Source organism: Telopea speciosissima, chromosome 7 (genome assembly GCF_018873765.1).
Source record: "Telopea speciosissima isolate NSW1024214 ecotype Mountain lineage chromosome 7, Tspe_v1, whole genome shotgun sequence".
Taxonomy (NCBI): domain Eukaryota; kingdom Viridiplantae; phylum Streptophyta; class Magnoliopsida; order Proteales; family Proteaceae; genus Telopea; species Telopea speciosissima.
Window position 1 is genome coordinate 19,791,569 of NC_057922.1, and position 108,649 is coordinate 19,900,217.

Genomic DNA, 108,649 nt, shown 5'->3' on the forward strand with positions numbered 1-108,649 from the left:
TCAGATCATCTCAAACTGCAGAGAACCATCTAACCATTTGTTTAAATTAGTCAAAGACAAAAGATCTCAATCAAGGGGCATATATAATCCTCTTATCTTAGCATATATAGTTCTGGCTTTATGGTATCAGATTCTTATGATATTACAATTTTTAACCCTAACTGTAGACGGAATTAGAGAGAGAGAGAGAGAGAGAGAGAAAATGCGGTCTCCTGCAAACCTCCTCCTCTCGTATTCTTCCGGTAATCGGCAAACCTAAACGGTATAACCAGAGTGCCTCGAGAGGAGCCGCAATCAGCAAGTACGGTTTTCTCTCTCCTCTTCTTCTTCTTTTTATCTGCTCTCTGTTTGATAGAAACAAGAGAAAATCTACTTTCTCAGAAGATTAAGTTGTGTGATAGTTACCAGCTTCGGCAGTAGCCCAGAGGGTATTCGCTAATTGTTGAGTTTCTGATTGGGCATTTCTAAGATCACAATGCTGCTCTCTTTGGAGCTCTCACTATTGTCATCGTTGCAGATCTTATACGAAATTTTCATTTTAAATCAGGGTAGTAAAAGAGAAGGATTCTCCAAAACAATAGTTGCAGAGATTTGAGTCATTCAAGTAATGGGCTCTCATTCCGGATGACCTTCCTCTTGTTCTTCACCTCTAGATTAAGATTTCGAGCCTCTCACATACCTATCGTCTGGTTTCACGATCATGCTTTTAGAGGTCCTTACCCTAAACCCATATCGGAGAACCACCATGATGCTTGGATCATTAAGGTCGTATGTGCTCTCTGTGTGCATTCATCGTCTCTGGATTCTTGCTTTTATTATTTCAGTAAGGTCTTGAATCCTTCAATTGCCTATGAGGTCATTAAACGCTTGAACAATCCGAAGTTGGCTTTGAAATTGTTTGAATATAGTAGAGTGGAGTTGAAGCTCCATCATTCTGTCAAAACTTATAATTTTCTAGTGAAGTCCCTGTGTCAAGTGGGACTCCATGATTCGGCAAAATTGGTTTTTGATTGCATGAGAAGAGATGGGCATTTTCCTGATAGCTTCATATTGGGATTTTTTGTATCTTCATGTGCACAAGTGGGTAAGTTCAGTATATCCAAAGAATTGCTTTCTCAAACTCAAGGCAGTGGGAGAAGTGTGAATCCATTCTTATGTAATAAACTATTGGATCACTTGGTAAAAAGTAATCGGGTGGATGAGGCTGTTTGTCTCTTTAGAGAGCTTCTGAAGTCCTGTTTCTATCCAGATACTTGTACTTTTAATATTTTAATCAGAGGCTTGTGCAGATTAGGAGAAGTAGATAAGGGTTTTGAGTTTTTCAATGACATGGGCAATTTTGGATGCTGTCCTGATGTTGTTACCTATAACACGCTTATAAACGGATTGTGTAAGGCTAGTGAGGTAGATAGAGGGCATGGATTGTTAAAGGAAATTCAGTTGAAGCACAATTTTTCACCAGATGTTGTGACTTACACATCGGTCATATCAGGTTACTGCAAGTTGGGAAGGATGGAAGAAGCTTCTAATCTTTTTGATGAGATGGTTTTTTCTGGAATAAAAGCAAATTTGATTACTTATAATACTCTTATTGATGGCTTTGGTAAGGCTGGTGATATGGGGTCAGCAGTGGCAATATATGAGAAGATGCTTCTTCAGGGATATCTTCCTGATGTGGTTACATTCAGTTCCTTGATTGATGGTTACTGTCGAAGTGGACAGGTTGATCAGGGTTTGAAGCTTTGGCATGAAATGGGCACACAAAATCTTTCACCGAATGAATATACTTATGCTATTCTCATCAATGCTTTTTGTAAAGAGAATAGGCTAAATGAAGCTCGTGAATTTTTGAGGCAGTTGGAGTGGAGGAATATTATTACCCAACCGTTTATGTACAACCCTGTGGTTGATGGTTTCTGCAAGGCCGGCAATGTAGATGAGGCGAATTTGATTGTGACAAAAATGGAGGAAAAGCAATGCAACCCAGATAAATTGACATTTACTATTCTAATAATTGGGCATTGTATGAAAGGGAGAATGAATGAAGCGATCAGTATTTTCCATAAGATGTTAACTACTGGTTGTATCCCAGATACCCTTACTGTCAATTCTTTGATATCTCGCCTTCTGAAAGCTGGCATGCCTAATGAAGCAAATCAGATTGTTCTTACTGTGTTGGAGAAGAACATAGGGTTGGATTTATCATCTTCGGCGAAAACCCTTGGCCAAATGGGGATTCCAGTGGCTATTTAGTAGAGAGATTGAGCTAAAGTGTCCCTGACCCTGAAGTTGATGATCTCAATGCTTGCCTGGAGGTCCCTGTATCATTACATATGAAGTACTTCAGTTTGTGGATGTAATTATAGACTTGATGTATAACAGAGTAAGTACTTCATATGTATAAAGTTTTTCCCTTTTTTCTATTTTTTTTTCTTTGGTTCTTGTCAAATTGATGGTTATCATTTATGCATGTGTATCTTTTTTTATTCATTAAGTTAGCATGTTAACTTCAGAGTTGGTTCAGTTGTCAGTAGATTGTTGGGTACACTCATTAATTCAAACTTTGTTGATACAAAGTGATCTAATATTCAATGGCACATGATTTTTAGTTGGCTTACAGTACGGTTGACCGGGTTCTGACGTTTGTATCTTACCTATGGGCATCCCAAATACAACAATGACTAATGAATGCAAACATGCAATCAAACTTATTCCATATGATTTTCAGAAAAAAAGGTAAGGTTAGTGCAGGTCAGGGTTCTAGAAAGGAATCTAGAAGAAAGAACTACAATGATGACTAGGATCACTTTGAAATTCAGTTTGAGTGTAGTAACAGTTTAGGGCTTATTTTTTTTTCCCGGTAATAACAGTTTAGGGCTATCTAATGATATAAGAATGTTGAAAATTGGAATCCTGAAATTGAACCTAACTAGCTTGATTTTCAAGCTAGATTCAAGATCTAAGAAAATAAGAAAGTTATTGATGATCAGATTTGTGTAGTAACAGTTTAGGGCTATCTAACTATATAAGAATTTTGCAAATCAGAGGTCTGAAATTAGATGAAACCCAGCTAGCTTTGTTTTCAAGCCATAGTTGTCAAGGCACCGCCTAGGAGCTCAGGCTCTTTCTTGGGTCCAAGGCAACAAACACGCCTTGTTGAAACTACCCGAGTTTATATTGATTTATGTTTATTGATTTGTTTTTAGATGAATATGCTTATATTGAGATCAATCTGCATGGGAGGAAGAAGAGAAGAGAAGAAATCAAGTATCGTATACCAATCTTGTATGCACAGCTCAACAACACCAAAACTCTTTTAAGAACCTTATATTCTTTACTCAAAAAAAAGGGATTCCTAATCACATTTACACACTCAATAAAGTAAATAAACTCAAAACAATTAACTAAAGTATTCTAATTTAATTCAAAAAATTAACTTAACTTCTAATCCCATGTATTAACTTTATCCCCACTTCATGGGCTTATAATTAGGCTCATTGCAATGAAACCCAAAAATAGAAAAGGCCCAACCTATAATATTACTACCCAAAGGTCAACTTCAGTCCATTGGATTGCTACCGGCACCTTATGGGCCTCCCAAGCTTATGCATAGGCTTCCATATGGGATTAATATCTACTGCATCAATTCCCCCTCCATTCAAAAAAACTCGTCTTCAAGTTCTGTAGAATTGGAGGGTCTCCAATGCACGATCAGCATCCACCTTCCTTGTATTGAATTTAACAATTAGACCACGATCCACTGGCATGACATCAGCAACATGAAATTCGTTGTTGAAGTTGCAACATGGAAGCACAAATTTGACTGGTTCGATTAAAAGTTCAGGCAGTTAATGCTCCTCTGTAGTCTTTCAACTCATCTTGTGGCTGCATTGTTGGTGCTGCCTCCTTTTGCTTCGAGCATATTTCGTCAACCAATACTTTCAAACAAATGTCTGTCGTAGATGAGAAGGCTTTAGGATGCACAAATTGCCATCGTTATCAACTACACACCAACCATTTGCCGAGCAACTTTAATGATGTGTTTGGAAGATTCAAATATCTTACAATATGCACCATTACAACATTAGGAAATTGAGAACTCGATGAAGACATCATTTTCATATTCGATGATGATTTTGTTGATCTTTGATAACATCTTCACTACAGATCATGAGATGAAAATGTCACTCTGCCCATCATCTGAGTAAAATAACAGTTCTTTTGTTGGGCAAACAAACTTTGGTTTTGAAAACTTAGGTATAAATGGTCAGGTTCGACTTTGATACCAATTGATGCGATTTAAAAATTCATATAATGGATCTCAGATGCGAACAGGCCCAATGATCAAATTTGTGATCAGATTTGAGATAAAGGAAGCAACTGCATTGTTAAGGGAAGAAATCAGATCGTTGGAAGGGGAAGGAAAAGAGATGAGATTGATCTGCTTGAGAGGAAGGAGAAAGAAAACATGTGGAAGAAGAGAGGAGAAGAAATCAGGTATGGGATACAAATCCCGTATGCACTGTTCAACAACACCAAAACTCGTAGAAAAAACTTTTATTTTTAACTCAAATCACCCTTAATTGATGGCGGTGTCTTACATAAATAAAGACCTTGAAAATTCCTAAATCGACTCAAAAACGACTCCTAGTCACACTTCCACACTCAATAAAGTAAATAAACTCAAAACATAACTCTATCTAGCTATTAAGTATTTAATCTAACTCCAACACATAACTAGTCATCCCGTGTACTAACTTTATGTGCTTATAAATTAGGCTCATTACTGTGAAACTCAGAAAATAAAATGCCCAGCCTTTAATGTAACCACCCAACGGTCAATTTAAGGCCAATGGACTGCCCCCGGCACCTTATGGGCCTCCCAAGCTTGTGCAGAGGCATATATATGGGATTAATGTCTAATGCAACTGCATCAACTTCATTTGAACTTCACATCAGAAGTTCTGTATATATAGGTGTTCCGCCATTGAGGGAAGGATGTTAAGAAACCTCAACATGAGGCTGGGGACACCTCAACCGTGTAGACAGGGGCGATCATGGGAGAATAACAAAGTGAAACACAACCTCTTTCAAGTTTCATCTACTCTTGATGTTTCCTTTTCTCAATTCCGCTCAGAAACTTAAGAGAGATTCACAAAGAAGAACTGAAAACAAAACCGAAACTGTAAGCCTGGGATTAAAAGAGTTGATGCAGAGTGAAACACATTGGAACCACTTCTAAGCAAACGGGGGCTTAGAAGTAGAGTTGATGCAGAGTGAAACACTATGTAACTGCCTCCCAATGCAGTTTTTCCTCATCCACCGCCACATAACTGTCTCCCCCTCTTGCTGTCTTTGCTGGAATGCTACGGAAGACATAGATCATCTCTGCTTTGCATGCCCCTTTTCCGCTTCCATTTGGAAAGGGGGCTCGCCAAATTGTTGGCTCAGAAGGCAAACAATGAACACTATCTAACTGCCTCCCAATGCAGTTTTTCCTCGTCCACCGCCGCATGACTATCTCCCCCTCTTGCTGTCTTTGCTGGAATGCTGCGGAAGACATAGATCATCTCTTCTTTGCTTGCCCCTTTTCCGCTTCCATTTGGAAAGGGGGCTCGCCAAATGTTGGCTAAGAAGTCGAACAATCCTTCCTTCCAGAGGGAGTGGATTTAGGTGGACATGACCTTTGCCGGTTCTTCAATCTGTGATATGGCGGGTAAGCTTGCTTTCCGTGCCGCCATCAACCATATTTGGATGGAGCAGAATCTCCGGAAATGGTCCTCCTCTTTAAGATCCTTTCAGAAGATTCTGGACTCATCTCCTTCAAAATCAGAAGCAAGCTTTCTACTGTCTCCTCTTGTTGTATTGATTCCCCAAGGAACAGGCATATTGTTGTACCCCGGGTCTTTCTCCTTCCTTTGTACAGGCCTCCTCTTCTGTTCCCGGAGGGCAATGGCTTAGCCTAGCTGGCTTTGTTGTTTTTATTTTCTTCCTCCTCCTAAGGGGCCCCCTGTTTCTCCTTTCTCTTTGGTAATGAATGCTCTATTCACCCAAAAAAAAAATATTACTTAACTTCACTTTACATTTACCCTAGTGTGTCCTAAGAAAGTGATATCCATCAAACAAAAATCATAATCAGACGTAGGAAAAGTTGCCTTTTTAAATGTATACTCCACCTATGTCTCTTCCTTTGTCATGATGTAGTTCAAACTCTCTCTATGCTTTCTATATCCCCAGATTTCTTAGAACTGATTTCAGTAGTTTACAATTTTAACATCTTCATATACCCTGTCCCACTCCTACCCATTGGTTCTCTTTGTTTTTTCATTTGACTGTGGCCATTTTTTTAAGGTTCCCTGGTCTGCTACATATCCCCCACCCCCACAATCAAAAGAAAAGCCTGAACTGCCATTCTCTAGTTTGGAGTCAAAGTTAACTGGTTTATTAATGTTTTGTAGATTGTGTCCTAGGCTTCTTTCGTATTTTTGGCTATATTTTGTGAGACTTCAATGAGGTTCAGTGGGCCTCAGATCATCTTCTACTACTGAGTACTGGCACGGTGTTAGTTGCAGTTTCCTACTTTCACATATTTAATATTTGCTTTAAAGGTTAATGGGGTGAAATTTACTGATTTTTGCTCCATTCTCAGAGTGTTCATGGGATGTTGGTATATGCAGTTGGCATATGCATTGAAGCATTTAAATTTGTTCATTTGAAACACTGTGATTTAAGTTGGGTTGGGGTTTTGTTGCAAGCTTAATTGTTCAGGATGGTAGAAATTTTTTTTTTTAATTAAGAGGGGTAAGTTAGGGATGGGTATACTCTTACATAATAGGCTACTTTAAATAAATTTGGATCTGATTCAATGTGTTGATGGTTTTGCATTTTTTGAGGGCTAATTGAAATTTTGAGGTTTGTTTAGCTGGGTACTTGTAGTTCTGCTCAATGAATAATTTTTTCATGGGGGTTGGAGTTTTCTACTGCAATAGCATTTTCCAAATTGGCTTAAAGATGGTGTGAGCTCTTTTTATATATTAAGTTGAATATGAGTGATGATGCCATTGAGTTTCCACCTGTGAATGTTTGGTACCTTTTTTTACTTCCCCCCCCCCCCCCCCTTCTTTTACTGGATTACTGCTAGTAAGAGATACAAGGCTATGCTTTGAGGCTGTTGATGGTGGTTTATCATTGTTATCATCCTCAAAACAAATACCTTTTGCATCATGGTGGTTGCTATCAGTTCCTTGGGGAAAAAGCTTAACTCTCTGTTCGTTCATTCTGGGAAGTTCTTTGGAGCTTTTAAAAATGTGAATGTTTTGGACATGAATTATTCCCTTGAACTGATGGTTTCGTCAGCTCTTGCTGCAGCACTACTAAAGATCGACAGAGATTGGTGTAGGCCCAGTACATTCAGGCAGTCTGATTATAACTCAGGAATTCAATGCAACCTGTTGCTTGGCTGGATTTAAATTTTTTTAATTAGTTTAGAAGGATAATATCAAAAGAATTCTAGTAACTTGGATTACTGGTCAGTCTAGTTGTTGATGTGGACATGTGATCGATGCAAGAGTCCACAGTCTACCTATTTCAGGATTATTTTTATCGATTTAATTATGGGTAGTCATGTACATTGTAAAGTTGCTTTTTTTTTTCCTAGGGGAGACTTAAGTTTGGTTTTTAGATGAGATTGATATGGATTGCTATGAGTTATCTCTGGCTGATCAAGGCCATTCTATTCTCTAGGATGTAGCCAAAGGGTTTTTTGGTTCATGTTATTTGCTGCTTCTTTAAGTTTCTTGTTGAGTGTTTCCTTATTTTCTTTTTCTTGATGCATTCTTTCTTGTTTCTTCTGTTAACAATCCATCTTTAATAAATCATGATATGTTTTTGTGCTTGCTTTACCAATTTGTTCATCAGATTCATGTTTTCTTTCAGAGCTCTTCAAATCTGAATCCTGTTCCAATCCATTTCTAAGATTGAATTATGATGCAGTGACACTTGTGTGGGCCAGCTTGAGCCCGATTGGAGGCCCAGTCCGAGAGCCAGGTCCAAGTTTGGTTGTGGTTAAGTAGGATGTTAGAAATTATTTATTTATTAGGAAATATCTTGTAATCTTTTATATTGGGGAAGCTTAGCTACGTAAGAGAGTTTTATTTCAGTTTCCTAGTTTGTTTTAGTTTCCTAAGTAGAGTTAGTTTCTATTTTCTCTGTTGGAGTCTTTCTTATTTATATAGATGTAATCAACACTATTAATGGCGAATAAGAATGGGATATTGAGTTTTGCTTGAGTAGTAGCCGTGTGTGGCTTGTTTCCAGAGCTGGTGTTCTTGATCTCCTCTCTTCTTCTCTTCTTCTTCCGGCTGTTCCTCCCTTTCCAGGTTACTCTCTTCCTTAATCCTTCTTCTCTATTCTTCTTTCCTTCTATTATTCTTCTTTTCTTCCTACTAAAATTCTGTCCTGTTATTGTTCCTGCAACTAGCAATAATAACAACCCTTGATTTTGTGTTCACTCTCCTTCACCCCTCCTTTTTTCTTCATACTTGGGTTAACATAACTACCCTAGGGCGACCTAGAACCTAGATTCTTACTTCCCAAATCAACCGCTATTGTGAAAAACACAAGCAATTGCACGTCAGATCTCATGATTTCCGCCTGGTTGAGTTTCAGGAGTTTTATTTCCTTCATATGATCCATTATATAACCTGGGACTGGTTGGACTTCAGATGGATAGGAGTTGTGAATGTTTAACTGAAATCGCCCATTGATCAGGGCCCTTTCAAGTGAGTTATCTCACTTGCAAGCCAGCAACCTACCGCTGGTTTACTGTGCACATTGTGGGCTGGAGGTTTAAGACAACCTCAAATCGTGGTTGTATTTTTAACCCCTTTTCCCCTGATTTTTCAAAACTGCCCCCCTCCTTTCTTATTTCTGTTTTGTTCTTTGTTTATCACTCCTAGTTTGCCCTCCATCTTTATTTCTTAATCTCTATCCTGCCCTCTCTACTCTTATATCTCAATAGCACTTTAAGATTCTGTTTTATTACTACTAAGTTGCCACTCCCTTCTGTAAACTTCAGTATATTTATAGAATTGTCATTACTTCTCATATTTGAGTTATTTAATGCTTGGGTGAGCCCATAAGTGATCCCAAGGCAGGGTTTCGAACCCGGGATTGCATTAAATTACTTAATCTTTATTGCTGACCAGTCACTTTCTTGAATAACAATATCCTTAAATGGGTCATGGGCCAACTACTTTTTCTATTGTAATGGGCCAATAAGGTGAAACATTAGGGATTTAAGGCCTGTACGGGATTAATGTTATTTTTTATTTTCGTAAGTTGTATTCTTTACTTTGGTAGTGGCACTAACCTGTTGGTTGCAGATTCAAAACTTGGAAACAGAGTCTCTTTCGAAGCAGTGGGTAAGGCTGCGTACATTTGCCCCTCCCCAACCCTGCAGTAGTGGTAGCCTTGTGCACTGGGACACTCTTTTAGTAATTTGCTGGAAAATTGGAGTCAGATTTAGAAACATCAGTGTAACAGCAACTAGACAGCAGAATAGCGAGAGAAACCAAAATAGAAAGTGAGTAAATGGATTTAGTAACTAGAGAGCCAACATGGAAAGTGAATGTGGAAAATAGAAACCATCAAAACAGAATTAGAAACTAAAGAACAGCAGTAAATATCTTACAGATTAGCTGATAGAACCAAAATTGAAACTAGAGAAAGGAATAGCGCAAACATAATAGCAAGTGTTGTGCAAAATAGTAACTAAAAAGAATACTAGAAACAAGGCAAAAAATGGTGCTGCCAATGGTTCAAGCGATGGAAGAATACCGCTATCAATGATATGAACCAATGGGGGAAGAAGATATAAGATGGAAGATGAAGGACATGAACTAGGCTTCCCACCTAGAACTTAACTAGCATCTCACTAGTCCAACTTGGCATCCTTTAAAATAGAAACTATTCTAGAACCTTAACAAAATAGAAACTAACTATTTAATCCCATAGGGACTTTAATCCCTAATATTTGGGCCTATACAATTGGCCCATTACATTAGTAAACCCAAAAATATGAAACCCATTGTACATTTAAAATTAAACATATCAGTCCATTCTTGGTCCAGTTTGTGGCCTGTTTTGCTGTTGACCTTCTTGTTTTTTTGAACTGCATCACTTTTCTGCTAGTGAACTCAGCTACAGGTAAAGAACTTAATTTCTGATCATTCCCTCTAATCTAGTTTCTTAAAGATTAACACAAAAGCTGCAGAAATAAATAAATAAAACTGAAGGAATCATCACCCAGAACTCATAAACTGCAAGTATATTTGAAGACTTGCTGTGAGACGGTGAATTCTATACAACAGCACTGCCACTATTGGAGATAAGTATAGTAGTTGTTGGAGTTGTTAGAATATATTGTATAAAGGTAGTTCTGTCATTGTCCTGTTATAAGACATGACTAAGCTGTATTTTTCTCTTTCTTGTTTTATTTCTCTTTACCTCCCTAGGGAGGCCTGTGTAATTTGGAAGAGTCTATTAATGAGATAATAGGTGTGTTGAGAATCACTCAACACACACACGATTCTCTCCCAACTTCTCTTCTCTTCTCTTCTCTTCTTCTCTTCTTCTCCCTTCCTTCCTCCTTGCTGTTAACTCTTCAACCTGTCATTAGAATCGATCCATTGAAGTCTTAACTTGGTATCAAAGCTAGTCCTCTGGTTTGAGAGTCGGCTCAGCTCAGTAGTTGTTCTTCTCCTCTCTTTGGAACCCTATAAATGTAAAGGGGGTTCCATTAGAGGCTGTACATGTGAGATACTATATCTCTTACAGTTTTGGGAGTAGTATTCTTCACACCAAGACCATATGGAGAGAGCTTAGGAGCAGCTGAAGTGGTTTTTGAAGTCGTGAAAGGTGCCTGCCTATCTACCGCCAGCCTGTGGAGCTTTTATCTTGGTTCTCCTTCTCCTCCTCCATACCTCTTGGGATGAAACCTGTTGCTTTTGAATCGCCTAGGGATGTTCTATCAAACCCCTAACCTCTTGGTTGTTGAGAGGAAGAGGGCTTAGCTTCCAACTGTTGTGAAGCATTGGCTGCAGACTCTGTTTTTTCCGCCAGCAGTGGGGTATTTCAACTTTGGTTCTGCCTTTGACAGATTTGTTGGCCTTGGCACTTGGCTCATTCAAGTCGTATGGGAGTACCTTTTTGAAGCCTGAAGGGTTTGTTCTTGAAAGAGGAAGAGTGGAAGACTGTTGCTGCCTTATTTGCTGCTGTACAGGTATTGGAAACTCTGTTTCTGGTTCGTATTTGACCTTTCTTTGAAGATTGTTGTATTGGATGGTTATTTGTTTGCTGAGAATGGAATGGATACATCTGTTGGATGTTGTGAACTGAAGTCCCTAGGCTGTTAGAAGTTTCTTGGTTTGAGTTATGCAAGTTTTTTGCTCTCTGTATACCTGCTGTTGTTTAGGCTTGGTCTCAGCCTAGTGATTTGGGTGATTGAGCATTATTTGTGTGTTAGTTTACCATCTTGTTTGGGTTGAGTATACTCCCCACTTGAGCAAACATGATATTGACTGTTGAAGTGTTTGCCCATTATGTTTACCGAGTCTGGACACAGTTCTGAAGTCAGTGGTCCAACTACGTGTGGCAGCCTGAGTGGTGGTTTCCCAATCATGGCTTCCTTTGATAACCCCAACACCCAAATCTCTGTTGTGAAGTTGGATAATACCAACTATTTGGATTGGTCCCGGTCGGTGAAGTTGTCCCTACGTAGTAGGGGAAAGTTGGGATACATTACTGGATCTATCACAGCTCCTGCTACTACTGATACTGGCTACCTCAAGTGGGAGACTGAGAACTCTACTGTTATGACTTGGCTGATATTCTCCATGAAACCTGAGATAGGTAGGAGGTTTATGAGTAAGGAGACTGCAAAGGATATCTGGGACAATGTCTCCAAAGTTTTTGATAGAGTTAGAGATACAACAAAGGTGTATCAAATCCTCCAAAAAATCATTCATATGAAACAGGGTGATCGGAGTATATCTGAGTACTACAACTCTGTCATTAGCTTGTGGGAGGAATATGATCACTATAACAATCTCCAATTGTCCAACTCTGATGATCAAGCCAAGGTCTACAGGAGCCAAGAAAAGGAAAGGATCCTTATTTTGCTTGGTGGTCTGACCACAGAGTATGAGCCTCTTCGCCTGCAAATCTTAGGAAGATCTCCCTTTCCATCTTTGGATGAAGTGTGCAGCTATTTGCAAAGTGAGGAAACCAGGAGGGCTACTATGGATATTGCCCCATCCACTGAGAGATCTGCTCTTGTTTCTAGTTCTAACAAAGACTGGAAAAGCGGGGGGAAAGGCCACGGGCCACCTCGTGGAGATCACCTTGAGCGATTCAAATGTGATCATTGTGGCAAGTTTGGACATACCAAGGATAGGTGTTGGGATCTTCATGGACAGCCCCCTGGTATGTGTGGTGGTTCATCTGGTGCCCGTGGAGGCAAGCGAGGGGGAGCTCGGGCTCACACAGTGACATCTGAGTCTGATCCACCTGGACCCCAGTCGACTCCTGATTCCCTCTCACAAGATGATATTGCAGCCTTCCGTCGGCTGATGTCTCACCTTGGAGGGTCTACTCTGGTTCTACCTACGGAGGATCTACTATACGCCTCGGCTGCGGGGCCTCATCGCCCCCTCTACTACACCCACCTGGATCATTGACTCTGGAGCCTCTGATCATATGACTGGTATGTCCCAGTACTTTGATTCCTACTCCATTTGCTCTAGCCGGGACAAGGTAATTGTTGCTGATGGTTCCCTTTCTTCTGTCTCGGGCAAGGGTAATGTGCGAGTTACTCCCTCTATTTCACTTGAGTCTGTCCTTCATGTTCTTGATTTTGCTGCTAACCTATTATCAGTAAGTCACCTAACTAAGTCCTTACATTGTTGTGTCACTTTCTTTTCTTCGTATTGTGTCTTTCAGGATTTGGAGACAAAGAGGGTTATTGGCAGTGGGACTGAGAAAGGAGGACTCTATCTTCTTAAGCCACGGTTACCTGCTCCATCTACTGCTGCAGCTTTTGTTTGTGGTCGGAGTGACCGTAGTACTTTGGAGTCTATTATGCTTTGGCATCATCGTTTGGGTCATCCCTCTTTTGTTGTTATGAGGAGACAGTTACCCCACTTGTTTACTTCTTTTCCTTTATCTTATGTTTTTAAGTGTGAATCTTGTATTTTTGCTCAACATTGTCGTACTTCTTATCCTTATCGTGGTAATAGATCTACTACACCTTTTTCCCTTGTTCATACTGATGTTTGGGGGCCTTCCCCCACTACTTCTTTATCTGGTTTTCGTTACTTTGTCTCATTTGTGGATGACTATTCTCGGTCTACTTGGACTGTTTTGTTGAAACATAAGAGTGATGTTTGCGAGGCTTTTAAGGATTTTTATCAACTTATACGTACTCAGTTTGGTACTCGAATCCAACTTGTTAGGTCTGATAAGGGGGGTGAGTACATGTATGGGGGGCTCCAACAGTTCTTTACTGACAATGGCATCATCCATCAATTGGCTTGTGTTGACACTCCACAGCAAAATGGGGTGGCTGAACGCAAAACCGCCATTTGCTGGAAATCACCAGGGGTCTTCTCTTTGGTATGCATGTGCCTAAGACCTTCTGGTCTGATGCACTTCTTACCGCTGCCTTTCTTATTAATCGGATGCCAACTTCACTCCTTGGCTCCAAGTCCCCCCTGACACTCCTTTCTCCTCATTTCTCCGTGTTCTCTTTGCCTCCAAGAGACTTTGGCTGTGTTTGTTATGTTCATGTCAACAAATTAGTCCGTACCAAGCTTGATCCCAAAGCTCTCAAGTGTATCTTCTTAGGTTACTCTGATTCAACCAAAGGGTATAGGTGCTACCATCCTCCTTCCCGAAGGCGCCTCCTCTCCAAAGATGTTACCTTCTTTGAGTATCTTCCTTATTTTTCTTCCCCTCACCATTCTGTTCAGGGGGAGAGTACTAGTAGTGAACAGAATGCTGATGTCACTCCCTTTCTATCTCCCTTTCCTGCCTCCACTTCCCCATTCCTATTTGATATTGGAAAGTACAAAGAAGTGGATGTTGTTGATGATGCTGATGCTGATGGTATTGTTGATATTGATGCTAGTAGCGGTGGTGATGGTGATGGAAAAAGAGAATATAAGGGAATAAGATTCAAAGAAGATGGTGTATTCACAAGAGGTGAATGCTTGTTGAAGGGAAAAGGGAAGTAACCATGGTATAAGCAACCCTGCCAAAACCCCTCTTTGGATCCACATCCTCAGTCTCATCCTCTTCAGTCAGATAATTCCTCTCCTTCTGAATTAGATCTTCCCATTGCTGTGAGAAAAGGGAAGAGAGCCTGTACTAACCCCATAGCCCAGTTTGTTTCCTATGCCTCTATTTCTCCTACAGGTATTACTTTTTCCACTGCCCTAGAGTCTTCTTCCATTCCCAAAAATGTCACAGAGGCCTTATCCGATCCAAAATGGATGCAAGCAATGACTGAGGAAATGGTGGCTCTGGAGAAGAACAACACTTGGACACTAGTTGATCTTCCTAAGGGGAGAACTCCAGTTGGATGCAGATGGGTTTATACAATCAAGTACAGATCCGATGGTACAGTGGAAAGATACAAAGCTAGGCTGGTTGCAAAAGGGTATAGTCAGGTGTATGGCATTGACTACCAGGAGACTTTTGTCCCTGTAGCCAAGCATAACTCGATCAGAGTTCTTCTTTCAATTGCAGCCAATAAAGATTGGCCAATGTATCAATTAGATGTGAAGAATGCATTTCTTCATGGGGATTTAGCAGAGGAAGTGTACATGCAGTCTCTACCTGGTTTTAAGTGTCCCTCAGCTGAAGGGAAAGTCTGTCTCTTGAAGAAAGCTCTCTATGGCCTCAAGCAGTCCCCTAAGGCCTGGTTTGAGAGATTTAGACAAGCCATTCTGAAGAATGGGTATTATCAGAGTCAAGCTGACCACACCTTGTTTATCAAGAGGGGTAATGGTACAGTTACAACTCTCATTGTCTATGTTGATGACATTGTGGTAACTGGGAATGATGTTGCTGAAATAAGCAGATTGAAGTCTTATCTGGCCAAACAGTTTGAGATCAAAGACCTTGGACTCTTGAAATACTTCTTGGGCATTGAAGTATCTAGATCAAGGAAAAGAATCAACATTTGCCAAAGAAAATTTGTCTTGGATCTTCTGAAAGAGACAGGGATGATGGGGTGCAAACCAGCCACTTCCCCCATCGATCCGAATCATAAACTTGGTGATGAATGTGGTTCCTCTCTTATAGATGCAAGTAAGTACCAAAGATTGCTTGGAAAACTAATCTATCTCTCCTTGACTCGACCAGACATCTCTTATGCAGTTGGGGTGGTGAGTCAGTTCATGCATGCTCCCAGGAGTGGACATCTGGATGCAATGTTCCGCATCATTAGATACTTGAAATCATGTCCAGGAAAAGGTCTTCTATTTGCCAGGCATAACCATTTGCAGCTTGAAGGCTACACATATGCTGATTGGGCTGGTTCAGTCTCTGATAGGAGATCCACTTTTGGATACTGTACCTTTGTGGGTGGTAACCTAGTTACCTGGAGGAGCAAGAAACAACCAGTCGTAGCTAGATCCAGTGCAGAGGCCGAGTTTAGAGCCATGGCTCATGGAGTATGTGAACTTATATGGCTAAAGAGACTCCTTCAAGACTTGAGCTTTGAAACTGAAGGGCCAATGAGACTTTATTGTGACAACAAAGCTGCCATAAGCATTGCCCATGATCCGGTCCAACATGATCGAACCAAGCATATTGAGGTTGATCGTCACTTCATCAAAGAGAAGTTGGATTCTAGGTGCATTTGTACTCCCTTTGTGAAGACAGGTGATCAAGTAGCAGATATCTTCACCAAGGGTCTTTCTCCTAGTTTATTTAGTACTCTATTGTGCAAGCTGGGAATGTATGATATTTATTCTCCAGCTTGAGGGGGAGTGTTGGAGTTGTTAGAATATATTGTATAAGGGTAGTTCTGTCATTGTCCTGTTATAAGACATGACTAAGCTGTATTTTTCTCTTTCTTGTTTTATTTCTCTTTACCTCCCTAGGGAGGCCTGTGTAATTTGGAAGAGTCTATTAATGAGATAATAGGTGTGTTGAGAGATTCTCAACACACACGATTCTCTCCCAACTTCTCTTCTCTTCTCTTCTCTTCTTCTCTTCTTCTCTTCTTCTCTTCTTCTCCCTTCCTTCCTCCTTGTTGTTAACTCTTCAACCTGTCATTAGAATCGATCCATTGAAGTCTTAACTGTAGTGACAACCAATAGTAAATAGCACCATTAATAAGGTTGACCACACCGCCAGCAAAGAACTTCTGCAGGAAAATTAGGATGTCTTCATTTAAAATTAACAGATATTTGTGTTATATGACTTGCATCAACTCCAAAACCTGTATTTATAAAATTGGGTTTCCTACTCCTATTGTGACCGGCTCTTTCAGCTTGAAAGTAAGTAAAAATATAATACAAGTCTTCTGATTTAATGTGGTGCACTTGCAGAATTGCCTAACTTATGGCATCTGATTGTCTGAGTTTTTCGATCATATTCACTGGAAATTAAATTTTCAGGAAAATCCTTTCCCATTGCTGTCTGCGTAAAAATAAGTCTCATATCCCAACTGGTTACCTTCTCTTTTGACCTGTCTCTATTCGTGAAGATACTTCTCCTTTTCAGGCTTTTACACTTTGGGGATTGAGAAACCTAGATGCCCTTGCACCAATCATCCCATGAAGGAAAGAGTTCAATACTGAACTTCGACAAACCTTTCTTGTACTCGTCATGTAACTGGCTTTGTGGTCAAAGAATGCCAAGGAACAAAGTAGGGCTTGTGTCCTTGCATCTCCTTCACTCTGTTATGCATCCATCATAGTTCAGTTGTACGATGTTACCTCCACTAACTTTGGAAAGTGGTGCACTAATTATATGAGTGTATCAAAGTGTAATTGCAAGGAAACAACCAAAGTACTGTTATGTGGGAGCATAGTTATTGTAATTGGCTCTTGTACAATTAGTAAACTCAGTTTTTACTATTTTAGTAATAAAAATTTTGTACTGTTTTTGGTAAACTGTGTTTTACTGTTTAGTAAAGGGTGCGTCTGTTTGTAACCAAGCAGGTTACAAACAGACATTGTAACCGGACCTTATGTGCCCATGAATATAGTTGATTTCAGTTTCAGTACATGGGTAAATCAAGTGTCAGGTTGTTTACATATGTTAAATCCCTTTGGTTAAAGGATAGGATAGGAATTATGTAGCCCATGTCCCAACTCAGCATTGTTTGATCGAATAAACTTGCCGGAACGATCCCTTTCCTTTGTCACCATGGATTCAGGTAGCCACCATGATCTCTGTTTCACCGAGAAAGTTTATCTCTACTTGGATGATTTATTTCTATATCCATGAAAGAAGAATAGAAGAAACAACAAACCAAATTATTGTTTGTCTTGACCACTGACTGCCATTTCTGTTCCACTGTTCCCAAGCTAGTCTTTGAAGGTTCTCAAATCTCATGGTTGGTTTTAACGTATGCCATTTTGGAGGCTGAGTAGTATTCTATTTTGCTGAAGTAAACAAACCGTTGAGCAGTTGCTAATGCGATAGAAGCATCGGTTCTTGCAATCTCCAACAAGGTTTTGTGGGTTCTTCTCATCGTCCTCCCGTTCTAGATATAACTCGTCCAACGGACATCTGGAATTCGAATCACGCAGCAGATTTGATCCTCAAGAAAATGATGATACTGGTTCGAGGGCCTCGAAGAAATCAGCGAAGAGGGTCGATCGTTGATCTGCCATAGTGATTGCTGTTTTACTACCGGTGCACATACCCAACTGGTCGAACAGATGAGGGAGAAGTTGGACCCTGATGGAGCTTGTAATTAGTTGATTGAAAAAAGTCATCTGGGCTGAAAGGCCTTTGAAGGCAACACATTAAACCCCTAGCTCTTACTCTTCTGAAACAAAGAAACAGAGAGAGATAAAAATATAACGATTATGAGGATGCGGGGAACCCATGTCCCCGACGAGACAAAGCATGCTAATGCTATGCTTATGGTTGAAGGAAGCAAGCAACAAGGGTAGAGCTCGAACGGTAGTTTTCCCGTCTGTTGAGCCAAGTTGAATCAAGTTGCAGAGGAAAGCCAAAAGGGGAGAGAAAAACCAGGAATTGAAGGAAACTCAACGGCTCATGACAGTGAGTGGCGGAGAGCGATGCATTGACTCATAGCGAAGAAGGGGATGAACGTTGAATGAACGATTGGACAAAGAGAAACAGGGATGGAGTGGCGGAGTCATGTGCTGCTGTTTTGTGTCCTCTCTGTTTCAGAGCATGCGAGAAAATATGCTGCTGTTTCTCCCGTCAACAAACTGCATGAAACAATAACCTGTTTGTAGCTAAATCCGGAAAATGAAAGACAATCCCAAAAGATCCACTGACCAGTAGCGGCCATGAGAGTAATAGTGCCGTTGCGGCCTTGTTTTAGGGTCAGTCGTCTCTGCACCCTATTTTATTTCTTGCAGCTTTACACCCGGAAGCTTTCCACTTCTCCTCCGTCGTGTTCTCCACGACTTCATCTCCGTCATTGGCTCTCCTACTTTGCCTCTTCCGGCAACTCGTTAAGAATATGACATTATCACCCTTAAAGAACGGTCAGGGATGTAAGTTTTGCTTTTTTATCTAAACTGACATTTCACTTGGAATGACACTTTAATCCCCATTGTAGCAAGTTGATAACCGTCTGACATAGGGGTACATAAGAGGGGTTACAACATCTCAGTTACAAACAGATTAACTCTTTAGAAAATCCTATTTCACTATTTACAGTAAGTGTATAAATTTCTCTTCATTAGGATACATTGTTGTTTCTAGCAAATCCAGTTTTCTGAGTCAGTAGGGTTTAGTTCATTAGTTGAATTGAAAAATGTTATAACTCGGTTGGTCTTTTATATTTTGGAAATCTTAAGTAAAACCAGAAAGATGTAATAGATAGAAGTTATTTATATCATTCTTAGGAAGTTTGAAGTTGGTCTTTTATATCGAAGTTATATTAAGAATGTAATAGTAGGGTGTCTGTAAACATATTATGGTGTGTGAGACATTGTAGGTTTAGATTTGGTTTTGGTTACTCGATGAAGTCATTTCAGATTTGTAAAGAAATGGTTTTTTTTTTCTGCCCGCAGTACTTTTGCTCTTTATGTGTTCAATTTTGGGTTTCTTTGATCAGATTTCAAGTTATAGGTCTGTTCCTGGTTGGGATTTCTTGCATTATTCATTCAATTTTTGTTGTGGAATCACTTGTTGAGCTCCAGCTCAGAGAATTGGTCAAACCTTTGCTCAATTACCTTTTGCTTTAGTAACCTTGAATCGGAACCTGTAGTTTTTTCGTTAAAATCTGATGAAGATTCCACATATTTCCTATTCTCAACGCTTTATCTCAGCGTTAAAATCAATATCCCTACTCTTTTTTCTTTTTTTTCAGATTCTCGCTACAACCTGCATCTTTCAAGGTTTTCAAGCCTTTGAATCAAAATACTCTTTGTTGCCACCTTTCTAATTGAACCTTGACTGCTTTTGTTCCTTGTCAAGATGTCAGTTCTTAACATATTGAAACTGAATGAGTACACCCATAGTTAATAATTAACCATGACATCAGATAATGAATTCATTTCAAGGATACTTAAAAATTGTATGTTGGGTGTACCTCATTGGATTTTTCTTGGGGCTACAATGGCTCTATAGACTCATTTTGATCTGGGTCTTATCATATTTAATATGGTTTGAGGAGAAAAAGGTGGTGTTAAGAATCTCAAACTTTGTGAAATACTTTTACCAAGAATGGTACGTGGTGTTGTAGAAGCTTTCTTGAATTTTTGTTGGATCTCACCTACTTGGAGTTTGGACCCATGTTTGCTACCCGCGGCTTCTACATATGCTGGATGGAAGATGTTCCAGATGCTAATGTCACTTGGTTTTGTGTTTCTTTTGATTACTTTTTTCTCCCGATGTCTAAGAAATTAGAATCTTATTTTTACTATTGTGGAATCCCCTTGCAACTATTAATGGGTGTGGCCTTTTGGGCCTTCAACTATACTTTTGTCGTAAATTTCCAATTGCATCTCTTCTTTGTTGGTAATTCCTAGTGTTATTTGTGCAGAACAGGGAGAAAAGGGAAGTATTGGGAGATAAAATTCTACATGAAGTTATTTTGGTAACTTTTGGATACCTACTATTGAAGTTGTGGCAATTCTACCCTTTTTTTTGTACATAGATTTACTTTAACTCGTAATATGTCAGGAGCTATGGACTATAGCTAATTTGTTGATCAGAACCATGGCTTCTAGTAAGCTTCATTCCCGGAATACCTCCCACACATGAAGGCTCCATGAGGTGGTGATCTGAAATATGTAACATTCAGGTCAGAGGTCTTTTTTTAAAAAAAATAAATAAATACATGCAAAGCAATTTTTGGTTTCAATTTTCATTTTTGTACATCCAGTACCAGTTAACTTACACTGCTTTGTTGAAGCTGTTAAATACAAGCAAAAGCATGCGTCGTAATGGTAGTCCACCCAAGTAAACATTAAAACAGCTGAATATATCAGAAGAAAAACAACCCCCTAAGCACTTACATGTTGATTGGGGTGATTAAACATCAGAACATTTTTTTTTTTTTTTTGGGGGTGGGGGTGGGGGTGGGGGGAGGGGGCAAGTGGTGGGGGAAAGGGAGTGCCTTATGGCACAAGGTGACAGATTGAACTCATGACCTTCTGGGAGTCTGCACTTTACTGGCAATGCACCAACCAAGCAAGTAGTTCTCTATATATATATATATTTTTGGAATTTTTTTGCCAATAACATGAAATGTTCTTTTCTAAGATTGAAACTGATCCCCCCCCCCCCCCCACCTACTCATACACAAAATAAGCATCTCATAAAATTATGTGTTTTGAAGCCGGATTTGGTGAGATTGTGAAATTAGATGTTCTGTTTGGGTATTGATAATCTGCTACAACTGCTTATTCTAATAGCGAGATGGTGGTGCATAATTATTCATTTGGGTGGTTTGAACCATTTGATGCATTAACCAACTTTGGGTTTGAATGTGCTAGGGAATCAGCTCCAACCCACTTAGTGCAGGAATGTGAATCAAAGCTTGACCTGACCTGCACTTGGGTCAGGTTTCCCAGAGGACAAACAAAGCTAAGAGCCTAAAATTCTCAAAACCAAGCAATACATAGGTGTTTGAGTTGGGTTCAGCTGGCCTAGACCTTGTGCATGTATTTTAGCTGAATGTAGTGTGTAAACGTATATCATCATGAACCATAACCAGGATTCCTTGGCTTACTTATTATGTTTGTATGGTTCACAAAGGTAGGAGAATACTGATCTCCATCCGATCCTCAATTCCTTAAATAAGAATTATACCTCTTTCTTTGGCTCTTGAACTTACACATTGGTCCAAGGTTTGGGCTACCATAGTAAGGGCTAATAAATTCTACCTTTACCATGAGGTGTTGGGGAGTGTGTTTTGAAAAAACAAAACCAAAGATATACAAAACTGGGCAATGATCCTATTTTCTATAAAGGGCATTCATTATATGTAATTTTGCTCCCGAAGATGTGTGTACAGGGGTTTTGCAGGTGAAATGGAAAGTTTGGCTGTATTAGGAAGCGTTTGGTTGCTTAAATCTTTTGGAAGTGGTCTGATTGTGGATGGTCATCCACTTGAGTTACCATCTGTTGAATCGTAATTCTAGAAAATAAACTGTTTGGTTATCATGATTCTGTGACGTGATTCTTCCTGAAAAACTGTTTGGTTACCCTGAGTCTATCAGTTGGATTCACCCTGAATCTATTTGAAAAATTGTTTGGTTACCCTGAGTCTGTCAGTTGGATTTACCCTGAAATTATCACCCAACCTTATATAACCTAAAATTATTAATATGCCATTGCTATGTGTGAGTGTGAGCTTAGGCATAGGGGCAACAAGGGGTGGGGGTGAGTGTGTGCTCAGGTGTAGGGGCAGCAAGGGGTGAGGGTGACTGTGTCAGTGTTGTATTCAGGTGTAGGGGTAGCAAGGGGTGGGGGTGAGTATGTGCTCAGGTATGACAACATAAAGGGTATGACTCAGTATGATTCAATAGCTTTCATTTAAGTAAAACAAAAGTTCAGATTCCCCCAAGCCTCACCCTATTCTGATGGGTAAATCAGTTCACTTCAAGATAAGAAATTAAATAAGAAGCTACTGCTACATGAGAGTCTTGATGGAGTCAAACCATCATCTCCTGGGGACAAACCCAGGTGCTCTTCCTTTTGAGCTAAAGACTCACCTACCCATATAAACCATGTCACAAAAACATATAGCAACTGAACAAAAACGAAAAAAAACATTTGAAACCAACCCACAGATCCAACATCATTTATTTTCTGCTGTTCTTCTCTAATGCTGCCAACCAAATAAACGGGACGACAAAATCACATGCAAATACAAACTGTCCTAAATATATCTAGCCAAAACGATAGATATAAGACATCCTGTGTATGTATAGGTATACGAGAAATAGATATAAGACATCCCTACCTACACGTGACTAAGAAATAGATATAAGACATCATGTGCATTGGCATCAAATCTGAATGGCAAAATACAAAGTGATGACTAACATTCCATGCTCCCCTTATACAAAATAAGTTCTTGATTTGTAGACGGTAATTAACACCAAGAAAAAGATGTCTTTATCTATGGATGATAATAAACATTACTCCAACAGAAGCTCCCACACCAAGGGGAAAAAAACCTCCATAACTAAACTTTTAAATGACAAGAGCTAAGCTAAAAACTAACTTATATACATAATGCATGCTTATGTCTAGCTAAGCTAAGCCTTGATGCTGAAAAACTACTGGCCCCAAAGATCTACAAACCCATAAAAGAAACCATAATCATTTTGAACCCTGTTGGAGTCCCCCAATCAAAAGCTAATCTCAGAACAATCAGCAATATGTCCAATTAGTCACAATAAATTGGTGGGTACCTCATGGAATTGTGAAATGGTTGAAAAGAAAGAAAAGAAAGGCTCCACCCCATTAGTGCAAGGTTTGAGATATGGCAAGTGAAGTCATCAGCTTACCTTTGACTTTTGAATGGTTTTTTATGAAAAATCACTAGCATCTTTCTAATACTCTATAGATATCTCACTTGTCTTTATTACAATTTTCTGCTTTGAGGCTCCTTTTCATTCTCACTGGCTTTACAGTTCAATGTCCAAGAGATATCCAAAGCTTTAAATGATAGGGTAAAGAAGAATCATGTTTTGGTATCAAATGAATGAGCTAGTCATTCCCCTGATCAGAACAGTATAATCATGCTTGGTGTTTGAAATTGGAAAAAGAAGCTTCTGGCTAACTAATTATCAGATCCAACACATACACAAACAGAGAAAGCAGATAAGCATCTAATTATTAATTGTGAACATATACTAAACAAACAAATATACCAGGCCCATTTGATTAAATTTCTAACTATTTTCTATCTAGAGCCACATTTCATGACTTTGATCTCTATCACATGATTCAGCTCACCGTGGGAACAAAATCTTGAAAAAGAAAAACAAACACACTACTAAAGAGGGAAAAAAATGCACAAAGGTAAACACCAAAATCAGAGAACTGGGTTTTCTTCTTCATCTTTTCTTGGGCTCTTCCTTCTCGGGTTGTTTCTTAGGGTTCTTGATTTCAACAGATTTCTTTTTCTTTTCCATGGAAACCCTAACCTAAGGGCTTCGTTTCTTCTTTCTTGATTTCAACAGATTTCTTTTTCTTTTCCATAAAAGAACTCCCTGAAATCTCAGGGTTCAAAGATTCAGAGAGAGAAGGAGAGAGACTCACCTTCGTGGAAGAGAGAATGGTGTGAGAGGAGGTCCAGCAACAGAGAGGAAAGCTGATGCAGCACCGTCTCACACCTTCGTGGAAGAGAGAATGGCGTGCGAGGAGGTCCAGCAACAGAGAGGAAAGCTGATGCAGCACCGTCTCGCACCTTCGTGGAAGAGGGAATGGCGTGAGAGGAGGTCCAGCAACAGAGAGGAAAGCTGATGCAGCACCGTCTCTCACCTTCGTGGAACAGAGAATGGCATGAGAGGAGGTCTAGCAACAGAGAGAGAACGCAAGTTCAAGGCCTTCAGGCCATGGAAGATGACGACCATTTTTCCCTGATAGAAGCAAAAATCGCGATTTTCAGATCATTTTTCGATTTAGGGCAGCAAACTTACGATTCAAAGTTGAATGATGCTATTTATACTAAGCCTAGAATTTGTAATTTATATCTAAGTTCACATAAAAAGGTAAACTCATATATGAATCATGTTTAGTGTAAAAATCGGAATCATGCAATTCTTATAATCCATTGGAATTAGGCAACCAAACGGTTTTATTACTTTAGAATTGTGATCCGACAGAACACCGTTCTGTTGATTTACGCAACCAAACGCTTCCTTAGGTATTCATCTTAGAACGCATTCTGGGATCACAGAACCTTTGGCTGTGTTTGGTTGGCAAAATCAGTCTTTTTTATATCGAAAGATACGTTCAAGTGGTGTGGGAATAGAAGTATACATTACAAACACCCAATAAGACAGAATAGTAGAATAGTGAATCTGTTCAAATATCGGGCAATAAGAGGCCACTATCCCCCCTCTTCTGTTTCTTTGCCGAAGTCAGTTTCATACAGTATATTCTCATTCATCCCCAAGAGAGCTTACTATTTGGAGGTTCATAAATTTGTTGCCCAAGTCAAATTGGTTTGGAATTAACAATTTTTTCGGTGCTTCTTAAGATAATTATTGATTAGGATTGGATTTAATACAAGAAAGTCGTTTTAGGTGGCATGACCATCTTCAACGGAGACATGCATAGCTTGAGCCTTGTATCAAGTATTCAAGTATGACCTCAAATAAAGTTTGATTAGAGGGTGGGGATTCATATAGCTGGCCCCATTTAGTTGGTATAAGAGAGATTTTTTTTTGTTTGTTTTTCACACCATTATAGGACAATCATACAACGGGCTATGATGTACGGTGTGGATTGTTGGGCAATTAAGAAACATCATATAAATAAATTCAGTATAGAAGAGATGAGGATGTTGAGATGGATGAGTGGCAGAACTAGGAAGGGTAAAGTAATGAATTAAAGTTGTTTGAGGTGATATGGCCATGTTCAACGGAGGCCTTTGGATGTTCGAGTACGGAGAAGTGATTTGATTCAGATTGAAGGAATTAAAAAAGCTAGGGATAAACCTAAAATGACCTTAAGAAAAATTAGAAAAGACATGCATAACTTAGATCTTGTATCAAGTATGATATCGAATAGAACTGATTGGAGGGTAAGGAAAAATGTAGCCTACCCCCATTAAATTGAGATAATGCTGAATTGTTATTATTGATTAGATTCAAAGTTAGTTGGCATTTTACATTTCAACCAACCATACATAATTTCACTTAGGTGGGAGGTTTCAAATCTTCAATACCAATGTGCAGTGGGGTTGGAGCGGAGTTGTTTTGAAACACCATGGACCCAGATCAACGCGCAGCTGATTCAACATCAGACCTACGCTCCTAGCCCCACCACCCCTACAGTTACATATTTTCGAGATCCAAATAGGATATTCTTCTATGAATCACAAACCTCGAAGCAGGAAGCGCAAGTAGATCTGACACTAATACGGATTGGCTGTATCGGACGAACATTCCTGATTTTGTTATACTGATAAGATACCAAGATAGATCAACACAGAGTAGCTGTGTAGGGATTTTACCTGGTTCCCTTAAAAAATTCGGGTTTTTTTAACAGTTTTACCCTTGAACCATAATCGTTCCATTGATATGATATCGACAATCCAACACCGATGCATCAAACCATGAGTCCTATACGGCTATATCTCACTTCCCTCCCCTCCTGTGCTTGGAAGGGAACTACAGTCTCTACAGCTCTGCTTTCATCATTTCAGCATTTAAAACAAAAGCTATCAAACGACCTTTACGAAGACTTTTTTGGGGGGTAGTCGAGGAGAGACATTAAGAGCGAAAAGAGGTAATACGTCCACAAACAGTGATCCTCTCTTGATTACCTCAACCCATTCATTAAGCGAACTCCATCGCATGACAACGATGTCGACCAACCGATTAGAATGAATGGGACCCATATATATTTCTCCAACAGTCAATCAGATTTAACCATCGAGGTCATTCCTCCACTAGACCACCGAACAAACGAAGCCTTTTAAAGCTTGTTGACGGACGACATTAGAAAAATCAAAAGAGTTGGGAACAGAAGCAATAACGGCTCTATTAATAGCTAAGACACTGATGACACGAGAAATCACAACATCAGAAAAGAACATGTACATACAAATGCGCAATAAAGCCACCATATTCCCCCCCTCAACCCGGCCTTCTCTCTCCATATCTCTGACATATCTGTAGCTAATAAACTGACCAAGAAAAATGGGCATTTTTTCAGTCACACATAATTGTACTACAACTGGATTCAATAGAGTATCCCAAAAGTTCTCAAAGCACATATGCAGAACTGGGTTTCACACTAGCGGAACTTCAGTCTTTCACATCTCCTGGATACCTTCCTCCTCATCCTCATAGTCACCTTCTTCCTCCTCATCAGCTGTTGCATCCTGGTACTGCTGGTACTCGGATACAAGGTCATTCATGTTGCTCTCTGCTTCGGTGAACTCCATCTCATCCATACCTTCACCAGTGTACCAATGCAAGAAAGCCTTCCTCCTGAACATGGCAGTGAACTGCTCACTCACCCTCCTGAACATCTCTTGGATGGAAGTAGAGTTCCCAATGAATGTTGATGCCATTGAAAGGCCCCTGGGTGGAATGTCACAGACACTCGACTTCACATTGTTAGGTATCCACTCCACAAAGTAGGATGAGTTCTTGTTCTGCACATTGATCATCTGCTCATCAACTTCTTTGGTGCTCATCTTGCCCCTGAACATGGCTGAGGCAGTCAAATAGCGGCCATGTCGTGGGTCCGCAGCACACATCATGTTCTTTGAATCCCACATCTGCTGGGTCAGCTCTGGGACAGTAAGAGCACGGTACTGCTGTGATCCACGTGAGGTCAGGGGAGCAAATCCCACCATGAAGAAGTGGAGACGAGGGAACGGGATCAGGTTCACCGCAAGCTTCCTGAGATCAGAGTTAAGCTGACCAGGGAATCTGAGACAGCAGGTGACTCCACTCATGGTTGCAGAAATCAAGTGGTTCAAATCTCCGACTGAGACAAAACAAGTGGGAGTTAGCCAGGGAACAGAAACAAGAATACAAAAAAGGATGACTTACATCACAAAAGACAACAACAAACTAGGGAATATAGGATCAGCAAATGGAATTGAGTACCCTGAAGGCTTAAAGGCAATTTACAACCTAATGATTTTAACCCTAATGTTTCACATCAGTCAAGAATCAAGACAAGATACTTACTAATGATTACAATCGATAATTTGGGGAAAAAATATACTTACAGCTAGGAGTAGTTAGCTTCAGAGTCCTGAAGCATATATCGTACAAGGCCTCGTTATCAAGCACCATACACTCATCTGCGTTCTCTACCAATTGATGAACTGAGAGAGTAGCATTGTATGGCTCAACGACTGTATCTGAAACCTTTGGAGAAGGAAAAACAGAGAATGTAAGCATCATACGGTCAGGGTATTCTTCCCTGATCTTTGAGATCAGCAAAGTCCCCATTCCAGAACCAGTTCCTCCACCGAGAGAGTGGCATACTTGGAATCCTGCACGAATTTTCAAAAGTTAAAAGAGATAAGAACGAAGATCAAAGTAAAACTTAATTCCAACTAGATTACATCTGGGAAATTTAAAGCAACGAATAATATTTCTCAAATACAACAACAAAATTTCCCACTTCAATATTCAGTTTTTTTATAAAATCCTTTAAAATATGGTTAATCAAATGTACCAAAACATGCCGAGCCTTGGTCTCAGTGAAAGATAAAATGCACAAAATGAACACTAAATTCCCGAGTCATCCATTACTTTCGCCAAAAAAACACCTAATCAAGGAAAAATCGTATAGTGAACTAACAAATTTCACAGAAAACCGTAAGGTAGATCCCCAAAACTCCATACACTTTTCAAGAACACTAAGATCCGTAAACCTGCAAAAATTTCAAGAAAACTAGATAGATTCATAAACCTCCATATCATTTCTCCTCCAACACCGACGACTAAAAAAGAGAACAATAGATTCACACTCGACAAGCGCAGTAGCATTGTAAGAATTCGAAGAAACGAGAGGCACAAGTCATACAATTATACCTTGAAGACAGTCACAGTTCTCAGCCTCCTTGCGCACAACATCAAGAACCGAGTCGATCAACTCTGCTCCCTCCGTGTAATGCCCCTTGGCCCAGTTATTCCCGGCACCAGACTGTCCAAACACAAAGTTATCCGGACGGAAGATCTGGCCGTACGGACCGGTCCGTACACTGTCCATGGTTCCAGGCTCGAGATCCATGAGCACTGCACGGGGAACAAATCTACCGCAAGAAGCCTCATTGTAGTAGACATTGACGCGTTCCAGTTGCAGATCTGAGGTTCCGGTGTACCTTCCGGTCGGATCTATGCCATGCTCATCGCAAACAACCTCCCAGAACTTCGATCCGATCTGGTTACCGCATTGTCCACCTTGAACGTGAAGGATTTCTCTCATTTTCACTGAGATCAGAGACAGTAACCAAAATCAGTACATAAACTCAAAGAAAAACTGAAGAAACTCAAGAGAGTGAAATTCACTGTAAATTCAACAACCGAGAAGCATATTTACCAGTGACGAAAAAAGAACCTTGAAATGTACGAGCAAATCTTACGAGATTCAGGCGATCGAGCAGGAGATCAGAGCTCGATCTGTGACTGAGAAGTGAAAAATAAAGAACCCTAGAATGCTTACATAGGTGAGTGAAGTACAACGGGGAAATATCGAACGGTCGGTGTTCTTTCCCTCCTTTTTTCGATGGTCGTTGGATGCCGTTAGATGATCGGATCTGACGGTAGAAATGCTTTTGAGTTTAAATTAAATAACTACTGCTTATATTTAAATAAGGATGGGAGCGGCGTAACGAGATATATCCTGAAACTAAAACTCAAAGGACACCTTACTTAAAGTTGTAGTTGTGTGACGTTTACGGTTACGAAATTTCAAATATAACCATAATTTGTCCCGGAATTTTCGAAATAGCCCTCCAAATCCTGCCTTTGTTTTTTTGTTGGTTCAAAATCCTTCCTTTGATATCTTTAAACTTTCCTAAAGGTGGAGGTAGCGACTGATGGGTCCATAGACCCAGGCTAAAACAACAAAATTCCAATTGTGTCAGATTCAATACACATGGGAATTTATGTTTCTTTGAAATCGGTTCCCATTAATTCTGAGTTTACTCAATCGATTTTTCTGATTTTGATCCAAGATTTGAAACCACGAATCATACTCTCAACTCAAGAATTGAATGAAAGATTTCAATCTAACCTTCTTGAGGTAAATCACCTCTCAAAATTTTTTTAACTATTCCTCCAAATCAATGTTTAAAAACTTGGATGCACCAATTGAGCCAAAAATGGCTGGTTGAACCAAAATAACCATAGCTAGTCGCATACATACTCGGTCCAATTCCCAAAAGTACGTTTACTCCATTAAATCCTAAAAGTAAATATTTCATTATTGTGTGAGGGATTTTAATCTTCTCCAATTGACTTCGTTTTTTTTTTTTCTTTCTTTCTTCTCGAATTCGGCACGATTGGATGTCCGAGCTTTCAGGTGTTAACATCTCCACTCCAAACTATCGCGTTGCACACTTTTAGAGAATTGAAAAGGATTATTTTCCATCATGTGCGGCCTTTTAACTTTTATTCATTTCCTATAAAAATCGTGAGAGATCACTCAAATCTGGCTGGATTTCCCGCAATGGTTGAGGATAGAACAAATGGGAAATCAGATTTTAAATGAAAGCTACCTAATTATCTATTGTTTTATCTTAAAACTATTTGTACAAATGAACTTTATATCTCTTAGATAATAAACTAGTTTGGTTTGCTGTGTCTTTCGAGTAAGATATAATTTTCATTATAAAAATTTAAAAACAAAAAAAGGAAGGGGAGGGGTTCATACATTTAATTAAGATATCTTTAGTAGGAAAGTCTCTTTGAGTAAGCGAAGTAGTCTTCACCTTCTCACATGATTTTTTTTTTTTTCAAATAAACCAAATGAATTGATAAATCTCTGTGAGGAGGCGAAGGCTACCCCAAGATACTTTATGAGGATAACGCATGGGAAGGAATAGGACAAGTGGAGGAAGGGTTTTGCTCATATTTGTTGTTTGATTGCACATCAAGAGAAACCAACTAATTTTTGTTATGGTGGTTGTTTTTTTTGTTTTTTTTCTTTTGGGAGAGGGGGAGTGGAATGGTTATCCCCCCAATTCGCTGTCCCCTCCAATTCCTCAAATTCCTCACATGGGGTCAAAAACGACCACCCTATCTTCTGCCCGAAAACACTGCCCAAGGTGAGGTCCACTCCCCCCTATAAGAGGAATTGGAGGAATTGGAGGTGCCCGCAAATTGGAGGTGATTATTATTCCGGGGGAGTGGTGGTGTTTGGATTTTTTGGGAAACACTCATCCAAAACTTTTAACAGGATGGCATTTTTTCTTCCCCTACGAAAGTAGTCAAAAGTTTATTCTAAATTGTATTAAAAAAAAAAATTTGGTCCCAAATTTTATTGGAAAAGCAATCAAATGCAGCCTATTGTCTCAAAATTGAAATTTCTTGTTGATACTAATAGATAAAGGGCAATTATTTTGTAGTCTGTCTACCTATGAAGCTCTTCTTGTATGTCTCAAATATCTAAGCTATGGCATATTGGATGAAACTGAAATTTTTGGGGACAAGTAGACCTTAACATGTTCACGTGTCAAGTCTCTCCCGGATGGAATCTATCATTTGGCAAAATAAAGATCTAAGATTGCCAAGAGGTGTGTATAGACTACCAAATGGGTTCATGGCAATACATGGGATGATATGTTATTGATTTATGCTTGTAGATTTATGCTTGTATTTGACCATCGCTAATCTAGATCATACCCTAACTATCTAGCAGTCGGAATTGCCACATCCTTCCATGTGGCAAAAAAAGTAGGTGGGCATTGTATGATGCCCTTTGTATGTGATTGGATGTGAATTTGCAAATTTACATGTGACTAATTCAAATAATTTCCTTAATATCCAATGGTGAGAATTGTCACATTGTCCTTCAACATTTCACAATGAGTCGCATAAACTAGAGTTATCGATTTGACTAGAACGATCAAAAAACGTCATACCAAAATGCTTTCTAATCTAAAGTCTCATGTCTTCCTTGTGTAAGAAAACTAGCAAGGAATATTATATTGGTCAATTTGTACATAGGATTTTACAAAACATTTTTCATAATTTATATCTTATAAGTAGTCCAAGAAAAAAAATATATCATATCACATCACATAAGTAAATTATTCCCTAAAATGAGATTCCAACTATCATCCATAAATTACTAGAAGTTAAATAGCCATCAATATATAAATTGTTTTAATTTGACATATGCTAATGAAAAGTCTTTTTTTTTTTTTTTAAATTTAATTAGGGACATGGTTTTCCTATCTGGATGTTCAGTAAATAATCTTCTTAACAAGCACCTATAGTGCCATGTGGCAGGCCAGATCAGATTAACGTACTATAGATAGACATAGACCCCAAGGTCTCATACGCACATATCAAGTTTTAGTTTAAATAAAGTTTAACACAAAGCATTTCAAAAAGTTATGAGCAATCTAATAAGTGATCTAGCACTGGTTGGAGTACCAATAGGTGTGCATAGAATATAGATACACATGACAAGGTATAACATTAGATGTGAGAGTATTGATTGAATTTTAGACCAAAATTTGACATGTGACCTATTAAGACCATTTCCCACAAATTAAACCATTAAATTTATTTTCACTCTTCCACGTAGCAAAACTAAATGTATTTATTGAAGAGATTCTTTCCTAAACGGCCATGTGGGAATTTTTTTTTTGCTCTTATTAATGTGACAACTAAGGATGTCAATCGGTTCGGTTTCGGGTATTCGGTCCGGTTTCAGTTCGATTCCATGCATTGTAGGTGTGACCCAAAATCGAACTGATACCCGACTCGGTTTTGTACTTGCAACCGAATCCGAACCCCCCTCGGTTCGGTTCGGTCTCGATTCTATTTCGGTTTTATAAAACGGTTTTCATTTGGGTCTCATTTGGTTTTTACTGCAATATAATTCAGTTCTTGTATATGGTTTCTTTTTTTTTATGAAATGACAACACCATCAAAACTTCAAATTGACAATACTACTTTGTTTTTAGTAAATTTCAAAATGCCTTGTCGATTAGATATTTGGATCGTTCGGGCTTAGGAGAAAATGGAACGTTTGAATTTGAAAGAATTGTAAGATTATCTTGAAGTAAAAGAGTAAGATTAAAATAAAAGCAATAAAATAGGAAAGGGAATATGAAAAGCCAATCGGTTAGAGAATTAGAGTTATAGTGATAAACAATTACCAAAAAACAAATACGGTTTTGATTACTTATTTACTTTAAATCTTTAATTACTTAATTATCTTATTAAATATCTGTTACCCAATTAAAAGAAATAGGGTTTGGGGATTAAATGGGTATTCGGTTCAAATCGATGATTTTGGACATGGAACCGAAATCAAACCGAACCGAATTAATATATCCAATATTTGAACCGAAATCAAATCGAATTACTTCGATTCGGCTCAACTCGGTTAATTCGGCTCGATTTTGGATTCGGTTTTCGGTTTCGGTTAGACATTGACACCCTTAGTGACTACTACATGCACTTTAGTATTCTACAAAAGTCTGAAGTCATTGAGTTAGGTCACTAGCCTCCAAATACCCCTCCTAACGGCCATCTTCCTTCCAATATTCTTCAAATATCTATATTCTATTTTCTTAAGCTACTATATAATAAATCCTCTTGACCTGTGGGAAAAGAACCACACACCATACTCAAACAAGTGAGCTTTCATCATCATAAAACCAAGACCACTTACCAGCTCACAAGAGTATAAAGTTTCTCTAATTTTATGTAAGGGCCTATTGAAGATATGATTAAAAACAAGAATAGAAACATACTTGCAATAGACTTTATTGTAATAAAAAAGAAAGAGATATAAAATGTATAAAATAAAAATAAAGAACCTGCGAACAACCACATAATATAACAAATGATATTGTTTGGTAGGAAATTGTAATATATATGTGAAAAAAATGTAGCAAAAATTGTAATATATATGTGGAAAAAGAAACATGCCACTAGAGTACAGATTCCAATATAAATATATGCCCTCTCAAATAATGGGTTGTGGGGCTTGTTCTGACATTCTCTCTATTCTCTATCAATGAGTTGGTCTATAAATCACATTTCTTGACACGTTTAAACTATATCGCCATGAAGCTTTTTTCATTATGGAAGACTACAACAATCCTATTTCTTTCTATCTTTATTTTTTGGGTTGGGGAGGGGGGAAGAGAATTTTCCCAATACAACATACTCAAATGGATTTGGGGATCAACAATCATTTTTGACATTGTTAAAAGGATCGAGTTTCCCTCCACCCATGGTGAATGGGAAAATTTACATAATTTGGATACAAAGATAATGTCAAGCAGCCATGCTTAGGTTGCCTCCTAAGGCAATTTGAGTCTTTTATTTCCTGAGATTTGTGTGTGTCATATGAGACCAATAAAATATGAGACTTGTAAAAACAGTTGAAATGCCCTCTTTTCTTCTATTGTAATATTTTTTTCTTTATTTCTATTAAAAATCTGACATTCTAGTGGGGAAAAAAAAAACAATTAAAATGGAAGAGAACATCTTGCATCGTTCAAGTGTCAAATTTCAATCCAAACTCAAGTGTATGACGACTCACCATATACAAGAACTTATGTTTGAGAGTTTGTAGCTTGCGCCCAGTTCACATATAGATGAAATGACCACCCTACCCCTCATGAAATATGTCAATGACACCCCATTTGATGCTCCTATGTAGGGATGTAAATGGATAACCGAAATCCGAATCCGAATTCGCATCCGTATTCGTTTAGGGGCATCCGTATTCGTTTAGAGATATCCGGAAAATAATCCGAATACTCCGATTAAAATCCGTCCGAAAAAAAATCCGAATACTTAATAATAAAAAATTAAGTAAATAATGATTTTTAGGGTTTTTGAAGATTAAACAAGTTCTAGAATATGATGAAAAGAGAATCATGATCTAAGAGATATGGATTGAGAGAGAATTGTATCCGCTAGGGGGAGGAAGGTCCGGGTTACACAAGGCAGATATGTAAACGGATGGTCGAAAATCCGAATCCGATCCGCATCCGAATCCGTTTAGAGGTATCCGTATTCGGCCAGGGAATATCCGGCTCCGATCACATCCGATCCGTATCCGATCCGAATCCGATCCGTTTACATCCCTACTCCTATGTGTTCTCCTATTAGGCCTTGCACGTGCACAGGAGTCACACTCCGGACAGAGAATACTTCAACATAATATAATATGTCCAACAATGAGAGGTTTTTAATCACACTTATCTACTTCACATGAAGGTTTCATTTGGTTAGAAGATTGACACATGAGTAGGCTATCTTTTTTATGATCCTTGAGTGGGCTATCTCTCCTCCTTCCTCCCTCCCCCCTCCCCCCTCCCCCATTGAAATTTGGATCCCCCCATCTGGCAAAAAATATTCCCAAGCTGATTCACCTTCCCCGTTATGGGTGTTGGAATCTTTCCAAAAAAAATATTAATTATTGGTGTTGGACTTGGGCCCAACGTCCACATTGAATCAAACAAGCCAGAATATTACATTCAGAGATCCAATATGCCTTTTCTCTTACTTGAAACGGTAGGTTGGACATTTCGAGAAAAAACTTCAATCGTCGGTCCAAACAGAGCTCAAGGTAATATCAGTAAAACAACATGAAGGAGATCCGGGTCCAGCCAGATGCATCTTGAGAATAGACTAATTTCCTAATTTTTAATTTCCGTAATCAGTAGCGATTAAAAAAAAAACGAAAACAAAAGTGCTGAACGCTGTAGCCTTTAGCGCAGAGTCCACATGAAACAGCGATGTCAGCATGTGACCTGCCATCTACTCTCTATTACCCGAATACCACCTATCAATCAATAATTAACTCACTCCAGATTCCAGAATCCAAACTCTCTACCGAAACCCGTGATCTTATCCAAACACTCAAACAGCAATTTCTTCTAATTAAGGAGATTCGATCCGGGTTGGCCGGGTCACTCTAAATTCGGTTGCATAGTCACTTAACTTATCATTTCGGCTTTAAGGATCTCCACATTATATTGAGATACCTTGATCCCTAAGCAAGACCATGTTTACGACTTTAGACACTTCTTAAATTATAATATTCACATCTGAATTATGGGATTTATGAAATAATTTTTTTTGTGTGTCAATGATGATAAATTTGAATTTGGAATCAATATGTTCTGATGTGATTTGGCACCAACTTTAGTAGCTTAATAAATTATTGATTGTTATTTTGCTACTATGTAAGTCCATTGATTCGGCTTTAGGTATCACTAAATTTAAATTACTATATTTTGATGACTATGTAAATCCATCTTATGGCTTTAGAGTAGTTAATTTTATTGGATATTTTTTTCGATCTCTTTGTATGTCCACCATCAACTTTAGTAAATTTTTTTGGTAAAAACCAATTTTATCTTATTTGAATTAGAATTCTTGTGACATCTATACAAATCTATGTACGGCTCGGAGTATATTTTCAAGAGGCATATCTATTGTTCCTCTGAAAGATCGCTTCTATGGTTTTGGGATAGCCATATTGCTTCTCAAGTAAGACTATCTTCGGTTTTAGAAGTCATGAATTGTTTATTGACTATGTTGTTGATGAATTTCTATGTAAATCCATTTGTATGGTTTTTGAGATGTTTATTCTTTTATTGGTATTTCTTTACACCCATTGTAAGACCAATGTTATGAGTATATTCTACTCTTTTGGGTTTATCCTCCCTCTTAGTTCCCTTTTCGGTCGATAAAAAAAGGCGGAGAAATATATATATGTTTGTTGAAACAAGCCAAATTTGATTCATGTGTGCATAACCTTAGTCACTTTAACTTAGGTCCACTTTAGCAACTTAGCGGGGCACACTTTGTTGCACTTTAATAAAGCAGGTCGAGTTTATATTTTTGCGTGACCCACTTGATCAAATATGATTGAGATGGACTTGTACAAGAAATAACTTGAAATGAAAAATTAATCAGGGCAGCAGGATGTATTCTACACATAAGCATCCCAAACCTAATTCTCATTCTGTAGTCTATTTTGTGCAATAATTGTCAAACAATTTATATTCTGTACTCTTTATGATCCGGATTCATAAATTGTTCCCATAAAAATTATTTTTCAGAAATAGAATAGAAACTGTTACCATTACCTTCTGGTAATTCGTAAGCTTTACTTTGACAAGGATTTTGTTTCGCATTTCCCCAACTTGGAATAAGCCCTCTCCTCCTCAAGAAACGGCACTGAGGGTACATTTAGGTGGGCTTCTGGTAAGACCTCCAAGCCCATAAATCGTTCTAAGCTTCAAAATGTAGTTGAGGCCCTGAGGGTTTAATATAGCCCAGTCCTCTCCAACCTTTTTCTCCTGGAGTATGGTTTTGTTCTTGTTTCATGAATTATTGAGAAGTTTTTAACTGAATATATCATTAGCCTATACCTTATCTGAGGCCCAAAGACATATTATGCCATTACAGGTGATGGATTGATTTTTGGATAGTTTTGGAATCCCACCAGGGGGATCATGAATGGGCCAGATTTAAGGTACGATACATGAATGGGCCAGACTAGGGAACAAGAACAACTTGTGTCCAAGCCTGAATCAAAAGGCCAAGTTTTCTAGCTTCTTTGGCCCATTGGCCAAGCCCACATGCATTTTTTGCTCTATTTTCCAAAAGGTTCTATATCTAACGATATCTCTGAAAATCTGGTGACTATTAGGGCGCGTTTGGTAATGATCTCGGGAGCTGTTTTCCAAGCCCGGGAGTGTCTTGGGACCAGAAAAATGGAATCTAATGTTTGGCAAAACTGATTCTGATTTTCACTCCCAAGAATGAACCGGGTACCAAAGCTGGTCTGGAGATTGGTTTGGAGAAACATGGTTACCCATGTTTCTCACTCCCAAGATCAATTTTAGGGTAACTTGGTAGGTGAAATCCCGATAAAATCTTAAAATCTTTAGGCTTCTCCACGACAAAAAAAACTAAGGCCGCTGGACGTCTTGACGGCAAGACGCAAGACTCAAGAGCATCTCAGGTATTCTTCTTCTTCTCCTTCGTTCTTCTTCTTCTTCTGCTTCTTCTTCTTCTTCTTCTTCTGCTTCTGCTTCTTCTTCTTCTTCTGTTGCTTCTTCTTCTTCTTCTTCTGTAAATTCGTTTTTTTCCCCTTCATTCTTGTTTTAAAATTTGTATTTGTATGCTTCTTTTTTTCTTCTTTAAATTTGTATTTGTATGCTTCATCTTATGTAGTTTTAGAAAATCTGTAGTTTCCATTAGAGGATGTTCTGTGAGAAAGAGAGACATGGAAGCTATACACTATTTCTTTTGTTGGGTACGGTAACCGTCTCTGTGTTCATAGAAAAAAAAAAATCAGAATCTTTTATGTGGTAGCTATTGCGTATTCTCAGCTGGATTTGATTAATGCTCGTTTTTTGGAGAGGTAAATTTCCTGGTTACAAAAAGATTTCTCTAATTCCCTGGTCACGTGTGTGTAAACCAAAAAGCTTCAGTGGTTTGGTTTTACATGAGCTTTGTGCACAATAAATCTGTTCTTGGAAGACTTGGCTTGAGTTGTGTAGCGTCTAATATGGAAAACTAAAGTGCATCCAAAATTTAGGATTTTTAACTGTTGAATGGTGGAATTACTACTAGGGGGAATCTTACTCGGTTTCTTTATGTTGGGGATACTCATGTATTTTGTTCAAAAGAAAAAGAGACTGGTTGACATTTATTTTTATCATGTCCTTTCTCTAAAGGTTACAGGCACCAGGGGTATTAGGATTAAGATCAGAATAATGGCAATAGTTTTAAATTTCTGTCCCAGACCATGTTTTACCAAACACCATTTGGTTCAGGAATGATTTCGAGAGCAGTTTCAGAATAGGTTTACCAAACGCCTAACATTAGGACAAAAATGATCTTTCGAAGAAGAAACAGAAAAAGATCATTTTATCGAAGAACACCGTTCTCAGAACGGAATCGTTACCAAACGCGCCCTTAGGTTTATAAGCTCTCTCGGATTACCAAAATGGGAATTGTATATATGCAGAAGCGTCCAAGAGTCGCGAATGGGAACTGCCTTTGGCTCCAAAGCTTTTCCATCCAAAGATATCATTGTTGAAGAAGAACCGAAAAAGTTGCATCTGAGCAAGCGGCTAACTGCTCTTGTTGTTGACAATTGTAGTTTCATTCGGCGTTACCACAAGAAACTCTTGTCGAGCTTCGGCGTCAATAACCCAGGCTGTGGAGAGTGGCCAAGAAGCCATCAACTTGTACTGGGGCATCTTTCAATCTCATTCTGATAGATAAAGATATGCCTGACATGAATGGGCCTCAGGTAAAGGTTACTGGGCTATAAACATATTCACCTTTGGAAAAAGTCTTACAACTCAGACCAGTTTTTCTGGTTGGGTCGGTCGACCAATTGGTCCAGACCATTTGAGGTTCTGGAAAGCATATGTAGTATTCATTGGTCAGTGCACACCAGGCCCAACAACAAGGTGGGCCAAACCTGACCCAATTATGTATTGGGGCCAGAAAATTAGCCTGGTCATGGACCTGAAAATGCAAGTGTTTTGTGCCTTTCTTTTGTTTCTAGTCGTGAAAAATACCTTGGGTTACCAACTGCCTTTTAGAATGAATAAAAGGGTGTTTTTTTTTAGTCCAAGCTCGCGCGCTAGAAGGAGGATCTCCCTTTTTTTTTTTTTTTGGGTAACAGGAGGAGGAGTCAATGATTTTCTTTCCATTCGGTATTTGTATTGATTTAGATATGCTTGTCCATGAATTTTGGCAGAAGAATAATGATGACCAGAGTGTTTATTGGACTAAATGGTTCTCTCTTTGTCGTAGCAAGTTGTTTGGGGGGTTAGGTTTTCGGGACTTTGAGAGCCTTAACTTGTCTTTCCTTGCTAGATAGGATTGGCATATCTTACAAAACCCTAATGATTTATGGATTTTTTTATTTTTTTTTTCTGGTAAAAATGCTTTATGGATTGAAGTTCTAAAATAATATAATTTCCAAACTCTAGTTTACTCGAAGTTAATATTAAGCACAATAGTTCTTGCCTTCTTGTGCTTGGTGTAGTATTTCGAAGGATCGTGAATGTCTTAGCTTTGGCCTTCTGCGGATGATTGGGGATGGTTATAATACCCTTATCTTTTCTTATTTTTGGGCCCCTCTATCCTGGCTGGTTGTATCTCTGCCTCCTTACGTCATCCTCCCTTCTCTCAAGTGTCAAAATAAATTAACCACATTTTACGACATCGGGATCTGTCTCGAATTAGGAGAGTACTGTCTCTTGTTGATTCGACCATTGTTGCCCTTGTTCCCCTCTCGTCCGTCCCTTTTAGGGATTCTTGGATGTGTGCGTTTACAATGAGTGGTCAATTTACTTTGAAATCAGCTTATCACTTCATCTTTGGTCTTCAGTGTAGGGAGACTTCTCACCTTTGGAAAGGCGGAAAGGATCAAGGGTGTTGGTTATTTCGTACACAGCTATATCTGGGCGCAAGTATACACCACACCGCGTGACCGGTTAGCATTCCTTTTCCCTGTACAAATTCTTAAAAGATGACATTTTAAGAGGTTGTCAGTGGTTCTTTTGCTACGTTTCGGGTAACCAACGATGTGAAGACTCATTATATTTAGCCCCCATCATTTTATCCTCCCAATCCTTATTACAGGTGGTTGAAACAGAATTGATACTATAATTAGGGGTGTCAAACGGTTGGTTTGGATCGGTTTCAGTTTGGGAATGAATGAGACCAATACCAACCGTTAAGGAATTTCATTTTTTGGTGAGTTTAGATCCGGTATTTTGGTTTATTTTGATTTTTCAATATCATTTTAATACCGGTTTAGATGATTTGTTTTCAAACTTGAACCATAATAGAATCTTACATTCATAACTTATAGTGATGAAAGATTCTATAAAAACAATTTAAGTCATCTTCCCCAAGTCAAACAAATAAACAACTAGAAATAAAGAACTTGATTTGATGTGTTCGTGTTATAATCGGAACAAAGAGAAATAAATTGTAAGGAAGAGAAAACTAATATTGAAATCAATGGATAAATAAAATTTATAGCGATATCATTCATTTAAGTGTCCAACTAATTTTGTATAGTGAACAAGGTGATCAATGGAAGCATTGTTACAAATCCATTTTCCTATTCATCTTCTTATACTATTTGATTTGTAATAATCCCCTCAACAATCAGAAATCTTCTCACAGTATTGAAATCAATCCACCTATTCATAGTCTCATATTCAATGATTTTTTATCGATTTCTTTTGGTTTGATGTGGACCAAATTTCAATTGGTTTCATCATAACCCAGTCCAAAACCAGTCCGATAATAATTGGATCGGTTTGATCCAAAATTTTCTGTCGGTTTATTAGTTCGGGCTAGATTTTGACACAATATAACCTCTTGGAACCTGCTAGCTACAGGCATGGATACAACCAAAAACCATTAGATTGGAATTTTGCCTTGTGTGACTCTGAGTTCTACCTTGAAAACGATACGGCTAAACTTGCATATCAAGTAAATGGCTAACGTGTAATTATAAGCAAAACAAGGGGCCTTTGCACTACATTACGAAACGGACGGAACTACTTAAAGCTGCCAGCCAAACTACGTGTTAGCTTCCGTTCGTTACTACCGCGAATTTGCAGGAGCGAGGAGAGCAAACTCTGTTGAGGTGAGTCGAACTTCGTATATAGAACGAAAAGTTCTCTTCTCCTAAAATTAGTAAAACCTCTGATAATTTTTGGTTTTGCGTTTCAATCCAGAAGTAAATTGATCTAAGTTGATAGAAACTCTGGCTGAAATTTATCTAGAGCTTATACGATTTCTGATTCCTTTCTTGGAAAACCTGAGTCCGTACTTATTTTGTTGGTTAGTATAACCTCTGGTTTTTTATTTGGATTTGTAAAACTCGAGTCTCGATTGATTTTCTTCGAGTTGATGTTTCTATGCTAAGAAGTAAAAGAATCTCTGCTTAAGTTAGTAGAGTTTCGCGTGGTTTCAACTTTTGTAGGTTCTTAGTCTTCACTTCATAGCTAAAACAGTCACTATTGATTTATCTTCAAGAAGTAAATTAATATTTGTTAAAGTCAGTCGCATTTCAGATGAGTTTAGTTTTTCTTTGATTTTTTTTTTTTTTCCCATTACAGAGCTAATGCATTCTCTGTCTCTGCTTTCTTAGGCAATCAAGATAATCTAGACTACTTATTACATTTATTAGGTATGACTGAGGTAGGACTGCCTGATTTTTCTCGCCAAAGAGATCTATTGTTTCGGGTGCGTAGAACTGTCATGGAACTATTGAAGGATCGGGGCTACGTTGTCCCAGACTCAGACATTGAAATGACAAAAGAGCAGTTCCTACGAAAATATGGAGAAATTATCAAAAGGGAGGATCTGGATTTCTCTCGATCCAAACACAACGATCCCTTGGACAAGGTTTTTATCAATTTCATCTACTATCACTCTATATAATGTATTATTAGATTATGTACTGATGAAATAATGAAGTTGATTATAAATTTGGTGACTGGTTCTTTTTGGTTTTGGGCCCATGAGACAGATATGCGTGTTTTTTGTTGATGAAAAAAATGGAAAAAAAGTTGGAAAAGAAAGAATTAGAGATTACAAAGGTCGCATGAGCCAAGCAGGTGCATCCAGGGCTATAATGATTTTGTCTGGGGCACCATCTCCAATGGGAAAGAAAGAAATGGAGGCGGACAGGCCTACATGTCATGTCGAGGTTTTTCTTGTGAGTTCTAATTGATGCTACTATTTTTTGTAATCACATTGGAAATTTAAATAGAAGGATCGAGTTTTCCTTAACCCACAGTCACGGCCGAGGGCTTCAGATGCACACTGGAGGGTATTTTGAGTAACATACTAAAACCCTAGGATGATATGGTGAAGAAAAACTTTCTCCTAAATAGAATGAGCAATTTACCTTGTCATGATTAATTTCAGAGTTTGTAGTGGAGGTAGACTAACATCAATTGCCTTTTTTTTTGACCTTTTTGGTAAATTGGTGCTACTTACATAATTAATACTTGACATAACTTTAATACAAAATTTGTTATTAGCTTTCTTCTACTTGGATTCCCCCTGGCTTCAATCTGCAATCAAAGTTTAATGTCCTCTAAGATAAGGGCAGTCAAATGTCAATTGATACAGGTTAGATTTCAGCCTCAAAATCTCAATTAGATTACGTAGGGAAACAACATTATTTGAGAAGGTGACCTCAATGTTTAATATGATAGTTTTAAGGACTGAGTTTTCCTTCACCCACGGTCAAGGGACCGTGGGGTACGGATGGTATCCATAGGGTATCGGACAACAGTGGAGGGTATTTGTCGACCATTCGTAAATAGGGGGGCAGATATTAATGGCCATTGATGGCTGTATGGTCAAGGAAAACTTTCTCCTAGTTTTAATGTTCAACTTGTACACTATCATAAACTTTGGATAGAAGTAGCAACTGATGAGAAAATACAGACCATCTTATGCCATAAAAGGCATTGCATAGGAAACATACTTCTCATAGCGCGTAATTCTGTCCATAGTTTCCCTCGTTACATATTTCAGTCCATATTTTCCCGTAGTGTGCATTTCGCTCTTTGAAACAATCATATTGAATATTCTTTGAAACAATCATATTGAATATTAATGTCATTTTTTTCTTTTTCCTCTTTTTCTATGAGCATAAATATCTCAGGCTATTCAAAAACCGCATTGTTTCATCGATCTTCTCTATTAATGTGGAAATAATCATTTTATTAATAGATAGTTTCAGGATTTGAAGTTTATTATACTCTTTTGGAGTTAAAGCCACCCAGATTTGTCCCAAAAATTTCCCCTTTGCTTTCTGTGTTTCTTCATATGGATTAATTACTATATTACAATGTTTTCTTTATTGTGAATGAGATACTCCGTACCTTTCCACAGGATCAAGAACTGATGTTCAATATAACAAAGCATTTCCTTATTCCAAAGCATCAGGTTCTCTCTGCTAATGAGGTGAAGATTTTGATGGAACGGTACCATGTAAAGCTTACTCAGGTTTGTATCTTAATGGAAGAAACATAATGCTTAACTTGCAGGAGTATTTTCATCATTCTTTTTGGTTCTAACAAAGTGTCCTTATGTTTCTTAACTGTTGATGCTTTAGTCTTCTACTATCCTCTGTTTGTCAAAAGTGTAATGTTTTGATCATTTGCTTCCCCATTAACTTGATTTTCCGAGTTTATTAAATGTTGTTCTAGTTTCATCAGCTGATGGCTTGCCCTATAACACCCAGGAGGTTTCCTACATATATTTTAGTCATCCAGCCCCGCCTTTTTTTCCTACTATTATTTATGTGTTTCTATTCTTTGAGAGCATTATATTTCAGGGGGCCGGTTATAGTCATCCTTCTTCTTTGAACTTAATATAGCTGATCCATCTGCCTTGAAGAGGTTCTGGTTTCTGATTTTCCACATCCCACAATCTGTGTGTCGATAATTTACCTGCAGCAGCACAATCTTTTCCTCTGATAGTGATAGTATCCATAGCGTAGTGACACTTATGAATTCATTATCACCAGAAGAAGTGACGTTGAATGCTCAAAAGGTTAAGGAAGTTGTCAATGAATAATTGGAGTCAATATTAGTTATGTAGAAGCAACCCTATGTCTTAGTCTGTAATGACCAAAATGGAAGCAGCTTTTGATTTCATTTGTAGATAAATCTGGCAGAGATCCACCCTGTATTCTTGTGTAGAGAACCCCATCCTATCAGAGGACTTGTACCTTGGTATTCCATTTGGTAGGGTTTTCTCTTTCATATTCTTTTTTATCCTTCCAGTTTCAGTTTCGAGTGTCTTCATGTATAAATCATAGCTTCTATTGTCATACTTGATGTTAAGAATGATAATATAAATTTCTTGCACAAAGAGATATAGGTAATTACAAGAAAGTTTGGACCCGTAATCTCTCATTTACAAGAAACTGGTTAGGTAATTACTGTGGTAAGAAACTTATAGGATGTCCCCGGAAAATTGATGAGGTGTTACAGTGTAACTTAGCATGGTTATCTGGAAAACATTTTAATCAAAAGTAGGTTTTGGTCAATTGTAACCTATAAGTTCATTGATTAGAAAGTCAGATTGCATGTTCCTAAGCTGTTGTGTCATAGATATATCTTTCTATACCCAAAATGCACATTGGTCTTGTTTTTAACCTGATGGACATATTGGATGCTACATAACAAGGATACCGATGCATGTGGTGGTGTCTGGCATTGGTTCAATATGATGGAGACAGCAACCCCAAAAACTCAAGTATGAACATTTTGATATTTTGTTAGTTGATCGCTTGGTGCTGCCATATTTCCACGGCATATATTTCATTTTCTTTCTCCAGGCTAGCTCTATCCCTCCCTTACTTCCTCTTGTTCAATGTCCTTTTCTCTTTCAACAGAGTGACAGACAACCCAAAAGAGAGAGAGAGAGTTTTTCGGTCTTGTGCAACTGTGCATAGATGTCTAACACTTTTAGGTACCTACAACTACAAAATGCAAAAAAAGATCGACATGCCCTTATTACATAAGATAGGATATCTTTTTCTTTTTTCCCCTACCCTTCCAAGTGCCCAATTCTCATTAGGTTAATTTCAAGGCATTTTTTTCTTCCTTTTAGTTAATTGTGGATGTAAGTTACCCATCATAATCTAGTCATTTTTGCACTCCTAAATAATTTCTCGGATGAATAATACACTATTGTGATAGCAGTTTCTAATTTTCCTTCCAAACCTTAATGTGCCAAACTTGCTACTACTGTTAAGTATATGTGGCCAGTTCTTTTTTTCATAATGGATTCTTTTATGTTTCTATTGCCTTAACATTATTGGGATAATTTCAGATTATCTTTCAATATACTGTTTCTTTCATCAATGCAAATAATCTTGCACTTCAGTGAAAATACTAATCTCTTTAAACGTATCTTGTACACATAGTTTATCTGCATTAGCTTATTATCTTCTTTGTAGATTCGAAATGATTTCAATGAATTTGATGTTCTTTTTCTCAGTTCTTTTCTTTTGATGGCTTTATCACAATCAGCTTTGAAATTGAAATTTATTTGATTGAGTTCTTTTGTTATGATCACGATGTTGTTTCAGCTTCCACGGATTCAAGTTTATGATCCAGTAGCTAGATACTTCGGCCTTATTCCTGGACAGGTCCTGAGGATCAGCCGGTCAAGTGAAACTGCTGGCAAATATGTTACTTACAGGGTTGCTGTATAAAGCTATAAGCTCATGCCTACCCTAATGAGGGCATTTTCCTTAGATGATTATATGGAACTGTTACATTTGGCCAAGCTAAAAACAAAAGGCAAGAGCCATTCTTACAGACACCATTCTCAAATATGGGCACACTTCAAGTCTTAAATTGAACCTCATTTGATTTTCACTATAATTGGTGTGCTGCTGGTATCTTGATTTACTATTTAGATAGATCTGAGTCATCTTTCTTTGTATCCTATCTATCATGCAATGCCATTCCTGTTATTTTTTTTAGAGAAGAATATCTTTAATTACACGGGAGCAGTGAATATCTTGGGTTGATTTTCAATTATGTCCTTCTAATTGTCACATGGCAGATCGAATGGGACTGACAATTTCTCTGCTTACATGTCAAATGTGAGACCAATCCGAGTTTGCAAAGTGGCAAAATTAGAAATTGAACATTTTGGGACCACCAAATAGGGTGGATGGGACTACGGTATGGGTGCACGGACATACATGTGAGGGTATATGGAATTTTGGTCTGAAATGAAATTTTACGTAGGGCCAGTGAAGAACGTTATTGTGGTCTATATCGTCCGAATGCACGTCTACCTCGTCAATACCAAGAGAAACTGAGAAAGTGCTTGTTTCAGTCCCCTTCTAAGCTAGACCCTCCACGGCTCCACCGCTGCAGCTGAATGGTCTTATTACTCTTATAGAGGCCTTAAACCTTGGCTGTTCAATATTTATTCTAAGCCCAGCAGCCTAAGATGCTACCCAAGTGTGTTTAGCAATTTAAGGAATTGGAATCTAATGGAACTATTCTATGGCTGGGAATTAGGTGGAAGTTAGGGAAGTTATGGCACAAAAATTCTCTTACAGGAAGCCTTTCCTCAAAGGTCCACCCTCATTGTGCCATGTGAACAGGTAATGTGGTAATTTTAGTCATTGGATATAGAGAATATGGTTTGGATTAGTCATTGTGTCAAATTTTAGAACCTAATTTAAGAAAATATACTCCTATATATTAGTATATGTTCCCATCTATATTTTTTTTTGTTTTTTGATAAAATATTCCCATGTATCCTCAAACACAATTATAATAGTAGTTGGACCACTATCGTGCACTTGATCTCACATGGTCTATGGTTTCTTAAGTAATATTTTGCCCCTTGGTAAATTCCAATTGAGCTAAACTTGACATGTGAGCAGGAAACCTTGTGGTATACTTGTTCACAAAATTTAGACCCCATTTGATTTGTTGCGTGGCAGATATTTGGATTGTTAAGGAAGGCTTCCTTAACAAGTCATGCAAGACACATCTACGGATCTACCTAATGTGTGAAAATACAAATACGTTGTGGAGGGACTGTTTTTTGAGATTGTTGGCATTTTGAATCTTGATACTTAAATCATTTTCTTCCTTGTTTTGCTTTGTTTTGTCTTAGTTATGAGGATTTTCATCCTCTCAAGTGTGGTGCACTGCCCAATGCACCCACGTCGTGCATCAGATGGTGCACCATACTTGAGAGTGATGGATCTTTATCCTCTTAAGTGTGGTGCACTCAATGCACCACACTTGAGAGGATAAATTTCCCAACTATGATTGCCTGACTGAGGATTCGAGCCCTTGCATATACAATGCCCTTAGGTTTAGCAAATATGAATGAAGGTCAAAAGGGGAAATCAAGTGTTAAAAACTGAAAATTGGATACGGGATCGGTCTCCATTGACATTGATTTATTGATGAATCGTCCAAAATGAGCCGGAAAATGGTATGACTCGACTGGAATTGGCTAATTTGGTTGAACTTAATAAGTAAAAATTTGGGGTAAATTGGAAACCGTTCCAGTCGATTTTGAGTCAAATATGCTAATCTGCCGATTTCAATTTGAATTTTAAAACACTAGGGAAAACTAAAAGTAACAGAGTTCAACACCTAGATACTTATAGCCTAAAATCCCGTATTACCGTGAGCATGGGCTCAATTTGGATTCTCTACTACTGAGCTACCCGGCAGGACCGTGCTGTCTAGACACGGTGAGGCATGCAATGACCACCTTACCCCTGTCCAAGCAACTTGCCCGAGTGGGGGTAAGGTGGGGGTAAGGCGGTCATTGTGCGCTTCACTGTGTTTAGACAGCACGGTCCTGCTGGGCAGCTCGGCAGTACAGGATCTGGATCCGCATGGGCTCCCACATATGGTTAACCTAAGGGTGTAAATTGATCCTGTTTTGGGCAATCAGTCGATTTCCTTAATTGTTTTGGTCTTAAGGGGTCAAGATCAGAACCAGTCCAATAAATTATTCGATTGCAAACCCGAGATTTGAAACCGTTTATTAGTGGATGGACCGGTTCGGATTATTAAATGGTTCAAGACATTGTTATGATGTCCAAAATAAAATAAAATAAAAATTTTATTACTTAAGCATAAATAATAAAATATTTTTTTCTAAGTATTCAAATGATTAAATATTCATTGGTAATTATAAAGATATCTAAATATCCCTATTCAATGTAATGAAGAAACAAGTGTTTTTAGATATATAGCGGGATAAAAGCACATGTAGGTCTAAAGAATATATATAGAAGATAGATCAAAAGGACAGGTGACACTTTAATCCTTTTATTTTTTATTTTTTTTTGGGTGATGACTAATGAGAAACCAAAAAACACATTAAAATAGAAAAGCGTTACGCCCCATCCCTGTACCACAGAAATACGTAACTAAAGCATACACATACGTTTTACTTTCCATCAGGATTAATGATGCAGTATCAAAAGATTAACTCATTCACAATGACATATAATAGATCATGAAAGAAATATAATAATCATAATATCATCAGTGTCTGCGGAAACTATATTGACATATATCCTAACTGTATTCAAAATCCTATTACAATCTTTTCCAAAAAAATACATTTATTTTCCTATAAGGACCTATGTATTATATAATTTTTTTTTTTAAAATGAGATTATGTAAGGTTTATTCAATATCCTATTACAATCTTTTCCAAAAAAGCACATTTCTTTTCCTATTAGGACCTATGTATTATATAAGGTTTATACAATACATCTCTCATGAATGGAAATCAAAAGAATACATCATTGTATCGAATATCAAGTATGACAAAGTGTATCAAAAGAGACGGTCACTCGGCCATGAATCACTGTCCCCCAAAGGAACACATCTCACAGTAGCATTCCGGAGTTTACATAATTTGTTGGACCTCTCTATCAAACATGCGCTCAATCATAATTGGGATTGGGCTCTTCTCCAATGCACCCTCGAGCAGGTGATTGTCCAACGTGGCAACAAGCATCGACACGTGATCTAGGTGCCATTTGGATGGTGCGGATCGATGAAGCACAATTGAGCATGGTAATACGATGGAGAGAAGGATTTCTTAATTTTGAAATCCTCATTTCCAGTTCGATCCGCGCCATCCAAATGGCACCCGAGTCATGTGTCAACGCCTACTACCGCAGTGGACGATTTCCAACTAGGATATGCATTGGAGAGGAGCTGAATCCGCATAACTATCACTTTTCTACCCAAAAAAAAAACCATATCTGTCACCATTATATCTAAAGCTTCAATAAAACAGACTCCAAATCTAAGGTTTTTGCACAATTTATACCATATCTAGTGGTCCAGTTCCAACGGTTCTTAATTATTCTATTGGTTTTGGAATCATTGGGAGAACCGGACAAAAATTGACCCAGACCAATAAGCTAATCGGCTCAAAAAAACTAGATCCAAATTTCAACCAATAAGTTAATGAATTGGCCAATTTTGGTTCCTAGTGGGTCGATTCTAATCCGATTATCAATTTTGGTCATAAATTGACATCCTTATAAGTGATGAATCTCTACAACTTGAGGCAAGGTAGTGCAGGCTGTGGTATTTTAATATTTATTTATTTTTTGATAAATATCAATTTATTGATGAGCAGAAGAAAAACTCCTGGATGGGGAAGAACAACTTTCCCTTAAACAGGGACTGGATAAAGGCCAAACTGTCGAGTTCTGCATGGACAGGGCCATCCTTGCTAGGGAGTCTGCGACATGATTTTCTAGGTATTTTAATACTTAGACTTAACCCAAATCCTAACCTTTTTTTCCTGGTATGGAGTGTTTATTTAATTCAGCGGAGCGGGTGTGAACCAGAACCGAGCTAAACCTGGGTGGTAGATTTCGACCTGGCAAGGTTTAGGATTGGGACTTCAGAGAGCCCAATTTGGTTTAACAAAACAGTACCACCAAGAAGAAATTAATTCCCCGGAGAACGGACTCAAAGAAAGGAAAGTTCCAACTTTCCTAGGAAATCACAGTTTCCGTCGAAACAAAGCCCCAAATGCAGATTCCATCCAAATTTCACCCTTTCTTCAAGGTTCGAACACAGTTGAGGTGAGCTCACATTCCAAATAATTCCGGTGCCGAAAACTGATCGTTTCGAATTCCGTCGAAAGGCTTAGACGGGATTCCTTGGACTACGAGGCATGTCTGGTTCTCGGCCTTCACTTGTTTTCTCTCGTGAGTTTTTGTGCCCATCAGCTTAAGGTACATACCTCTCTCTGTTTCTCTTGTCTTTGCTCTCTACACTTTGAGTTTCTTACTATGAACCTCTCTTCTCAATTATCTTATAAATCTAGGGTTTTATAATGTCCGTGTTTCAGTCAGTGTTGATTGTGACTGTGTTTTGCTTTTCATTTTCCTTTTCCTCTATGGTATTTGGTTGTTTTAATTTGTTTTCTTCCATATATTTTGAATTGTTCAGTATTTGCTTTAAAATCTTAACATGGGTAGCGAGCTGTCAGAATGGAAAATTAGCTTCTCGAACAAGATCACGACATAAAAATAAACTCACTAATGCACATTACACAAGTGTTCTAAATTTCCATTGCTATTAGGGAAATTTGGTTAAATATATATATCTTTTCCCCAAAAAAGTTGAAATTGAAGCCTTTTTTGTTTTTTTATTGAGGGGGGGGGGGGATAACATGATACCATGTTCCACCAAAATTGGTGAAATAATTAGGCCGAGGCATCGGTGTCTTGCTTGAAATGTCAAAATCATTCCTTAAGGCTGTTTTTTTTTTTCACAGTAAAATATTTTACAAAAATAATTATTGTTTATAGATTTCATTTTATATTTTCTACCATTTCACATGTTTTTAGTTGTACATGATCAATAAGCACATTTGAACATGATTGAGGAAAAGAATGCAGCCATATGATGGTGAAGTATTCTTCGATGGGTGCCAGAGTACAAATGATCAAGGTACCATCACTATTTTGGGAAAACAACACCATGAATTTTGAAATGGATGTTGTTTCTGACATTATTCTCCAACTTTTTATATTGCATCAGAGTCAAACATTCCCCCCTTTCTAATCTTTATGTAATTTTGTATTGATTTTCAACAAATCCTGTGAAATATTTTACGGCGAAACAAACACGGTAATATTGCCAATTTTCCAGCCATTTTAGGTGAAGTGGCACAAAATAGGTCAAATTGGAGAAATTTGATTGTACACCCCTTTGAGAAATAAAAAAAGAAAAAAAGCTGGATTTCCACAAAATTTGAGACTTCTACAACATTCATAACATAATTTCCACTGGGTTTGGGGAGATTTGAATAGAGTTTGAGGCATTGTTCATTAGTAGAGGTAACGACTGAAATTAATAATGAAAATATGAAATGCCATCATTGTTGGATAGTACATTTCTTTTTAAAATCTTTTTGGAACTAACATTTTTTTCCCATTTAATTAAGAGAAATAGATAATTAATATGTCATTATGATAAAGTTAGCATGTCATATCGTGACCTTAGTTACTAAACTACTCTGCTTTTACTCATAAAATGTCAAAAAAATCATTTCTTTGAATGGTATGATAAAGTTAGCATGTTATATCATAACCTTAGTAATTTCTTTGGATGGTATCTTTTGTGGTATGCACTTCTATAAAATTGCCTAAATTGGTCAAAACATATGCGCCGAACTGTCTACTTAGGTTTCAAATCCATAGAACCATTTTGGATGGTTTTTTTTGTGTATCTAATCACCCCTAGATATGTATTTATGCCTAAATAAGTACCTTCTAGACTGTCATGGAAATATATGTAGATTTCGTAACAATTTCCCTCATATTTATGATTTTTATCTGATTTCTCTGATTTCAAGGAAATATTTCTCCTTCACCAAGGGTGTAAATCACCCTCTTTGGGGAAATTTGGAACCTTGATTTCCAGTTGTTAGTCCACTACATCACGACATCATCTGATAGTACTGTTGTGTTTTTAGCCTCATGTTACTCCAAAATAACTTTCTGCTGCATTATGACGGTAGCTTCATGTAACCATTTTGTAGTCATGGATTAGTATAGACCTTGTCAATTAACTTTTTCGTTAAATGCAATTCATGGAAACTGGGATATTATTTAGGAATGGCAGACTACAAGTCTACAACGTAGATATTATATAGCCCATGGAAATGGGGAGACAACTTCTGCAGTCTTTGCGTTAGTACAAAATACCTGTCTTTGATACTGCATTGCTGCTAGGACTCATTTCTTTGCGTTAGACTACAATGTGTATTTTAGTTGCAGTCCTGCCAGGACTCACCCTTTAATGTTTAGAGAAGCTCTGTAAAAGATAGGATTAATCTATTCATTAGAAATGAGGGGTTGGGGGTGGGGTGGGGAAAGAAGATAAGATGCATATATGTAATATTATCCCGATCTTGATATCTATCTGGTTTGGCAGCCCTTAAAACCTCTCTCGATTGAACCAGCTTATCACCATAACTACACTAATCCAAAGATTAGTCACTACTCAAACCAGAAGAACAGAGAATCCCCCCCCTCCCCCCCTAAAAAAAAAAAAAAGAAAAAAAAAAAGTATGTTATGTAAATATCTAGTAGGCTGGAGATTGGAATTGATTTGACAGCACTGGAACACCTCTAGATTGAACAATGACCTAAATCTTTCTTTGGTTTCAAATGTGATATGAGAATGTTTGAGCTTGAAAATTTAATTGTGAAAAATTATCTTCAACAAGTATGCAAATATTCAAGATGTTTGTTAGGTGTTTCTTCAAAGAAGATGTTATTCCTTTCATATACTTTTTCTTGATCTATTTACCTTTCTGGTTTTGTTTAGTGTGTGTCAGATTTTTCTAGCTAATTGTTTTTTGATAATATGACATAATAATATTGCCTGTTATTTTTAACAGCACAGATATCTTTATCAGACTCATGGATGGGACCCTTGTGAAGCATCAAAGAGTCTGCAGTCGATATCTGTTCGCTAATTTTATGTAGTTCCCTCCTTCCCTTCAGGAACAGATACTAAAGGCCATAATCTGCATTTTGGAGGAAGATTACAATATTGGATTAAGTGTTGAGTCTGTTCCTTTTGAAACTTTTAGTAAGCAACCTAGTAAGCAACCTTTTTGGATGTTTATACTGGAACTACACAATTATATTAATGAAATGAGTTACTCTTAATGTTTATACAAAGGGTGAATTTGTGTATTTTCATTTACTTTTAGTTTTCTTGTGGATTCTCTGATACATTGACATGATGAGCATATTATTGATAAATTAACTTTCATGAAAATTTGGAAAAAAAAACCCAATTCAAATCATGATTCTATGGATTAAAAAGCAGTAAGATCTAGGCATTCCACGATATAACAAATTGGGTTGTGTGTATTCCCTGTTTTGGGGGGGGGGGATGAAACAGAATCTAGCTAATGTAGAACTGTATTTGAAAGGTCAAAAACAGTATCATGAATAGAATCAAAATACAGAGAATATATAACCAGATTTAGGAGAGTTAATATAACTCAGAATCAGTTGATCAGATCGAGCCACTATTCATAAAACTGAATCTCAACTTTAGAGATAAGGGCAGAATGGGAAATTCAGTATAAGTCTTAATGAGAAGCTCTGATAGAGAATTTCTGGTTGAGTTCCTCCTTTAGGGTTTAGAACAACTCTTAAAAATTTGAGGATGATCCAATGGCTTGATTCCCTCAAATTAAATCCGTGTAAAAAAACCCTTACATATGAATTCCAGATTCAGATTACTAGCTGCAGAAAAGTAGAACAGTATTTACTTGTTAATGGAGAGGAAGATAGAGGAAGAAGAAGATAGCAATAAGAGAAACACCCGGGCTTCACACCGCAAGGTGGTTATAAGGATCGAACATCAACCAGCCTTAATCGAACACAAGGAGCCGTGATCACACACAAGAGTTCTTCACCAATGGAGAAGAAGAGTAGCAAAGACAAGCTTTTCATTAATCAAAATTCGTGTACAATGCTGAACCTCCTTACAAACTTATATAGAAAACTCAAAAACAGACTGATATTAAAAAGGAAAGGCCTAACCCAATCATTAACTAATATACGGTAACCTAAACTGATTAGGAAACTGACTCAAAACAGGATTGGACTTATAGAATCCTAATCCAGCCTAACTAAAGCACTTAATAGCAATTAAAATTAGGGGTGTCAATGGGTCGGGTTGGGCCGGGCCTGCGTAAACCCTGACCCTGACCCTAGAGGTCTTAACCTAAACCTTGACCCTGACCTTGACCCAACCCTGGCAGGGCCAAGAAACCCTCAACCCTGACCCGACCCTGCTAGGGTCGGACAGGGTCGGGTTGGCCCTGTTTTGACCCTGCTTGATATATATCAAAGAATATATCTAAAAAAAACCTGAAAAATTCTTCAAAGAAGAAGAATAAGAGGGGAAGGGGAGAGAGGGAGAGAGGGACTTGTAAATTTAAATAAAAATTTAAACCATTTCGATCTCCACTGGAAGCATCTTGGCAAGAATCCTGTATCAGCCATACCCAGAAGCTGGAACGAACTAGTGCTCAATTGGGCTTCAAAAACTCCAATTGCAGACACTACCACACCAATTTCAATCCAGATTTTTAGCCACTCACCCACCCACTATCATACCAGCAGCTTCTGCTAAGAACCCATTGTCCCAACTCTCTTGATTCAATTCAAGTGACCCAATTGTGGACATAAGAGAGATCACATAGGCCAAACAAGTCAGGATTCCAGCTGAGAGAAGTGCTTTTGGGAAGATTTTTTGGGGCTGGACAACTTCGCCGGCAATAATACTGTGGGCCTATATAATCATCTAATCTCGATGAATTCTATCCTCCGACTTTCCAATTCCGAATCCTAATTAAAAGATCGATGACTTCCAGATATTCTAATTAATGAATTAAATGGAAGAAAAAAAAATTCGAATATTATGTGTTAAAGGCTGGATTTAGCAGTTTCTGAGTTTGTGACAGAGCAAACGACTTGGGCGGATAAGTGCTGCAGAAATAGATTTCTAAACCCTAAAGACTCAATTCTAAAAATGCACACATTCACCAAACCATTGGATTGCAGTTGGTGGAATCAGACGATTATTTCTGATAGCTTTCATGTCTAGGGAGCAGGAACCTTTTAAATGGTGCCTCCTGTAATCCTGCTTGCTTTACAACGCAAGAGTTATGCACAAGTGATGGAGAAACACTCTCTACCCATTTTCCGGATGTATTAAGCCCTTGTGTTTCATGAAAAGAAGAAGCAATAGAGAGAGACGGGGGCATTGTGTTCCATGAAAATATTAAAAATGACGCCCCTAATTTGAATTTCTATTTGATAATTGAAACTCCTAAACCCGTCGAGATGCATCAGGAGAACAGCTAGTTGCGAAAATGCGAAATCATACGCAGATCAATAGAGGAGGAACCAAAGCATAATATTCTCTCTCTCCTTTGACGAACGGAAGAATCTTTGAGAGAACAAAATTTCTATAGTAAAGAACAACCCAAGCGAAACAGATCGAACAGAAGGATGAACTGAGATAGAGAAGGGGAGGGAACGAACGTACCTCTGTGAGTGAAGTTGAAACCCTAGTAAAGCAAGGAGGAACCGAGGAAGAAAAAGGCTAGTCGAGCGGCGGCTTTCTCAGTTTCTCGTGGATGAAGAATGAGGTGAAAACGAAAAGGGAATATGGGTCAATTAGGGTTTAATTCTCTTATGGGCATTTTGGTATTTGCACATATTTAAATGTTTATAACTAATTCAGGGTTGGGTCGGTCCGGGCTGGGCTAAGCCCGAGGTCTTAACCCAGACCCGACCCGACCCTGCCAGGGTCAGCCAAAAACTCAACCCTAACCCGCCCTTCGGGCTGGGAAATCAAAGTCTGGTCCGGGCCGGGCTCAGGGCGGGTTCGGGCGGGTTTGGGCCAGCCGGGCATTATTGACACCCCTAATTAAAATAAAGAAATAAAGACACTTAACTAAGTAATCCCGTATGCCTAGCCTCTACCCACATTATAGGCCCATTAAAGTGGCCCATTACAATGAAAACCCATGCGATCAAAGAGCCAACACATACATAACCCAACCCAAGGCTTATTTCTACTAAAATAAGACCATTTAGGTGATTTAACTGCATCACTATCTTTTGTTGAATAACAGACATATAGTGATGGAGAAGAAACATAAATGGTACAGCCATGGGTGAGGCTGTGGAGTTGGCTGCAAGCATAGAACTTGGGCACATATGGGCTAGCAGTGAAAGTACAAGAAAGACTTGGGCCTAGCTGGTCATTGTTTAGCAAACACTTTTTGCCAAACCTGGGGTAGTGAGACCGAGGATTGTTAGTAAGCCAGATGGTTTATAATTGCTGCCTTCATCATATATCATGAGGAGGCCTTAGGTCTTGTGAATGCAATGCATGTGTACAAAATTTGATGGAATATACCAAAGTTTAGTCATACTGTATGCCTAGTTTCCATTTCTGTTTAAACTTCTTCAGTCTATGTGCATACTACCCAAATTTCATAATCGTCAGATAGAAGATTCTTCTGCGCTATTTTGTCAGTTTAGCTTAAGACTAAATAAAGATCACTAGACTGAGCTACTGGCCAATGAGACCTAGGATTATATTGACCTTTTTGTTGTGATAAACACAGCATGATAACTACCTTATCTGGGAATTTTCAGGAATGGATCCTAATTCATCCCAGATTCGGAATGGGAACACAAAAGAGAAAGCAAAAAACTTGATGTGGACGAATGAAATGGACCGTTGCCTCACAAAGGCTCTTGTACTGCAAGTGAAAAAGGGAAACAAAATTGATAAAAGCTTGACATCCTCTGCATATGCAGCTGCCGTCGCGGTTTTAAATGAAAAATTTGCACTTGACTTGAACAAAGAGCATATTAGAAATCGGCTCAAAACATGGAAGAAGCAATATGGTGTATTAAAGGAGCTACTTGCTCAAAGTGAGTTTCAGTGGGATGAGAGACAAAAAATGGTTGTTGCAAATGATTCTGTATGGAATGAATACATCAAGGTACATTAGATCATTGATCAAAATTTTGTAGCTTTTGCTATAGAAGTCATATAATGATTATGGTTACTAGCTAATTACCCTATATTTCTAATAGGCAAATCCTGATTCCAAGGCTTCCCGGCCCAGTTTCTTAGAAAATTATAATGATTGGTGTATGATATTGGGTGATTATCAGCCAACTGTGAGCTCTTACAGGACCAAAGTTGAAGTTGATGTGGACTTGCCTATCGATGATGAGCATGTAGAGAATGCTGATGTGGTTCAGATTTGCAATGGCAGCTTAAAAGAGAAGGGTAAAAACATGATGTGGACAATTGAAATGGACCATTGCCTCACGAAGACTCTTGTAGATTTAGTAAGACAGAGTAAAAGAAAGGACAAAGTTTTGAATAATGCAGTGTATGCAGCATCTGCTGCCACTTTAAATGAAAATTTTGGGCTTGACTTGATGGGAGACCATGTAAGGAATCGGCTTAAAACCTGGAAGAAACGGTATGGGGTTCTGAAGGAACTTCTTTCTCAGAGTGGGTTTGAGTGGGATGAGACACAAAAGATGGTTGTCGCGAATGATTCTGTATGGAATGACTACGTCAAGGTATGTGCCATGTTGGAACAAATTTCTTGTCTCAGCTGTGAAATTCATGCATTAATTATAAGTAGTCTATGATATCTCATAGTTAATAACCATGTAAAGAATTCCCGCTTGACATATTATTAGAATGGGAAAACTCCATCATATAATTTGTATGTTCTTTATTTGGTCTGAGCACTTGTATTCTTCATTTCTTCTCAAATTGTACTATACTGGTTGTAATATGAAATAAAATCATATGGTATAATCATGTGTATGATAGAACAAAAAAGAAATGCTATATGTTGGTCCTAAATATATGCAAGCTTCATGTAATTATTAATAACTTAATCTTATGAGAAGCAGTTCCTTCTTAACTACTCAAATAGTTTAGCATGTAACCTGATTAATACATAAGCAATAAGAGGATTTTTCGAATATATTTAATGCCATTTTCAATACCATACATAGCCACTCATGAGATTGCTTACTTTACTTGCTTGTATGATGTATTTCATTCCCAGATATCTCCATTATTATTGTTCATACTGTACTTGAAAGATTAGCCTAATTTGCACCAAGGTGTACCTGTTGTTAGAATATTCAACTCATCACAACTACATCGGGTTGCCATGCTAATCTGTCCTGCTATTCTACTCTATCTACCCAGCCTTGTTCTCTCTGACTTCATCAACCCAAACTTTCTCTGGCTTCTGACTTTTTCAACACATCCAAAATGCACCATGTTGTTCCTTACTGGTGCAATCATTGCTCTTAATTATTAATGCAGGACAAGAATAGATCCTCTTAATATGGGCAACAACCAAAAAATAGTAGATGACCAAATAAAAGGTGCAAAAAAACCAGTAAACACCACCAATGTCAATCAGCATAAGAAACCCTGATGTGGTTCTAAGCATAGTTCGAAAACTCGTTTCGTTTCGGTGTTTCGGGCTGACCGAAATATCCAAAATTTCGGATATTTCGGTCGAAATTTTGCATTTTTCTGTTATGTTTCGGTAGGTCATTTCGGTGGGTTTTAGGCCAAGTTAAGGCCTGAAACCTCATGGAAACCCTATTTTAGGCTATATAAACACATTTAAATGTTCGAATTGCAAAAATAGTCACCCAAAGTGGTGTTTTGGATTTGCACCATTGATTGGCAATGTACGGTCGAATCCTAATGTATAACTTAGTTAACTACACATATACATTGTTTAAGACTTTAGTACTAGAGGACATAATAAATTAATGATTAATAGGCAATTTAAACAAGTATTTGACTGGGAAGTTGGAAACATAAAGTGAATGACTCATAAGTCATAATATTAAGTACAATAAGTAAAAAACAAGTTAAGAAGATCGGCTGCTCCCCGGGCCGGGTAGGTCCAGAACCAGAACAGAAAATGGGAGTAAGTTCTATGAATGACAAAGAGGCGCATAATGAGGCTAAGCCTTGAAGCCTAGTTCAATGTGGGGCTTGCGGGTTAGTTTTTTACTTTATATATAGGAAAGGGAAAGATTAAGATCTTGTTGTGGCATTCTAACGATCATAATCCTTCTCATGGTGCTATTCACATTCATTCATCAGCCCGCATGACAATATCCCCAATAGTCCAATACAAGTCAAGTAGTCATCTAGTGACTCAAATGTTACAAATATTCTAATAATAATTACTCCGACGTCCAGGATCGACCCCACTCATAGTCCGATGGAGCCGACTTGCATTGTTCTCCGATTGTGGGACAAATGAATGCCACATCATAGTATGGGAGAAGAAACGACCGAGACTAACGAGGAGAAAAAAACCCAAAAAAACCAGAGCTTGTTAAGTCTCGGTTGAAATTTCGACCGACCAAGACTAACGAGTTTTGGTATTTATAAAGCTACTTTTGAAAAAGGAATCTCGATATCTCGCGAGATTTTGATTTTGTCTCGAGATATCGCGAGATGGTCGAAATTTCGACCGAGTTTTTGCATTTTTTTTTATTCGAGCTGCTGTTTCGTTTCGGTTAGGTCAAGATACTCGAAATATTCGAGATCTGGACCGAGATTTCGCGAGATTTAGTACTATGGTTCTAAGTCACTTGGGCAATTAGGGTTCAGAACACCAAAACGAACCAGAATAGCAGTGACAGATTTAGAAAGTAGAAACCAGATTGCAGGATCAATGGATGTGATCTAGCTGAAAGTCAGTTCAAGTGCTTTGTCTAATTAATAACCCAATCCAATGGCCGGATTCTTAAGAGCCAAAGAATCTTACATGAAGAAGGAATTCTCAATCTGAGAATCAATGGGGAATCTAGATAATCCAATCCGGGAATCGGATTTAACGCAACAAAACAGATGTATTGATATGCAGAAATCTGAAATCAGAAGTAGAAACAGAACTTGAACTTAGTATCCAACTTGAATCAGGAAAACCAGAACACAATTCAAAGATGAAATTTGGATCTGTAAGGCTGTTAAGCATAGTAACCAATTGGTATGTATGGAAGCAGAATTGTAATCCAATGGTTAGATGTTTAAATTTCAGAGGAACTCTTGTTGGAGTAGGAATTCAAGAAAAAAAACTGGATTTTTATGCTGAAATCAAATTTAGAATCTTAGGATAAACCATCAACAGTAATGCATCAACTTGGATAAACCATTGAGCATCAACAATTAAGCCAAAAGGATGGTGTGCAGAAAATAGAAATTAAGTACTGACCTGTTGGTCGATGGAGGAGAAATATACAAAAAGAAGAAGAAAAAAAATAGTATGCGCTTAAGGAATCCCACCTAAACCACTAACTTGGCATCTCACCAAGGGTTTCACTGCATGTCACAGAAAATAGGTGTTTTGAATCTCTCAGAACTAAAGGGCTGAAAGCTAATTCCATTCATCAAATTCGAATTGAGGTCTGAAGCCCCTTACAATCTTATATAAAAAGGGCGTACCCAGTGCACGAGGCTCCCTCTACTGCAGGGTCTGGGGAGGGGTATATATACGCAGCCTTACCCAAGGTTTAAAGTATCGGTATTGGGTATCGTATCAGTCGGACGATTTTAAGAGACGTATCGTATTGTATCGGAGATATGTATCTAACGGTGCAGAAACGCATGAAAAAGGTCAAAATGCACATGGAAATACACTTTTGGACACAAAAAAACAATCTAAACAAGCAATATATAACATATATCATGTATAAATACTAAAATGGAGAATAATGTATAACCAGACAAGTGCATTAAATTGAAATTGTTATAAAAGATGATGTTTCTTACATGTTGTAATCGTCTATAGCCATGAAGAGTATTGGATGATGCAAATGATGATGTTGTAGCACTCCTTGATTCATTTTTGAGTCCAAAAGTGTGAAAAACTCCTTGATGTTGTAGCACTCCTAAATGCAAGATTTTAGTCTCTTGGTTGAGAGTTTTCCTTCATTTTTACTGTTAGAATAGGAGTTGTATCGCAGTATGTATTGAGCTATATCGGTCCATACGTATCTATACATATCGATACATATTAAACCACCCACAAAACCCTTTATTGGACGTATCGATATGTATCGATATGTATTGGTTGTATCGTATCGTATCGGCCGATACATTTCGATACAATCCGAGAGTCCATTTTAAAAAAAAAAGAGGCGTATCGGTACCGACCGATACTGATACGTATTGGCACCGACCGATACCGATACGTATCGGCCGATATGATACGATACATACTGATACTTTAAACCATGGCCTTACCCCCACTTTTTGTGGAGAGGCTGTTTCCTTGTTTCAACCCGCGACCACTAGGTTGCAATGGAGAAACCTTACCGTTGTGCCGAGGCCCGCCCTCAAAACCTTACCGTAGCCCCTTACAACCTTTATAAAAGACTCAAGAACAGACTCAAACTAACCATAGAACTCCTCCAACCAATAGCTTGCTATGTAGGTTGCCTTAACTAACTGAAACTCTGCCTAAAATTAAGGAAAGAAGCTTATATTAAGGCTGGACCCATAGAGTCCTAATCCAATCCAATTAAAACTCTTAAATAACAATTAAAAAAAGGGAATATGACTCTCACTAGACTAACTAATAAATTAAATCTCGTATTCCTACCTCTTACCCATATTAGTCTAGGCCCATTAAAGTGGCATATTATGAAGAAAACCCATTGGATGAAAGCCAACATATATATAACCCAACCCAAGCTTTATTTCCACTAAATAAGCCCAATTCTATGTTTTATCTGCATCAAACGCTAAAAAGGTTTCCCCCTTCAAATGATTTACCAGAATATACGAAGGCCAAGGGACAATTTAAATGAATATAAATACTTGTTGATTTGTTAGATATAGTCAACCTGTTAGATGAGTAGAAGTATATGCAGGGTACTATAAAATGTTTGTAGTTTCTCTTTAGTGCATTATTTGTTCTGATGCATATGTATCATAAAGTATGCATTACACATTTGATTTTATTGTATATCATGTGTTAATGAGTTCTATGTTTGTCCAAAACTTATATTGCCCAACAAACATATGTTGTGCACTTGTTTTCCACCATATCAATTATCAAACATGTTAAAACTTTGAATGAAGGAAGCAAAAGAGCAAGGTAAGTGTCATGGGCTAAGCTAGCCAATTAGTCAACCTGTACATGTCTATTTTGAGTTTTCTCCCATATCGAAATACAATGTGTTAGAAGGGCCTACAAAGTGCAAACCCTTGCCCAAACTTTGGCCTGTTTAGTACCTGGCTGGTGCCTTGCTGGGCTACAACGCCCCACTTCCTGCGAGAAACTCCTGGGGTCACCTAGGCATTTTGACAACACTGGTTTGAATATCAGGAACTCATATATTAGGTTCTAATATACTATATTAGACTTACTTCATTCCGTCCTCTAATTGGTAACAAACCTGTGATGATGCTCATAGACCCATCCTGATGCCAAGGGCAAGGTACATTGAAAACTATGATGAATTGTGCCTCATCTTTGGCAATGATCGGTTTGCTGAAAGTTGTTCCAGAAATGATGTGGGACTTGATAGCTAGTGCCTGCTGAGAATGAGGGTGTAGAGTCTGTTGATGCGTGTCAGACTTGGGGTGATGACCCGAAGGAGAAAGGGAAGTACATAGTTTGGACAAATGAAATGGACCATTGCCTAACTGAGATATTGGTAGATCAAGTGAAAAAGGGTAACAAAAAAGATAAATTTTTAAACAACACAGCATATGTAGCTGTTGTGAAAACACTAAAGGAAAGATTTTCTCTTAATAACTTGAACAAGGACCATGTGAGAAATCGGCTTAAAACTTGGAAGAAACAACATGGAGTATTGAAGGAACTGCTCTCTCAGACTGGTTTCCAGTGGGATGGTGAACGCAAGATGGATGTTGCACATTGACTATTTATGGAAAGAAAATCTTAAGGTGGCATTCTTAGTTACATGTAGTATTTTGTATTAGATGCTCTCAATTATTACATTTTACTTGCTAACTTACCTGTGTTACCCACAGGAACACCCGGATGCGAGGGCTATCCGAGGGAAAATCATTGAGAACTATGATGAGTTATGTATTATCTTTAGCAATGATCAGGCATCCGGAAGTCATTCCAGAAATGGAGTTGACAGTGAAGAACATGTTGAAGCTGCAGATCAATTTATGTCGGTGTATAATGATATCAACCCTGGTGATGTAGGGGATGGCATGGAGGAGTCATCCCAGCAGACTGGATCGCAACCTGCTTCATCATCACGCTCCAAAAGGCCCTTAAAGAGAAAACGTGCCAACAATATGATGTTGGAAACCATGAGTGCTATGGCTGCAAATATTGGAAGGATAGCGGATGCACTGGGCCAAAATAGCAAAACGGTGAACTTGGACGAATTGTTTGATGTGGTTCAGAAGATTCCAGGTTTTGATGACGATCTTATTATTGAAGCCTGTGAATATCTCTCCGTTAACGAGAAGAAGGCTATGATGTTCTTAAAGCTAGATGACAGGTTAAGAAGAATATGGTTGTTAAAACGATTACATGGTCACCACAGTGGCTAGTATACTACGCACAGGTTCTAGCGTCGGATTGTTTGGTGCTCATTGTTAATGTGGATGATATGCACATGATTTCCCTCCACCGCATGGACTCTTCTATAGATTTGTTACTATTGACAAGTACCTCTCATTACATGCGGGCTAAAAGTCATGTCTCCAGCTTAGATAGGATGGATAAATGCAAGTGAGGTTATAGTTCTGGTCGTTGTAAATGATAAATGGTTGCATAGGGTAACCAACCTGTCTAGCACTTGCTTGATCTAGAGACCCATCTGAACTAGATGCTCATGGGAATAGGTTAAGAGTGAATTTTTTGTCATAAGTACTTTTGCAACTGCGTAGGATCTCTCTTTGTAGCATCTATTGTTGGATTTGTTGATATGTGCTTCAGAAAAACTAAATTTGGTTCTTAATCTCATTAACCTAGATTCAGTTTGTATGTGGGTATAAAGATTTCAATTGAGCCCTTGCTGTTAGGGTTTCAGTTCATCTTGATGTCCCTCTCAGAACTGGTATGCGATTGTGTCTTCCTGGGAAAAATTACATATGGATTAAGTTTGTTTTTGCCAAACTTCCTCTTTTCTGTTTCTTCTGTGGTGTTATAAGCAATGATCTGCGTGCTTATTACACAAAAGGAGCGTTTGACCGATGTTTACACTCTAATCTTTTTATACAACAAACTCTGGCGGTGCGAGCTTTATGCTTCGATACTTTGTTGATTGCCTCCGTCTGGGGAGCTCTGTGGTATGGCCGATGGCGAGCTTTGTAGTCCGCTGGCTTGGAAGCCGAAGTGATACTGGAGTATGAACGGAGTCTTGATGGCGTGATCACCTCTTTATAACATGCTGGACCCAAGTTTTTCTAGAATTTTGCGGTGAGGGCAACCCAGATGGAGTTTTTCTGGTCCTTGGCTGATGACTTCCGGTGATAAATGCACCTGAACCCGCTGGAGCACTCTAATCCACCGACTATGAAGATCTGTGGCCCGCCAGCCCTCTTGCCGCTACGTTACCTAATCTGAAAGGTTCTTGATTTTTTTTGTGTTTTTTTTGAAAAATTACTTTATTAAGCAAAACATGCTACAATACAAGGTTGGAGAACGGACATAACTCACGCAACCAAGGAGTGGGAGCCAGCCAAACTCAAGGTTCTTGACTTCTTGCGAGTACCATTTTGCCAGACATATTGGGCGAAGTGACGGCCTTTCGTGGAGGTTTTGGGCTTCGTTTACCTACTAGCCCAGCTTGTGATCTGATGAGCGGCATGCATGTGGACATGGGCCTGCAAGGGCTCATGTCTAATGGGTTTCTTAGCTTTGAGGCTAGTGGATCGCCCATGGCGGTCGGTTTTTTGTTGGGCCTTCTATTCCTGAGTCCAGTCGGTTAAACTAGGAGGTAGGCAGGCCTCTTGGGCCAATGCTCTGAGCTGATGGACTTTCTAAATTCTAACTCTGAGCTTATTGATCTTTCGAAGGGTCTGGACTTGACATGTGATGTTACCTTTGGCGTCCTGGTTCTAAATTTTTTTTTTTTAAATTTCTATTCTATTCTTTTCTTTCGTATCCATTTGTAATTGTATCCCACCAAACACAGCCTAAGAGTTTGTTTGACACTTGCGAATTCGCTCTTTTGGATTGATTCTCTACTTTGATCTTTACGAATTAAAAGGAAATCTTTTTGTTTTTTTCAGCTGGTTTTGGACAAATAATTGTAATTCAGGATTCTGGTCTGTAAAAGGAAACAAGAATTCACAAGAGGAGGCCACGTTTGGCTGGACTCTGATGTGTCAATCCCGACTTAGGAGTTACACCCGGCCCCCCCACAGTTTCTCAAGTTGAATTGAGTTGCTTGCACGTACGTCCACCTTCATCTACGGATTAGGTGCCGACGCTTATCCCAACTGCAGCCATTTAAAGGGCGAAGAGAGCTGTTTATGGAAGCAAAAGGGGTAGGGTAGGTGTTGGCATGGATTTGACAAGTGGTTAACAGGACCTATGACACTTGAAAGAGTAGGAAATATTGCTAGTGAATATATACTCCTCATACATGCATGTACCATGCATTCAACATTAAATGTGGTAAATTATTTATGGAAATTATCCTTAAATAATCTCAACAAATTCTCTGTTAAGAACTGTTATATAGATAAATTAAACCTATATCTCTTCTACACTCAAATTTAGAGCAGAGCCCACCAATTCCTCTGTTATTCTCAATCAGTCTTACCTTACCTTTTAAGAACCAAATGGTTTCTTTCCCATTTTCTACTACTGGTGCTTTGATAGAAAAATTAGTAGTAGTAGAAGAAGAAGAAGAAGAAGAAGAAGAAGAAGAAGGTGTAGGTCAAGAGTATCAGGAACTGCTTTGCTCACTCCCTCAGCAAAAGGGTTGGCGAACTGCTCATATCTATCAATACCAAGGCTTCTGGGTTGCAGCAAAACTAATTGAATCAATTATAGACATTCAGAGAAATTTCCAACCACTCAACACTGATATCTTGCTTGTCACCACCCCAAAATCAGGTACAGTATGGTTGAAGGCCCTTGCTTTTGCAATTGTGAACCGCAATCGTTACCCATTAATCTCTCAAAATCCCTTGCTTAATACCAATCCTCATGATTTGGTTCCCTTCTTAGAATATGGGGTTTTCATTAATAACCAAATTCCCTATATATCGACCCTTCCATCTCCCAGGCTTTATGCTTCACATATTCCTTACACTTCCTTACCAGAGTCCATTAAGAACACTACTGATTGTCGAATTGTCTATCTCTGTCGAAACCCAAAAGACATGTTTGTTTCACTCTTGCATTTCATGGGTAAGCTTAGACCTGAAAACCTAGGGCCACTCTTACTAGAACAAGCTTTTGAGTCATTCTGCATGGGAGCCTATGAATTTGGACCTTATTGGGATCATATGTTAGGGTTTTGGAAGGAAAGTTTAGAAAAGCCTGAGAAGGTATTGTTTCTGAAGTATGAAGAACTGAAAGAGGATACCAATTTAAATTTAAAGAGGATAGCACAGTTCTTGGGGTGTCCTTTTACTGTGAAGGAAGACGAAGATGGTGTGGTGGATGAAATTTTAGAGATGAGTAGTTTTGAAAGCTTAAAGAATTTGGAGGTGAACAAGACTGGAAAATTAATGGCAAGAGGAGATAATGCAGTCTTTTTCAGGAAAGGTAAGGTTGGAGACTGGGTGAATCAATTGAGTCCAGAGATGGCAGAGCAGTTAGATAAGTTAACTGAAGAGAAGCTTTGTGGTTCGGGTCTGTCATTTTGAGCAGCTTCTGCCTAAGCATATGCTTGACTTTCCCTGCTCGTTTACTTCTATGTTTCCTTAAATAAATAAATAAATAAATAGATAGTAGTACTGTACTCTCATTGCATTGTTAATTTCTTATCTACATGAGATCGAGAAAGAGAGGGTATTACAAGGAACTCCATGAATGGATATTGATCATGGTTTGAGGTATCGGATCGGATCGATCGATATTGGTCGGATTGGATCGGTATCGATCGAGGCCGATCATGAGATTTGATCGATACAACAAGGTTTGATTGGATCGCCCAACTCGGTTGGATCGGTCGATCCGATCCAATCCTTGACAGATCCAACTGAATATATATTTTTTTTAAAGTTTTTATATTATCTTGACTGATATTGATCGATACTGACCGATACCAACCGATACTAACTGATTTTGACCAATCCGATCCAAATAATATCGACTGATCCGATATCGAGAACACAACACCCACCAACTCTGGTAGATACATGACCTGATCCATAAAAAAACAATTTTGGGGGGATTTTTTGATCGATCCTGATCGATTTGGACCGATCCGATCCTGATCCGGAAAGGTTTCAGGTCCAATTCTTGGATTTTGAACCTTGATCTTGATGGTTCAAGAATGTTGTTTTCTTTCACAAAATTTTTTTTGGGGGGCTAAAGGTCAGCAAAATATATTAAAATAATATAATTACAAAATTAACATGCAGACATTCCTAGACAACAAACAAAACTATATCAAAACGTAAATCCATAATTCCACCTTTGGCATGGCCATCAACAAAACTGCATATTAACAAAAAGAGCTTGAACAAACTCAACCAAATCTATAACGTGGTCTCCCCTATATGTCCCATTGAATATGTTCTAAAATGAAAGACAGAGAAGAAACCCAAACTAAAGATGCCCGTGTCGAGGTGCTAATGCATCTGCTACCACATTTACTTCTCGATAGTAATGATATATTTTCCAATAGATTCCCTTTAGATAACTCAACAAGCGTCCATTTCTGAATGAAGCACTCGGGGATGGATTGAGAGGAAACATAAGTTACCACCGCACTAGAGTCGTATTCCATCCAGATCTTTGTGAAACCGTGTTTCTTTGCACGCCATAGACCTTCTATGAGAGCATAAAATTTTTCCACGAAGTTTGACAAAATGCCCATATAATAAGAGAAACCAACTCTCATCCTCCCCCATCATTACATTTTGTTGTCATGTCTTGATTAACAGAGAGGGGCAGTCAAAGGAAACAAAAGTCTTTATTAAGACTTTCCACTCCTTGTCAAAAGTCTTTGTTAATTTTTTTTTTTGAATGAATGAAAAATATATTAACGAAACACAGAAAAAACTTTTCCCCCCAAAAAATAAAGGGAAAAAAACAAGGAAAAATATAAGGAGAAAACTCTATAACAAAACAACGGACTAATCCACTAATTTCTTAAGTTTGTTCACGATTTTCTAGATTCGTGACATTTTTTACGGTGCTTGTGTTTGTCGCCATCAAAATCGATTTGCATACAGTTCAAATAACTAGTCTATCTGCTTTGTTACATGTGTTATCATATATATGATTTGTATGAATATTTCCAACAATCCCATTATGCTATTGGGGCTGTTGGAATCTGTAATAGCGTTTGACTAAGTTAGATCAACTAGTTTCAACATCAACTAGTATTACAATAAAGATTAACATGTTTAAAAAGGCCTAACTGTTCCCTAATAATCCAAGAGAGAATTTTAAGCCAGTCGGTTTCAGTATCAATTAAAAGACGATACTACAAATATTGATGCCGATACAATATTGATCGTCTAAAAAAGACAAGAGGCAGTGCCTTAAGTATTGGGAAGAGATACAGAATAACCTTCCCACCTATGTGAATCAAAGAAGCAAACAAACGAAAAGTGGAAAACAAACAAGCAACCATAAACAAAAAACAAACACAAGATTTAATGTGGAAAACCCTTCAATGTGAAGAGAAAAACCACGGGACAATTCCGAGAATAATCCACTAAATCAAATAAAGGATTACAATGATTCGCCTCTCAAGTTTATATCCAAACTTAAGATCCACCACAATATTGAGAAAAGAAATAACAAGCACTTTGAGAGATTACAAGGTTACTTCACACTTTAAAGAAATGCTATCAAATCACCTTTAAAAGCCATCAACAATTTCTCCCAAAGTTTGGAGAACCCAACTGAACAAACAAGCTGCAACATTGGTTACCTGGCTAAACAAGAACATGAGATGTAGCAAAAATAGCCTCAAGAATAACCCAAATGTGAGACCTAAACGTCCACAAAAATTCTGCATTTCTTCTTCTCCAAGAGCTCCAAGAACAAAAGACTTCTACTCTTCTTATTCTCAACGAAAAAGGTGAAAAACAACTTTTTCTCTACTTGGAAAAAAAAAGATCAGTCATTCTCTCTCTTCCTTTTTCTTACAAAGAAAGAAACCCACTTCTCACTTTACGTAAGTGACCTTTCAAATTCAAAACCCACTAAGAATGAGAAAATAGATGCCAACTCATTTGACCTTTTTGACTTCTCAAATGAGTTTTTACTCAACTTGGTCCAAGCACTCAAAAGTTCCATATGGGACTGGACCAATATAACCAAACACCTAACATTAAGTGGATGAATACATAAGCAATTTTTTTGATAACAATACATAAGCAATTTGATGAAATAGATATTTTAGAGAGAGAGAGAGAGAGAGAGAGAGAGTTATGCATTAGAACTATTGCAACGATTAAGTTCAAGTACATCTAAAAGGAAGTAAACGGCTTACCCGCTCATTTATAAAAGAAATGTGTAAAAGAGTTTGTAGATCTCAAAACAGAGTGCAGGGAATGTTCATGTACGTGAGCGTACATGAACAACTCACAACTGTTCAGGTGGAATCTATTCTATGGGAATGTTCCATTTGAACAGTTGTGAGTCGTCCATGTATGCTCACGAATGTGAACATTCAGCCCCTCCTCAAAATAGACATAGCAATAAGAGAATATTGACAATTAGAAAGTAAACTCCACATGTCATATATAAGAGGTAAAATTTCCAATGTGGGGATTAGAAATATGCTTAGTATATTTTAAATTAATTTTGTATAATCATATTCCACCACAATGTCATGAATCTCCAACTCAAAAGCAAGCAATACATCTAACCTCATGGCTACACATTCAGAGAAAATGACAGAGCGATCTTGAAATATCTTTGAGAGCAACATCTCCCAAGAAATAACCTTGGTGGTCATTTCGGATGAAAACACACCCATCAAAATTTAGCTTAGTATATCCTTAGTATATAGGAACAGTCCCATGAGTAATTCCCTGTGAGATATTGATGAAAGATTTGGATATGAAATAATTGCCCTTATAATGAAATTTGATAAGGAATGTTTGAGTGTAGAAAAGTGATAATAATTGCCCTTATAAAATTTGACCAATTAATGGTCCATGAATTGATTCTTTACTCGCTGAAATAGTGGATCTCGTCCGGCCAAGCCTTTACTATGTACCAAACTTATTATAAAGGAAAATAATTAATAATTTCAATAAAGACCTGGCACCAACCCACTTCAAAAACATATGAAGCTCGTGAATCACAAAGTATTACTTTTGAAATAAAGTATGGATTTCCTTTATCACGTTTAAGTGAAGATTAGAAAGGCCTCTCCATGTGACCACCAAATAACAACCAAATTAAAACAAATTCTCAAAGCTTACACTGAAACGGAAAAAAATTGAAATTGTTTTTGTTGTACAATATGAAATATTTAATAATAAAAAAAATTCACTAATTGGTAGTTCAATTTCTAAGAATAGATTCTCTATATTTTTTTTGGAAAGAAAGGGTGGTGGTGGTGGTGGCGGCATTGGCAGGGTAGTGGCAATGGCGGTGGTAGAGTATGAATGAAATCAAATGAAATAGAAATTCTGAAACAACTCCAATTTCTATTCCACTTGATTTTTATTTCACCGAAATAAAATGCATAAATCAAATCAAAAAATTTCTGAAATAGAAATCACCCTTTGAAATTGAAATTGAAATCATACTAAATCAGGCCTATCTCCAATACAATCCCATCTATTGGGATGTTCTTATATTGCTGACTCGATGCAAAATATGATTTCAATTTAAACCCAAAACCTCTATAATCCATACACCTGATGAAGAAAAATCCTAAAATACTCCAATACAATGAGAAAAATCTTCATGCAGCTAGCCCCATAAGCCATGAGGAGTACTCTTGCCGGGGCATGCTTTTAGAGTATATCATACTTTATCTATCTATAGTCGTAATGGGCATCTAGACCATATAATTACATGGTTTGCATACATTTACGGTTATATGGTTGGATAAGACTGCAATTTTATAGGCAAGTAGATCCCAAGATTTTTTATTCTCATTACGAGCGTCAATTCAAACAGAATTGTCACAACAAAATATAAGGAAAAAGAACTTTGTTGATCATGTGGTCCCTTTGCCCACATACGTGTGAAATTATCAACCTACCCCATGAAATTAAAAATCACATTAATATTGATGTCTTTGTATACACTTTCACTGGCCCACACACTAATGCAACTGTACATTAAAAAATTGAAGATTATGAAAAAGATACATAGAAAACCAATACATCGAATTTATTGCTAAAATTTGGGATACGATCAATTTAAATCATTCCCTTAGATATCTAAGAATAAGAACTACACAATACCTTCCCACGCCCCACAATATGCAGGTCACAAAACCTGTCACCTCATCAATTTTAAAACTTAAAAAATAAAAAATAGAAAAATTCTACTCTCTTTGGCGGTTTGCCCAACCCAACCCAACCCATCATAGGAGTGGATCAGCAATCTGGTCAAGTGGATTTCCCGAGCCGATACACTAATCAAATCAATATCTTTCTTGCCTGTCATTCTACCCCAAAAAAAAAAAAAAAAATTTCTTACTTGTTTGTTAGGTGGGAAGGGCTTGGGGAATTAATTTCGCTCACTTCGGTGTTTCTGTTTATCTCTCTGTCGGCCAACACCTAATAAGAATAGAACACGTTAAATGCGATTATATATATAGTAAGGGAGACCACTTTCTTTCTTTCCCACGTGGTCTTGTACTCTTGTTTTTCGGAATCAAAAGGGGAAAGGAAAGTGAAATTTCTTTCCATTCGGTTGCACTTATGATTACGTTTGGTTGCAAGAGAAATCAAAAGAGAAAGGAAAAGAAATTAGGTTTCATAAAAGTAGATATAATAAATCCACACCGCACAAACGTACTTCAAAAAGCTAAAAAACGCTTTTGTGTGTGAGGGGTGAGAGATAGACCAACAAACATAGGAACCAAGTGACCCCACAATATTATTCCACACGGGGTCTTTAGATTATTAATTAATGATCCAAACATATATATAACCACGCACAATGGTACCAACCACACCGAAAGGCTTTATACATTGAAAATAATAAAGAACGACCACGTGGATCGGTCGAAAATATTGTATAAATCACAAGAGCTAATTAGGAATCAAATAGGACTGGTATGACTAAAGTACCATGTGAATCACATTCCTAAATATTCTAACTATTTGCAAGTCATTCATTCATGAACAAGAAGTAGACCTAATAAACAGTACGTACTACTCCCTCATATATGTATATAAACAAACTAGCTAGCTCTACCATTTTCAATATTTCACCATATGGCCAACACCCAAATCAACCAAAGTCTTGATGATGATTCTCCTATGGAAAAAATAGAGAATGAATCTCAAGGTCTGCTTCTTTCTTCTTTGCCCATAGAAAAAGGGTGGACTGGTCTTCCTCTTTATCAATATCAAGGCTTTTGGTGTCATGCCAAGGGAATACAAGCAGCAATATCCTTCCGAAAGCACTTCCATGCATTAGACAGTGATATTATATTAGTTACCACACCAAAATCAGGTACTACTTGGTTGAAGGCCTTGACTTTTGCTATCCTTAATCGTCGTCGATACATTTTTTCTCAAAACCCTTTGCTTACTGACAACCCTCATGATCTTGTTCCCTTTTTTGAATTTAAGCTTTATACAGACAACCAACTTCCCAATTTAGCAGATCTTCCTTCTCCAAGGCTTTTTGCCACTCATATTCCTTACCCATGGCTCCCAGACTCCATCAAGAACTCCAACTGCAAAATTGTCCATCTATGTCGAAATCCCAGAGACACCTTCGTCTCTTATTGGCACTTCACCAATAAGGCGAGACCTGAATTTCTTGGCCCACTTTCACTAGAGAAAGGTTTTGAGATGTTTTCTAAAGGAATAACAGGGTTTGGACCCTTTTGGGATCATGCCCTGGGTTACTGGAATGAGAACTTAGAAAGACCTCAAAAAGTGTTGTTTTTGAAGTACGAAGAATTGAAGGAAGACATCACTTATCAGTTGAAGAGACTTGCAAAGTTCATGGGATGCCCTTTTTCCATAGAAGAAGAGAGAGATGGTGTAATAGATGAGATATCAAGATTATGTAGTTTCGATTGTCTACGAAATCTGGATGTGAACAAGTCATCAGCAAAATCAATTTCCTACTTCGAAAATCAGACTTTATTCAGGAAAGGTGAGGTGGGTGATTGGGTGAATTATCTCACTACTCCAATGGTAGAACGGTTAGACCAACTCATGGAAGAAAAGCTAGGCGGTTCTGGCTTAACTTTTGAAGTGTATCCACAACTTAGAAAATAAAGCTTTATTAGTATGCATGTTTTTTTGTAGTTATCTAATAAGAAGCATTAATAGTTAATTAGTGCTACTTTGATCCATGCAATACGTGTAATGTATGTTAACCTACCAGTAATATAATATAATATATTGTTTATGCCAACACTAACTAATAGTGCTTAATTGTAAGTCATAAATGTAAATCATGCAACATTAATTAATTAACCCCTAGATTCCTTAATGTTGCAATGATCGACCTTTTTTTCTTTTCTCCCTGTAACGTTGGAAAATTCAGGACCCAGGCAGCACTTTCAAAAATGGTATTAAATAAACAATTAATTTTTTTGTGTGTGGGGTTATCTCCTGCCATATCCCTAAACCAAAGCAAAGCATATCATAGTCCAAATTGTTTATATTTAAGAATCTTTCTTCAAGTCCAAGAAGCATCCTATATATATATATATATATATAGAGAAAGAGACAATCCAGATGAAGTCTAATTTGAGGTATCTAAAATATATCCAATCAACCCAAAAATGCTTTTCTTTCTAGAAGAAATTTTCCAAATAAACTTAATGATGCCGACAATGTCAGATTCCTTGCCAATTAATATAATTACTTGTCTACTATAATTAATATAAAGAAGAACAAAAAATTAATACTAAATAAGGAAAGCATATCGAAAGCAATATGATTTATTATTTGTGTAAAACATTTCTAGCTATAGCCACAAATGACATAGCTCAAAAGTGGAATACAAACAAAACATTTCTTGTTACTGAGTGATCGAAGACTAAGAAGATGGATTAATTAGTAATGGCAGGGTATCTAATGGAATTGTAGCGCTAGTTTCCATAGTCCAATAAGGTGATGATGTTGAAACTGAAGTACTACGTACTATCCGGCCATAGGCCAAAATTGGTTGATCAGTATAGCTATAATGCACTCCTCATCTTGTTTATATTCTTGATTGACAAATAAATTCTCCAAATGAGAACCTCTCATTAATCCCTCAAGCTTCGTTGCAACTTCTTTCATTGTGGGTCGTCTTTCCTTGCCATTCATCTTCAGGCATCTATTTGCAAGCATAGCAACTGCCACCTCAATTAAGGTCCTCTTTTATACCTTCTTTTACAGTTTGAGCATCAAGGATCTCAAACAACCTATTTTCCTCCATTGAATCAATAAAATATGAAACTAGACTTTTCTCCTCTTGTGATCTAGTTGATGAAATAGGCTTTTCCCCCCGTTAACAGCTCCACAAGCACCACTCCAAAGCTATAAACATCACTTTTATCTGTGAATTGACTTGTTCGGAAGTACTCTGGGTCTAAATACCCAAATGTCCCTTGAACTAAGGTAGTTAAGTGAGTTTGATCAATTGGCACTGACCTTGAAATCCCAAAATCTGACACTTTGGCTCTATATCTAGCTATCATCTAAGAGTATATTGGTAGACTTGATATCTCTATGATAGATAGGTATAGAAGCTGATGAGTGCAAGTAAGCTAGTGCTTCTGCAACTTCTGTAGCAATTCTCAAGCGACTATCCCATGTAAAGGGGAACTGATCATCACAGTTATCATGCATGTGACTAGAAAGAGTCCCATTGGGGATGAACTCATAAACGAGTAGAGGAACTTCTGTCTCCAAACAGCAACCAAACAATTTAACAACATTTCTGTGGTTAATTTGTGAAAGAAGGATGACCTCATTAATGAACTGTTCAATTACGACGCCGCCTTCTTTTTGAACTCCTTTGGATTTCTTAATTGCTACAATTTTTCCATCTGCCAACATACCTTTATACACAGTACCTTGCCCTCCACGACCAAGAATTCGGTTCTCATTTCTGTTGGAGGATTTTGATAGCTGGGCTACAACCTTCGGTCTTAGAATTAAGAACAGTGAATCCGTAATTCCCTATAGATTAAATTTGGGTACTTTATGTGTGTGATAAGAGTCTTATACTCCCCCCCCCCCCCCCTTAACCTCAATTAATTCCTGTTATATTATAGAGGTTTGAATAAAATTGTTACCCTTAACCAAGAAGTAGGAGGAAGTAAAGTGGGTAAATTAAAGATGTAAAATGTGGACATGATAAGAGTATTACCCCTATGGTGACCAGTATCATATTAAACTTCTTGATGCAGCGTTGCCCATTTTGCAGCCCATCTCCTTGAAAACCAGGTGGACAAGAGCATTGGTAAGTCACGGGCAGATTGGTACAAATGTCACTGCAATTATTAAGCTGTGGATCCGCGCATTCATTTATGTCTGCAACACAAATTAGCATAATAGCTAGGTTTTAGACATACTTGATTGTAATTAAATGTTGTCTCAGTGGCCATTTTCAGTTGGGTTTGTACGTAAGTGGTATTGTACATAGGAGAGCAACCGTATAAGGCCATTTCATGTGAGAAGGAAAGAGATAGACATAGAGGTGTTAGCGTACCCTACCCTGATGGCTTAGAGGATCTCTTCCATCAGGATATATATGGGAAATATATCAAGATATGTCCTTAAAAATTAAATTCTATTGACGAAGAACTACATAAAACCAAGTGCTCAATTCTGGAATGTATAATATAGAAAGCTTTAGTGCTTATGTCTCCCTAGCAATAATCATTAGGGTGTGTAAACAAAATATTCCATATAACCAAGCGTTAGTTAGACCACAATTAAAGGCTTACAAAACAAAGGAATTAGAAAAATGGTACCAGATAAGGGATGAGCGAGAGAGAAAAGGGGGGTTGTTACCGTGGCATACGATTGGAAGGTAAGGGTTCCCTTGGTAACCTTTGTTACAGTTGCAGCTGTAACAGATACCATTCTTGGATTCAGAACAATTGCTGTTATTGCCACATGCATAACTAGGTTCGTTCAGACATGAATGGTTCTTTGTTGTTGTTGTTGTTGTTGTTGTTGTTGTTGTGTTCTGATCACTCCACTCTATTGCCCAATCAAGCACGACTGGGAGTTGTTGTCCTACAGTGGCGTTGAAATCGTTGGAAAGAAAGGAGAGTGAGATGTTTAACGACTTCTTGTCAACTAGGAAAGCATAACCGCAAGGATTGAAAGACCAAATGCTTCTGTGGTTGTTTTTGCTGTGACACTAATGTAGAAATACTTGTACCCCTTTGGAATGAAATTCTGGCAATACCCAACGGAGCAAGTCCCATTATTCACAAAATTTTCACTACTACACTCCAAGCTACACCCACTACGGAAATTCCATCTGTTTGAGAAGTTAAAATAGACGTCGTTGATAGATGCAACAGTGTCACAACCCAGAACTGTGAAGCTGTTCTCTGTGTCGGAGAAAGTGAATGGGCCATTCAAATACAGGAAACGTTCACTATTATAATTATTAACACCAGAGCTGTCGTAGCAATCTAGAGCTAACTTGGATACAATTTGCAGCTGCCCCTCAGATGAAACACTCAGAATTTCCATTAGCACATCCCCCGAGTACAACAACTTTGGGGGGGTTGTAACTGTCGTTATTGCAGATTAATCCAAACCCTGCTCTGTAACATTTTGAAGCTCCAAAACCGAACGGGTACGGAACTGTTATGTTCTCACATTTATCTTGACAACCTTGCATCGCCACCGCCATGGCCGCCGTTGAAGAATTCAAGGAGACTGATGTTGCAACCGTCCGCCACCATAACAGGAGGAGGAGGAGCTGAAGAAGCACCACAAAAAGACCCATGATCAAGAGCCTCTTTAAATTTAATTTGTTAAGCTGTACTAATGTGTCTAATACTTTTGATCATCATATTTTTATAACTTAATTAAGTATCTTGTAGCGAGTGGAACAGGTCAAGTCCACAATAGGATTTGAATGTTCCAAATCCTTTAAAAAAAAGATAGATCACATGGCGACTGGGTCATTCAGCAGCGACATCGTTATTTATTGATAGGTTTGAGACTTTATGAAATCGGTTAACGCTGAATCGGCTTGAATGGATAAAAAACGGCCCTAAAATCGTTCGAGAAATATTCCAAAATTTTATTCAGGAATCGGCGGACTCGTCGAACATTGGGATCAATTTGAATAAGATGATTTTTTTTATCCAATTCACTGAATATTGATCATCATTCAATTAATTTTTTATTTTTATTTTTTTAGTAAAAGGTTATGTGCATGGCCATCTATGATGTACGATTATGCACCAAATCGTTGAATGATGCTTACACATATGTTCCCATTGATCCTACGTTGGCATGGCCATATTTTTGTAGTGTTATCTTGACCAAAACAAAAAAATAAAAAATAATAATCTTAAAATAAGGGGTTTTTTGGTGTCATTTTTCATTTTATTTATGGTCTATTTAATAAAATATATCATTAATAAAAAGCTTTTTTATATTAAAAATAAAAACTATTTGATAACTATTAGACATAATAGAATATAGGATGAGAAATCATTTAGGACGTAGATATGCATAAATAATTTTTAATCGTAAATGAAGAAATTCCCCTATCTCTTATCTTCTTTTCCAAATCAACGCAAATCGTGAAATAAAAAAATTCTCCCAAATCAAAACAAAGCTAAGTGAACTGCCAAAAAAGACCCCAATAAATATCACAGTCCATTTGCAGTCAAATCATTCAATTGATTTCCTGCATCGTCTATAACATTTAAAAAAAAATAAACATTAAAAGGTCAATTCTGGCAGGCAATTTAGGATTCACACTCTGTTGTAACCAGGGAAAAAGAACTCTCTCTATTTATCCAAAAAAAAAAAAAAAACCTGAGTCTCTCCGAAAATGAATGAATCAGGGGAGCTCTTCCCAAGCTAAGGTTCAAATTAAAAAAAATTAATCAAGGTTGGAGAACAGCTTGGCTGAAGTACTATCAGGTTGGCAATGACGAAATATCCACAGTTAGACCGAACTGTCTATATGAGGTGTTGAGTCAACTCTCACACAAACAAGACATCGTCAACAAACCATTGAAGAGGGGTCGAACTGAATGTACCCAACCATAAGCTACCTAACGGACAACATTTTACCAACAGATTGAGTCGAGGCAGAGAAGAGGAAAATTATCACCTCCAGTTTGCTGACCGGCCCAGTTCCCCAGTTCCTCTAATAGGGGGAAGGTGGACCCCACCCGGGCAGAGTGTTTGGGCATGGGTAGAGAGGTCATTTCAGCCCCTCTTTGTTAGAGGAACTGGGGAACTGGGCCGGACAGCCAACTGGAGGTGATAAAGGTCCCAGAGAAGATTAGACGAAGATCAATAAATTACACTCTGGCTGAAGACCAATGTATAAGAGGTCGACCCCGAGTCCATTCCTACGATGCCTCGGCCCTTTGTATAATGAAGGGGCAATTAGTGTCACTATCCTACACTTTGCCTATATTTACTAAAACTATCCTGTCTTAAACTTCTTTTCTGATGTTACCCTGCTTTTAAACTTTTATATCTCCTTCTACCCTCATATTTTTAAATACCTAGATTGCCCTCCCTTTTCACCTAGTAACCTGCTATTTAACCTACCATTCATCTTCTACAAAGCATCCACCCGCTTTTTCTCTCTCCCGTTTTTTCCTCCATTCACTTTTTTTGTTGTTTTTTCTTCAATTTTTTTATTTAATTAATTTTTTATTCAATATTTCATCCTCATTGTTTTTCTTTGAATAGATCATGGTTCTAAGTATCGGTATCGTATCACCCATATCGGGCGATACATACCGATTTTACTAGTCACCGATACTAATACCAATACCGTATCGATAGCACGGTACGAACAAAAGGTAAAATGGTCAGAAAACTCATTTTTTAAGGAGATCCAAGGGTAATTTTGCCCAATACAGCCGATCCAAGCCGATACTGTATCGATTTTGCAAGGTACCGATACTCGTTCTGATACTGTGCACTAAAACCATGAAACAAATCAACTCTCTTCAAAGCACCCTTCTTCTTCTCTCTCTTCCTCTTTTTATTCAATTTACTTTTTACTATTTTTGAAAAGAGTCGATCTATTCCATGGTTTTAGTGCACGGTATCGGAATGGGTATCGGTAACCTACAAAACCGATATGATACCAATACGGTATTGGCTTGGATCGGCTGTATCGCACAAAATTATCCCTGAATCTCCTTAGAAAAATGAGTTTTCTGACCATTTTACCTCTTTTCTGTAACATGCTACCGATACGGTATCGGCACGATATCGGTATTAGTGACTAGCAAAACAGGTACGTATTGCCCGATACGGGTGATACGATACTGATACTTAAAACCATAATCTGTTCGAAGAAGAATGATGAGGATGAAATAGTGAATAAAAAATTAATTAATTAAAAAAAATTGAAGAATAATAAAAAAAAAAACTGAATAGAATAAAAAATGGGAGAGAGAAGAAGCAGGTGGGTGCTTTCATTTTTTACTATTTTAATGACAAAAATAGTAAAAAGTAGAAGATGAATGGTAGGTTAAATAGATTAGCAGGTTAATTACCAGGTGAAAAAAAAAGGGTAATCTGGGTATTTAAAAACATGAGAGTAGACAAAGATGTAAAAGTTTAAAAGCAGGGTAGTATTAGAAAAGAAGTTTAGGATAGAATAATTTTAATAAATATAGACTAAGTGTAGGATAGTAATAATAATTACCGCAATAATGAATGTCATGGTATGGGGAGGATCTCACCACGTAAGTCAACCGTTTTATTTTTTGATTGTATTGATGTCTGCCTGTTCAGAGAATCCGTCTACCTTGTGGACCTGAATTTCAGTTGTGGAATCCGTCTTTGAGACTCTTTAGGAGGATTTTTGGAATTGATTCGATTAAATAACAAACCATTGCTAATCAAACTTTGACTAAGATACAAAGACTGTTTAAGTGACTAAACATATCTATATATAAGAAAAGAATTACCCCGTATGGGCTGATCTTTTAAAACCCCTAACCCAACCCATGAATAATTTGACCCCGTAAGGACTGGCCCCACTAAAGGAAAAAAATTTAATTATTGTAAAAAAGCCACACCAAAATAAAAATTCAATTCAAACAAAATTTGTGGTATGACAAAACAAATCATCATTTTACCAAAAATACAAAAGAAAAAACAAATCATTAAAAAATTAAAAGTTATCTCATCGTAGTGGTTGGAATATAAGTAGGTGTGCGTGGACATACATGGAACTACATGCCAATGCATTATGATTGACTTTTAAGTCTAACATTTAAACATAATGTACATCTAGATCATCTCCTAGGTATCAAAATGATCGATTTTCAATTTGACCCTTCCACGTGATGGACTTGGAATAGTTTTAGTTAAACACCCCTACCAGGTCAATTTCGTAGACAATGTCCGCTGCCTGAACAACACCTATTGTCCCCTCACAAGGGGGCAAAATGACGACTTAACCTCCCTGCCCGAACACACTGCCCGAGGGAGGTTAAGTCGTCATTTCGCGCTCCATATGAGGGGACAGCACTGTGCTGTTCGGGCAGCAAACAACAAAGGATAAAAATTCCCTCACAACCACTGTTGCTTTAACAATTGACATAGTCATCTTTGAGTCCATAGCAATGTACTGCAACTGGAGAAACAGAATTCGATCGCTCAAAAAATGAATGAACCAGGGGAGGTCTTTTGTGCTCAAGTTTGAAATCTTCAAGGTTCAGAGTAGAAGAATCAGCCATTCTTCTTCGAGGGAAAATTTCATTAATATTCCATTGAAATCCACTGCTAACTTACCAAAACTGATGGCATAACTACTCTTTCCCTATCATTATATATGTTTTATAATAGCCTCCTACGTTTTACCAAAAAAAATAAACAGCCTCCTACGTTGTTTTTTTTTTTGGGGTAAATTATGAAACACCCCCTGAAAATGGAACGAATCTCATGTCACCCCCTCTTATTTGAAAATACTTAAAACACCCTCTGTATTAAAGCCCTATATTACAGATTAATCCCTACTATTAGTTTTAAACTATTAACTGATGAAGTCAGCTAGTTAAATTTATCTAAGACCCTAAACTACCCTTGACCAGTGTATAGTTACAATTTTACCCTTGAATCTAAAAAACCCAAAATTGATCAACTATCTTCCACACCTCACCTGCAACCGACCGCTATCGGACCTGCAACCCTAAACTGATCAAGTTTATTTTTTAAACTCTCAAAACCCATGAATGACAATGAACAGAAAAAATTGAAATGGATTTCAAATCCTTTGTAAGTACATTTTTGTGGGAATGCAAAATGCAGAGATCAAATGCTAAAACGATATAATGAGGAGGACTGTAGAGATTAAAGGGTAACAGCCCTCTCCCAATCTTTCTTTCTCTCCCTTTTTCTCTTCCTATCTTTTTTCTCTCAAACTCTCTCTTTTCTCTCGTTCGATTTCTTTCCGTTGTCCCATTTCTTCTACCAACTCTAACCAGAGAAAATCAAGAAAAGCCAAAGCCCTGTAAAAACTCCCCTTTCTTCTTTCTTCTCCCTGATCCCACAACCAGAATTTTAGAAGCCCTTAAAATGATGAAGACAATAAGATAAGAAATCAGAAAACCCATAGCCCTTTCCAAAACCAACAGAAGAAACTCCCAACCCAAGAATTGCGGAAATCGAAACCGGCAGAACCAAAACCCGAGAACCTTCCCGTATTGGGTTTTCCATTTTAAAATCTCAGGAATTAAATTTTGTGAATTTTTCTTTAAATTCCCATCTCTCATGGCAGTGTTATGATGTTGGTGGAGACTTTTATGATGTTCGATTCATCTCCGGTCATCATCATCATCTCTGGTGGATACTATTTTCGACCTGTGGAGTTCAGTTTAGCGGATCACCAATTGTTGTGATTTTGCAACTCTTTTCCCCTTTACTCATATTTTATTTTAGGATAATTTAAAAGGGTAAATGTGACATTTTCATTTTTTGGTTTGACTTAAGATAACACTGTTACTATAGAGGGGAACGGATGAGTATTTTCAAATAAGAGGGGGTGAATTGAGATTCGTTCCATTTTCAGGGGGTGTTTCATAATTTACCTTTTTTTTGTTAAATGAAAGTGTAATCACACAAACTACACACCAATCCCAAATGGTTAACCGACTTTTAGGACTGTGGAATGGCGGATATACACAACACACACCATACGCACACACCCGGTATGGTACTAAACCCACACACACAACACAGCTTTTTTAGATGAAAGTGTAATCACACAAGCCACACACCAATCCCAAGGCTCCGTTTGTTTCAACATAAAATTTGACGTGGTAAATATTACTTCGTAAATGTAAAATTGTATATTTTGAAAATTTTTCTAATGTTTGTTTTCATAAAAAATACAAACATTGGAATACTTTTCAATATCTAAAATTTTTTGAAGTAAAAATTTTACACTGAAACAAATGGAGACAAAAGATTAACCTGCTTTTAGGATCATAGAATGACGGATATAACACACACCACACGCATACAACGGATGTGGGACTAAACCCACGCACCTAACGCACACAGCGCAGTTTTTTTTGATGAAAGATGGCTAGAGCACACTTTGCTAAGGTATGTTAGCAATAACTGACTTTAAAAGATTAAATAATTTTTAAAGAAAATATCTCTGCTTAAAATACAAACTACCCTTATGGGCTATGGCCTTATTCCGGACTCTACTACTGCTGCAATTACCAACTCCCCCCCCCCCCCCACCCCCACCCCCACCCCCACCCCTCCAAACAAACAAATAATAAATAATAATAATAACAGAAGAGTTTCAAAATAAATAAAATGTTACTCAGCATTTACATATGGTAGCCTGAATAAAATATGCAAGTAGCAGCAAATGAACCATTTAAAAATTTGTTATAAGCCAAAAAGGCTAATAAAGGTGTATGAGTGTGGTGTGTGTTGTGTATATCCGTCATTCTACGATCCTAAAAGTTAGTTAACCTTTTGGGATTGGTGTGTGATTTGTGTAATTATACTTTCATCAAAAAAAAAAAAGAATACCCTTGACGTTGGATGCAACCAGAACTGTGGAAGCCCAGTATTCAAAAATACAGACCCAACTCTTTTTCTTTTTTTTTTTTGTCTTTTTACAAGCATACAAATACACATGCCAGAAGCCTCAATAAATATACTTACACCACTTGGTTAGATAAGCCAATAAAGCCTGCTATGTTCCTAGAGAAGCTCGATCATCTGCCCAGCATGTATAAGAGCATGTATAATGACTTAGAAATCCACTCAGCCTAAATCAATATATTTACACCACGTGGCCCCCGAGACTTGTTCCTGAACATGTGGGAAGAAAATGTTCCTAACCTGACAAATCTGGGATATAGACTATAGTGCAGCAAAACACAAGTTTAGCAATACTATCAATGGAGTCACCATGAAATGACTTAGCAATCCACTCAGCCTCCCGAACAATACTCATGTTTGGCCTTTGACAAGGAGCGAGGGGTGCAAAGCTCAATTTGGATCCTCTACTGTCGAGCCGCCCGGTAGGACTGTGCTGCTCAGATACCATGTTGCACGTAATGTCCGCCTTACCCTGTCCAAATAGGATTCAAATCTTCTACGGCCTCCAGAATAGCAGCCAACTTCCGGCCCTGCATTCTGGATATGCCACGTGTAAACTAGAAAATCCAACGGTTCTGTTTTGAAATATTTGAAATGCATTTATTAAAAGCGGATGAAGAGGGCAACCCAAGCTGGACTGCTCAGATAAACCAAACCCGACCAGGTCCAGCTCGGTTTGCACACTAACAAAACCCTTTCCATTTTCAAAACCCAGCTCTCTTCTTCCTCGAACGAGAAACCTCTCTTCTTCGTCTGCAGAACCTGAAACCCATATCTCTTCTTCCTCTTGTTTTGTGCGTAGCAGAAATCAGGTCTCTTCTTTCACTCATCCAAACCGAGCTTTTTCCTCTGGCGAACCTCGAACCTGTCTTCTTCCTCTCGCTTTCGAAGGTGGGAAAGAAAAACCCAGATCTGGATTTGAGAAAGATTTGAAACAGGGGAGCTCCAAATTGTTCTTGGTTCAAGGATTTGAGCAACTGAGCTTCTTCCATTGATGAACAATAAAATAATTAAAAATACTGTAAATGATAACAGTAATGTTACGGAAGGATCCCAACTCCTCAATCGCCATGGAAATTTTAATTTTCTGGATAGTTAAAATTAAGAATCCCTTCTTTCTTCTTCTTTTTTTTTCCCATCAAAATTCAAAGTCCAGGACACTCACCCTTTCACGGCTTTGCTCAATGTTCACCAGTCACCACCACCACTGTCATAAGTCAATCAAATCAACGCTTCCTTCCTTCATCTTAATTTATATTCAACAACTCTTCTTTCCCTCTCTCTCTCCTTACATAAAATGGTGGTATATGTCTTAATCATATATATATAAACCCTAGTTCAAGGCTTCCAAACTATATATAACTTTTCAGGTTCGTTTCTTCATCACCTCTCAAGCCTCTCCAATCCTTAATTGTTGCTTTAATTTTAATCTAATATTTTCTAGCAAGGGGATTAACAGCTAATTTAGGGAGTAGTGGGTGATAGAGGATGGCCGGAGGTAGTAGCAATGGTCGCACTCTGGAAGAAACACCAACATGGGCTGTCGCCGTGGTCTGGTTTAAAAAACCGAATGTTATATAAACCATATTAAAAACATGTTTTTGATTAATGAATGAATGTTGCAGAAACAGAGAATAAGATCCAATTAACATGAGTCCCAAATTGCTTTAATGACAAGGGCAAGATGATTTGCAGAGAAGGATGCTTGAGATTCACGGTTCGGAGGCGAGAAGAAACAGACCCTTTTCACGATTTGCAGAGAACGAAGCTTGAATGTGAGATGAAGAAGACGAGAAGAAGAAGGAGATGGGAGTCGATTGCAGAAACCTTTTCTCCATCGTGAATCTCCACATTTTGAACCTAGGGTTTTGTTTTGTTTTGAGTTCTAGTTTGGTCGGTTCGGTCCAACTGAGCTGTCGGTCTTGGTTTATCTCTTCAAACCGAATTTCAAAAACATGTTTGTAATATTTTAAAAGCATCCGTTAGATCTATTTAACTCCACGTGTCGAACCCTCATGAGAAGGCAGGACGATGGCTGCTACCCCTTAGGCCGTAGAAGATCTATATCCGTCCAAATGCCTTGCTTGCAAAGCTTACAAATGTCCACCCAAATCTGGAAAGAAAATAGACAGTCAAAGAACAAATGATTTCTCCTCGTCATGTCCACGCAACAAAAGGGAGGAACCATAATTGATCTCAGTCTTAGCTACGGCACAACAATAGTCCTCCAGAGGTCATATCGTAACCATTGAGGAACTATTGCTAGGTTTCTTATGCTCCCTAACATTTTCACCAAATCGTCCATACAAAATGATTTGAAATATCCTTAAAAAAAAAACATTATAATAAGTGGTTAATTATCTCCTGAAATTTGTCATTATGTTCGAATGATAGATTATTTCATCATATTCACACTTGATACAAAATATGAACTCATTTACCCCTTCACAAGGAGAAGATGGAGTGGGACCCACACTAGATGAAGTTCCTACTGGCCACTCCAACCCCAACCCCAACCCCAAATTTTCATACCAAATTAGAATATGCAAAATATGGAGAAAAATAGATTATTGAATCATCCGGTTCGGACATATGTGGCCTAATATGTGGGCGTACAAATATTCTAAGATCAATCTTGGACAGGCTTAGAGCTCAGTTCAATTTAGAATGAGTTTTTGGTCTTCATTCTGAGTCAAGGGCGGTCTCAAACCCTACTCCTTTGAGTTTCTTCAATCAAGTAAGCATTAATCACTTCTCTTTTATTATATCATATTTTTTACTCATGTATTCTTACTCTCTATTTTACTATTATAAAAAAAGGGCAAATTTCACGGACATCTCTTATATCTATTCGAAATGGTAAGTACACTCTAAATTTTATCAAAATATCAATTTTTCCCTTGACGTTAAGCAAGGTTACCCCTAAAGATAAAATATCGATTTTACCCTCTTAGTAATTTAAATAAAAATTACTCTTAATGATGAATTAATGAAGAATTAATGATGTTAAAACTTAGTTTTAATAAAAAGACAATTTTGCCCTTGTTTTTATTCCTTTTTTCTCTCCTTCTCCTTCTTCTCCTTCTGCTGTTTCTGCCGCCGCCGCCGCCGCCGCCGCATTGCCACCCCCTCCAGCCCTCCTTCTCTTGCTCCCCTGCAACCCCGCCACCACCCTCTCCAGTCTCCCCCGCTCGACCATGCTCTCAGCAATCCAACCCCATAAAAACCCTAACTCTACAAATTAAAACCCTAACCCTATTTTCTACCGTCAATATATAATTCTCGTTGTGAGCGAACGAGAAAACTACCAAATGCAAAGAAATTTGTTGGTTCAAAGAATGGGTTCACATGTATAGGTTGCTGATTGATATTGAAGAGTGTATTCTGGTTATTTCCACCATTGTTTCCAGTAGTTTGGAACTCGGTGATTGAACCCAGCTGTGAATTCTCACTTAACAGCTGAGAGAGAGAGAGAAGTAGTCCACATCCATTAAATGAGTAATCGAAAACGTCCTTGGAAGTACTACTGATGTTGTTTCTTCTCCATTAGCAACGGATGAGTTGATCTGTGTTGTGTTATTGAGATATCGAAAATTCGTCATTCGATTGGGGAATCCCTTTACAAGAAACTGCCTCGGTGGTCACGCCATTACAGAGATATCGAGATTATAAGAACAACGAATCCCTAACTTCTTTCAGAGAAAGGGCTTTTCAAGGAATCTCATTGACCAGAAAAAAAAATACAGGGTAGCAAGGAGAAAGAGAGAGTGAGAGAAACAGTGCTGTTGTCTCATAATTTTTGGCTTACAATGTTTCGGATTAGCAACAATTTGATCGGATTCCTGAATTTGTTGAGTCTAATCTTATCAATTCCAATACTTGGCGTATCGTTGTGGCTCCGAGAGCATGGGAGTTCCGAATGCGAGAGATTCCTCGAATTCCCATTATTGGTTTTGGGAGTATTTCTGTTTTTGGTGTCATTGTTGGGATTGATTGGTTCATGTTGTCGAGTTTCATTGCTTTTATGGATTTACTTATTTGTTACGTTCGTGCTTATACTGGGGCTCTATTTGAGAGATGAGTCTACTCTCCAAGGTCCTATGGAAATGTGTCTTAGGTGCTTGATCAAAAAGGAGTAGGGCAACTCATCAAGATTGCTACAGATAAAGGACGTGGAGCAAGGCCTAGCTTAAAGGTGAGTGACTGATAATCTCTCTGTATCTGTCGCCGGGAGGAAGCTCGAAGCATCTTGGTTGTTTTCAGACGGGAAAAAGAACGATGACTATGGTGGTTGGGCGATTCCGGCAGACCAAGTCAACGAGAAGGAGAAGAAGGAGAAGGAGGGCTGGAGGGTGTGGCGGGGTTGCAGGGGTGCAAGAGAAGGAGGGCTGGAGGGGGTGGCGGCGGTGGTGGTGGTGGTGGTGGTGGCGGCGGCGGAAGAAACAGCAGAAGGAGAAGAAAGAGAAGAAGCAGGGAAGAAAATGGGTTTCACAAGTAAGGGTAATTTTGTCATTTAAAAAGTGGGATATTGGGGATTTAACCTTAAGGGTATAATAGGAAGTTCATCCTATAATAGGGGTAATTTTGCCATTATAAAAGAGTTAACAGCCACTTAACTGCACAGGCCTAACAGAGTGGATTAAGTTGAAATAAAAATATAAATAAGGGTAGTCTGTGACATTTTGATAAAATTTAAGGTGTATTTACCATTTCAAATAGTTACAAGAGGTGTTCGTGAAATTTGCCCTAAAAAAAAAAAAAGGGTGTGTGATCCTATTTTCATAGGTAGCGATCATATTCCCAAGCTTGTTATTTTGTTCATGGCATGTTGCTCAGCTCTTTTGACCTTATACATGTTTTTTGGTTATCTTCTTTTCTTCTTTACATTCCTAGGCCTTCTTTGAATGTTTTGCATATTTTAGGGGTAAAATCGTCTGATAACAGCCCATTACTGTTTCGGTGATATAAAAACCAGGGAGGGAAAAAGTATAAAAAAGTATCATAATCTTACGGGTAAAATCGTCTGATCCAACTCGATATGGCAGATCGGTAGTGGTATCATTATTGGGAGGAACAAAAATTTAATACAATAAGTGAAAATAAGGGAAGAATATCGAAAGTAATATGATTTATTATTTTTCAAAAACATTTCTATAACCACAAATGGCATAGCACAAAAGTGGAAGCCAAACAAAACACAACAAGTATAAGTAAATATTCACTGATACCCTTTCTTGATCATGAGAAATCAAAGACTAAGAAGATGGATTAATTAGTAATGGCTTGCCATCTAATGGAATTGTAGCGCTAGTCTCCATAGTCCAATAAGGTGATGATGTTGAAACTGAAGTACTACGTACTATCCGGCCATAGGCCAAAATTGGTTGATCAGTATAGCTATAATGCACTCCTCATCTTGTTTATATTCTTGATTGACAAATAAATTCTCCAAATGAGAACCTCTCATTAATCCCTCAAGCTTTGTTGCAACTTCTTTCATTGTGGGTCGTCTTTCCTTGCCATTCATCTTCAGGCATCTATTTGCAAGCATAGCAACTGCCAGCTCAATTAAGGTCCTCTTTTATACCTTCTTTTACAATTTGAGCATCAAGGATCTCAAACAACCTATTTTCCTCCATTGAATCAATAAAATATGAAACTAGACTTTTCTCCTCTTGTGATCTAGTTGATGAAATAGGCTTTTCCCCCGTTAACAGCTCCACAAGCACCACTCCAAAGCTATAAACATCACTTTTATCTGTGAATTGACTTGTTCGGAAGTACTCTGGGTCTAAATACCCAAATGTCCCTTGAACTAAGGTAGTTAAGTGAGTTTGATCAATTGGCACTGACCTTGAAATCCCAAAATCTGCCACTTTGGCTCTATATCTAGCTATCATCTAAGAGTATATTGGTAGACTTGATATCTCTATGATAGATAGGTATAGAAGCTGATGAGTGCAAGTACGCTAGTGCTTCTGCAACTTCAGTAGCAATTCTCAAGCGACTATCCCATGTAAAAGGGAACTCAGCACTTTTATCGTAGATGTGACTAGAAAGAGTTCCATTGGGGATGAACTCATAAACAAGTAGAGGAACTTGTGTCTCCAAACAGCATCCAAACAATTTAACAACATTTGTGTGGTTAATTTGTGAAAGAAGGACGACCTCATTAATGAATTGTGCAATTACGCCTTCTTCTTGAACTTCTTTGGATTTCTTAATTGCTACAATTTTTCCATCTGATAACATACCTTTATAGACCGTACCTTGCCCTCCACGACCCAGAATTCGGTTCTCATTATAATTGTCGGTAGCCTTTAGCAATTCTTTTTCGCTGAAAATTTTTGTTTTCTGGACATTATCTTTTTCTGAAGAAATTTGTTGTAGTAAGAAACCACCATTCTGTTGGAAGAACTTTTGTTTGAGTTTGTTCTCCCTTCTTTTCTTCAATATTTTATGCAACCATGTGGAACCAAAGAGTAGAAATGACAGTCCCAAGCCACCTAGGATAGAAACTGCAAGACCAAATGTTAAAGAAATTAGGAATTTGAAACAATATCGAATTGTAGGTATACAGGCCATTGTGCTAGCTAGGCAGAGCATATATAGAACACTTGATTTTGAGACACAAAGAAGCATGAAATGACAATTTTGAATCATTGGATAGATAGTGTGTGTGTCCTTTGGATTGACTAGATGATAAATTTAGTTATCCAATTGAATAATATGCTTACATTATAACTGCACGTTCTGATCCAATTAAGGGTGCATATAAGATATGAGTATTACCCATGATGACCTGTATCAGATTAGACTTTCTAAGTGGAATGCAGCCAGCCCCATTTTTCTTCCCATCTCCTTTAAAACCAGGTGGACAAGAGCAATTGTAACTCCCAGGCAGATTGGTACAAATCGAACTGCAATGATTATTGTTTGGATCCTCGCATTCATTTATATCTGCAACACAAATTAGCATAAAACAGGTTTAGACCTTGGTTCTTATATACATCAACAGTGCCCTATGGTAACTCACGACAGAATTTATTTGGCACAACAGACGTTTGATGAAATGCTTGATGGAGATATGGTCCCTTGGAAGGAGGGTTGGAAGAGTAAGGAAAGAGGGAGGTGAGTTGCAGAGTCGAATGGCCAATGATGAAGGCAAAGGCCAAGGCCAAGGTAAAGAGGAAGATAAGGTTTAGGGATTTGACAAGGGAGAAGCGTAGAAACAATTTCATGTTACCAAACACTCCTCAACAAAACCCCCCCCCCCCCCTCAGAATCACTCAGTGACCATTTCATTCAGGTAAAGGATGAGAGAGGGAGTTTTACCTTGGCATCCTTCTGGGAGGTAAGGGTTCCCTTGATAACCTAGGGAACATTTGCAGCTATAACCTTGACCATTCTTGGAAGAATCGCAAATGCTGTTCTTGCTGCATGCATAACTAGCTTCGTTCTGACATGATTGGGTCTTTGTTGTCCACTCAATTGCCCAGTCGAGCACGACTGGGAGTTGTCGTCCTACAGTAACGCTGAAATCGCTGAAGAGATATGATAATGAGAAGTTTAGCGAACTGTAGTCAACCAGGAAAGCATACCCGCAGGGATTGAAAGACCAAACTTTGGTGTGGTTGTAATTGCTGGTGATGCTTATGTTGAAGAACTTGTAACCCTTTGGGATGAAAGTCTGGCAGCAGCCAATGGAGCAGGACCCATTATTCACAACAATTCCGCTGTTACAAGCCAAGCTACACCCACTGCGGAAGTTTGAGTGACTTAATCCACCGATGGATGCTATAGTGTCGCAACCCAGAACTGTGAATCTGTTCTCTGTGTCAGAGAATGTGAAAGTTCCACTCAAACTGAAGTAAGGTTCATACCGAAATAACTGACTGCCAGAACTCTTATAGCAATCTTGAGCTAAAAAGGATTGGATTCGCACCTGCCCTTGTAATGAAATATTTAGAACTTCCTTTTTCCACAAGAACAACTTCGGGGGATTGTAAAAAGTGTCATTGCAAGTTAAACGAAACCCTTTTCTGTAACAATTTGCACCTCCAAACCCGAATGGGTAAGGAGCTGTTATGTTCCCACATTTGTCTTGGCAACCAGGTAATGCCATTGAGGAATTCAAGGAAGATGTTGCAACTGGCCATAACAGGAGGAGCTGAAGCATCATCAGAGGACTACCCATTAGCTTCCTTGTTGCTGTAATTTTCATGAGATTAAATTCCTTGTTGCTGTATCGACTTTTTATCTCTTTCTATTGCTTAGGTCCAGAAAAAGAATTCGATCCATCAGAAAATGAATGAACCAAGGGAGATCTTCTACCTCAAGTTTGGACTCTTCTAGGTTCAAAGTAGAAGAAGCAACCGTTTCTTCAAGGGAAAATTCATTAGTTTCAAATAATATCGACTGGAACAAGGCAGGGTGCCAGCATGTGTCATCCTCTCACCTCCTACTAGCAAAAGACTCTCTTGCCCTCCTATATCCAGCACTGTGAGCTTCGATTGATGTACACTGCTAACTTACCAAAAGCTGGCATACCCACCCGGCCCACTCCCTGTATAACCTCGTACGTTACCATTCTCTATTTCACAGAAACAAACAATTATTGAGGGAAAGCTTTTATCGACAATGAGTAAATTCAGTGGTCCAAAGGAGTCCAGCTCACGTTCACGTACATGAGAGCATGAGAACCGCTCACAAGCGTCAAGATGGGATCCACCATATGGGATCTAGATGGAATGGATTCCATCTTGACAGCTGTGAACCGTTTTCATACGCTCACATACGTGAACGTGAACCTGCCACTGTCCAAAGCACATGTATCTCCATTATATGTGGACTGTCATCTGCCGACACTTCAATTGATACCTTGTCAACTAGGCCATTGAAAAGAAGTCAGTTATTAGTCATTGGTACATGTACTATGTAGATATAAAGAAGTGATATAGAAAGCAATAAATAATTTTAGAGAAAAGGATTCCCTGGGAAGTGTATCGCCCACACGTCTAGATATAAAGGGAGGCAAAATGACCATTCCGCTCAAATGATGCCAACATACGTGTTCTTGTTGCCCCCGCACACTCTGGGGCCATGCTGCCCCCAAAAAGAACGCCCCAATAATTTTTTTTTATTTTTTTGATTGGGGGAGAGGGAAGAGGGGATCTATAGGAGATTGAGACCAAAGATATATTGGTATTTTTTTGAGGTGGGGGGAGAGGGAAGAGGGGATTTATAGTAGATTGAGACCAAAGATATATGGGTATTTTTTTTGGCTGGATCGGATCAGTATCGACTGAGATCAATACGATACACTTGTACGGACAATAGTAAAAGGTCAAAAAGATAATTTTTTTTTTTTAAAGAAAAACAAGGGCAAATGTGTAATATTTGGCTCGATTCTTGGTGATACCTATCCCAATACACGGATCCGAGACACGATACCAAGATTACAAACCATGGAGGGGTATTTTGGAATATACAAAAATCCTAGGAATGTTTGTGAACCCTAGGATGGTGGGTGAACTGTCCTTTATAGGTGGACATACTAAAACCCTAGGAGGGGTTTGAGAACCCTAGGATGATAGATGAACCATCTTTATGGAATTAGGAGTATAAGATTATATCATTGATCCGTGTGAAACACCACCAAGATCATTTCCCTAAAATTTAAATATGAGATAATTTCTTAGATCCACTAGATAAGAACTGAATTTATAAGATAGGTAGGTTTCAAATTTGTTTTACATCCCACTAGTTTCTATTTCAAAAAGATTTATTCAATCCCCATAGTTAGTTATTGGTTATGCCACCGAAGAAGAAAATAAAAATGAACTTCCGAAAACACCCCAATGTCACTTGTTTTTTCAAAACCTCAACTCGGTCTATGAGTGTTGAGTTGCAGCCTCACATTAAGAAATCTACATAATCCAAATACACCGTTTCATTCTAAAAAAATTAACAATTTAAATTCGCAATGGGAAAAATAAACAGAAATAAGCAAATTAAAATTGGATACTAAGAACGGATGAATGACAAATGGAAGAAGCAAATTAGGAATAGATGGTGAGTTTGGAGAGTGAAACCATAGTTTGAGGAATCGTTATCGGATCGGTACGATCAGCGTAAAAATGAAAATAAAATAAAATAAAATAAAGTTTTTTTTTCAAGAAAATAGGACCGATCCTGACCGGTAGGCAGAGATTGATGCCGCTTACTAAAATCCTGATTTAGATTCTACCACTAGAGCTTGCTTCTTTTTTTTTTTTTTTTTTTTTTTTTGTGGATAATAATAAGAGCTTTGATTTGTACTCGAATAAATGAATAAAGCAAATTAAGATTTAATGGTGAGATCGGATAAGTGACAAATGCCTTTGACGCAAATTTGGGTTTGGATTTTTTCTAAAACTCCGTTTCCTTAGTTTTATATCCCAACAATTAAGGTGCAATTCTCTTTGGCGATGAACATCATAGCTTTGTTTTTATTTTTATTGATTTGTACTCCAACAATTAAGGAGTACTTATCTTTATCTTCTTATCCCACTACATCTTCTGATATAAAACAGGTTTTTAACTTTTAATATGACACAAACTCAACTCAATTATCTAGGAGATTATCCAGATAAGTAGTCTAAAACGATAAATTAGGATTGGGGTAATTTCGAAAATTCCCTTTTATTTTCTTCTTAGGTCATTTATAGGGACGGAATCACTGCTTAGGTCTATTTAAGTCTTCTCTCATTCTCTGATCTCTCACCTTCAAGGCTTCAACCTTCCGTCAAGGGAAAGTGGGTAGGGCTATGGATGATCTTGAGTTTCCTTCTCAAAACCTCCAATTGTTTCCTCAGCAGATGGGAGTACGAAATGCTGCGTTTCCTTCAATCTCGCAGGCTCTACATAACATGGCTGCCCGGATGAAGTACCGATTCGAAGATTTGTTAAATCATATTAATAATCGGTTCGACCAACTTGAGGAACAGATTAAAGATTTGGACGTTAATTGCAATGCAATGTTATTGAACTCCATTTCTCGGCCTCCCAATTCGGTCATTACGTGGCCTCTGAACCAACAGCGACTCCGCTCACCGAACCCTCCAGTGACAAGGTTGGACCTACAATATTGTGAAGAAGCCACTGTCGATGGCTTACTGAAACACTACAATCTACCGCTTGAAGGAAATCTTCATGTAAAGCGTCAACGAATTCATGAGTTTTTAGTGTTGATTTAGAGGGGAATGGAAAGGGGTAGTGGTGTTTTTTGTGTTTAAATTTGGAGCAATTTATTTGGAACTATAATTTTTCTAACTTCGTGTTTGTGTCCCATGGATGATCATAACAATTTCTCTGAATGAATTTTATGTATCAGCAGATTATTAAGTAATCAATCTTTCACAAAATTATTTATTTGATTTTTTTTGCTGGCTTACTAGTTAAATAAATGCCATTTTGAATTTGAGTTGGAAGCACCCCCCCTCCCCCCATGATTGAAACCCTAGGAGCACCAGGCTATAATGTCTCTCTTCTACCCTTCCATAGTTTGCTACTAGTTTCCTAAATTAATTTTCTTTTTCTTCATACTCTTTGCAAATTTCTGTTCTGTCAGTTATCTCTATTCTGCCAAAGCTTAATTTTCTAAGTCCTTAACCTTTCTTTTTCACTAAAACATCTCAGTTACAGTATGATGCTCAAACCCAAAACTTTTTATTCCTAACTGCATCCCTCCACAACATTCCCATGTTCTTAATAATCCTTCACAATGCTCATTAACATCCTTTTGTCTCCTGCTAAATTCTTAGTGTAAACTGTAAAGTAGCTACAAATTGGACAAGAGAAAACTTGGAAGTCCAACACCATTACCCACTATGATTTTCTTATTTCTTTGCTTGGGGTGGGGGAGAGTAATCTTGCCATCTATGATGAGAAGTGATATAGAAAACGTTAAATAATTTTAGAGAAAAGTTCTCCATGGAAAGTGTATCGCTCACGCGCCTAGACATAAAAGGAGGTAAAATGATCAACCCATTCCCATGATGCTGCTTTTGTTGCCCCGCGCCCTCTGGGGCCATGTTACCCCAAAAAGAACGTCAACCCATGAATTTTTTTTTAGGGGGAGGGGGGGGGGGGGGGGGGAGAGGGAAGAGGGGATCTATACTTCTATAGTAGATTGATACCAAAGATTTATGGGTTAATTACTATCACTCATCTATATTTACCCTAGATTTACTCAAGCTCTATACCCCAAACTTCCTTTTTAATCCCCGTAAATGCAAATTAGTTTTCGTGGACTAGGTAAATTCTCAGTGATACAAGCACATGGACCCCCATGTCTCCAACAACTTCGTCTTCATTTATAAAGACTGCCAATGTTCGCTACGCAACCGGACAAAGAACTCAATCCCATATATTTAATACATATATCCCGTTGACTCTGTCAAAGCTTTAATGGTGTGAAATAAGAGACATAAAAACATTCATGAAGTGTGCTTCAATAACACAGTAATAATTTGATCACTTATATCTAACTCCAATTATACCCTCCAGAAGAGCTTCAAAATAAATGTTCGAGAAAATGTTACTCAGCATTTACAAATGGGGCCTTAATAAAGTATGCCAGCAGCAGCAGCAAATGAACCAATTTAAATATACGATGGAAATTTTGTTACAAGCCAAATAAGGCAAATAAAAAGGAATGCCTTGACGTTTGATGCAACCAGAAATGTGGAAGCCCAGTATATAGGCCGGTCTCGGTCTCAGCTGGTCAATCTTTGCTAGGGACAACATCAACCAAACACCTCAGACCGTGAAGGACTGACGAGGTTTAAGAGAAGTGAAACCAAATACATAGACCAATACCCTTTCTTGTTCCTGAGTTAAAGACTAAGAAGATGGATTAAGTAGTAATGGTTGGCCATCTAATGGAATTGTAGCACTAGTCTCCATGGTCCAAAGAGATGATGTAGAAAATGAAGTACTAGTATTCCATAGACCAATTGGTTCAAGTATATTGCAGTCCTCATTTTGTTTAATTTCTTGAACAAACAAATTCTTTGATGGAGAACCTCTCAATCCCTCAAGCTTCGTTGCGACTTCTTTCATTGTGGGTCTTTCTTTGCCATTCATTTTCAGGCATCTATTTGCAATTACAGCAACTGCCTCAAGGTCCTCTTTTATACCTTCTTTTACAGTTTGAGTATCAAGGATCTCAAACAACTTATTTTCCTCCATTGAATCAATAAAATATGAAACTAGACTTTTCTCCTCTTGTGATCTAGTTGTTGAAATAGGCTTTTCCCCCCGTTAACAGCTCCACAAGCACCACTCCAAAGCTATAAACATCACTTTTATCTGTGAATTGACTTGTTCGGAAGTACTCTGGGTCTAAATACCCAAATGTCCCTTGAACTAAGGTAGTTAAGTGAGTTTGATCAATTGGCACTGACCTTGAAATCCCAAAATCTGACACTTTGGCTCTATATCTAGCTATCATCTAAGAGTATATTGGTAGACTTGATATCTCTATGATAGATAGGTATAGAAGCTGATGAGTGCAAGTACGCTAGTGCTTCTGCAACTTCTGTAGCAATTCTCAAGCGACTATCCCATGTAAAGGGGAACTGATCATCACAGTTATCATGCATGTGACTAGAAAGAGTCCCATTGGGGATGAACTCATAAACGAGTAGAGGAACTTCTGTCTCCAAACAGCAACCAAACAATTTAACAACATTTCTGTGGTTAATTTGTGAAAGAAGGACAACCTCATTAATGAACTGCTCAATTATGACGCCTTCTTCTTCTTGAACTCCTTTGGATTTCTTAATTGCTACAATTTTTCCATCCGATAACATACCTTTATACACAGTACCTTGCCCTCCACGACCCAGAATTAGATTTTCATTATAGTTGTCGGTAGCCTTTTGCAATTCTTCTTCATTGAAAATTTTGATTTCTCAACATTATTTCTAAAGAAATTTGTTGTTGAGTAAGAAACAATTCTTCTTCACTGAAAATTTTTGTTTTCTCAACATTATCAGTTTCTGAAGAAATTTGTTGTTGGAATAAAAAACCACCATTCCGTTGGAAGAACATTTGTTTGAGTTTGTTCTTCTTTCTTTTCTTCAATACTTCATGGAACCAAGTGGAACCAAAGAGGACAAATGAGAATCCCAAACCACCTAGGACAGAAGCTGCAAGACCCAATAATGTTAGAGATCGAAATTAGGAAATTATTACCCTCACCAGAAACTTGGTAGGTAGAAGTAAATTAAAAGTGGGTAAATGAGTACCCATTAGCACCCAAACCTACAAGCCAATAGCATGTAGAAAAGATGTAGAATGTAGACATGATATAAGTATTACCTATGGTGACCAGTATCGTATTAAACTTCTTGACGCAGCGTGACCCATTGTACAACCCATCTCCTTGAAAACCAGATGGACAAGAGCAATGTTAAGTCCCGGGCAGATTGGTACAATTGTCACTGCAATTGTTAAGCCGTGGATCCTCACATTCATTTATATCTGCAACACAGATTAGCATAAAAGATTTTAGACATACTTGGTTGTAAATGTTGTAAATGAAATTTTTAGATGTCATATATGTTGCCAAACATTTTGGTTTAACTCTTTCAGTGAAGATTTATTTATCATGGGAAATGGTTGTTCGGGCAAATAGCATAGGGAAGCGCACCAGCGATGTGCGATAAAACGGGATCGTAGATAGGAGGGCAACGAGGTCATTTCACATGCAAAGGGAGATAGACACAAAGGAAGCTATGTATTATATAGAGATTATAGTAAATACGTGTAAATATGTAGAATATCTTAAATGGGAAATTATATGGAGATATATTCTTAAAAATTAAATTTTGGGATGAAGTTTTCTATCCTCTGGGAGTGTTGCTTCGGTCTTTGTCTCTCCTCCCCCAATAACTTCATAGGGGGAAGAGAGAGTCAGCCATACGAAAATTAAAATTAGTGTAGGCCACGTTCCAGACATAAAACATTTTCACTTAAAATTTATTGACGAATAACTACATCCAACCAAGAGCTCAAGACTGGGTTTTATAATGAAGCTTGAGTGCTTATGTCTCCCTAGCAACAACCGTTGGTAGGAGTGCAAGTTTGGCACTGATGGCCCAAATCCGTCTTGGATTGAGATATCTTGGCCCTAAGGACGGGTTAGGATTGAGAATTTCTAGTACTGACTCAGGGGCCGGGCCGGGTTAAGGAACAAAATATGCATTAATTATAACCAAGCCGTCCAAGCGTTAGTTAGAGCACAATTAAAGGCTTACAAAACAAATTAAGGAATTAAAAATTGGCACAGAAAAGGGATGAGAGAGAGAGAGAGAGAGAGAGAGAGAGGGTTAATTACCTTGGCATCCATTTGGGAGGTAAGGGTTCCCTTGGTAACCTTTGGCACAATTGCAGCTGTAACCAAAACCATTCTTGGAGTCGTAGCAATAGCTGTGATTGCCGCATGCATAACTAGGTTCGTCCAGACATGACTGGTTCTTTGTTTTGCTCTGATCACTCCACTCTATTGCCCAATCAAGCACGACTGTGAGATTTCCTACAGTGAAATAGAAATAGTTGCCAGGATCGGATCGTGTGAAGTTTAAAGATGATTTTTTATCAACCAAGAAAGCATAGCCGCAGGGATTGAAAGACCAAACGTCTTTGTGGTTGTTGTTGCTGAAGATGCTCATGTAGAAATACTTGTAACCCTTTGGAATAAAGGTTTGGCAACATCCAATGGAGCAAGTACCATTAGCCACAAAATTTTGACTATTACACACCAAGTTACACCCGGTACTGAAATTCCCAAGGGTTGAGTCACTGATGGATGCTACAGTGTCACAACCTAGAACTGTAAATCTGTTCTCCGTGTCAGAGAAGGTGAAAGGGCCATCCAAATTGTAGGTAGGTCGATAAGAATTACGCCTACTACCAGAGCTGCTGTAGCAATCAAAAGTTGAATCGGATACAATTTGCAGCTGCCCCTCTAATGAAACATTAAGAACTTCCAGATACCCGATAACAACTTTGGACCGGGGTTGTAACTATAGTTGCAGATTAATTGAAACCCTGGTCTGTAACAGTTTGAACCTCCAAAACCGAAAGGGTACGGAACTGTTATGTTTCCACATTTATCTTGACAACCTTGCATCGCTATCGCAATCGTTGAGGAATTCAGGTAGACTGATGTTGCAACTGGCCTCCGCCATAATAGGAGGAGGAGGAACTGAAGCACCGCAAAAAGACCCATGATCATAATAAGCTTCTTTAAGTTTAATTTGTCTTAGCTTTACTAATGTGTCTAATACTTTTGATCATCCTTTTATAACTTAATTAAGAATCTTGTAGCGAGTGGAACAAGTCAAGTCTAAGAATTTGAACGTTCCAAATCCTATCGAAAACGAAGATAGATCACATGGCGACTGGGTCTTTAAAACGAGGAATATTAGTTTCAGAAGTGACTTTGAGTCGTCGCCAGGGTTTTTAAAAATGCTTAAGCGGTGATGAAATCGGTCAACGCTGAATCGGCTTGAATGAATCTGAAAAGGCCCTAAAATCGTGCGGAGGTAAATGAAGGTGTATGTGAATTATACCTTCTGAAATTGAATATCCTCTCAATGATGGTATGATTTGTGATCTTTTGTGGGGGAGGTGGTCAAAACAACATAGGAATTATTTTAGGGAGAAGGTTCTTTGGTGGATCCACATAACCAAGCTATGGTCGAGTACATACTTCTATCATGTATGTGATCGAGATGAAATTTTGTGGACAAGTATACTCCAAGGTTCTTTATTCTTTGCATATATTTCAAATTTCAACTCAAACAAAATTTGTGGTATGACAAAACAAATCATCAAAAAAAAATTAAAAGTGATCTCAGCATAGTGTTGGGAATATAAGTAGGCGTGCATGGACATACATGGAACTACATGCCAATGCATTATGATTGACTTTAAGTTTAAAATTGTAATATAATGTACATCCAGATCATCTCCTAGGTATCAAAATGATCGATTTTCAATTTGAGCCTTCCAGGTGATGGACTTAGGTGTTCTAATCAAACACCCTTACCAGGTCAATTTCGTAGACAACCAACCACGTAACCACCGTTGCTTTAAAAAATTTTTTTGTTTTTTTCCGGGTAAACTGCTTTAACAATTGGCATAGTCATCTTTGAGTCCATAGCAATGTATTGCAAGTGGGAAAAAAGAATTCACACAGAAAATGAATGAACCAGGGGGGTCTTCTATGCCCAAGTTTTAAATCTTCAAGGTTCAAAGTAGAAGAGTCAGTCATTCTTCTTCGAGGGAAAATTCATTAATTATTGACGTACGCTGCTTACTTACCAAAACTGACAGCATACCTATTCTCTTCCTAACATTATAGATGTTTTATAATAGTCTCTTACGTTTTTTTTTTTGTTTTTTTTTGTTTTGATGAAAGTGTATCACACAAACCACACACCAATCTCAAATGGCTAATCGACTGTTAGCACTGTGAAATGGCGAATATACACAATACACACCCGATGTGAGACTAAACCCACGCACACAACACAGCTTTTTTTTTTATGCAAGATGGCTAGAACACACCTTTGCTAAGGTATGTTAACAATAATTGACTTTAAAAGGCTAAATTAAAATTTTTTAAATAAATAATAAAAGAAGAGCTTCAAAATAAAAAAATGTTACTCAGCATTTACAAATGGTTAACTTGAATAAAGTCTGCAAGCAGCAGGAAATGAACTGTTCAAAATATACGATGGTATTACCCAAAAAATATATATATACATATACGATGGAAAATTTGTTACAAGCCAAAAGGCAAATAAAAAGGAATGCCTTGACGTTTTTTTTTTTTTTTTGGTAAGAAAATGTCTTGACGTTGGATGCAACCAGAATTGTGGAAGCCCAGTATTCAACAATACAAAGCCAACTGATACGATGCCAGCTGCTCATGATAGCAGAGCTGAGGTGACTGGTGGGGACACCACGAATGCTCCACTACGCAGGAGTACCAGAGCAAAGACACGTTCAACCAAGCTCACACACTTCGTATGATTTCTGTTGGGATTTGGGAAAGTCATGTAATTTCGGTTGGGTTTAAGGGTATGATGCCAGCTATAGTAATATGGAATCATCTAGAAGATAATGATATGTAAAGGCTATATATAAGCCATGCGTAGTTAAGAATGGATATGAAGAATTAAAATCTCTTTCCTATTCTCTCTTCTAGGAGGACCTACCCTCTAAAGTAATATTATCCTTAGTTTATTCTCCCATCCCTTATCACCAACTCTTTATCTTTTTTGGTGGGATGGTTCAATACACTATCCCTTAAAATGCACCCAATTTTCCTCGTACCCGCTAAGGTTTTGACAATTTCGCATGCATCCATTAAAAATTTCACATACCTAAGGTTCTAAAATTCAGGTTTCGACTAACCAGAAACCGAGTTCGTCTTGGTTTCGACCATATCTCGATCGAAACCTGGGACTTTCTCCAAGCTAACTCGAACCTTGGTTTCAAAGTCCAAAAGTTGTGTTATTTGCCCTGATTCTTGTTGTGTTGCCTATTTTTTATATTTTAAACCCAATCCATGCATTAGTTTCACATAGAGAACACTAAGAGTGCGTTTGGTAACGTTCAGAACAGTGTTCTGAACAGTTCTTTTGTTCAAAAAGAACAAAAAAACGCCATTTTATGTTTGGCTTGCCGGGTCGCTTTTTTGTTCTTTGTAGAACGAACCGGTGGATTTTTGCCAAAGAACGTTCTTCAGGCCCGCCTTGAGACGGTCTGCAAAGAACAAAGAACGAAAAGCTTGAGCAAATATCGAGCAAAACCCGTGAATCGTCCGATGCTTGAGAAAGAAACTTGCGAAGAGGAGGGGAAGAGAAGGGGAAACGAAGGAGACCACCCCATAAAAGAACCGCGGTACCATGCCCTCTATCTCTCTCTCGCTCTCTCCCTCACGCTCTCTCTTCCATTCTCTCTATCGCTTCCTCTCTCACCCTTTATCTCGCTCTCTCTCTCACTCTCTCTGTGTCTCGCTCTCTCTCCCTCTCTCACTCTCTATCTCGCTATCTCTCTGTCTCTCTCTGCCCCCTCTCTCTCGATCGTTATTTTGTGATGATCGACCAGTCTGAATTCCTAAAATTTGAAGGATTCAGCCGAAAGGTATGATTATGGATTTGTTGAGAAAATTGATTTTTAGGTCTGGATTTTTAGGAATGGATGTTAGGGATTTTGGGGATTTTATTCATACATAATGTGAATTTTCTGGTTTGTTTTTTAGGTATGGATGTTATGGGTATAATGGATTTTGGGGATTTTATTATCTTTGAGTCATTCCATTCTTGCTTTTGCGCCTTTCTTCTTTCCTTCTCTCGTGATGATTTTATTATCTCTCTGTCTCGCTTCTTTCCCTCACTTCAGCTTTTTTGTCTCGGGATTTGGAGCAACAACTTGAAGGATTCTGCGTGATCCTCTCTACCACGACCACTGTGCGCAAGCTAGCAGTGTGAAGGTGACTCTCTCTCTCCACTCTCTCTCGTAAGGTAGCGGATCTCGTAGCTCTGCTCTCTCTTTGTAATGGTTTTATTACTCGATTTAGTTGGGTTTTTTTTTGTTTTCTCTATTTACCTGAATAGAAATTGCTTTGTATTCTTGATTTTGAATAAATTTTGAATAAATTTTGTATCGATTTTCTTCCTTATGATTTTATCCTTCTATGGTAATGCGAGTCGAGTGTTCTTCTCTATTTGCTTTTTTATTTCTTCAAAAAAAAAAAAAGAACATTTAAATTTTTTGAGCGAGATGATCTCTTGATTATGTTGTAAGTTGAGATTGTGGGTCTCTGTTGTTCATGGAATTCATGGAGTTTCATTGGATATTACATTGTATTATCTTTCCTTGCTTGTTTTGACTCGAACTCGTTGGATATGAAAAGTAAACTTATCGTGCATGGGTTTATGTTGGTCTCGCTTCATAAAATTCAAGATAATAAAATGCTATAAGCTCATCTCATTACTATACTACTATGAAATCCTTATTATCTTTCCTTCCTTGCCTAATAGATGATTTTTGAATTATAGGGTTGTGATGGATCCATTTCGTTGGAACAGCAGTGCCACCATCATTAGTGATTTCGAATTATAGGGTTGTGATGGATCCATTCTCTACAAGCCGACCGATTGTATGTTTTTGCATGTATAGACTGGTGGTCCTAGTGGGAAGTACCACCTTACCACAAAAAAAATAGTGGAAGTACTACTTGGGAAGAACACAGAAATTAATTAACAATACTTTATCCTGTGTCCCCTAATCAATGAGTACTTGATGGGTCTTTAGCTCAAATTGGTAGAGCACTTGGAACATGACCATGTTCCAAGGGGATGGTCGAATCCACCAAGGCCCAATTTTTATTCAACTGTTCATAGCATTGTCGGTTATGACACTAATCCACATAAGAACCCAATTTTAATGGCATTTTCTAAATTTGGTATATTTTTATAATTACTTTGGTTATGTTAATGAGATATTTTAATTTTATGCCAAGGTAGGTAAGAGAGAAAAGAATTTTACAAGTATTTATTGGTGTAATTTAGAAGGAAATGGCAATTTTGTAATTAACATCAAATAGGGAAGAACAGTTTTACCAAACACCATTTTCGTTCGACAGCGTTCTTGAGACCGTTACAAACAGTCATTTTTGGTCTCTAACGCCGTTCTAAACAAAGAACGCAAAAGAACGTTCTTAGTCAAGAACGCCCGCTTCTTTGTTAGACATTTACCAAACGTAGCCTAAAAGTATACTTGTGGTTTTGATCCAAGTTTGATATTGTATATTGTTCTTGGACATGGTATCGAATACGGTTTGACCGGAATATAACTCCTTCAATATAAATGAGATTTAAGCAATTTTGGATTTGTTAGAAAGCTTTTGATAGCTTTCCAACAAGTTCAAGATTACTTCAATCTGATTTATATTGAAGGAGTTATGTACCGATCAAACTTAATTTGATGTGTGTGCTGTCAAAATTGCTCTGAATGAAAATATTTTTTTGGGCGTCAAAACAAATGAATATTTTACCGTAATTTTGGTTTTTTAACAATGTTTTACTATATTAAGATTTATGAAATTTTTAAATATGAGAAAAACCCCAATATTAGAAAGTTAAAAATTGCACCTACCGTCGAAAATCCAATTTTTGTTCTTGACCTAGGAGGTTGACTTTTTTTCTTTTGGAATTTGATTTTTTAACTATTTTTATTGGGTTCAAATAGGAGGTGTTTGCTTATTTATTAATAATATCTTAAATAAATAAAATACAAATACAAAAACATTTACTTTATGTCTGACCTGGTTTTTGGCATAAATACATATCTGTCCTCGTTTCTAGCCAAGTTTCCCCTAGTTTTGATGGACATATGTGTCAAAACCACCGAAATATGGTCGAAACCATCCAAATCTAGTCTAATCCAGGGATTTTATAAATTCTCCCTTCAACTCGTCTCGGAAACCTATGAAACCGAGTTAACTTCAACCTAAAGCCATTTAAGTCCATGTTGTTAACTTCATGCATTAAATGCTAATGGATCTGAAATTGAAGAATGTAATGTATAGTTATACCTTTGTTATGGCATAATTAACAAAATGCTCTCATCTTCTCCAAAATCTCTCTGATCCAGTAACGTCTCTTTCTCTTTCGGGAGGGGTTTCCAAATGAGTGAAATGACCCTTTTCTTTCTTGGGGAACATTGAATCTGATAAAGATGATGGCGGCCATGAAACCGCAAACTTTGAATGATCACAGTGGAACTTCTTCATTTTGCCCATCTGAAACCCTTATAGGGATATCTTCTCAATGCTCATTTCAAATTAAAAGAGATCTTCCCTTGCCACTTGTGCAATCTTAAACTTCTAATAAGTTCCTCTCTCGTAGTAGTAGTAGAAGATAAAAAGAAGGTTCCAAATTCCAATTTGACCCTTTTCTTTGTTGGGTTACTCTATATTTCATCTGATAAAAATTTAGACATGAAACCACATGATTCAAAACTGATTTTGATCACAACAGGAGGGGAAGCTGGGGCAAAAGTAGGGGTGTAAAAGAATAGCCAAAATCCGTTTCCGTATTCGTGCCCGTATCCGCTTAGTATTATTCGAATCCGTTCGAAAGCTAAACGGATGCAGATACAGATAGACTATAGCTATCCATAAAAGCTATATTTACATATAAACGGATAAAATATCTTATCCGTATCCGTGTCCGTATCCGTTTAGCACTATCCGAATCCCTCCGATAGCTAATCGAATGAGGATATAGCACTATCTGAGCCGAATCCGATCCGTTTACAACCCTAGGCAAAAGAGAAATGGATGAAAAGAGACAAGTACAAATAATGTGCATAAACTCTTCCTTTGTTTACAGTTCACCGATTCAACATCTTAATCTTTTTATCTACAAAATGGAACTCGAATCAGACACTTCAATCCAACTTTGGGTTTCTCGTTGGGGTTTGGCTGTGTTGACTTTTTTTTTTCCCTTCTTCTTGGGTAGGGGACAAATCCACATAACTCTTGAAGGGGGATTAAGAAAAAGCATGAATTCCGTTTATTGTGTCGCCTTGATTTGTAGTGTTGCCAGATCCAGAAAGGGAAAACGAATTCAGATAAAATCACTAGTCAAATTCCTAAATCGGTGAAAATAATGGTAAAGCTCTGTTCTGCAACTACAAATTGGCTGTAACAACCTCTATCTTTTCTCTCTACAACAGTGGACCGGAGGATTCCAAGTTCCAACGTCATGACTGACTCTTTTCTTTTCTTTTCTGGGCACAATGGAACTCATAGGGGCATGATGGGCCAAAACGAAAGGAAAATGAAGAAAAAAAACTTTATTTACATTCACTGATACAACAATCTACATCTCTTTTTTGTACATAGTGGAAAATCGAAATCTAACACTTCTAACTACTGAAACTCTCAAAATCGAAATCTAACACTTCCTTTTTTGTACATAGTGGTAAAATTTTTCCTTTGTGTTACAAACATACAAATACACATGCCAGAAGCCTCAATCAATATACTTACACCACTTGGTTAGATAAGCCAATAAAGCCAGCTATGTTCCTAGAGAAGCTCGATCATCTGCCCAGCAAGTATAATAATGACTTAGAAATCCACTCAGCCTAAATCAATATATTTACACCACGTGGTCCGAGACTTGTTCCTGAACATGTGGGAGGAAAAAGCTCCTAACCTGCCAAATCTGGGATATAGTGCAGCAAAACACAAGTGTAGCAATACTATCAATGGAGTCACCTTGAAATGACTTAGCATTCCACTCAGCCTCCCGAACAACACTCAAGTCTGGCGTTTTACAAGGAGCGAGGGGTGCAGAGCTTACAAATGTCCACCCAATTCTGGAAAGAGAATGGACAGTTAAAGAACAAATGATCTCTCCTCCCCATGCCCGCGTAACAAAAGCAACAAAAGGGAGGAACCAAAATTGATCTTAGTCTCAACTAGTCTTTGCTGGGGACAACATCAACCAAACACCTCAGACCGTAAAGGACTGACAGGGAATAGAGAAGTGAAACCAAATACACCGATGGATGCTGTAGTGTCGCAACCCAGAACTGTGAATCTGTTCTCTGTGTCAGAGAATGTGAAAGTTCCACTCAAATTGAAGTAAGGTTCATACCGAAATAACTGGCTACCAGACCTCTTGTAACAATCTTGAGCTAAAAAGGATTGGATTCGCACCTGCCCTAGCTTCTAATGAAACATTCAGAACTTCCTTGTGCCACAAGAACAACTTTGGGGGATTGTAATGAGTGTCATTGCAAGTTAGACGAAACCCTTTTCTGTAACAATTTGCAGCTCCAAATCCGAACGGGTAAGGAACTGTCATGTTCCCACATTTGTCTTGGCAACCAGGTAATGCCATTGAGGAATTCAAGGATGATGTTGCTATTGGCCATAAGAGGAGTAGCTGAAGCACCATAAGAGGACTACCCATTAGCTTCCTTGTTGCTGTAATTTTCATGAGATCAACTTCCTTGTTGCTGTATTGGTGTCTGACTTTTTATCTCTTTCTATCGCTTAGGTCCAGAAAAAGAATTCGATCCATCGGAAAATGAATGAACCAGGGAAGGTCTTCTATTCTCAAGTTTGGACTCTTCTAGGTTCAAAGTAGAAGAATCAACAGTTCTTTGAGGGAAAAATTCATTAGTTTCAAAAAATACAGGTTGACTTTGAAGTTTGTACTACTTAGTTTCCATCATGCAGTCCTCATATGTGTATTTTATACATATAATGCCACCAAAGCTATTGATGATATATTATACTGCCATAGTACTTGGAAAAGAAAAATAGAAATGGGAATGAGCTCTGGTATTCCTGATAGATTGCAATCTATATAAGCTAAATAATTTCAGATCTGAATAGTATTTTATTGTGTTTTTTGAGTATAGATCAAGTAAATACAGGTTGACTTTGAAGTTTGTACTACTTAGTTTCTATCATGCAGTCCACATATGTGTATTTTATACATATATTGCCACCAAAGCATTTGATGATATTATACTCCCATAGTACTTGGAAATGAGAATTCATGACTCAGTAATATAGAAATCAAAATGTTAAATGCATAAAATTGTAGGGAAGCTCTAACACGTACTAGATCATTTTAAGAAAATTGA

The 108,649-nt window shown here is 38.0% G+C and overlaps 7 protein-coding genes and 2 pseudogenes across 17 annotated transcripts; 5 read left to right on the plus strand and 4 right to left on the minus strand.

Annotated features, from left to right (window-relative positions):
* Positions 1 to 248: 248 nt before the first annotated feature.
* Positions 249 to 20,529, plus strand: LOC122667147 (pentatricopeptide repeat-containing protein At2g06000-like). 4 transcript variants are annotated; one of them, XM_043863356.1, is made up of 3 exons: positions 249 to 301; positions 548 to 2,383; positions 20,267 to 20,529. In XM_043863356.1, exon 2 carries the CDS (start codon positions 625 to 627, stop codon positions 2,251 to 2,253), a length of 1,629 nt encoding a protein of 542 aa, XP_043719291.1. In that variant the 5' UTR covers positions 249 to 301; positions 548 to 624; the 3' UTR covers positions 2,254 to 2,383; positions 20,267 to 20,529. The 4 variants fall into 4 exon arrangements, with proteins under 4 accessions (XP_043719291.1, XP_043719292.1, XP_043719293.1 ...); XM_043863357.1 differs by lacking the exon at positions 249 to 301 and having other exon boundaries at positions 440 to 2,383; positions 20,267 to 20,320; positions 20,407 to 20,529; XM_043863358.1 differs by lacking the exon at positions 249 to 301 and having other exon boundaries at positions 440 to 2,383; positions 20,272 to 20,320; positions 20,407 to 20,529.
* LOC122667149 (tubulin beta-6 chain) lies at positions 16,242 to 29,126 on the minus strand. 5 transcript variants are annotated; one of them, XM_043863360.1, is made up of 5 exons: positions 28,978 to 29,126; positions 28,470 to 28,868; positions 27,656 to 27,925; positions 26,717 to 27,408; positions 16,242 to 16,254 (listed from the first exon to the last, which is right to left on the minus strand). In XM_043863360.1, the coding sequence occupies exons 2-4, from the start codon at positions 28,861 to 28,863 to the stop codon at positions 26,726 to 26,728; spliced, it is 1,347 nt and encodes a 448-aa protein (XP_043719295.1). In that variant the 5' UTR covers positions 28,864 to 28,868; positions 28,978 to 29,126; the 3' UTR covers positions 16,242 to 16,254; positions 26,717 to 26,725. The 5 variants fall into 5 exon arrangements, with proteins under 5 accessions (XP_043719295.1, XP_043719296.1, XP_043719294.1 ...); XM_043863361.1 differs by lacking the exon at positions 16,242 to 16,254 and adding an exon at positions 16,737 to 16,748; XM_043863359.1 differs by lacking the exon at positions 16,242 to 16,254 and having other exon boundaries at positions 26,714 to 27,408.
* Positions 29,127 to 41,812: 12,686 nt separating this feature from the next.
* On the plus strand, positions 41,813 to 45,985 carry LOC122669436 (DNA-directed RNA polymerases II and IV subunit 5A-like). Its single transcript, XM_043866194.1, has 4 exons — positions 41,813 to 42,041; positions 42,166 to 42,354; positions 43,545 to 43,652; positions 45,748 to 45,985. Exons 1-4 carry the CDS (start codon positions 41,826 to 41,828, stop codon positions 45,877 to 45,879), a joined length of 645 nt encoding a protein of 214 aa, XP_043722129.1. The 5' UTR covers positions 41,813 to 41,825; the 3' UTR covers positions 45,880 to 45,985.
* A 4,208-nt stretch (positions 45,986 to 50,193) lies between these two features.
* LOC122668940 (uncharacterized protein At2g29880-like) lies at positions 50,194 to 63,967 on the plus strand. 4 transcript variants are annotated; one of them, XM_043865531.1, is made up of 6 exons: positions 50,194 to 50,427; positions 53,106 to 53,189; positions 56,750 to 56,821; positions 56,902 to 57,254; positions 57,349 to 57,849; positions 63,326 to 63,967. In XM_043865531.1, the coding sequence occupies exons 4-6, from the start codon at positions 56,904 to 56,906 to the stop codon at positions 63,863 to 63,865; spliced, it is 1,392 nt and encodes a 463-aa protein (XP_043721466.1). In that variant the 5' UTR covers positions 50,194 to 50,427; positions 53,106 to 53,189; positions 56,750 to 56,821; positions 56,902 to 56,903; the 3' UTR covers positions 63,866 to 63,967. The 4 variants fall into 4 exon arrangements, with proteins under 4 accessions (XP_043721466.1, XP_043721467.1, XP_043721464.1 ...); XM_043865532.1 differs by having other exon boundaries at positions 56,750 to 56,811; positions 56,898 to 57,254; XM_043865529.1 differs by lacking the exon at positions 53,106 to 53,189.
* A 648-nt stretch (positions 63,968 to 64,615) lies between these two features.
* Positions 64,616 to 67,141, plus strand: LOC122668331 (cytosolic sulfotransferase 15-like). Its single transcript, XM_043864915.1, has 2 exons — positions 64,616 to 64,663; positions 66,242 to 67,141. Exons 1-2 carry the CDS (start codon positions 64,616 to 64,618, stop codon positions 67,139 to 67,141), a joined length of 948 nt encoding a protein of 315 aa, XP_043720850.1.
* Positions 67,142 to 72,847: 5,706 nt separating this feature from the next.
* On the plus strand, positions 72,848 to 73,918 carry LOC122668941 (cytosolic sulfotransferase 15-like). Its single transcript, XM_043865533.1, has one exon. The coding sequence runs from the start codon at positions 72,866 to 72,868 to the stop codon at positions 73,883 to 73,885; it is 1,020 nt and encodes a 339-aa protein (XP_043721468.1). The 5' UTR covers positions 72,848 to 72,865; the 3' UTR covers positions 73,886 to 73,918.
* Positions 73,919 to 74,758: 840 nt separating this feature from the next.
* Positions 74,759 to 77,576, minus strand: LOC122668332 (annotated as a pseudogene).
* Positions 77,577 to 89,463: 11,887 nt separating this feature from the next.
* Positions 89,464 to 99,706, minus strand: LOC122668939 (annotated as a pseudogene).
* LOC122668942 (wall-associated receptor kinase-like 22) lies at positions 96,774 to 97,859 on the minus strand. Its single transcript, XM_043865535.1, is given in 3 exon segments — positions 96,774 to 97,216; positions 97,218 to 97,400; positions 97,402 to 97,859. Coding segments are annotated over 3 exon segments (969 nt in total). The 5' UTR covers positions 97,771 to 97,859; the 3' UTR covers positions 96,774 to 96,799.
* Positions 99,707 to 108,649: the final 8,943 nt, after the last annotated feature.

What these genes read in the sequence shown, in the direction of transcription:
- LOC122668940 (XM_043865531.1), top strand. Translation starts at nt 56,904, where the DNA reads ATGGATCCTAATTCATCCCAGATTCGGAATGGGAACACAAAAGAGAAA. An exon ending in TATGGAATGAATACATCAAG is followed by an intron (nt 57,255 to 57,348) that starts GTACATTAGATC and finishes TATTTCTAATAG; the next exon opens with GCAAATCCTGATTCCAAGGC. An exon ending in TATGGAATGACTACGTCAAG is followed by an intron (nt 57,850 to 63,325) that starts GTATGTGCCATG and finishes TGTTACCCACAG; the next exon opens with GAACACCCGGATGCGAGGGC.
- LOC122667149 (XM_043863360.1), bottom strand. Translation starts at nt 28,863, where the DNA reads ATGAGAGAAATCCTTCACGTTCAAGGTGGACAATGCGGTAACCAGATC. An exon ending in GAACTGTGACTGTCTTCAAG is followed by an intron (nt 27,926 to 28,469) that starts GTATAATTGTAT and finishes AAATTCGTGCAG; the next exon opens with GATTCCAAGTATGCCACTCT. An exon ending in GAAGCTAACTACTCCTAGCT is followed by an intron (nt 27,409 to 27,655) that starts GTAAGTATATTT and finishes GTTTTGTCTCAG; the next exon opens with TCGGAGATTTGAACCACTTG.
- LOC122669436 (XM_043866194.1), top strand. Translation starts at nt 41,826, where the DNA reads ATGACTGAGGTAGGACTGCCTGATTTTTCTCGCCAAAGAGATCTATTG. An exon ending in ACAACGATCCCTTGGACAAG is followed by an intron (nt 42,042 to 42,165) that starts GTTTTTATCAAT and finishes CCCATGAGACAG; the next exon opens with ATATGCGTGTTTTTTGTTGA. An exon ending in AACGGTACCATGTAAAGCTT is followed by an intron (nt 43,653 to 45,747) that starts ACTCAGGTTTGT and finishes ATCACGATGTTG; the next exon opens with TTTCAGCTTCCACGGATTCA.
- LOC122668331 (XM_043864915.1), top strand. Translation starts at nt 64,616, where the DNA reads ATGGCGAGCTTTGTAGTCCGCTGGCTTGGAAGCCGAAGTGATACTGGA. An exon ending in GAAGCCGAAGTGATACTGGA is followed by an intron (nt 64,664 to 66,241) that starts GTATGAACGGAG and finishes TCACTCCCTCAG; the next exon opens with CAAAAGGGTTGGCGAACTGC.
- LOC122667147 (XM_043863356.1), top strand. Translation starts at nt 625, where the DNA reads ATGACCTTCCTCTTGTTCTTCACCTCTAGATTAAGATTTCGAGCCTCT.
- LOC122668941 (XM_043865533.1), top strand. Translation starts at nt 72,866, where the DNA reads ATGGCCAACACCCAAATCAACCAAAGTCTTGATGATGATTCTCCTATG.